This window comes from Cibotium barometz, chromosome 34 (assembly GCF_041138505.1).
Source record: "Cibotium barometz isolate CiBa-2024 chromosome 34, ASM4113850v1, whole genome shotgun sequence".
Classification (NCBI taxonomy): domain Eukaryota; kingdom Viridiplantae; phylum Streptophyta; class Polypodiopsida; order Cyatheales; family Cibotiaceae; genus Cibotium; species Cibotium barometz.
Genome location: NC_141079.1, coordinates 12,855,506 through 12,985,324, shown reverse-complemented (window position 1 = coordinate 12,985,324; position 129,819 = coordinate 12,855,506). Strand labels below are relative to the sequence as shown.

At 43.6% G+C, this 129,819-nt stretch overlaps 1 protein-coding gene and 1 long non-coding RNA gene across 3 annotated transcripts; one reads left to right on the top strand and one right to left on the bottom strand.

Moving 5' to 3' along the window:
* The first annotated feature begins 6,534 nt into the window (after nt 1-6,534).
* Nucleotides 6,535-9,107, top strand: LOC147618709 (uncharacterized). The gene is made up of 3 exons (XR_015262049.1): nt 6,535-7,415; nt 8,431-8,561; nt 8,712-9,107. It is a non-coding gene; the product is annotated as an uncharacterized LOC147618709 (long non-coding RNA).
* Nucleotides 9,108-33,103: 23,996 nt separating this feature from the next.
* LOC147618708 (Ubiquitin system component Cue protein) lies at nt 33,104-126,143 on the bottom strand. Of its 2 annotated transcripts, none has more exons than XM_086773740.1 (9): nt 125,500-126,143; nt 123,636-123,795; nt 123,444-123,502; nt 123,112-123,209; nt 72,579-72,692; nt 51,882-51,947; nt 51,702-51,799; nt 51,192-51,619; nt 33,104-34,806 (listed from the first exon to the last, which is right to left on the bottom strand). In XM_086773740.1, the coding sequence occupies exons 1-9, from the start codon at nt 125,945-125,947 to the stop codon at nt 33,446-33,448; spliced, it is 2,832 nt and encodes a 943-aa protein (XP_086629866.1). In that variant the 5' UTR covers nt 125,948-126,143; the 3' UTR covers nt 33,104-33,445. The 2 variants fall into 2 exon arrangements, with proteins under 2 accessions (XP_086629866.1, XP_086629865.1); XM_086773739.1 differs by having other exon boundaries at nt 123,112-123,206; nt 125,500-126,142.
* Between the last annotated feature and the right edge of the window lie 3,676 nt (nt 126,144-129,819).

Sequence of the window (129,819 nt, the reverse complement as noted above, 5' to 3'; positions counted from 1 at the left end):
GCCTTTCCTGTTTACCCTTAGGGCTGTCTTGGTTTGCTTCAAGAATGCCTCTGTGGCACAAAGGGCAGCTTGCCACTAGATATGTTGTGCTCCTGTTGCTAGAATAAGCCCTGAGTTTTGTCCCTATCGCTGGTTGTATGTCTATTTAGGTCATACATATGTGTGTGTGTATTCTCCTCCGATAGATATCTATTCTCCTCCAAAAGATATCTCATAGCAATGGGGTGTAATAACTTACCCTTGTTACACCTCTTGATGCATGTGGCATTTTCACCACCCTGTACTGAAAAGGAAAGTAGTTTGATTGTGCAAATATTTCAGGCCAAAGCCTGCAGTCTCCTTGTGCTTCTGAGAAAGGTCCCAAGTTAATTATAAAGAGGGATAGCTTTTCCTGTAGTGCCTCGTGGACAGCTTGGGCTTAAAAGTGAGGTGAGCAGCCATGGGGTTCAGGTTCTAGTGGTTAGGCGACATGTTTGAGCTTTGGAGTAAGAGTTAGGGTGTTCAAATTTCACCTTGGTAAACTATTAGCCTGCACTTTCTTACATTCCCATGTGTGCAAACTCTTTTGATTTTAGTGTGCTTACTGTGGGTCTTGGATAAAAATGCCCATCTGTGCAGTAAGCACTGCTTGAGGTGGTGGGCCCAGGCTGCAGGCAGCATGAGGTGTATTAGACAAGCATATCCAAATTTAACCTGAAGCAAGCCTGAGAATAGATGCCGCCAAGCTTGGAAATTTTGATGTCAACATGTAGATCCTAGTGTCAGGCATGTGTAACGGCGTGGGCACCCAAGTGGAAATATACCAATCCTAGTTTGAATAGACTTGCAAACCAATGAGAAATTTTACGCTGAATGAAAGCTAACCTCTCTCTATACATCATTGTTGTCGGACCAAGCTAACCTCTCTCAACACATCATTGGGGCTGGACCGGGACGCCCCCCCTCCCCCCAAGAAAAACTTCATTCCAAGGAGTAATTGTTTAGTACAATTATGAGGGTGCATAGCACTAGATTTTCAACATGTGCATGAAAACAAGAATAAACACTTTTCCTGCTCCCAAACCATTAGTTAGGGAAGAGAAGAAAATCTTTCCCCAAGTCCATTACAAAGAAAAAAGAGAATTAGCAAGATGTCACAACTGAGAGGAACTCACAGGACCACGTCCCAGTCTCTCTCGTTGCAATAGAAGCAACTATGAGCTTTTGCCCTCTGTCTTTCCTCTTGGCAATAAGTCTCCAAATCTTCAGAATCTGCACTAGTTCTTCACCAACTCTTGATACGTACAACACCACGACGTACAAGGTGGCCTAGCAGGTACATCAATTAAATAGGAACACTACAGTTGGCTCCGTACTACAATATATGGTCGTAAAGGAGGTACAACATCTTGCAGCAGTAGAAAAGACTACCAATGCTGAGTATTTAACCTAGTAGCAAAGACACTTAAGTGGTTATCTTCATGGAAGTCGAGATTACATATATGTGCTGTCTTGCAACTTGGATACCTTGCAGATCTTCTTGGGAAACCCTAATCAGCAATTGGATGTCCTCCACGGCACAACAGGTTGCATGGTATTCGAGACATAGCTGTACAGTAGAATCTTCGAAGGAGAAGATTTGTGCAGTAGCAACTGGTGCTTGGTAGGAACTGTAGAGCAAGAGGTTGTGTACAGATGCAGTATTCGAGACATAGTCGTGCAATAGAATCTTTGGAGTAGAAGATCTTTGCAGCAACAACTCGTGCTTGGTAGGAACTGTAGAGCAAGAGATTGTGATCAGATGCAGTGGTTGGAGTCGGGTGTAGTGCTATGCAAGGTCGTACAGTTGGCATAGAAGTCGGTGCAATCGGCACATTAATTGATAGTTGGCATAGTTGTTGGGGAACTACCATGAAGCAAGATCTTTTAAGGATGAGCATCGATCAGTAGTAGTCGTCGCCTGGGAAAAACCTAATGGACGTGTCTCCAATTGATCGTGACCACACGACTTGCTTTAATAAGTTCAAGGTGGTTGATTATTGGTAAGTCCATGTTTTAGAAAGGTTTCATCTTTTGTAGATGTCCAACAACTTTTATTTGTCTTCTCCTTTTCAAGAGTCTTTAATGCCAAATAGATCACATGTGATGCCCAATATTATTAATAGTGTCCATCCACATTTAAAGGAGTGTGAACTCAAAAGCTTCTAAATGGGTCACTATAAAAATGTCCCCTTTTTGGACCTCTTTTCACATGTTTTAAACCGTATAAAATGCAATAGATTTATTAGGGGACGGGCACTCCACTAGTGTAAGTAGTATGCAATGCTAGGCGTCCTCGGCACTACCTATCCTTTCATACATCCAAGTAGGTCGGACAAAAACACGCGATTCTCTAGCAAAAATTGTCCAATGCATTCACATGCATCCGAACTGATTTATGCACATGCATGCGAGAGGAAAATCCCTCGTTCTCAATACTTGTTTCTATTTGGGCATTCTGGAATTCACAAGAACATGCCCAAATTGGTGACAGGATGAGGTTTTCTGTAAGGGAAGGATGTATGAATTATTACTCTCCTTGATAGTCTCACCCCATGCTTGACTATCCTTGCAATTTAAGAAAAGATTGTGGTGTGTTGAGCACATACAAGATGTGCCTACAAATGGCAGAAACCAATTGCCCCTAACTATATTTGCTTCGACTATGGAGGAACACTTGGCGTAACATTAAAATCAAGACTTAGGGGAGCTTAGGAAGCAATGATGATTTTAAGGTGTTTTTGACACTTGATGGGAGTTCATGGCAAGTGATAATTTGGCTTCGAAAGCCATATGCGTACCCAAGTCTGAAAGAGCCTCTTTGCTAGTAGGTCACCATTATGCTCTCTACCCTTTTGTCGTGGCTTTAATATTATCAGTGTGTGTGTCTAGGAAGCAATTAGCCAAACGCAATAAATGATATTGAAAGATGCCGTGTATTGTTGGCTATTGTGATAAAAACTTACATTGCTTGAATGTGCAATCCTATAAGAGTTTTAAAGAGGGAGGGGAGACTCATTTTAGCTTGCAATTTTGTCACAAGAAGCATTCAATTGCTAAAACATGCCAGAGTCTCCAAAAATTCACGACGTTCTTGATGGGAAGTAATAGATATGGCTATATGATAATTAATGAAGCATGCAATTCTTATAGCATGCGTAGACTACAATGGTTAGAGTTGGGTGGTGTATCAACATAAAGATGAGATGCCTTGACAACGTCAACTTGATACTTCAGGCTAATATTGATAATTCAGGATGAAAACAAGTGGATGATTGATGCCCAATGACGGTGTCAATTCCAATGGGGACTGCCACCGCAACAAGAGGGCATCCCTCATGATCCTCGCCAAGCTGCATTTTGGCCAACCAACAAGTTGGGGTGAAGCCTTTACCATTGAGCTCCAAAGATCTTACAAGAACTCGATAGGCAAGGTGCATTACGCACATATACTCAATGGAGTAACCTTCAACCGCCAACTCGTCATTGGCTCCAACCCAAGTAGGACCTCAACCTCCTATCCACCACCATCCACATTTCCAAGGAGAAGCTCCTCTTGGCTCCACCAGTGATATGTTTAAGCCTTTGGATACTTGACACACATTCAAGGGAGGCATGGATGCCTATGAAGAGAGTCACCAAGTGACCCATGCGATGGCTCCCACCACCAACCTTCTCCACTTGCCTTGGTTGGCCTTTCGCTCTTGGGAGCATCACATACTGTAGATTGGTCTCGCAGAGATCATATCATTCCATTAGAATCGAGCCATGGTCTTGTTGCTCCCCCCCCCCATTACTTTAGACATCAATGCTCATCGGTGGGCCGAGCTTATCGGCCTTGTTGTCGAAAGGTCCAAGCGTCACATCCTGCAGAAACAAGAGCACGAGAGTCCAGACGCATACATCCAGGAAAAGGGTGGGAAGCTTAGCTAGTCCGAACAACTGATTTAGGTAGGCCCATGAGAAAAATGCGAAGGTCAAGAAATCTATCAGCTTCAGAACAAGCTTGTGGCAGTCAAAGCCATTTCGAAGGAGTTAGGCCACACTTACAAGTAGGACATGGACACTTTTTGACTCTTATACGGAGTCCTAGAAATCGTCAAGATTACGATAGCCTAGGCACACGAAGCCCAAAGAGACCAATTCCTAGATGAGCTCAAGCATGCTAATGTCGAAGAAGAGGGCTAGAGAGTATGTGTGGAGAGCCAATTTACAAAGGAGTGTGATGGTGCTCTCGTTGCGACATGAGGCCACCAAAGCTCTCACTAGGAGTATAATCATGCAGTGAACAAAGCGGTTGCTAGGGAGGTAGCCTAGCAAGACTTCCTCCTCCATAAAGAAATCTTCATAATGAGGCACATGTTGAAAATTTTAAAATGGAGACCATTTCTTTGGATGATACCTCATTGCAAGGGCAAGACCAAAGGAAGCTAGACATGCTTCTCTCATGGGCCACAAACTTGGACACTTTGCCAACCATGTTGGTCTTATGTGGATACTTTTATCCTCATCAAAAAACCATGGCCCTTTATTTGCTTTAATTCAATATCTTTTTATCGGAACCTATTTCCATCTCGACCTTCCATACCATCTTAGCATGTATCAACATTGTGTGGCAACCCATCTCTATTGTTTTCTTCTTCGACCAAGCCATGTCATTCATTGACACTACACTTCAATACTCCATTGAATCCCATCCACTTGTGTCCAACTTGGCCACTTGGTGTCACTTGTTCATGAATTCTACATTCTTTATCGAGAAAGATCATTTCCTCGACCTCACGACACCACTTGGTCTCAACTTTCTCATCCATGTAGGCTCACTTCACTCGGCCGCCGTGATAGCCATGAAAACCCTTGTTTGTCGAGCAATGAAGTTTAGTTTTTTCCAATCTTTTAACATATAACCAATAATCTTGATTGACATCCTCCAAAATCATGGTCTAATCTTACCTCAAACAAATCCTCACCACCATTCAGACCGTCTATGTGGCTTACTTGCAAGACGTTTCCATGGACAAGGCACATGAGGCATGTGGAGAGAAGTTGTAGTCGCTCAACGAGCATGTCAACACCACTGAGTACAAACCTAGACAGTACATTGCTTGTGGGAATGGAAACCTCAAGGAACAAGCTCTACTGATCCAATGCTTGGATCTACTCTCTCTCTCTCTCTCTCTCTCTCTCTCTCAATTTTTCACTCACACTCCACATCTAACTATTATGAAGCAAGAATCAAGCAGGCATGCTCACCTCATGCACACGCACGCGCACACACATGCACACACACATGCACATGGAAGCAAGAAAACTCTACAAGAGTCCATAGCCAAAAACATACATAGACATGAAAGCATGCAAGAATCAAGAAGAGAACAAGTTAAGAAAGAATTGAGGAGCTTCCAAGCTTGAGCTCAATAATAGATTGTATTATTAAAAGTGACGTCATGTGGCCTTTGTTCGACCGCCCACACTTGTGGGGTGTCTAAAACAAGTTCTCTTTACAAATACAAGCCTTGTATGGTTGGCTTCCATTAAAAAGGTGGGTCCTTGGCCACATAGAATGTGAAATATCTAAGCTAAGATGGGGATTACAAAAAGTGTATAAATAAGGAGTGACAACTTTCCCTACCGAGTCTAGCTTCCGTTCTCAGAAGTGTTTTGTACGACGACGATCTGTGTGAGAGAAGCTCCTAATGGCGTCATGTTAAAGCAAAGGATTTATAGAAAAACGTTGGTGGAAAATCTTTGACATGCAGTAGGGGGAAATTTATGCCATAAATGTCCTTTGATTATGGGACGGTAGGTATCGAATACGCTCGTAGTAGCCATAGATCTGTCTTAGAGTGGGGTCGATGGCAAAATTGAAGGTTAATTGTTGCATTTCAGATTCATGATAAATATGCCACTTTCAAGAGCTCTTCACCTCGTTGAATCCTTTGAGGTAGGTAGCCAATATGTGGAAGATATTGTAGGTGGCTTGGACATGTAGGTCTTTAGAGTCTTTGTGCTTACCCACATGAATGTACACATCACCTCTTCAAGCATCCATTGTTCGGTTATGTCTTCACTCGGTAGCGGAGAGGGAAGCTTTGGAAAGTTGATCAAAAGGAATTCCCTCAAAGTACTTCTACCATTAATAGATTCTATTGATTGGCATGTATTGCGGATCGATTCTTTCTTGGGCTTGTGTCTTCCGGTAAGTATTTCTATATTTGGGCTCTTGCAAACTAGACAAGCCTCCAAGCTGACCGGTTCTTCATGATGTTTTTGGTGAAAAAGTTTTCTTTCATTGGTCTCTGTGGTAGCCAGCCCTCTCATGCTCTAAGTGGTTCCAGTGCTGCCATTGTGACTCCAGGTATTCTCTGTTTTGTAGATGTTGGGAGTGGCGTGAATGAGGTTATTGTATCTAAGGATCTCCCTTTTGCAAAGAAGGTTGACATTAGAGTTTATAATGTGGTTTCTTTGTGCACAAGATCTTTGTCATGTCTTTCTACGAGACTGGTTGCATATTGGGAACCAATGCAGGTTGGTAAGTCTCAACCCATGGAGGGTCTTGTCTACTACTTTTCACATTCTTTATGAGTCCACTTTTGGAACCCTTGTCTAGGGGTACCACCCACAAGCTACATTAAAAAAGAGTCAAAGAAAGTAGAATGAAAATTGTAAAAGAAAGCAGTGTTTTGGAGTTTTCATCGAAAGCAGCCTCTATAGGAGCACAGGTTTTGCCCAATGTCCATGCAGTGTAATATATACATGGGCTCTGCATGTTAATAGACACATAGGCTTTGTCTTTCACAAACTTGCATTGAGCGTCATCGTCACAACCCTCCAGGTACATCTCTAGATGAGGGGCCATGGCGGACGGAAGCCTAGCCATGATATGACCCATCACTTGGATCTTCCTCAAATCAATTAGGAACCTTACGTGGGCTCATCTTCAACCACAATACCTCTATCCCAAGTTCTCGACAACACCACATCCCTTGAGCCACAGAGGCGATCCAGTCCCAATGCATCCATGAGCAAAGTTCATTGCCATGTCTCAACCAATGTAATAATCTTGAATCCCCAAGAAAAGCGATATTAAGTAAATGTCAAAGAAAGCAATAAAGAGAGTCAAATAAAGTAAGTTGATTTGGAGAAGTCTTTGTGCTAGAGGAGTACACATACACAAGCACACCTTCCATCCATTGCCCATACACGTTACCTCCAAATTTCACTAGAAGCATCACAATTTTTTCACATCTCACGTCTCACATCTCACGGCACACACAAACACATATACTTGCAACTAACATTGGCAATGCCAACTTGCTAGGTACATCTCTAGATGGGGGGACCATGGCCGGTGCAAGCGGTACGACTCATTATGTGGAGACTCCTCGACCTCATAGGTACCTCCAAAGTGCTTCAACACATGTAACCTCTACTTTTAACTCCAATTTCTCGCTAACATAACCTTGCCCTGGTTGACGTTTTTGCCACAAAGAAGCCTCATCTCTCAACATTACACTATGAGATTGAGACATACTATCGTATTGTAGTATGAAGGTCCAGACTACCATCTCCCCATTCTAATCATTCCATGGTGGTCCTAGTGCTCATTCTGCCAATTACATGGTGCAGATCGTTTTTACCAATTACCTAATGTTGAAGGGTCCACACCACTTCCAAAACCAATGGAGGCCTAGCATGAAGAAAGTCTACATTGCTTATCTTATTATTTTTCATGCTGCCTCGACTACTACCACTAGGGCTCCCCAAAGCTTCTCACCACTTTTCCTTGCATTCGGCTGTTGATTGGTCCTAAACCATATCACTTAACCTCAGCCACCAACTTCATGGTGTATCTTGAACAATTCACACCTTCCACCTTAGTAGCAGTTATATCGATGACTTCGGTGACGTGAGGATGCAATCCCGCCCCCATTAGGAAGGGGGGTAAGTTAAAACTCCATAGGTTAATATGGTTTCTTCACCCGCTCAGCCTATCATAAGAGGTGCTTTTTTATCTCACTTGAACATGCACTTATCTTTTGTAAGACGATGCTAGAATCTATAAAGCAGTCTTATCATGTACTTAATGTCAAATAGGGAAAGACTACAGACTTTGTGTACATAGTTGTGGACCAGTTTTAAGTTTGACCGACCTAGTGCGAAAACTCATCCCTTGTATATGTGCTATTTTTAACAATAATATAAGCAATACATAGTTATTCCCTTGCAATAGTTTACTTGTGAGCTCTCCTCTCGTCTCTTCTTTCTTGCTCGTATGCTACAAGATTCAGGTTCACTAGATGGATGCTTGCTTGAATAGGGTTGTATGTAGGTTATCTTCTTGCATTAGTTTCCTCGCCATTTGTGAGAGATAACTATAATGAAGGACCATATTTTTTTGTCTTTATCTAGGCATAGAGAGATCTATCTTCACCCCATTGGCAAAGGAGCATTCTGATGAGGATGTGAGCGGACGAGCTAGGGCACCCCACATCTAGAAGTTGAAGGCAAGACTTGACGACACATGTTTCGACAAGACTACGGTAATCTCTTAACTTGAACATGCCTGCTTGATGGATGCATGCTAGATAGGTTTGTTTGTAGGTTTCTCTCTTACATTAGCTGCTTCTTCCTTTCCTTTCTTTTTGAGAGAGAACCACTGCAAAGACGAATCTCTATTTGTCTCCATCTAGGCAAAAAGAGCTCTTTCTTCACTCCATTAGCAAGGAGAAAACCGGTGTGACAATGGAGCGAGAATGCGATGGTTGAACTACACACCCACATCGGGAAGTTGCAATTGCGGCTCAAAGACAAGGACCAACTACACATGATTCAGCAAGGCTAAGATAAGCTCTTGACTTGACCATATTTGGCGCATTGATGAGGACTAGTCTAGGGTTTAGCTTCGTTCTTCCATTCATTTCAAGATATTGGGAATACCCAATATTGCACGATGTTAATTAGGAGGTCACACTTCGATTTTAGAGACTTGGATGTGTTTAGTTTGTTATTTTTTATTTGATTTGAAGTTTGTTGCATTACGGTATTTTAGTTTTATATCTTGGAAGGAAAAAACCTTGATTTTTTAATTGGCCTTTTGTATGATTTTGGAGCCCATAAGTCTTAGATTTAGATTTCATTGCATTGAGCCAAGGAATAGCTTAGTAATCGTGACTAAGAGTGGAATCTACTCAAAATATAAGTATTAAGCTTCATTAGGTGTGGATTAGAGTATGATAGTAAATTTTTGTTCATGTATTTCATATTTTTAAATGTATTATTTGAATTGATAGCTTAGAAGCATACAAAACAAAAAAAAAACTTAATTACTTATTTAACTATCATTAATGATGATCACGATCTTTAATCATCTCTTTTCAAGTCCAAAATATCTCAGAAAACTTTAAAAACAGTGCCAAAATAAGTTCTCCTATTGGGAGCAACCCACATGAGCCTAGACATGTGAGATGTGAGAGGTGAGTCTCGGTAGGTGAGTTAGTGTGAGTCAACTAGAAATGAGTGTAGAGATAGGTACCTGATATTGTACCAACCAATTATTACTACCTTGAAGACTTATAATAAGAACATACCTACTCATGTCCTTTAAGGATTTTCATGTCATACAATTTCTACTAGTTTTACAAATCTCAAGTTTATAATTCTCGGGGTATTGAAAAATAATTATTGCTAATAATTTGACACCAATCATGTCATAGGTGTATTACATAAAAGTATGTGTCATAAGTAGGCCTATTTTATAAAAATAAAAGACGTGAGCCTCTAGACACGAATTTACAAATGTTAACCTTTAGATGCGAGCCCTATACGTGAGTCTAGACACGTGAGTCTATACGCATGAACTTAGAGATGTGAGCTTGCAAAAAGGGAAAAAAAATAATTTTTATATAGCTTGACCAAAACAAATTTGTCTGAAATCCGTTTTCAAACATGCTTTAGGAGCACTAAAAGAGACCTTTGATGCAAAACCAGAGCCAAACTGATTGTTAGAATATAATCAAATGTAGTGTATCAAAACACACTTTCGCAAATCCCCTGTGTTCAATCTCAACAAACAACCAACACTCAATAGAGTGCTCTCATGATGTTAAGAAGGCTAAACTCCTTTAGATCCATCTCAAGCAAGGATATTTGGGAAGAAATGACCCAACTAAACGAGATGTGAACGGAGGAATAGTGGAGCAACTAGAAAGAAGAGCTGCCACCACAATTCTCAGGGCTTCAGATTCACCAACTCAATTTGTAGACATCGCCATAAGTTTTCTACTAAAAAGGGCATTAAACTCATCTTATTTTTAGGCCAAGCGTGGTGGAGGAGTGGGAGGACCATGAACCTCAAGGTTCGCTCCCTGAGGAAGTGGTCGAACCATGTCAGATGCTACAATGTTTCAAACATTCTTGTCGATCTCCTGAGCTAGGTTTATCCCAAGCTGACCATGGCCAACAAGCAACCCAACAACCATAGATGGGTGAAAGCAAGGTAAGATGGACCCAAAAATTGTGTCCTTGACACTACTTTTACACTGCTTTTTTGGGTGATTTAAGGTACTTGGACTACAAATCCACATAAGGTAATGTGATTTTAGGATCTCTTGTACCTTCAAAGCACTAGAAACACTCTAATAACTCTTAAATCAAGGTAAGGTGGACCACTTCTAAGGTGCTTTTTAAAATGCAAAAAAGTTGTGTAAATGGTCCACCTTACCTTCCTTTCACTCAATTATAGTAATCAGGACATATCTCTTTTGATGTACCATTAGACATAAGTGTTTCTTAAAATACCCAACAACAAGCACACATAACTCTACTTGAGTCCCACCTTCTCAAGGAACCCACTATAGAAGCTTCTTCACCACATGGAACCAAGCTCAAGTTCTACTCCGTTTGAATGAGGAACATGGAACACATGGAAGGAATCCACAAGGACATTCACATAACATGTCCTTGAGCACAGTGAGTCCATAGCCTTAAAGCTAGGCCGACGTAGGATGAGTGCCATTGAAAGTTTCACATCCCACAATCCTATGGGGAAAGAAGACATGCTTAGGTTGGTATTTGAAATGGGAAGGGGGGTGGCCATAACATAGTATGTAGAGGCTTAGAGTTGGTCAAAACAAAGCCAATCCACATCTCAAGGATGATGATTAAATTTAATGGAAGTGGAGATCCCATTCAATACCTAGAGAAGCTATATCAAACTTGCAAGACCATGGGAAGGATTTTATGATTCTACTAAGGTTTGTTCATTCGAACTTTGCTTTGAAGGCAAAGAAAATGAGTGGTTTAGGTCTCTAAAAAAAGCCAATCCACATCTCAAGGATGATGATTAAATTTAATGGAAGTGGAGATCCCATTCAATACCTAGAGAAGTTAGAGATCCCATCCAATACCTAGAGAAGTTATATCAAACTTGCAAGACCATGGGAAGGATTTTATGATTCTACTAAGGTTTGTTCATTCGAACTTTGCTTTGAAGGCAAAGAAAATGAGTGGTTTAGGTCTCTAAACCCACTCAAAAAGGCCAAGTACGAGGTCTCAAGACACGGATTCTTGCTAGTGGAGCCAAATGGTGCTCCATCACACAAATCTATAAACCTTAAGCAAGAGGAGGCATAAATAATGCGAGATTATATTGTTAGAACCAAGTTTCTCCGCATGAGATACATAGCCCTCACAAGAGACTAGATGATTTATCATTCATTAATCGATTTATGATTCATTAATCGATTTATGATTGGTCCCAAGAGCAAGAGGCTTCACAACCATCTCTACAAGTCTAGACACTACATGTGAATGATGTCGTGAGAGGCAATAGACCTAGTATAGACAATCTGCAAGACAAGGATGTAAAAGTCATCCACTCGAACCAAGAGATAGAGGACACATTATCCAAAGCCTCAACGGATAAGAGTGCCATACAAGCACCAACTAGAGACGTAGTCAAGAACATGATCATGGAGGAGTTGGTAGAAAATCTTTTTAACGGTTTAGGCTAGGGACTAGCCCCACGGACAACCTCAAGGCCAAGCCGATCCAGTTCCCCAAGCAAGACATGCACACCCATTTTCATGAAGAGATATGGTTTGGTGTGTAATATGCTGCTGAAATCATACAAATACAAAGTGTTCAATGCTGAGGCCTAGATAACAATAATTTTGTGCTCATTGTCAGTACTACTAACGGGGACCATGATACATCCCAACAGGTACTAAGAAAACCTAGCAAGGTGGACTCTGACACCACGACATATATGCTCCTTGTGCCACCAAGGTAACCATTGGCCTTGCTAGAGCGGACACTCCTTAACATGCACAAGATCCAATGCCTCCCTATCAAAACTCCTTATATGAAGAGGTACGTAAAGACCACCACAGTTGCCATATCCATCTCCAGTATTACCACCTCAACCAGTTCCTCCAAGAAATGCACCAATACACAACAATACTTGGTGACTACCCACAGAGATAAAAGCTTAGGAAAAAGAGAGTTATGAGTTATACAAACATCAAGGCCCATATGAGCAGCAATAGTATGATCCCTACGGGTATCTTGAACATGCTTCACCCATAGACTATGCCTCTCTGTGCAAAGCCATAGTGCAACAAAAAGCGAGAGACCTCAACAATATAATGCTTAGGCCACCAATATGAAATACTTTTGATGCAAAGGGCCACATTGTATTGTGGAGTGTCCTCACAAAGATCCTACACCCAATTCTTTGAGTGCTCCAAACACTCTGAATCACGTACCAAATCCCAATGTAATTCCTTATAGAGGCACATGTAACAAGTGTGGATTTGACCATACTTACAAGGATTTTCTCAATAGAGTGACAATCACCCCTGTGGGGCAGAACTATGTGTTACCACTTGAATGAGCCTTAACTTGTTGAGTATGCAAGGAGGACTTATTTATATAGTCCCCCTAATGCCATCACAAGGTCCCAAGACAAGATAAGGGGCAACCCATTCCAAGGTTACTAATAAGTAAAAAGCCCAACTTCGAAGCCAGCAATAAAAGAGCTTGAGGCGCAACCCCCACTCGTTGTAGTAGCTTATAAAAAGGCTAAAGAATAAAAATCGAGGTCCAAAAAAGAAAAAGACGTCAAAGAGCATGTAAAAACATAATGCATAATTAGTTGTCAAGGATAATGACATCTCAACTACTGAAAGTGGCTCAAACTAGATCTCTAAAGCTGCCTCCCTTCTTTGAGAGACAATAAGTTCCACACAAACTCACTTTTCCCAAGGAAAAGAAACCCATAGATTACAAAAACCTTCCAAAGAAACTCAAGGAGTATCCCATCCACGAACTAAAGCCAATACTGGAGCAAAAGGTCCAATATGAACCATTGATCCTGCTTGAGCGTATTACTAACCCTACCCGAGAACCAATCTTAGACCTAGGGAGGGAACTTCAAAGTTTTCCCAAGGTCATAGACAAAATCATAACCATTCTTAAGAGCTTGCAAAAAGAACCAGTTCTAGAGCCATCTTTGGAACCAATCCAACAAGGCCCCACATTACTAGGTGTAGTGAAGAGGACTCAGTGGTGGGAGGTGAAAGTTGGCCTTCCATGGGTCACCATAGTCACTGTCATATTTTCTTTTAGGTGATTGGCTACGACTTTATTTATTCCCCTTCAAAGAAACTACCTCCTAGGAAAGGATCAATGTGCATACACATTGGCAAGTCATAGCCTACCTCTTAGAGTGAGTATGAATATCGCATGATAAACTACATAGACCCGAAATGAAACAAAAACAGAAGGGGGGATTTGTTCGTGTGACATAGTAGGCTCACAACCTTCTTGTCCTCGGAAGTTTAAGTTTTGATAAGTTCTCTTTTGTAAGGAAATTGCAAACATTTGAGAGACTTTTTGATTAAATGAATGGGAATATAAGAGCCCACATAGAAGAACTTGAAGAGGAGAAATGAGCCGTGACCCATATGATCACCCTCTTTCCATAACGATAGCCAAATGACAACCAAAAGTGCTCATGTGCAAGCTGGATCACTAATTTGAAAGTGACAAAATGAACATCGTGTTACCTAACTATCACATAGTACAAAGGAATGGTGATACTGTTATTAGCATAATCACCAATGTTTGTTGGGAGGTGTACCACTCGTAGACATAAGCCTCATGGTCAAGCTTGCCTATGGGAACACAACCAAACCCTTAGGCATCCTACAAGATACAAAGATTAAGACCTTTAGACTAAACTTCTACCACACATTCGTGGTAATGGATTTTCACAGAAGAGAGTCATACATTATGATCTATGGAAGACCTTACATGAGGGAAGCAAGACTGGTTCATGATGGGGAAGCACTCACATTTATATACAAAAATGTAACTAGGCCTTGAAAATAAGTCCAAAGATAGGGAAGACTCATCCCATGAGTAAAGGCATTCTTGCTAATGAGTATGACACAATAGTTCGTAGAAATTCAATCAACATGTGTAAATGTTGCAACAAGTTGTTGTGGATTGTAAAGATGGAAATGAGGATCATGAGCCTCTTCTAGAGTGTGATGACTCTAAGGATTGGATTCATGTCTTGGCAACCCCATGTATACTCTTTCACAAATTATTGGAACAAGGTTTATAAGATTGGATGGGACATAATTAACCTCCATGTTGATGCTTAGTATTGCATCACTTCTAAGAGAAAACAATGACTTTGAACCAGCAGTATCTAGTGATCCATCTAGTGAGGACAGCTCCATAGAAGGATCAATATCTACAGTACCCACAGTCACTCGATCAAGAAAGAGAAATCCGCATAAAAATCCTAAGAAGTATCTTGTCCCTATGGAGATGAATCTTTATTGGCTTCACTATGTTCAGGTTGTGGATTCACACGAGGCCTACTCCAGACAATACATACAATCAAGGACGACCCCTTCGTAGAGTCAAAATCAACTTTGTGATCAACATTTCAATTAAGCCAATAGGCTATTTGAGAGACGTGTCACTTGGGATAGATTCATTTATAAGATGAAAGACCCAAGAATATCATAAGTTCTTATGTTCATCTTGGTAGACCATGGATGAGCATTTCTAGTATGATCCACAACTAGGGCAAGAACAAGGTGCAATTGAAAAAGACAAAATAACATGAGTGGTGCAAGGATAAGGCATGCCCTTAAAGTAGATCTAGCAACAAGTGAGTCAAAGCATGTGGTGATGGGGAACTTAGATTAATAACCAAACAACATGGCTAGGACCAAGTGGAGGATTCAAAATCCCTATGTGGTTGACCATATAAGATTGTCAATTAAAAGCATGGCTTGGTCATGATTGATAATGCAGATATGCATTACTTGGAATGCGAGGAAAAGAACGTCAATTTCAATATTATCTTGGATTGATTGAAAGCATGGCTTGGTCATAATCGACATGAAGACATGCATTGCTTGGAATGCGAGGAAAAGGACGTCAATTTCAATATTATCTTGATCGAGATTATAGGTTCTCAATTGGGAAGGAGGTCACAAGAGAATATATTTAAGAAAGTAAGGCAAATAGCCCTAAGGTGAGTGTGATGTTGTGGGCTACCACACCTCCAAGAGGGAACTCAATGTATTCACCTTAGGGAAGAGAAATAGAACACAATTGTCATAGGGCACTTACCAATGCTTCGAACTTGTATCCCTTGAGGTCTCCAAGCTCACTTGAGGAGCTCCAATCCTCCAAGCTCCACCTCCACACTGTCACCGTAGAGTCGTTCACACCACCACACACAAGGCAATCACTCTCTCTCACTCCTCAATACAAGTATGCAAGATACAAGTATAGAGAAGGCACAAGTGCTAGAATACTCTCTCTCAAGACAAGAGCAAGAGCTCTCAATAGCATTAACACCTTGAACATTAGTTTTGGTTTGAGTAGCGGATTCCCGGCTCTTATATGAAACCTTTAGAGCAGACAAGGACTCAAGTATAGAATCATCAATAAATGGTTTAATTATGTCTTGTGGTGGCAGAGTGTGACGTACCTCTTGAGTTGGCCGTAGTGGAGACGGGTCAGGTGTCGGTAACTCCTTAGGGGTGGCGAGAGTGTTAGTGGGAAATTCTAAGGGTTGAGAAGAGTAAGAAAAAATACAATCTACTTGAGATTTGTCAGTAGGAGGCGGAGCATTTGGATATGGATTTAGTAATTTACTGGCGACATTAGAATATAAGGAGTAAGTAGGATTAAGTGATGAACTGGATGTTTCTTCTTGACCATGTCCTAAACTTGGGGGTGGGTGGTTGGGTTTGTGGAGCTTCATAAACTCTTGTAGCTTAGTTATATCCTCCGGATTTATGTTGGGATACTCAATATGTATTTTATCAAAAGTATAAAGGATGTTGCTTAACATGGCTTATAGATGTTTGTAGATATAATGATATAGTTTTAGAATACCAAAAGGATGATATAAAGAGGACTCACATAGGTTTAAGTGTTGGTGAGTATTATATACCTCTAGCCACCCATGGCTTATGATCCATTGATAACTTTGGCCTACAATCTCGTAGTTGGCTAGTGTGTCAGGAATATCATCTGGAATAAACAGGTCTAATTTATCGACACCACTGTTGTCCAGGACTTCGGAGTTATGTAGCACCCGACACCAAACTACAAAGGTTGAGCACAATTGGGTGCAAGGGATAAAAGTAAATATCTTTAGGATAGTTAGTACTAAGTCCCCCCAAAAAATTCCCATGATGATGGTGGGATTAGCATCACGTTCTGTGTTTTGTTTAATGAGTGTTAGTTCTCCTAGGCTTAGGTCCTCAGATAGGTTTATATCATATTGAAGTAAAGAGAGGGTTAGTGTAGACAAAAAGAGAGTTAGATTTTGAGGAGGGGCCCGAGGAGTTACTGGCAACAACTGACCTATCTCCGAGGCTCGCTCAAGGAGTAGTCGCATCTCATCTATGGGTTCTTGTCGTTGGCTGCGTTCTTGGATGGCCAGCTGGTGTTCCAACTCTTAGATGTACGAGTCCTTGGTGGTGAGAAGGTTTGAAATTGTTGTTTCTCTTACCATCCTGACAGCATCCAGCTCTTCAAAGTGTCTTGTTGCTTCTTCTTATGCTCGTCTGGCGATAGCCTCTCTTCCCTGAGCCTCTGTAATCCTTTGACATCTTATGCAGCCAATTTTTAACTCTGTGTGACTTGCACCATAGCTTCCTGGTGTGTAACCATCATTCTTTGCATATCAAATTGATTGGTACTGATGGTCTCATTGAGTGCTCTAATCTTCTCGGCATTTGCTTTGTTGATCTGTTCTCTTTCTTCTTGTTGTAGTTGGCTCACTCTGTGTTCTGCTTCAGAGTTAAGGATAGTGTATGGAGTTGGCCTTGTAGCTCTTCTTCCTTGGCTAGGGAGGTGTGCTTGAGCTCTTGTAGCTATACTGAGCATGGATAATCGCTTGCTCTCCTGGTTATGTGTGACTTCCTATTGAAGTTTCTCTTTGGCTTGCTCCAGCTGCACTTTCAAATTTGTATTCTCTTTAATCTTTTGCACAATTGTTTGGCTTAGAACCAGATTATTGTTTTCTAGCGCTTGGTATCTGGCTTCCTGCTCCTCGGCCACCTTTAAGCTCTTTAGGATCACATCCTTATGGGTTGCTTCTGTCACTGTGAGGTGCTCTTGCAATGTCTGTACTTGGTTGATAGCCTCTTGAACTTGCTTCCATAATGCGGCATTGTGGTCATGAAGCATGTGGGTTGTGAGGAGATGGCACCGCCACATACATGTTGCTCTTGCTCTCAAAGGAAAGGACTTGTTGCTGCGGCCCCTTCCAGTCTAGCGTGTGGCAGATTCAAGAGCTCGTCCAGTCCCTCCACAGTTTCTTGAAAGAATCTTTCATAATCCAAATTATGGAGGAAGGATCTTTTTGGTATCACCTCTTCATCCTTTAGGCATCTCCTTTTGCTGGGACTTAGTGTGGTGTATCAACCCGTGGTCGTTTTCCTGTAATCTAGTGGCTCTTCTGTGAGTTGCACTATTGGGAGCGATGTAGCTTCTTCGAGTCCTTGGGGCTCTCCTGTGGCAATGTTTATGGTTCAAGCTCTTTTTGTAATTCAGCAGAAGAGCAGGTGTGTCTGACATTGTTGAATTCTTTAGGGGAGACAAATTCTTGAAGATTAATTTTGCAGGGGTCTCTGCGGCTTCCTGGTCGGATGTTTCTGAGGTCGACATCTGTACATTGAGAAAAAGGTCGTCCATAGACTGGTGGGGACATGTGCCACACCTTGTTTTTTTTTTTTGGGGTATCAAGGTTAATTTTGATGGGAAGTGTGTTAGTGGTGTAAGCAAGTAATGGGGGTATAAGTGCTGTGACATGACATGGTCCAAATTCTCGTGATTGGGTTAAGCACCGTGGAAGTGCAGGTGTTAAGGCCGTGAAAGGGAAATTTGTGAAAGTGCAGGCCGTGAAGAGTAATCCCGTGAGATGGGGTAAACCCGTGAAGTTCAGTTCTGTGAACTGGGTAATTCCGTGAAATGGTGGAATTCTGTAAAAGTGCAGGCCCTGTGAAGGGTAATCCCGTGAGATGGGGTAAACCTATGAAGTTCAGTTCCGTGAACTGGGTTAGTTCCATGAAAGTTAGTTTCGTGAAATGGTGAAATTCTGTGAAATTGAATTCCATGAATGTGCAGGCCGTGAAGGGTAATCCCGTGAAATGGGGTAAACCCCTGAAGTTCAGTTCCATGAATTGGGGTAATTCTGTGAAAGTTAGTTTCGTGAAATGGTGGAATTCCGTGAAAGTGCAGGCCATGAAGGGTAATCCTGTGAGATGGGGTAAACTTGTGAAATTACAGGTTCTGAGCTATGAACTAGTGAAGTTTTATGTTTGATTAATTTTATTTCATGAATGCATGATGTTATTGAACCACAGAGTGCGGGGTTTGTGCAATGATGATAACGAAAGACATTGTCGACAAGGGCAATCAATGATTTCAAATCTTTTAATTTTATGTCTATGAAGAAAAGATTTAAAAACATGAAAATAAAGAAAATGCAAGGGAAAGGCACAAGCTCCCACCTCAAACCCGTATGTGTCGATTTTGCACTCGATGAAGTAAGGAGGAAAGCGATGAGAGAAAGGCTCGATGCTTGTGTTGCGCACACGATGAACGACGAATGTAAAATGACAAAAAAGGAAGGAATTTTGATTTTATGGCGCAGCTGTTGGACTGGGCAGCTACCTTAGTGAAGAATGCCATGTGTCTTCCTACTATTGGTCAAGGGGCTACTTTTTGTATAGGGATTTTGTATAGGGATTGCAAATTTGATGCCTTTTTTGCTACATGAGCTGATGTCACCGTGCTTGGTGTTTCTATATCCTCAATCATGGCCTGCTTCCCTATGTTTATCGGGCTCCATAAAAGTATGGAAATGACATTGTTGTCCTCGTTCAATAGTGCTGTCCTCTTCTCCCATTGGATATTATAGTTATTGTGCAAATCCAAGATCGCCCCAGGATCATTTCCTCCTCCATCAAACCTGCAAGCATGACAAACACCTTTCCAACCAAGGAATTATTTCTGATGAAAACATTAATACTTAGAAATCCCTCAGCTTTTGTAGTTGTCAAGTGCACACTACGCACTTGTGCATTGATGGTTTCAAGGTACGGTTTATCTAAAGCTACCCATGTCTCATATGAGATCAGGTTATGACTTGATCCCATATCTATCAATGTAATGCTTGTTGCATGACTTTTAGCCATAGAGATTTCCACCCTAATACTCGCCCACTATCATTGGGACACCAACACAAATAAAAAGTTATAAAGTATCCCCAAGCTCCAAAATCACAATGGTGGCTAAACGTCTTCTTGGAGCCCAAGATTATCCCCCCAATGACTTAATTTGGGCACCCAAAGCTACCAAACATTAGAAACAATACACCCAATAATCCAATAAACCTCAAGCCAAAATAAAATGAGAATAAAATATCTTTCAGACAAAGAGACTCCAATTGTAACTTACCAACCAAAGAAGATAAGTGCTCGACAAGTGTGGGTAACAAAGGTGTTACTTTTAGCTCAAGGTTATTATGAGGGAACATCATTTGTTTGGATTCCAAAAAGAAAACTTGCACCATTATTTACCCTCTATCTGACAAGCCCATAACTCACCTTGAGACTAAATAGGACCTCATCCAAAGTGTTGACAGAATTGTCACACAACGTCCATTTTTCGATGTTATCTCACAAGCCAATCCTAGTGAGAATTCCTCCCACATAAATGTTGTGCAGTTAACAAATCTCTTAAAAGGACCTCACATGGTGAGATTGGCCTTACAATTGATTAAACTACTTCTTTCTAGGAAACTTTTATGCAAAAAGATAACGACTTGCTCATAACTGTGCTAAACATTTTGTTCCTGGTACTATTGTAGATTCCCAAAGAGAGACTTTCATAGAAATTAAAGATATTATTGAAAGTTAATTCACCATTGACACTATTTTCTTTTATTTGAACACCCAAGCTTGTGCAAGAGTAGCACACTCACGCACCAAGCACATAGGATAGAGGCCTCATCGTTGATATTGAAGACTAGTGGATCACACACACACACACTCACACACAAGAAACAACATGCACATAAAAAGGCAAGAGAGCAAGAGAGCTTGGGCATAAGGAAGCAAGAGCACAATGTCATTCAACACTCAAGGGATTCTCCCTTTCTCATTAGAGAAATTAACTTATATACAAGAGAGTTATAAGCTTGGGCATCCACACCTAATAATTAGTTGGGTACCTAACTTATTACTTAACCATATCTAGGCTAGTCTAAGTACGCATTGGGTGGATGCGGGCTCTTTTACTTGGCTCGGTCATCCCTTGAGTATAGCATTAAGTAAAATCACGTGGGATTACAATGATTGGAAAGAGTTATTAATTCACACTTAGACACATTCTTGAGGGTGGAGTGACATTTTAGGCGATGCCCATTATATATGTACATCCTTTAGTGACTCTCAAGTGTTTCTATATGTTCTTAGCTCATTGTAGATAGCTCATCTTCACTCATGTCTAATGCACACACCCATTGTAATATTGTAGAGCCATTGCGTTATCCATGTAGGTGGTCCTCATTAACCTTAGGTCAACATTCCCCCCTTCCTATTTGACTCTTGTATATGAGTGGATGTGTCAGAGAGTGTGAGAGATTATTGGTGTCTTGAGAGGCTAGCATGGTCTCTTCTCTCTTGAGGCTCCCAAGCTCTACATAGGCAACTCTCATGATGACAATGGGAGGTGGGTCTTCTTAAGTGCAAGCTGATGTCAAAGCACTCTATCTCTTCTCAAAAGATGATGAGTGAGCATCCAAGTTTCCCATGATAAAAGAAAGGTAAGTGCACTTCACCTCATGGGCTTCTTCTTTGGCCCTCATGCCTTATTCTTGGACTTACAAGCGCTCGGCTCGGTAGGGACCTCGTTGGGCATCTCCTCCGACCCTCGTGCCTCATTCTTGGACTTAGGTGACTCGATAGGGACCTCGTTCGGCCTCTCTTTTGGCCCTCATGCCTCCTTCGTAGACTTACAGAGCAGGTGACTCGATAGGGGCCTCATTGGGCCTCTCCTCTGGCCCTCATACCTTCTTCTTGGACTTACATGATGCGATAGGGACCTCGTTGGGCCTCTCCTCTGGCCCTCATGTTGCCTTATTTTTTAATGTTTTTTTAATTCATACAATATTTCAAGGCAACATACAACAATGGATGTATTTTTAATTGGCAAATTACTCACCATCTATGTTTATTAGGTCGTCCACCCCCCCGAGTTTTCCACAGAGGTGAAGGATGCATTCCATGTACTCCATGTAGTAGGCATAGATGAGTTGGATTATCAAAGCCAATATGTCGTATGCCATATGTGTGCTTCTTTTAACGTGCTCATGAAATCTGTTAGACTTTTAATTGCCTTCTTAAATTTCTTATGTGATTTAGATTGTGCAAGGCATGCAAGATTCCTTTGAACTCATTCTCCAATGATAGTGCACAATACGGCTTACGGTGACCCCTTTGCATTATAGTGCTTACACAAATAGAATTGACAATTTTTTGAGTGGTTATCCTTGTGATGACACCACTCACACTTTCTCCTCATTTTTAGTGTTTGATTTGATCAAAGGCCCCGCAACTAGTGTACCACACTAGCACAAGACCAAATATGCTCCCAACAAGTAAATCTTGGTGCAATACCAAGGTTCTTGTCGTTCACATGCAAGGCTGTCTGATCTTAACTTTTAGTGTTCATTTTATGAAATACCTCTTGCTTATGTGTATTTCCCATGCCGTGAAACTTACGCACGCTTAAAATCTCTCAAGGTGGAGTCTAAAAAAAACTCTTTTGATGGTTCTCGGAATGCCCTAACAAGAGATGAGATGCTTGTACTCCAAAAAAATATGGTGGGCAGGTCCAATTTATCATAGAGATTGCTAAAGAGAGCAAACATGGAGATCAGGTGGTGGATGCCCAAAAAGGGGTTGGATTGAAACCCACTTTGAATAGTAAGGTGTTGCACCTCCCTGCTTGCAAGCAAGTCTCTCTTGGGAATGCAATTTTGTAGAAGCGAGAAAAGCTGTTTTAATAGCATACCTCTGTTGGCACCAAGCTAGTGGAAGTTTGGTGACCAAACAGTGTAGTCCAGCTTCCATGCTTGCTAACCAACGATGATGTTGTTGTTGATACCAATGCTAAAGAGAGCAAACATGGAGATCAGGTGGATGCCAAAAAGGGGTTGGATTGAAACCCACTTTGAATAATAAGGTGTTGCACCTCCCTGCTTGCAAGCAAGTCTCTCTTGGGAATGCAATTTTGTAGAAGCGTGTGAAGCTGTTTCAATAGCATACCTCTGTTGGCACCAAGCTAGTGGAAGTTTGGTGACCAAACAGTGTAGTCCATCTTCCATGCTTGCTACCAACAACGACGATGTTGTTGTTGATACCAATGCTTACGATGTGGTCTGCTGCATCATGGTTGCAAAATTTGGTGGGCCACCCAAGACATTGGATCAGTGTTCCAGAAAAAGTATTTTTCCAAAAAGTGAAAAACCTTTATCTAGAAATTATTTATAAAAAGAAAATCTTGAAATCCCAAGGTTTTAGTTCTATAACTTCTCAAAATCTAGAGGTATGTGCAACATAAGCTTGATGGACCACAACCAAGAATTGGTGGAAATTGGCATGTTAAAAAATGAAGGTGACCTTTCTTGGAATCAAATTAAGAATATGTTGGCATGTCAGAAAATGAAGGCGACCTTTCTTGGAATCAGATTAAGGATATGTTGGAGTTGCTACCTCCTCTCCGCTCATAGCCATACCAAGATGAATGGGTTTTTCTTATACATGGGGGAACCACCCATTGGAAGCTTATCATGAGGAATTCATCCATCTATCCAAATATGCCCCTATTATGTTAGATGAGCAACTTTTGAGTAATAGGCTTAGAACCCCCTCTCTGATGAGGAGAGATTGAATCCCTAAAGTCGTCCATTAATAATGGATGCTAACATCAGGGCTAAGGCCAAACTCAAGAACCTTTGGCCAAGCTGACCCCCTTTACCCCCATTCAAAGGTAAAAAGAGATCTTTCCATCCCAATGTTGGATGCCAAGTCTACACAATAACTGACCCTTTGGAGCAAGAATCTTTGATTAGTGATGCCCATGCAATTTCCCTCATAGATGAAGAAGAAAATGACTAGGGCCAGATTCATGTTGGTGTTGAAGCTAGAGGGCAAAACATGTAGAGTTCTATGATCAAAGTTGAGGGATCGCATCGAGGTACCCCATTTACCCTTCTCATCGATTCCGAGAGTATTCATGTCTCCATCATGTGTGAAAAAGAAATCTCAACACTAAAAAATATGCTCATGGGATTAATAAAGTGAAATTAGCTAGTGGTAGAGGGAATAGACCATATGAAAACCGAGAACCCTAAGTTTACCATTTTCTGGAGTGAAACCTCTCAAAAATCAAGCTATTACCTTTAGAAATGTATGATGGAATCTTGGGAATGGATTGGCATGTAGTAGTAAAGTAACTGACATCTTATGTGTAATCAGGGAATTGTGACTTCTTTTAGGAATGTATGATGGAATCTTGGGAATGGATTGTCTTATAGCAAAGTAAGCTAACATCTTGTGTTGTAGTTAGGGAGTTGTGACTTCTTTTAGGGATGATTCATTAAGCAGGTTTCTACTTTGATCAAAGGGATGATTCGTTGTTGTGACTTCTTTTAGGGATGATTCATTTAGAGGGATACAATCCAGAATAACCTTAGTGAGTATGCTGATGTGTTTCTCGATGAGCTTACTCATTTTCCACCTTTGCAAAAAGTAGATCATTAAATTAGTCGAACCATGTGCTAGTCCAGTTGCAATCAGAGCCTATAAAATGTTTATGCTTGAAGTAATAGAATTTAAGGATCATCAACTAAAGTAACTCATAGACCAGAGATTTGTATGCCCTAGTGTGTCTCCATGGGGAGCTCCTATTTATTTCAAAAGAAGAAGGATGGTTCTGTTAGATTGTGCATGGATTGTAGAGGCCTTAACTAGTGTACCATTAAGAATAAATACAATATACCTTGTATTGATGAAATTCTTAATAGACTTCATGGTGCCCGTTATACTTCACCAAGTTAGATTTAAAGTCAAGATATTATCAAATTAGGATTAAGAAATAAGATATACCTAAGATTGTTTTTGTTGAAATATACAAGTGAATAGGGTGTGCACGGGAACAAGCCCTTGGTTAGAGGCTATAAAAGAGAATCTGTAAATGTGAGAGAACTTGTGAAAAGGTGAGAAGAATCTACTGGGAGAGAATAAAGGGTAGCATGAGAAGATTTAGGAAGTGTGGAGATATTCTGGGAGAGGTGGAGAGAATCAAGCAAAAGAGGTGGAGTGAATCAAGGAGAAATCAGTGGGATTAGATGCTTGGATGTAAACTCTATAAATTGAGGCATTGGCCTAATGAGAACTTGCTGGTTTTTGATTATCCATGTCTACATTAAGCTATTAGTTAATTACTCACTAATCATATCTTAATTATCGTCTAATCACTTTATTAATGATGTTGATTCTAGCATTTGATCCACCATAGCTCATCACATTGCTGTAATTTTAACATGGTATCAGAGCCTAGCCTAGAATCCATCAAGTTTATGAGCCCATTATCTAGTTAATCAAGATTAGTAGATAATTAGAAAATAATCAAAATTTTAGTTATTTTCAAGAAGCCTTATGTACCCCCAGCTGGTCGAGGAGCTCTATCTCCTTGCACACATCAAATTAGCTCAAACCCTTCTAGCCCAACATAGCTAACTCACTTATGCTCCAGCCAAGCTAATCAGAAGCCCAAACCGCCAAGAAACGCAACCGATTTTTGCTGATTAGTGGGCACCATTTTTTTGAGGAAAATTTGATATCTCTGCTGCTCCAGATCAAATGGGTCTAATTCCTCTTAGCCCCGGGGGTTTTCAAGCATGCTCTACAAGTCGGTGAAGTCAGAATTTTATTTCATCAAGTCTACAGTGAGATCCAAGCTCTTCATCAAATTTACAGGTGACTTTGGTAAAACAGAGATTAAGCATTCAATGTTTGGTCAAATCTTGTGTTTCTTGGCTTAATCCTCTACTAGACTGATTGCTATTGATGGCCTTGAAAGGATTTGAGCTCATTTGAACTCTAAGGCCTCAGATTTGGGCTCCTCGCATACTCTATTTTTTGCATACAAAATAGAGGATTAATTTGCTAATTAGTGATTAATCAATATTAATCATTGTATTTCGGTGCAATTGAGGGTTCAAATTAACCATTAGGTATCTGATACAGATCCCTATAACTTCAGATTGCATTTCGGAGATGGTTTGATACTCCAACCATTCCGTACAAATTGGTTACCCTTGATTTAATGTATTCTGGTAAAATAATGCTGATAAATTTGTGGTAATCATCATTTTGCATTTAACACTTGGTTAATGCCTAAAAATCACACTCAAATTCAAGATTATTCATAGCCAGAGTTGCATTTGGAATGTGCATAAGAATGAATGCTATATGCATTATGTATTGGGCACATTACATCAGTGTAAAAATGGGATCAGACACTGCCCTTGCCCAGAATAAGGCAAGAGGTAAGACCTCCCGCATAGATTTGGGTTTGCATTGCATAATGATACAAGATAAACATCAAAAGCCCAAAAGAACTGTCAACAAAACATTTGAACATGTTGCTCACATGGAGCAAGAAGAACTGACGGACAAGCTTGGAGAGAATCAAGCAAAAGAGGTGGAGTGAATCAAGGAGAAATTAGTGGGATTAGATGCTTGGATGTAAACTCTATAAATTGAGGCATTGGCCTAATGAGAACTTGCTGGTTTTTGATTATCCATGCCTACATTAAGCTATTAGTCAATTACTCACTAATCACGTCTTAATTATCATCTAATCACTTTGTTAATGATGTTGATTCTAGCATTTGATCCACCATAGCTCATCACATTGCTGTAATTTTAACAGTTTTTAACTCTAGATATGGACATTATGAGTTTTTGGTTATGCGATTTGTGTTAACTAATGCACTAATAACCTTCAACCATTGATGGAAAATGTGTATCGAGAACGAATGGATGAGTTCATTCTTGTTTTTTTTGATGATATTTTTATTACTTTAAGAGTAAAGCTGAGCATGAGAACCATTTTCAAAAAGACCTAGAGATCCTAAGAGAAAATTAGCTTTATGCCCAAAGAAGCAAGTGTGTGTATTCTTTGCTACTAAACTCACCTACTTGGGATTTGTGGGTACCGAGAGAGGAATCACTCTTGAACCAAAAAAGGTTGAAGCTACTATCATTCATTGGTAGACTCCAAAATCACTTAGGGAAGTTTGTGGATTCTTAGGATTAACAGGTTGGTGCCGTATTTTTATTAAAGATTATGCTACGGTAGCTACCCTGCTTATAGGAATGCTTAGGAAGGAATTTCAAGTAGATCCTAGAGCATCATAGTAGCTTTGATAAGCTAAAGGGTATCTTGGCAACCTTCCCTATTTTGAAACTTTTGAATTTCTCTCAACCCTTTGAGGTGGTAGTAGATGCAGTGGTAATTTAATGTAGGAAGGTCACCTTATAGCTTATGAATCTAGGAAGCTCCAACCCTATGAAAAGAATTATCCAACCTTATAGCTTATGAATCTAGGAAGCTCCAACCCTATGAAAAGAATTATCCAACCCATGACCTTGAATTATTGGATGTTGTACATGCTTTTAAGATTTGGAAGCATTATTTATTGGGTAGCAAATTTTAGTTAGTGTGATTGATCACAAGAGCCAAAAATGTATTTTTACTCAACCACAGTTAAAACATGAAGCAAAGGAGATGAATTAAAATTTTGCACGAGTATGATTTTGAGATTAAGTTTAGACTAGGGAAAGAAAATGTACTGGAAGATGCTCTTAGTAGGAAATCTTTTGTTGTTGCCATCTTTATACCATCTAAGTTAATTGTAGCTCAATTGTCTAACTTAATACTACTTGATTAAACCTCCTTATCAAACCTAGGGAAAGAAAATGTACTAGAAGATGCTCTTAGTAGGAAATCTTTTGTTGTTGCCACCTTTATACCATCTAACTTAATTGTAGCTCGATTGTCTAACTTAATACCTTATTAAACCTCATGATCAACCAGACAAGGCCTGACATGAGGCCAAATTTTTAGACTATTCTTTAGAAACTTCACCAAGGAGAAGAAAGGCCTAAGAGAGAAGGATTCGTATTAAAAAAAGGAAACTATAGAAACATGTCAACATTACATCCTCTAAATCGAGGTTATGCTTCCAAGTGAAAATAAAACCAAGTTCATTCACATAAAGCTTCCAAATACAACTCTTTATTTAGAACTATTGGTACACAATCTTGTTTACTTCCATGGGCTTTGCTTGTCCTTTGGGATGAATGCACAAAATAAGCAAACAATTATGCTTGACGGGGGTAGCAAAGGGACATAGGGACCTCATCTCCACACATTCCTTACCACTCTTCTCCACCTGCCCCATTACCTATGAGCCTCTTAGGTCAAGTGTCTCGTCATGGCCACTCGGTGTTCCAAGGAGGCCCCATTTTGAGGTGTTATGCCAAATATGTCCGCCTTGGCTCCTTTTACAATGTTGTCATCATGGGCACAACGTCCGGAACTCGTGATGCCACTATTCTCACTTGCACCTACACCATTTGGTAGAGCTCTCCATATGTAGCCACCTTCCTTCTTCCATTAGCGCTGCGATGCCCTTTTTGATGTAATCCATCTCTTGTAATGACAAAAAAATGTTGATTTACGCATTATTATGATGCACTTTTGTGCACTTAAATTAAAGCTATGACATTGTTTTTTGGTTTTGTTGTAGTATTTTAGATAATCGAATTAATAATAGAGAGAGACTGAGAGGGAGAGAGAGAGTGTTTGAGTGAAAGAGACAAAGTAATCCATCTCTTGTATTGACAAAAAAATATTGAGTTACACATTGTTGTGATGCACTTTTGTACACTTAAATTATAGCTACAACATTGTTTTTTGGTTTTGTTATAACATTTTAGATAATTGAATTAATGATAGAGAGAGACAGAGCAAGATGGAGAGAGACGAAGAGAAAGTGTTTAAGTTAAAGAGAAAAGTAACCCATCTCTTGTAATGACAAAAAAATATTGAGTTACACATTATTGTGATGCACTTTTGTACACTTAAATTATAGCTATGACATTGTTGTTTGGTTTTGTTTGTAACATTTTCAATAATTGAATTAATAATAGAGAAAGACAGAGCAAGATGGAGAGGGATGGAGAGGAAGAGAGAGTGTTTGAATGAAAGAGAGAAAGTTTGAGTGAGAGGGAGACTATGTTGTTGTCTTTGTATACCGTAAGTCATGTGCATACACACTTGATATTTAATATGCTTTCAAAAGTTATCTTTATATTGAATTTCTGAGACCTTATAAATAGAATAGAGTTGCCATTTTTCACTACTCTTATTTGAGTATTTGCAAGCATCTTAGTTAAAGCTCTTGCATCTTTCATGCACCTCAAAGAAAAAGAACCAAGATCAGATGCCCTTTTGGAGGCATGGACATCAACGTCTGAAGTGCAGGAGCTCTACAAGAAGCTCACAACAGAGAAGGTGATAGACATTGCAGACAACAACATGCTAGAGGTGAAAGCGGTAATAGCCATTGGGATGTGGAGAACATTTGGCATCATTGAAAAGGCAAAAGAGGCTTCTCTTGGAGGAGACGTTGCTAACTTCATTGTAAATTTAGGGTAGTCGGAGAAGTCCAACATGATGCTTAAGGTCCCACATGCTTTCATGTATTATTGCTTGTGTTCAACATCTCGTAGGTGTTTTTTATAATATGTTATAGTCTTCTAATTATGCTTTGGAATATAATGGAAGTTTCATCTCTCTATGGTGTCTTTGTAAAAAAGTAGCAATGATAGTAGCCCATGAAAGTAAACAAAATTGTGTACTCATGCTCTTTCATGTATTGTTGCTTGTGTTAACATCTCGTAGGTGTCTGTCATAATATGTTGCAGTCTTGTAATTTTTCTTTGGAATATAATGAAAGTTTTATCTCTCTATGGTGTCTTTGTAAAAAAGTAGCAATGATAGTAGTCCATGAAAGTAAACAAGATTGTGTACACACATGCTTTCATGTATTGTTGCTTGTATTCAACATCTCATAGGTGTTTGTCATAATATGTTGTAGTCTTGTAATTTCATAATGGAAGTTTCAACTCTCTATAGTGTCTTTGTCAAAAAGTAGCAATGATAGTAGCCCAAGGTGTTTTGTGCTCACCATCTCGTAGATGTTGGTCATAATATGCAAAAGTCTTGGAATATATTGGGTAATATTGGAAGTTTCATCTTTGTACGTTATCTTTTTAAAAAAACATACTATGAAATCGAAGTACATCGAGAGAAGAGAGAAAGAGAGAGAGCGAAACAATAGAGAGAGAAATCGCTCGCCTTAAAACCAAAAAATGCTCATTAACAAAATACACCCGTTCAAGGAAAAGTATTTAAACTTCCAAAATTTCTCTAATTCCTATTTTGCTTGTCATGGATTCTCTACATGAGTCTCCCAAATTTTGAATTAAATATATTTTGTGTGTTCCTTCAACAATGCTTCATCACTCTCTCTTTACTCCTCCTGCTTAGAGCAAGGGGAGAGGAGGGAATGCTTGTCTCTATATAGACCAATGTAGACTATCATTAAACTCTTAAATCAACCTTGATGTACATGGATACACAAATATAGATTGGACTAGTAGTGTCTCAGATAAAAGATTTACTAACGACTATATGTTTTCTTTTGGAAGTGTTGTTAGTTGAAGAGCAACAAGGAGCAACCTACAATCGCTTTGTCGACTAGAGGCCTAGTATAAGGGTGCTGCTATGGTGACATGTGAGGTAGCTTGGTTATGGAAGCTAGTTACAAAAATGGATAAGCCCATGGATATTATTGTAATTTTTTGTGATAACATGAGTAGCCATATAGTTGGCCAAAAACTTAGTGTATCATGCTAGGATGAAGCACATTGAGATGCATTAATACTTGTGAGGGGGAAGGTTCTAACAGGTGATGTGGATTTAGTTTATGTCAGCACAGAGGATCAGGTACCTGATATATTCATAAATGCATTGGATACAGAGAAGCTTCGTAGGTTGAGGAGTTTACTTGGAGTACATGGTATGGAGGTGATATATTGACCTGAACTAGTATGGATATGCATGACACATGAGGATGATAGCTCTGTACTTAAACCACTCTTCACTTTTTTTTCCAGATCCTTAATGGTACTCTTTGTGTGTGTGCACAAACGCACGCACGTGTGAAGAAGAAAGCTTGCAAGGAGCCTCCCTCTCATTCTTCTTATTTTTGATGCGCTCTTCATCTAGAAATATCACATAAAAATATATATAGTACACACATCATATGACAATATCATATAGGATATAATCTACACTTATCACATTAAGTTAATTTGGATCACATGTATTTTCTTTCACTAAGAGAGACATAGAGAAAGAGAGAGAGTGAGTGTTTGTGCCAATGTGTTTTTAGAGAGGGGACGTTTCTAAAGTTGATTAATGTTATAAATTTATAAGCACTTATCTCCTAAAAGAATGTGTGTAACCTTAAAGAGTAAAGCCAAATGCAAACAACATATCACTATGTTAGAAAGTAATGCTTTGTAATAATATGCCTTGAAGTCCAAGAAATCAAACAAAAATAAAAGATCCATACACCATACTACATATAATCTATATCTTTATTAAGGTACTTTTGATGTGGACAAAAAGCTTTGTTGTTATATTTTGAATTTATGAGAGAGAAATTGAGAGAGAGAGAGAGAGAGAGAGAGAGAGAGAGAGAGAGCAAAGAAAGAAAATCATATTAAAATCTATAGAATGCCATGAGAGACTACGTAAATGAAAGACCATGTAAATCTTGAGCTAAATCCATGGCCTAAATATAATAGACATAAAACAAAAACTTCTCTGATCACCTTGAAAATATGCACTATCAAACATCAAGTACAATCACCTTCATTAAAAATAATATAGTATTGCTGTTTTTTTGGGCATTGGCTTGGTATTTTCTTTGGGTTTACTAAAATCCTCAATGAGCGTTCTACCTTCACGTTAGATTGCACAACAAACTTGAGAGAGAGAGAGAGAGAGAGAGAGAACTACCAACCTCCATTAAACATGTAGGACGTGGCACAGGCAAGGTGCTCTCTCTCTAGAGTTTTGACCAAGCTCTTTAAGTGGTGACCCAATACTAAGATGTCGCAGAACCACACCACCAAATTTGTGAGGCCAGCTTTGGAGAAGAAGCTTCCCAAGAGAAATTGGAATGCTTGACTAGCTGAGTTTTGGGGAAGATTTTAATGTGGAAGTGATATTGCCCGTCCAAGCTAAGACATCTTGACATGATTTATCAAAGCATTCATACTCTACATGTTGGCTAAGTACAATGAGCATGCAGCCACAAACAGAATATGACCCATCAGCTGAAACGACCCAGCATTCAAGGGTTTCCCCACGGTTTCCACCTATCTTCATCAGCCTTGAGCCCAGGTGTATCTGTCCCTTAGTCCAGGAATGGTCCTTGGTTAGCCAGAGAGGGGTCTCCCTATGTTGGCCTTCTCTAGAAATCCGCCCTCTATGCATCATGGACATTAAGTGTATAAATTTAAATTTATATCCCTAAAGCTCAGTGCATAGAGCCTTCCCATGGTCCCTCCCTCTTGCACCACCAAAGAGACTACAAAACTCTCTCTGAACCCCATACTTTCTAGTGTGGGTACCCACAGTAGTAAATGCCATGTCTTAATTTATCTCATTACTGAAGACTCAAAAATCCTGCCAAGATCTCATTACTGAAGACTCAAAAATCCTGCCAAGTTATTTCACATGCTCCTTGCTCTACGTTTCTAAAAATTGCATGTCTAACAAAACACAGCACCTAAATAAACTAAGAAAGGTAGCACATTTCTACTGCCCAGACTTTTTCCAAAGTCATTGCAATAGCTTCATACAAGGCACTTAATGAATGAAACCACAGTGCTTGTGATCGACTTTTAGATGGCATGGAGAGGATGTGGCTTCCCCAGGCCCTTGAACACAGAGCACTTAATTAAGGCCTTTATGGGATTTTAGATTGCAACACAGGAATGTTGCCTCAAGTAAAAATATCACACCATTTGGTAAATAGATATTACACATGATCTAAAGTCTGATAATATACTACATGCAAACACAACACATTGCAGATGGAAATAACTTATAGAGAAGGATTGCAGTGTCTTGTACAATTTCATGTGAGCAAATCATCTAGGTCTATACACATTAACTCTGCAAATGCCATTAATTGAACAATCGCTATCAATCCTTTAAAACTTGTCACCTGTAAAAACCTATCGCCTGCCAAGGTAGAACCCTTTAACAAATGCTTGTGCACACACTGCGCACATGCACCCACCTACTCTTGATCACATTCGCAGACAATCACGATTGCACAAGTTTTATTTTACTCGGGGATTCCTGTCCTGTTAAAGAATCACCAAAATATTCACTGCAGGCTTAGCATCATGAGCTGAAACTCTAATTGTAGTGCGACCATCCAATACAGATGGCAGCGTAAATTAAAAGCCATAAAATCCCGTTAATAGAGATTGTGTCCACTTGAAAAATTGAATGTGATTCTGCAGCTTTAGGCACATACATTTTTGTTCAAAAGGTCAAAAAATCGCAATGACCTCCATGGAGGCAAGTTTGAATTTCAACCAGACGTGGCGCGCACAGAATCTTCTCATGCTTGGGAATAGTAAACCATCGATTACAGCCCCCCAATGCCTGCAAAGTGCTTTTTCATGGCACGGTCTTTCCTGTGATGGTGGTCATACTCCTTCCTGGGACCACCCCTTCCACGGTTATGTGGTGCCCCCCCACGCCCTGACAAGTCACCATGCATAGATCTTGAACTAGTGTGAGGATCGTTTCCCGTTAAACTTTTACCATCTGCAGTTTGCTCTTTAAAAACTGGCACATTGCCACCGTGTCCCAGTCCATGATTTGCCTCCTCTTCTACTCTCTTTAGTGCCTCAGCCTCCTCTACACTAGAGACTGCTACTGAGCCAGCAACTTTGTAGCTATAGTTCTTCCCATCCTTCAAAAAAAACTGCCCCCTTGGCTCATCCCGTCTGCCCCTCCCCCTGCCTCTGGCTGGCTGCAGTTGTGCGTTTCTTTGCGTGTCAGTGGATCTACTGCTAGATTCTCTTGCAGATGTGGCCATTGTTTCACGAGTGCCACTATTGCTCACAGGCCATGTTCCCTTACTGAGCCTATCACTTTTGCCTCCAGTAGACATCTTGTTACTCTGTTCAGAGTCCACCGCAGCTCCCAGTAACGATTTCGACCTAGCCAGATCAACAAGAATCTCTGTCTCTTCAACTCCATCAGCAATGTGTGTGCCAAGGTCATCAAAAGAGTCATCATACTCATCCTCGTACTGGGCAGCATAGGCAGCTGTGCGAAGAGCATCTTCTGCATCATGATCATTAAGCAGAGCTGCGGCATTCTCCTCCCCTTTCTCCTTGCGTACAAACCGCCCTCTCAAATTTTTAGCAGACTCCGCATTGGAGCTTTTAGAAGACAGCCTGCTGCAATCCTCATTAGCACTAGAGCTACTTGCTGACATTGATGAAGAAAGCCTCTGCACTAGGCCCTCTGCATCATCATGCCATTCAGCTGAACCGGATGCATTCCCATGCCTCCTCATTTCTCTTTCTGTAAGAGTGTTTGCGCTTCCTTTCTTCTGTGAAAGTACCTCATCAACCTTCCCCTTGCCTTTATCTTTCACTGACACAGTGGCAGTTAGGACACCAGGTCTAGCTTCCAGAGTCGTGTCTAGGCATTGAAGACTGGGATGGAGAGTACCTTCTAGAATCCTTTGGATAACTTCCTCTGGATTGTTATCATAAGCTTCAAGACAGGCTGCAATAAACCCGTTACCATAGTCGGGGAGGATGTCCTTGATATGACTGATCTTTGATTCATACAAAACATCAACTTCTGGCATTTGAGGACTAGTTGGAAGAAAAACAGAATTGCTTGGCATTGGAGATGAGATGGCAGAAATCGTGTGGCCAATAATTGCTTCAACATAATCATACTGGGCGCTATCCAGGGCAATCAAGCCTGCGAGCAATTAAAGATGTTAGGGTTGAAAGTAAAACCTATACAAACAGAATACTAGGTGGTTAAAAGACTGTGCAAACAGAAAGGCAGAATGGTCGAACCATGGCAAATACTCCCCACACCTATCATCACTAGAGACCTAGCTTGTGTGCATGTGTAAGGGGTTACTTCCTAGATAAAACCATATACTCTCTATTCATAACTTTAAGCAATAAGCCTGCCTCTCTCTATCTCACGGTAGATGGATGCTTGCTTTTCAGCCTAGGATCTATCCTTACTCTAGAAGGCAGCCTTGGAGCTAGTCTGAAAAAAGTCTCTAATAAGCACGCAGAGAAGGTATCATGGGAAGTCCACAATCTGGTATGTTACCCAAATGTGTCATATGCCATTTTGGCCTCTTGCAAACATTAGTACATCCCTCCTGGCCCACCACATCTACTCTTTTCACCACAAAGTCAGTGATTCAAACTATTTAGAAACTCAAGAATGGCAGGGCAAAAGATCATGAAGGCCTGCAGTTGGAGTTGTTTACCTAGGGTTGCACAACCGCAGCTCCAAACACCATTATAACTATTCACAAGGGGATTCCATGCACCCACAAAACTACCAAGTTAATTAGATCACCAGTGAGGCACATCTTAATGACAGGGTAGAGAGACAAATGGTCCAAATCATGGGGCAGGTAGGGTACATCCTCCCGCCTCAGGCCATGACTGAGGAAACCAAGCATTGAGGAGATAGTTATATTGCTGCTTTGTGGATTTTTGCAAGGGGTTCCACAAGCCAAACTGATTGGATGATTGATGCAGTTAGGAGTAGAAGATGAGGTGTTAAGTCACAATCACACTATATTAGCAAGTCATGCACAAAGCACGGCATAGAGCAGGGACTTTCACAGTCAGTGTGGGGCCCATTGGGGTAAAGCAAGCCTGTCCTCTCCCCCACGCTTCATGAGCTTTATATAGATGAGCCAGCAGGTTTCTGACAGATTTGGTGGCAAGGGCTCCACTTAAGCTGATTCAGAGGCGAAAGAAATTCTGTCCTCGCCTCATCCGCACCAACACTCGAAAACAAAACTCCAAAAAATACCATTGACTAATCTCTTCCATGAGATGAATTAGCCACTGATCTCATGCCTGCTCCAAAAGTGTGGACCCCTGATGAGAATCCTTCTATATCAAGGAACCCTAGCAAGCATTGAAGCATTTCCATTCAAGCCTGTATCCGACCTCAGGTCCTTGGCCTCATATGCTCAGACCAACATCTCCCAACTCCAATGTGGTCTCTGCAACTTGGTCCTTCCTATGGAGACCTGTTGCATACTCAAGAAGATGAACTGTGTGATACGTGGAAGTATATATGGCTGCCTGGTCCTTACCAACTTCAGTTTTAGAATAGTGGAAAGCCACATTCAGTGTAAAGACTTCCAAAGATGAGACACTGATACATTCTCACGTGGTGAAGACACAACCACTGACATGTCCTCCGGAGTTACCAAAACCAGTGTAGGAACAAGCAAAGCTGGCAAAAACTATATTGTGCACCAACCAATTGCTTGGATTGAAATGCTTCCTGAGTCACCCCCCACTAAAACTTTGCTTACCCAATGTGGTCTCAACAGTTCATGGGTTGTCACAATTCCTGCCCCTGTGCGGCTGGCTGCCTATTATGTCCCTTGAGGCTACAATCCTCGCTGATCACACAAACTCCTGCATGTGGGCTGCCATGCAGGCTTCCGTGGCTTCCATGTGTGCTCTGACATCATGCTAGAAAACACGGCCACTATTGCTTTTGTGTTATGATGAGCAAAGCTGAAAATTTAACTTAGAAAAGATATCCAAAATTAACTTTTCCCAAACCCTACTATGCTACCCTGAATCTTTAGACTCCTCCGTAAGCAGGCACACAACATACACGGTGACGGGATGGTTGAAAAGAAAATTTTGCTAATATCTGGGTCAAACTAACATAAATCTAATCTGTACCCAACCTTGGGTGTGCTCTCCCGGAGCTACGGGCTCTACCCCTAGTCATGCAACCAACACAATCAAAATGCAAGGGACATTCTACTCGCCCTAGGCTCTGATACCAACTGTAAGACTACTAGTGCTATGAAAGTACTAACAAAGAGACGTTTGCAATGGAAGACTTGCAAACATATTCACACACAAGTAACCTAACTTAAATCTTGTATTATATACGACAAATAAATGTACAACCAATTGTTCAGAAGAAAAAATGGTTAACTGAACTCTAATCTAAAGCCAGGTTACAATACCCTGCTGGTCTTACGCAAACACTGGTTGCAGATGCTTCTCCCTGCTCTTCAAATCGCCTTTGGACTGCTCGTTGAAGAGGCTTCAGTGCAGAACACTTTGATTATTTATAGGGCCAATTCTCAAGTGGTGGCTTGGTCAGCTGTATAATTCAGGTCGACCCACCAAAATAACCTTGTAATAAAGGTCAACCGTCCATATGTGGATGCCCATCTGCTGGCCAGCCCAGATCTGCTGTCCTCCCAGCAGAGTTACTGCCCGTATGCTGCCTGTCAGCCTGTCTGACCTGGCCGATCACTCTTGGGCACTGTTGGCCCATGGGGAGCTGCAGCTGAGCTAGGGTTTGGCACAGCAGCACACACACAGAGAAGAAGGCACACACAAGATGATGAGAGATGCAAAGAGAAGATTGCATTGGAATGTGTGGAGTTAGAATGTCAACTCCATAATATCATAATACAACTAAAATAGGTGTCCTTTCACACTAGATCTCCAAGGGGGAAAACCCAAAGGAAAAAAGTGCCCTTGGGTTGCCCATGTTCACATGTGGCAAGCAATAAATTAGAAGGGGAGCTGCAGCTGAACTAGGGTTTGGCACAATAGTACACACACACACACACACACACACACACAGAGAGAAGAAGGCACACACAAGATGATGAGAGATGCAAACAGAAGATTGCACTGGAACGTGCGGAGTTAGGTCAACTCCATAATATCATAATACAACTAAAATAGAAGGTATCCTTTCACATTAGATCTCCAAGGGGAAAAACCCAAAGGGAAAAAGTGCCCTTGGTTAGCCCATGTTCACATGTGGTACTACTTATATCATATATGCCAATAAATCCCCCTTGTAGTGGTAATGTGAACCTGTACAAGGTGGGTGGTAGATCACTCTGTGTAAGGAGAGTAAACCCAAAGCTCTGCGGAAAGCTTCAAACTTCTCTTGAGGCAACGCCTTCGTGAACACATCTGCAACATTGTCCTGTGTAGAGCAGTAAGATAATGTGATCTCGCCTGCATGTATCCTCTCTCTCTGACAAAATGATAATGAATCTAAGTGTGCTTAGTGCGTGCATGAAACCATGCCATGGCTATAGCACTCTGACTGTCAGTGAGTATGGAAGTGGGTGTCTATTGACACTCACGAAGATCAACCATCAATCTCCTTAGCCATACACAATCTACTGTGGCTGTAAAAGCTGCCATGTGCTTAGCCTCACAAGTAGATGTGGCAACAGTGGGTTGCTTTTTGCTCAACCATGATATGCATGAATGATTCCCACTAGTGGATTGCCGTGTATTATAGTCACCATTCCAGTTTGAAATTTGAATCACTATAAGGATGTAACTGCAAGTTGCCCGCTCCGGGATATACCAAAGCAAGATCCAAGGAACCTTGAAGAAAGCAAAAGATCCGTTTCACTCCTTACCAATGCTTTGTATCTGCGCTGTGCATAAATTTGCTACACCAGGAAACCCCATACTGAATATCCGAGCGTGTGTTGCATAAGTATATAAGGCAGCCCACTGCTTGGCTATAAGGTCAAGCATATCGCTGATGATTCAATGAGTAAGTATAAGGCAAGATTGGTTGCCAAGGGCTATGCATAGACTTATGGCATTGACTATGAAGAGACATTTAGCCCAGTTGCAAGAATGGTAACCATGAGAGCTGTCATTGCTATGGCTATAACAAAGGGTTGGTCTTTACATTAGATGGATGTAAAGAATGCCTTCTTGCAAGAAGAAGTATACATGATGCAGCCACTAGGTTATGAGAGTGATGCACACCCAGATTTTATGTGCAGGTTACGCAAAGCCTTGTATGGCTTGAAGCAGGCATCTAGAGCATGGTCAAACAAGATCGAGGAGTATCTTGGTACCATTGGATTTCAGATATCCAATGCAAATTTTTCACTTTATGTGAAAAATAAAGATAGAGGAATCACGCTATTAGTCATCTATGAGGATGACTTGATTATCACTGGTGATAGTAATGCTGACATACATGATGTTAGAAGGCTTTTGTAGTAGAAGTTTGAGATGAAGGATTTGGGTGAGCTGCGGCATTTCTTGGACATAGAGGTGGTGGGATCACCTCATGGCATTTTGTTATTGCAGAGAAAGTATGGCTTGGACATATTGTCCAAGTATGGTATGACAGGCTATAAGCCTATTTCATTGCCATTGGAGCAGAACACAAAGCTTTCAACAGATACAGGTAAGCGTTTGGAGGACCCCACTACATATAGGCGCATAATGAGTAGCTTGATCTACATGATCGTTACTAGGCTAGACTTGAGCTATGTTGTTGGACTTGTGAGTCAATTTATGCAGTCCACAGTACAAAGATACAACTACATGGATACATAGATGCTGATTGGGCTAGTAGTGTTGTAGACAAGAGATCTACCAGTGGTTTTATGTTTTCATTTAGGAGTGCTGCTGTGAGTTGGAGCAATAAGAAGCAGCCAACAGTTGCCTTCTCGAGTATAGAGGCAGAGTACAGGGATACTGCTATGGTTGCTTGTGAGGTAGCTTGGTTTCAAAAGCTACTTGGTGATAAAGATGAGCCCGTGGATAGGAAAATTGTAATTTATCGTGACAACATGAGTAGCATATAGTTGGCCAATACCCCAGTATACCATGCTATCCAATTGATGCACTTTCCATCCATGCATAGTGGCATCCAGTTCACGCACCGCCCTGGAGATAAGAGTACGGTATGGTTGTCTCAGTTGACTGTTTTTCTTTCCCATTTTTTCACTGTTCTTTTCGCCGTTTGTTGACCGTTTTCTGAACGTTTGGAGAGCCGTTTCTTGGGGCTTTAGCTTTTGCTTAAGCCTTGCCTTTGGTTGCCTTTGGGCTTTGCTTGAGCCTCAACCTATTATCTATATAATAGCCCCTCCCCCAACCCCATTCTCACAAGTGCACATTGCTCAACCCTCCCCTCATAAGTGCTCATTGCTCAAGTCTATCCTCTCCCTTGCGCTCTCCTTCTAGGCTCAAGCCTCTCTCCCCTCTAGGCTCTCTCAAGTATCTCCCTCTTCCTCAACTTCCAAGCCTCTCTCTCTTCCTCAAGTCTCTACCTCTTCCTCAAGCCTCTCCCTCCCTCTCTCCTCTTTCACCATGAGAGAAAAGCATGAAGCCTTTACTTTTCATGCCATTACCCATGAGAAGAACGAGGGGAAGTCGGGGGCATGGAAGTGGACTTGCAAGTATTGTGGCAAGGCCTACACTAGTAGTGCCACTAGGCTTCTTGCACATCTCTCCAAGATGAGGGAGCAAATTGCACCTTGCAAGATAATCCCTCAAGAGATTTCCAATGGCATTGTGAAGAAGTACTCCTTGCTTAGCAAAGCAAGTAATAGTGGAAGAGTCTCCTTCGCCGTTGCCACCACTCAAGACAAAATCATCCCGTTGGCAAAGGATACATCCTCCTCATCCTTCTCTCCCTTGACCAACTCCAACTCCTCATCAAAGAGACCGAGTGAGTTTGAGGTTCCACACAAGAGGCAAGCCACTCTTGGAGGCATCATTGGAGCGAATGTGACTTCTCTCTCTTGGGTCCGTGCAAAGCAACAAGAGACAAATGTGGAGATTACACGCATGGTCATTGAGTGCAATCTCGCATTTCATGTCCTTAAAACTCCTCAATGGCAAAGGATGGTGAGCGCCATTGTCGAAGTAGGACCATGCCATGGTCCTTGGCATGGTACCACCTACAACGACATGTGCACGAAGGCACTTGATGAAGAAAAGGAGAGAATCAACAAGACCCTCAAGCCCGTCCGAGCGCGATGGGTGAAGTATGGGTGTTCCATTCTCTCTAGAAAGAAGAGGGGCATCCTCAACATTCTAGTATCCTGCCCTCTCGGCATTTACTTCTTGCGGGCCGTGGATGCCGGAAAGGCCGGGAAGAAAACCTCGGCAATTTCATCTATCGCCACATTCAACAAGCCATAATTGAGGTTAGATACAATTTAAATTTTTGAGTTTGAAGCTTTAAGTTTAGCCTTTGTCTTTTACTCAACTTTCAAGTCTCATTTATTTTCCATATTCTCATTCAAATTTCATACATCCATCATTCTTGTAGGTTGGCCCTGAAAATGTGGTTCAAGTGGTTACGGCGGCTAATGCGTCCAATTGCCGCAAGATGGGCCGCTTTCTTGAGGCGGAGTTTATGTCCATAGTATGGACTCCTTGTGCTTCTCACTGCCTTGACTTGCTTATGGAGAACATTGGCAAGTTAGAGTGGGTGACGACTGTGGTGACACAAGCCACTCATATTGTCATTGTTTTTCAGTCAAAAAGTCAAGGCCCTCGCTATCTTCCACCATCATGGCCACTTGGAGATGAAGAAGCCCTCCTCAACGTGCTTTGCCTACATGTGGCTTCTTCTAGAGCGCCTTTATGATGTGCCTAAGCTCCAAGTAACAGTGGTTTCGCCGGAGTGGCAGGAATGGATACAAGGTGAGATACCTTCGCGTGTCGATAAGGCAAGAGCCATTCAACGGCTATGCTTGAGAGAGGAGTTTTGGCGCCAGGACTCATTGCGATTACTCCCTTGTATAGGGTTTTACGCATGACAAACATGGAGGGGGCTACTATGAGGCTCCTCACTCACTTTATGAGAGAGGTCATTGCCGAGATTCGTCGTACCACAGTCCTCGTTTTTTTTAAAGTATTTTTTTAAATGGACCGTACCTCATGTTACCCATTTGCCTTCAAGGGACAACCATAAGCTTCTTAAACAAATTCTTCTATGGCTTCTTAAAAAAATTCCTCTGTGAGGTAATGTGTTTAGAAGCACCACTGTCAAAGTACCATGTGTCGTGTCTTTCATTGACACTGAGAGACATATGCTCTAATGATGCATCATAATTGCAAGTAAGAAAAGTCCACTCATCCTGCACAAGATTTACTAATGCATCATCTTTCACTGCAGGTGATGAAGAAGAATCTACAACCATGCCACTTTCCTTTTTCTTCTCCTTTGTAAGCCGCTTTCTGTACTCATTCAAATAGTGACCCGGCTTTTTGCAGTAGTGACATTTACCCTTTTTAGCCTTTTGTGAAGCTGTCCCAAATGAGCCTTTGGTTGAAAATTGCTTTTGGCTTTTCCCTTGCCCTTGCCTTGGATAACAAAAGCCCCATCATTGCCACGCATGACGAAACATTTGTTCTTCCAATTCTGCTCCTCCTATAGTAACAAGCCAACCAACTCTTCAAACAAGAATGGTTCCGAGTTCCCCCGCATAGATAGAGTGAGTGATGTGTGGAAGTTCAAGTAGGTTTCTGGTACTAATGATAGTGTCCTGGAAACGAGCTCCTTTTTAAGAATGACCTCATCAATATTGAGCGACTACTCCTGAAGATCCTGGATCTTCGTAAGATAATCAGCCATACTGTCACCATCATTCATGCCCAAGTTCTCAAGTTCCTTCTTGAGGTACGCAACCTTGGCCCCATTCATTGCTTGATACATGATTTAAAGTACATCCCAAGCTCACCGTGAGCTCCTCCAAGACCTGATATGCAGTATGATTGATCGCTTTACTGACAAAGCAATCAAAGCCATCGCTTGGGCATCAGGAGTATCCAAACTCTTCTACTCCTGTGAGGGAGGAGTAGGTCCTGCAACTTGTTGAGCACCACGGCCAGGTGTGTTAGGTGCTATGTCTCCACAGTGTACATATGCCTTTGGCCACAAGAAGGTTTCGGACCATGAAACTCCAAAGGGAGTAGTTACCGCCATCCAATTTATCCTCTTCGGACAAAACCCCGAACATATAGATTGTATTCACAACCATAATGCTGAAATCTCTTTACCAAGAGATATGCAAACACTTGCAACCAAGTATGGTATAAAGAGCACCTGCATGCAAAAAATCAATGCACCGGAGTGCTGTGCCACGCAATCACAGATTCCTGAGCAAACTTTTTGCCTCAATACAAGGTTGCAGTAAATGTTTGGAGTGTCCTGACAACACAAGCAATGCAAATCTCTGCACAATCACTGCATAAACATCCAATCAAGGCTTGTAGAATGGAAAGCCCCAAATTTTTAATGCACCGTAGGGCTCAAATTTGTGCCAATTGCACATAAATTGCAAAAGTCCCAAATCCTTGTGTACCTTGTAGCTGCAATTGTGCAATTAAGCACCAATTTCTAAAATGAAAATCCCCAAATTTTTGGAAAGCCTGAAGCTTCAATTTTTGCAATTAAGCAAAAATTCTACAGTTTCGTGCATGAAATTATGCTATTTGCCTTGAATCATGCAATTAAGCATGAATCTCAAAAATCCCCAATTTTCACTAAACCCTACACCAAATCTTGCTCTAAACTGCTGCTTGCACCTGAAATTTTGCAATGATCCACACAAAAGCCCCAAAATGAAATCCAAAAAATACCTGATACAACTATTGGCCCACTGGAGAGACTGGCTGTCAAAAGCAAGGCCGTAGTGGAGAGGCAGTTGTCAAGCAGGCACGTGACCGAGGCGATGGATGGCAAACAAACAAGGAGGCATCTGAGGCGAAGAAGATGGTGACGGGCACTGGTACGATGTCGGCGAATAGGGACAGCAACCAGGAACTAGAGCGGGCACAACAACAGGCAAGGGCAGCAAGAAGGCGGCCCGTCGGACGGGGGCTCTGTCGGAACTAGACGGCAGCCTGTCGAACGGGAGCTCTGCCGGAACTAGACGGCGACCTATCAAATGGGGGCTCTGCCGAAACTGGACGGCGAAAGCATCAAATGGAAGGGGCCCAAAACATTCGAAATCCCGTGGAAAGCCATGTAAGCCACAAAGTGGGCGGAGGGTCACCCACTGTGGTGCGAGCACCGCTGACTAGCGAGGTAGAGGTAGTCCTTTGCGCACTAGCCCCGCTGCCTGTGGAGGCTAGGATGGGTGGTTGCAGGCGGAAGGTGGCAGTCCGGGAGGGGACAGGAGGCGCGCATAGTCATTGGAACAAGGCACACAAGGATCGGATTAGCAGACGAAAAGTGCAGCTAACGGAGTCAGGCATGCCGGAAGGAACACGCACGCAAGCTATTGCCGAGGGGAAGCACCTCTGATACCATTGTTGGCCCAGGAGGGGAGTAGTAGCTGAACTAGGTTTGGCACACCAGCGCGCGCGCGCGCACACACACACACAAAAGAAGGCACACCAAGAAGGCACACACAAGACGATGAGAGATGCAAAGAGAGGATTGCATTGGAATGTGTGGAGTTGGAAGGTTAACTCCATAATATCATATTATAACTAAAATAAAAGGTGTCCTTTCATTTGTCAATGGTACGGACACACGAGCTTGAGCTCCATCCCCCCATCGCTCTACGTTTTCTGTTTGCATCTCCTCCCCTTCATCACATCTCTTTTGCTTGCACAACCCCCCCCCCTATCTCTGGTGTGCCGCCTCCTCCCGCTATCCGCCTTCCGCTCCCCTGGCTCGCCACCAACGTTGTTCCCTCTACCTACCCCCGGATTGCATCGGAACGTGTGGAGTTAGAAGGTCAACTCCATAATATCATATTATAACTAAAATAAAAGGTGTCCTTTCAATTGTCAACGGTACGGACACACGAGCTTGAGCTCCATGCCCCCCATTGCTCTATGTTTTCTGTTTGTGCCTCCTCCCCTTCATCACATCTCTTTCGCATGCGCCACCCCCCCTCCCCTATCTCTGTTGTGTAGCCTCCTCCCGCTATCCGCCTTCCGCCTCCCTCTCCCCCCTCGCCGCCCACGCCCCTGGCTCGCCACCAACGTTGTTCGCTCTACACCCCCCCCCCCAAAAAAAAAAGCGCCGGACAACTCGGAGATCTTCTTCAAGCTAGCCACCTTGGTGGGACTGCAAAGATCACAGACATTCATCCTCTGGGGCGTTGCTACTACCAAGTTGAGTTCGACTTGCCAGCAACGTCAAATCGAGTCATGCAGCCAAGCGTTGTTGCATCCAATCCTCTTGTTGGCGTTTCAAGCTTTCTTGTGGCAGTATGCTTCTCAGGCCCCAAGTAGGAATACCTTCCTCTTCTCCCGGTGATCAATGGAGCCATTGGGAGAGTGATGGAATCCCCACCCAGTGCCCACTACCACTTCGTCCCTCGAATGGGCAGCCGGGATTCCATCCCTTCGCATCTGTATTGCCTCACCAGAGACAATGCCCCATGTCATATCTATTCCTTGCCTTCAGGGAGACCCCATCATTCAGCAAGTGGAGTACTCAGGCCTTCCCGACCAATGTTTCATTTGTAGGCAGATGGGACACCTTGCCAGAGCTTGCCCTCCTCGGCGCACCCCCCCCCCCCCCAGGGCGGGCAATCCCTGTTCAAAGCCTCACCATGGGGTAGAGAGAGAGGTAGGTCCTTAGGCAGCCAAGACCCGACCGTGGACGACTCTGCTGCCGGAGAGTGGCAGACCGTTGACTTGCGCCAGGGCCATCGGCCGACTACCCGAACTAAGCGCCGTCGCCGCCACACGCGCGCTATTCTAGCAGAGTATAAGGAGGATTCGATTCTGTTAGAGAACCATTTCGTAGCACCCACCCGTCGGCAATGGGCCCCCTCCTGTCACTGTGAGGGTCCCTCTACCGCTCCGGTTTGGCGGCCACTTCCTCACCGAGATTCCTCCTCTGGTTCTTAGTTTCCGGCGATGCCAGCTGGCCCCACTGAACCCCCGGCGAGACCCTCCCAACACCCTCCCTCTCCAATGGATCACTCCCAGCTGCTCCCATCTCCCATCTCCCTCCTCTCCGCCCCCCCACCCCCCCTCCTCCATCCTCACCTCCAACTCTTCCCATGCAGTCCCCTCTGCCCCGTCCTCTTTCTTTGAGCCCGCACTTCCCCCTCCCTCTGCCTCTCCAAAGCACTCCTGTTGCCCTCCAACAACACCCGACCCGGAGCGGAGACAGCCGACGAGCTCCGTCTGCCACTTGATTCATTGATTCTCAGAGCCGGTAGAGATGACCATCACTGCTTCCCCGGTGAGGACTCTCCCGCCACAATCCCAAGGTGGGCCCCCTAGGATCTTGGGGCTGCCAGTGGATTATAGTTTCTTCCAATGTCTTCCAGTAGAAGGGACAGTTTTGAGGAGACAGTATCTCCCATTCAAGATCCGCACAAACTTGGCGCGCCTTCACCCCAGGACTGATTGTGATTATTTCCCATCTAAACCCATGCCCAAGACTCTTCGAGTGGAGGGCAATTCTGATAGTTTCGCCTCCCACAGAGATTGATATGCGAATAGCCTCATGGAACATTCAGGGTTTTAGGGGGGCCTCAATGCTTTCAGAGGCGAGGCGTGCTCAGAGGAGAGCTTCACAAAGCTATAGTTGGGGGACCCATCCACATTTTTTTCCTCCAGAAGCACCACCTCTCTGAGGGGCTGCGGGAGGATTTTCCAAGGCAGAAGACACACATTTTGGTCTCCCTCTTTCGGCCCCTCAGGGACACAAGGAGTTTGTATTTCTGTCAGTGAGGAGCTCTTGCCAGCAGCAGTGACACGCTCAGGTGTCATAGTCTTTGGGGGTGAGCACAGCGGATTACCATTATGGTTGGAGACGATTGAGTGAGCTTCCTCAATGTTTATGCCCCGAGCGCCGTAGCAGGTAGATCCATCTTCTGGAGCATTGTCCGTCAGGCCCTTCCTCAGGCTGACTTTTGGTGCATGGGTGGAGACTTTTAACATGATTGAGGCAACGAAGGACTGACTCCCAGGAGGCACAACTACAATCTCAGGCGCAGAGTACTCTGCATGGGAGGAGTTGATCCTGGCACTCAAGGGATAGGATCCTTGGCATCTCCCAACATTTGGGCGCAATCCTGGGAGCCTGTGCTTCTAGCGGCCTGATAGGAGGAGCATGCAACCGTGGGGGCATGATCGGCATCTTGGCTTTTTCTAATCACGCTCTGGTTATTTTGTCCTTAGAGGACCCCTGGAGGCACCACATGCACGCGAGCACTAGGATTTCGGACTGCCTTATACAAGACCCCGAGATCTGCACAGCAGGATAGAGAAGATATAGGCGAGACTGGATTTTATTTCAAGCTCTGCCACGTGCACCTTGGATGCAGGCCTTGGTGAGACCAGCAGTTTTTGTAGGAGGTCTACCTTGGTTGAACACAATGCTAATCAATACACTTAAATACACTAAGATTTGAAGGACACTTGCTCATATACAAGAAGTAAATTGCTGAATTGACAAGAGACACACAATGAGCCGAAACGGCCGATCCCTCCCTTGAGTAAATTTGTATTACTATTGGAGAAATTCAATACATAGCTTCACGGGCATCCATTGCCAAATCCTCCATGCCAATGCATATGAAATTCAGCATTTAGAAAACAATGGTATGTCGATGTAGATCACCAAGGAGCTACCTTGATGCCCAGTCTGACTTCAGTGCCCATATTCTCTACCATTGGCTCTATGTTCTACCAAGCAAGGTAGCAACATCTTCAAGAGCACATAGGACAAGAGAAATACTACACAGGGTGGCTAAACAAGGAGTCCTGCCCTTCTACTGAATAAGTAATGACAACACATTGTCCAATTAGCTTACCAGTCTTCATAGAAGTTGTTGCAAGCAGAAGCCTTCGCGTTGGAAGCTTTAGAAGTGTTGATATCTTTGATTTGCCGCAATCCTTCGCGACAAAAGTCTTCAAGAGGATGAAGGGAACCCTGGGAAAGCTTCCCCTATGGTTCAACTTGAGAAAGGAAGGCTGAAATTAGGGTTTTCAGCAAAAGACCAGAAATTACAGCAAAAATGAGAGCTGTTTTGCTGCCCTAGATACTGTGGACCATTTCGGGTTACACGCCGGATTGGTTTAGTTACATATGAGCTGGACTTGCCTTCTCATGTGAAATTTCGTTCATCCTGTATTTCATGTCAGTAGACTTAAGAAAGTACTGGGTGGAACAGACCAATTAGTTACTCCTAAAGAAATCATAGATGTCGAGGATATGACATTTGTTCCACACGAACCGGAAAAGATTCTTGGATTTCATGAAAGACCGTTGTGGAATACGCTACTCACGGAACACAAGATCAAGTGGAAGGATCGTGTTGAGGAGGACGCTACATGGGAGACATTGACTACCCTTCAAAAGACTATCCTAAGTTTTTAGAGAGCTCAAGAGTGAGCTCTTAGAGTAAGGGGAGTATGTTATGTGCACAGAGTGTATCTACCGTGTGCTACACGCACAAGCTTGGAGCTAGGCAAGCTGATTGACGGACTGGGCTAGGGATAGATTGACAAGCGGGCACCCAAATATGGACAGGTGGGCACCCAAGTGTGGATTCCCGGTGACCGACCAAGAGCCTATAAAAGGGTGGCCAAGGTTAGTGAATTGTTCATAGAGTCTCGCGAGTCTTTGTGAGAGCTCTATGGTCAGGAGCCTCGATCTAGTGCAGACGTGCACCTACTTCATGCAGCTCAGGCCGGCAATAGTCTCGAGGCCTGCGACGGTAGCTCCTTGGCGGTATGGGATGTCATGGAGCAAAGACTGGTCGGTGCGTCTTGCTAGTTAGCTCAGCTCATGGCTCGGTGGGGACAGCCAAGACTTATGGCTTTTGCCACGGCTGTCAAGGTTGGGTGGTGAGTCAAGCCTACACTCCCCTTCACGTTATTTGGCTTTGTTTTGTAGGTTTCGAGTCATGTTTTAGGGGCGTTCTACGAGGAGATCCATGGGGATTTGACAACTGACCACTGGAGACCAGGCTCATGTCAAAAATGGGAGATTTGCAGTAGCATTGCAGCTTTGCACATATAGCGAGCTAGATGCACCAAAGCGATGGAGGGTACCCACACCGCCTCCGGTGTCCATTAGGAGCATTTGGCTCAACATCATCCATACCCTCCGCAATCAGTGGGGGAAGTTGCAGGGTGGTTTTGACCACTTGTGGAAGTGGCAGGAAGTTTTCTTGAGGCTCTGGCGGCCTGGCCCTTTTCTCACCGATAGAGGTGGTGATCCCGCTTGGTATTATAGACCACCTCCCCACCTCCCCCTGTATGAGATAGCCTTCTCCTAATAGAGTGGCCAGCTGGAGTAGAAGTGCATCTTTCTCCACTTTTTGATTATGTGTTCTCCGCCCCGTGTATGGAGGTGACTTTGCATCTAGCCCTTCGTGGTTGTATCTAGCCCTTCATGGCTGTTTTTTATTAACTAATAGAAGGATCTTTTTCCTAGTTAAAAAAAATGAGGTGTCCTTTCACACCAGATCTCCAAGGGGAAAAACCCAAAGGGAAAAAGTGCCCATGGTTAGCCCATGTTCACATGTGGCACTACTGATATCATATATGCCAATAGGCACCATCTCCTAGCTGGCTGGCTGCCCATGCTGCTGCGGCGCTGCCACACGAGCCTTGGCTGCTGTGCGCTGCAATACCCTGCTGGTCTTACACAAACATGGTGCAGATCCTTCTCCTTGCTCTTCAAATTGCCTTTGTACTTCTCGTTGAAGAGGCTTCAGTGCAGAACACTTTGATTATCGTGGAGGGTGGGCTAGGATACCTAGGTCCTATTTATAGGGTCAATTCTCAAGTGGTGGGTTGGTCAGCTGTATAAATCAGGTCGACCCACCAAAATAACCTTGTAATAAAGGTTGACCGTCCATATGTGGATGCCCATCTGCTGGCCAGCCCGGATCTACTGTCCTCCCAGCAGAGCTACTGCCCGTATGCGGGCACCGTCAGCCTGTCCGACCTGGCCGATCACTCTTGGGCACCATCTCCTAGCTGGCTGGCTGCCCATGCTGCTGCCACACGAGCCTTGGCTGCTGTGCGCTGCAGCATGTACTATGCGGCTGCTGTGCACTGCAGCCTGCAGTTGGGTGCCAGCTTCCCATACACTGATTGTTTCGCTGCCAAGTCCCCCATTGGTTTATAACCTCAAAATAGTTGGCTCAAGTGCAAAGCCACACAACTCCATCTCCTACAAGCAAAGACAACATCAAGGATCTCTGCGAGAGATTCTCTTCATGTATCACCCGTCAAAAGAAGTGAGTGTTGTTGGCTAAGTGCGACTTGTATTTATACCAGCTCTTCCTTACTGCGCACAGCTCACATGCTTTGCACATCCTTGAAGAGAAGAGATCATTTACCCCCATCATAGATCCTAGCATATGGGAGACCTATGCACACAAGCTATACACACAAAAAGAGGATATGAGAATGATGATGATCTACAACAGTCTCTCAACCAGAGCACAGTTAGAGAAAGACCAGACACACCCACCTTGGGACATCCACAGTTCAAGGCTAGGCGTCCACATGTCATTCACATTGCATGTTGAAGAACTAAGAACCAGAGAGGAGGGGCTCTGAGAGACCACCCTATCAAAGTTAGGCAGAACCACCAGCTGCAAATAGAACCCTGTTTGACCTTATTGGCTCACCACAGGAGACGACTATGTAACCCTATAGTTGATAGATTCCTTCCTCTCACAGGACACTAGTAAGTTTACAGTTTCCTTTTCCTTTATGATGTTTTCATGTATGATTCTGGATATGCTTATGCATCTTTTCTCACGGTACTACTTGTACTAATCTTCATTTCATTGGCCAATTTTCCTCATGCAGTCCTTAATGGTTTTCTTTCTTTTTCTCTCCTGCTGCTGCTACCATGAAAGCATCCTCATCTAGAAAGCAGATTTGCATGCTAATCACTGCCATTGATGCATGATAGAAATCTGAACTTGCACTAGAGCTCTCCTCAGCTGCATGGCGTTGGAAGGTTTCCTAAAAGAGTCCTGTCTATGATCCCTCTTGTCACACTTCAAAAAAATTTGTTTGGCAGGCATTTTCATACTGCACATGCTGCTATAACCTGCTCTGATACCAATTGTGAAAGACGCATAAGAAGATTAGGGTTTGTGATAGGACATGAAAAGTTTTTTTGTTCAAAATCCCAATGAGCAAGTACAAGACAATGATCAGGCTGGTGTAGCAAGAAAACCTTAACCCTTGCAAGCTATACCACCGTAGTGACATAGCATTTAAACAAATATTATTCATGCACAGAACCTTATGAAGTAACTTTTAAAAAACATAAACTAAAATTGCAAGAAAGAAAATCATAGCAGAAATAGAGATTGTTACCCTCCTTGCGGAGCTGGTTCACCCTGTTCAAAAGTCCATACTTCCTTTCAATATTCCTAACAAGGACTCCGTTGCTCATAAGCTCCTCTTTTGGGGAAAACTCAGAAGGTTCTTCAACCATGCCAGACAACGCTTGCACAAGCGCCTCTCCTCTTGCTCCTGGATCGCAAATAAAGTCCTTTTGCAAGCCATTTATAGTACCATTCTGACTGTCTGCTGAATTGTTTCCCCTGAGGTAAGAAGGGCAAAGAAGTCCCCAAACAAGCTCCATCGATCTAAATTTAAGCCTTCTCAACTGTGTGTCTGCAGTGGATTTCATGTGATTTGCTGTGCCACTTTCTTGCAGATGAGAAAAGCTTTTACGCACGGTTGGTATCAAAGCATCATGCATGGCCGCTAAAGTCGGAAGAATCTGGTCTTTTACACTACTGGCAACAGGACAAAAAGGATAACAAGTTTCAATATATGAATGGATTATAAAACTTAATACAAAACCAAAACAAAAGGTACCTTTGGCTTCCAGCTAGAACCAAGATTATCGCTCCCTCGGGATATGCACCCACAAAAGCATGGAGTGAAACTACTGTGTCGTTCAAATAGTCAAGGACCTGGCAAAAACAACCGCATTAATTTGAAACCTTTCAAAAAACAGTCCAAAGTTGAGGGTGCTCTGATGTGATGATAATTTACCTCTAGCAGCTCCTGCTGAAGCTTTGACACTACAGAAGTCCCTACATTCAATGTTGGCAGTTGCATCTGCAAGTATATAAATGCCCAAAAAAATGTCAATCTTTTGCGTGCTATCATCATTATGCTGGGAAATATACTGAAAAACAATTCTTTCAAGTTTCTTACTGAGGTGTCTGTCCAAATGGAGCCAACAATCTCTGTCAGCGGGGTAATGGAACTGTCGATAGCCTCACTGCATCCGGAACGTCGGGTGTTCCAGGCAACAATGCTGCTGATAAGCTCCCATCGCTGGCTCACATGGGCCTCGAGGTTCCACTAGGGTACCTCGACCACGGAGGGAAGGATGGCTAAGATCAAAAAGTGTATGGACTAACGAGCAAGAACAACGCAGTCCTCGTAAAGTAGACCTCCATGGCCCAAGCGTAGCTAACCACGAGCCTACTGCAAGGCTCCTGTCAGCAAATAACCAAAGAAGAGAGTAATCTTTCGAGGCTGGATGCTCTCAAAGCCCATTCCAAAAATCCAAGAGAAAACCCAAATAGAGGTCTTCGGCTCACCTAGTAGGTGGCATCTGCAGGGTTGCCATCTATCTCTTGCAACAGAATGCGGCAGGCCAACCTTAATCATCAAGCATAACCTCGTCAACCTCCAATAAAGAAGCTTCCTCCAAATGCTCAAAATGAGGGAGGTAATCTGCTACTCTAGGGTGATGGCAATGCCCACTTCCCATCCAAATGTCATTAACCCCTAATTTCTGGGATCATGTGGGACGTGATTATCTTGATTACTCCTACAGGCATGTGGGGCGGGCCCATGGCGGGATTGCAACATCTAGACATGTGGGATTGTGAAGGGATCTCTAGCGTGGCCCATAGACATTGCCTTTAAGCTTTCCGGGCAGGAAAGTCCCTTGGACCACCCCGAAGGACACCTATTTGGGCCCTAAAGTGATGGTATTGCCGGTGGTAAGTGCACCTTTAACTCAATTTATGGTATTATGTTCTATGTTCACTTATAATGTCTTGTGCACGTTCACAAGAAGACAGACAACTAATAAAAAGGGCTCATGAGTAAAGAGTTTCACACACTCATAAGTGCGGGCACCTAGGAAGGCCAAATAGTCATCATTAATATGTGTTTAGGCACCTTTACACAAGCATGGGCTCTCATAAGTGAAGAAAAGCAAGGGAGATTATGAAGTTTGGAGAGGATCTAGAAGTGGATACAAATGGTAGTTCTACTTCTTTTGAAAGTTATGATGCCTACTCTTCAGAGTCTACAGAAGTGGCTGATGATGAAGACTTAGACCAAAGTTTGATGGAGATGCAAATGGATATGTCTGGGTTTAAGGTGGCTGAGGTCAGAGAGAAGGGTAAAGCTGGTAATCTGATAGGATAGGTCGATGGGCATGATGAGGGGTTCAATGTTCCAAAGGAGGAGCTGATGGAGATGGTTGATAAGGATTTGACTATGGAAGAGAAGGAGTAATATGAGGTTCTCTTCGATAAGTATCCAAAGTTATTTGCAAAGGAGTATACCCAGATGAGAGGGACTCCTAGTGTGATACATGAGATCAAATTGAAAGAGGGGATGAAGCCCATGGCACAGAAACTTAGGAGGCTTGGGACTCTCCAAGGACAAGTGCTAGAGGAAAAATTTGACCAGCTGTATCACAAGGGCTCAGATGGGGTTTTAAGGAGAGTCTTATACCATGATGAGATACAGTTTCAACACGTCATGAGGAAGATTGTGGAGGACACTATGGGGTAGATATCACCAAAAGGAAAATCTTGGGAGCTCAACTCATATGACAATGTATGAACAGGGATATCACCCACTGAGGTAGAAGTTGTACAAAATGTCAAGCCTTTCACAAAAGGATGCTGGTACTAGAGCCCATGCAGCATGTTATGAGCTATGGGGCATTTGAGAAATGGGGAGTAGATGTCATGGGACCTCTTTTAGGAACCAAGAATTAGAAGCTTTACATTATCACTACAATAGACTATTTAACTAGATGGTCATAGGCAAGAGCAACCAGTAAAGCAGATGCAAAGCAAGTGAGTCCGTTTCTATATGAGATGATTTGCTGCAGGTTTGGGGTTCCCTTCGAGTTGGTGACAGATGATGGCAAAGAGTTTAGAGCCAATTTTGGATCAGGTTGTTGCACATCAAACACGGGTTTACCACACCCTACCATCCTCAATGCAATGGGTTAGTAGAGAGCTTCGATGGGGTTTTACAGAGGTTGCTATTCAAGCTTGTGAAGGAACATCCTAGAGACTGGGATCTATATCTGAACAGAGCACTATGGGCCTACGCGATTTCAGAGAAGCATGCAACAAGGTTTATACCATTTCATTTGGTTTATGGGGAGAATTGTGTGCTACCTATCAAAGACATGTTACCTTCTCTGGACTTTATGCTGCAACATAGTGTAGAACAAGAGGAACAAGAAAGGAACGGACGGGCCAAGCTACATGCTCTTTTGTTAGACAGAGATGAAGCAGTCAAATGGTATGAGAAGGCAAGTTAAAAAAAAGGATAGAAATGTTTAATGAAAGATTGGGGAACAAGGGTTTAACTGAGGGCATGTTGGTTTTGAGGTATAATAGTACTTTGGACAACACTTTTCGGACTAAATTCAAGGTAAGATGGGAGGGGCTATATGTGATACATCAAGCATTCTCCAATGGAAGTTACCACCTCCAAGATCTGAATGGTAGACAACATCCCGATAGATTCAATGCCCTAAGGCTGAGGCCTTATCATATCAGGATTATGTGAAGTACACAAGATGGTGGAACACTTGAGAGTGTTCCACTCTGGTCTTGGGGCAATATGTGAGGAGCACTTTGGTGATGCTTTCATGAGGAATCACAGCCCCAGCAAAAAGTCCATGGTAGGCATGACTATGAGAAGAAGTAGCTCTAGGTAGTTCTTGAATCTTGATCGCATGGGGTTTGATGGAAAATGAATGAGTGCATGTGGAGAGTGATGAGAATGAGCTATGGTTGATGATGCCATGTGATGATACATGATCATATGCATCTAACACCCATATGGCAACAAAGGTCTACTGGGAGTATAAGTCTAAGAGGGGATGGCCTTAGATGATTATGGGATGCTCATGATGTGAGGATGCTGGGAGACGTGTGAATGTATGTAGGATAGTGTTAGAAATGTCCCATGGTAAATCATGTGCATAATGATGATGCACTGACATGCACATCCAATATCCATACATAGGGTTAAGGGTACTAGTCCACTTGGCATTAGGGGGGGCGTTAGCTGGAAATGCAGTCGACTAACAGGCACAAGTGCGCAATATTTTCATTTTGGTGTTACTCTTGGTTGGAGAAGGCCTTGGGGAGAACCCAAAAGAAGTATGAGTAAAAGGTGGCAGTTTTGGGAGTGAATTCTCAACAGGAAGAAGCAGAGAAGGAAAAATGACGAGTTTTTTTTACAAGAAGAGAGGCTTGGACTTTGGGATGATCATCAAGCTGGAATAGAGGTGAAAGGGTGGAATTGGAAGATCAGAGATGATCAAAGACTGTGGGAGAAGGTGAAGAAGGGTTTGATCATCTTGACCAGAGCAGCTTGGACTGAACAGGTAAGGGGCCAATTGGGATTGGGGTTGTCTTAAGACCTTTGACAGTGCAGCTATTGGAACGGCTTTCTCCTCAGGTTCCATGGTGATTGACGTTTGTCTCACCTAAGAGTTTGTGGCTTCTTGCTGGGAATTCACCATTGGATGCTTCTATCTTCAAGCTTTCATAGAATTGTTCAGAGTTTGGTGTGTGTCAGTTGTCATAGCTTTCATCTTACTATTGAGTTTTCAATTGGGAAGGAATTTTTGTAAAATCTGTATATAACAGAGTGTAGTTTGGATGTCTAAGGCCTTTTGTATCTGATGATTCAATATTTGAGTAGATGGCGACTGATTGTTAACCCAGAATTTGGGCTTGTGTGTGTGTGTGTGTGTATGTGTGTTGATCTAAAGCAGTCACCATCTTATTGCACAGGTTTTGGGTTTTATTGAGTCTCAGAGATTGAGCAAGGATTGCTGACATGACTTGGGTCCCTGAATTGTACGAATCGCTTGAAGGAGATCATCTGTGAACAGGGGATTTTTTTGGCTCGAGTGTAACAGAGCCAGGTAGGAGATACAAGAGCTTACTGGAAGGTCTGCATCTTGGATCAAAGTAGACTAAAGAACACAAAGGGTAAGTTTCTATGGATTATTAGTAAGGGAAGGACAGATTTGCTGCTGTGATGACAGTAAAACAGGACAGGTTTGGACTCGAATAGACGGCTGGTAAAGGATCAAAGGCAGTCAAAGAGTGAGCTATTAATATGGGGTTTTTTCTGGAGTTTAAGGAGAATGAAAGTTCATTGATCTAGGAGACCAGTGTAGTGCAAGGGATTGGATCCACGTCTTCAAGGGGACAACAACAGTTGGGTTGGACCTGCTTTGATCAACAAGGGCTCTGGGGAGATCATTGAGGCTGTTGGGTGCTTTGGTGCAGATGATTTGGAAGCCCCCAGTTATTGTATCTGTATATCTTACCCTTGTATGGTTTTTGGTGGTGATATAGAGGCCACAGAACCCTCACAACATCTACATGCCTTCAATGATTCCGATTGGACTGGATGTTATGACACCACCAAGGTGTCCACTAGTGGTTCTTGCTTCTGGCTTCGTGATTCGTACATATCATGGCTGACCAAGAAACAACCCACAGTAGCCACTACGAGCTGTGCAGCTGAGTACAAGCAGCTTTTATGGTGCCAATTGAGTGTGTTTGGTTTAGACGCCTTTTCATTGATTTAAGTGCCCAACAGCCATCCTCCACTTGTATCTTTACTGATAATCAGAGTGCATTGGCAGTTGCAAGGAACCTAGTGTTTCATGCTTGCACTAAGCACATTGAGGTGCACTATCATTATGTCAAGAAGAGGCTCTCTGCAAGAGAGATCAGAAGGCAGCAACATAATCTCTCTCTCTCTCTCTCTCTCTCTCTCTCTCTCGCACCAGTATTTTCTACTCAGTATGATCTTGGAGTCTTACAATTCTGTTCTTATAACTATAAGACAATCAGTTTATTGTAATCTTTAGTCTCATTTAGTTGTTCTCTTTGATGAGACACCAAGTTCAGATGTACTCTCAGTTTTGGTCTCATAGGCCATTATGGCCTCTTAGAACATATATCATTTCATATCTTTACCCTCAGGGCTATCATTGAGGAGGGCAGAGCACATGGGAGGAGGATCTACTGTGGCTTTGTGGATTTCCGCAAGGCCTTTGACACAGTGCCCAGAGCTAGATTGATGCGTAGGCTGCAAGACTTGGGGGTTCCATGTGAGCTCATTTGGGGTATTATGGCACTTTATGAGATAGTAGTTGGGCAGGTGCGGACTTCAGAGGGTCTCTCCCAGCCAGTACACTCCACTATAGGGGTGAAACAGGGCTGCCCGCTCTCTCCGACTCTATTTGGACTATACATTGATGAGATCTCTAATTATATTGGGACACGAGGGGACAGAGGAGCCCAGTTGGCTGGCACTTGGATACCTCTGCTCTTATATGCTGATGATATTGTGCTTATAGCAGACTCACCAGAGGGTATGCAGAGGCACTTGGATACTTTACATGGTTGTGCCACAGGACAGTGGGCTCTCAGTTAACCTTGGTAAGACCAAGGTTATGGTGTTTAACACTACAGCTCAGTGGGTCTGGAGATCAGCGCCTATTTTCACATATGGGCAGGAGACAGCGGAGTATGTTGACTCATACACATATCTTGGAGTGGTGTTCACTCGGCCCACATTTTCCATGAGAGGGGCAGCAGAGGCCAGATTGACTAGAGGATATGCAGCACTAGGAGGTCTAGAGAGGATGTGCTCACAGGTACAGTTTCAGGAGCCACGCACTAAGCTGTGGCTTTTTGACATGTTGGTCACATCGGCTATGCTATATGGAGTACAGATCTGGGGGCCTAGCCTAGATCGTCACAGTCGATCAGGACGCACATACGATGGATGGAGATCGATGGAGAGACCACTTGTGTCCATGATCTCCAGGATGATTCGGGCTAAGGCCTCGGTACCCCACGAGATTATCCGAGCCGAGATGGGAGCAGCACCGATCGTAGTAGAGGCTCTTGCCAGATCAGTGTCCTTCATTCATAGCACCTGGGAGCTTCCCCGGCACCGGTATGCACGACTTGCTTTAGAGTCCTCTCATCAGCTAGCCATGGAGGGAGACACTTCATGTTGGTATGCGCAGATAGCATCCTGGTTTGAGCTCCACGGGTTCAGCTTAGACAGACTTCCACCCTTCCAGTACTCTCTAGAGGCACCCTCTCTCACCTTGACACATTCTGAGATTAGTAGTGTCATCAGACAGGACCTCATTCAGTTGGACACTAGGAGGACATGGCTAGAGCCCTCACAGGAGTTAGGGACGAAGATGGCTTTCTATAGAGACCATCTTCTCCGCACCACTGAGGATAGCTTTATACTTAGACCGAGCTACATGGATATCCATCTGTCTCATGGATTGAGGTGCACCATTGGGCAGATCCGCACCTCTTCACATCAGTTAGAGATAGAGACAGGCAGATTTAGAGGTATACCTCCAGGGGACAAGATATGTCAGATTTGTTGGATAGAGCCAGAGACGGAGGAGCACTACATCTGTCGCTGCACAACATATTATGAGATTCGAGAGCGCTACCATTGCCTTTTCAGAGAAGGATTTGGACCACTGGCTAGAGTCATGGACTATTGTGATCAGCGATTCTTTGGTTTTTATCTCCTCGAGATCCGCAGGCTCAGAGAGTCCATTATGAGGAGCAAACGCCCGACTGGCAGGGAGTCCACACAAAGACAGATTACTGACTTCTTTAGAGGGACTACCCGGGAGGGGACACAGCCGACAGCCCAACAATGGGCACCCCGTGGGACTCTAGTTGAGAGAGCTATCCAGTTGGGCAGATCCAGACGCCCGAGGGTTCGCGGATCCTTACATCAGAGACGGTGCCTACACCGGAGGATTCAGAGCATCATTGCGAGGCATCGGGCTCGTCCGACCAGGCATCTCACTATGGCAGATATCCAGGCCATCCGGCAGAGACCCATGCTAGAGCTCCTAGGATGATTACCACTCCAGCCATATACTGTTGTACTCACTGTCACTTTTGTACTCCCCCATATTCATGTATCCATGTATCCATGTACTCATGTACCCCATTTCGACTAGTAGCATTAGCTTCCCACTCTCCCTAGTTGCTGCTTCCGGATGCTCCCTATTGATGTATTGGAGGGCTAGATACTTACCTTCAGTCCTTTCTTTTCTTTTCCAGATAGTGTATCAGATGTCATATGGTTGTAACTTTGGTCTCATAGGTCACTTTGGCCTTTTGAAGACATTAATATAACATTTCATTTCATTTCATCTCTCTCTCTCTCTCTCTGCCTGCATTTCGCCTTCTCTCCCTTCGTTCCACCAACAGCCCTCTCCTTTATCAGCAGCAACACATGGAAAGTAAGAAGTCTTTTGCCTCAGTCACCGCTTCACGATTACTGCCCATTCCTCCACCCGTGAGCAAGCCGACACCATGGGAAGCCTACCTCATGCAAGAACTGAAGAAACTCCAGGGAGAATTAGCAGCACTGAAACACGAGACTATCAAGAAAGATGAACAAATCAACGAACTGAAAGTGCAAGTGCAAGCCATGAAGACGAAGCAAGAGGAAGCACGAGAAGGACCCATACCTACAACACTACAAACAGAAACGACAAACCATGTTTCAAAGGTAAATTCAGTTAACTCACAAGATTTTGTTAAAGAAGTCATATCAGCGGTCAAAGAAAAGGAACGAATGGAAAGTAACAAAAAGGTAATCAGAGTCGGTGGTCTTCCTCAAGGATGGGATAGGGCAGACATAGCTCAAGAGCTTCGAGAAGACTACATATTAGATACGGATGTACTTACAGCACAACTGAGCAAAGTAGTCCCCTTCGTGGACTTAGGAGACCCTATCTCTATTATAGTAAAGGGTACACAGGCAAAAGTCTCCTATATGGACAACAATGAGAAAATAGCAGTGATGAAGCAAACAAGGTCTCTCCAAGGGACAAAGGTATGGATAGCTGATGAACTCACCCCGCTACAACTCAAGAACAGATCGGCAGAGCTGAATAAAGTTAAAGAAGCAAGAAAGAATGGCAAATGGGCAATATACAGAGGAGGTCAAGCAATCATTAAAGAATTCCGTACCCCAGCCCCCTCAAGAGCAAATCCATCCATGGATGAAATATAGCTATTTTTATTTTGAACCTCAATTTCGAACTAGATGCAATAGAACCCATTGTAACTTAAAATCTTAAGAGTCTTAAGAGTTCATTTTGAGTTATTTTTTTTCAGTTTTATGCCTCTTTGGCATCGATACCCAGAGTGGAATGTAAATGGATGTACCTGATCTGTCCCATAGGTCGGATTCGGCCTCCCGTGGACGTTAATATAACTTTCTTTCTCTCTCTCTCTCTCTCTCTCTCTCTCTCTCTCTCTCTCTCTCTCTCGCACAAAGATGATGAGATCCCGAAAATGAGAGACCATGGCCCTGCATTCAAACCTAAATACAATCGTTGACAAGATGGAGAAACATGTGCTCACTAGCTCGGAGAAGCGAGAGAAGCATCCCCTAGGCGGATGGGTGAAAGACGAGCTGAAAGTTATCAAGGACATCCTAATATGCCAAAAAGATACACATGATAGGAAATTAAAGAGCTCAAGGAAGCTCATGTGACTAAAGTGGGAAAGTGGAGAGCACAAGTTTAAGACCTCAAGGAGAAGCTACATGCATGCAAAGCACAGATGAAGGAAGAAGGGAAAATTTACCCACAGCCTCATCGAGCCATGCATTCTCGCATCCGATCTCCTACCAGACTCCACTTTGGTGCATAGTGGTTGAGTACTTTAGGTACAGTGCGGTATGGTATGTGTACGGTACGAGTACATAAAGTACGCATCAAGATAAGTACTTTGAGTACGTTCATGTTTTTTACTATATATATATATATATATGTATATGTATATGTATATGTAGATGTATATATATATATATATGTGTGTGTGTGTGTGTATGTATGTATGTATGTATGTATGTATGTATATGTATCATAGTTGCTAGGCATTTCATGAAATGCGTTTCATAAACGTTTCTTTCAAATCCCAAACGTTTCATACAAAACAGGGGGGGTTACACGCTCCAAAATTTATATATAAGTTTATAATATGTAAAAAATATATTGCCTTCCCTGCAAAACAATATTAAACATACATCATTTACACATTAAAACATGTTTTCAAGTTAAAACTAAAGAAGTTGTGTAAAAAATGCTTAAATCGTTCAAACTGAATGAAACGCGTTTCATTGCAACTATGATATGTATATGTATATGTATATGTATATGTATGTATGTATGTATATAAAATAAGAAATATCTAGCATCCATACAAAAATAGCATGAAAGACAATGGTAATACTAAAATGAAAACTAATCTTTTAACTACTGAGCAATGATCATTAACTAAAATAATTAAAAAAATGGGCCGAATAAGTGTTGTACATTGAGCCTCATATTTGGTACGAAGACCTTATCCGTACGAGGTACGGTACATATGGAGTGATACGGAAAGCATTGAAGGTACACATCGGATGAGTACGGATACGGAATGCAACTATGCTGTGGTGTAACTCTAGATCAGGCAATGGCACTACAACAAGCCCGACGTCCCAAACTCCCTGAACTTCACCAACAACATAGACATCAGCCCCAACGTGAGGAGATCTTGGAGAGGCACATAGCCACGTTCCCATGCCCAACGAATCTACACAACCTTCTACAGGCTACCCCCTTGCATGATATCCTTGATGGCCCCCTCCTCCTCCGGGGAGTTAGCTCCATATGTTGTATGATGATGATGATCCCATTTTGTATCATATGGCTTGGATTTGACATTCCAAGCTCATAGCTCTCGTCTTTGTTTGTTTTGTATCATGATGACATTACGTGGAAACTTTTGTATCACTTTTGGTCTCATAGACCCGTTGGGTCTTTTGAATACGTTTAATATAACTTCCTTTCTTTGTCTCTTGCTCGCGACTAATTCCATTGTGTGGGTGTATGAGTGTAGTTGATTCTCCAAACCCTAGCCCAACAAGAGGGAGATAAAGAAGACGGATGTGCCACTATCAAGGGTCACCGTGGTATGAGAGTGGTGAAAGATTACCCAGACTCAAAGAAGGGAAAGGAGGAGAGGGGTGTAACTATTTGGCCCTCCGAGCTCTATTTCACATGATGAAACCCATGCCCGAACACCTGACATAGAGACAAGATCCATAAGATTTGATTAAGAAAAAGCACCATTGTTGGTCAAAAAGCAGGAAAAAAGCAAAAAGTCAAACATGATTGACCGCGAGCCAAGAGCACCATTGGAAAGGGGAGACTGAGCCCGACCAAAAAGCTAAAAGCCACTTTTTCAAAAAGCAGCTCTAGGGCCAAAAAGCAAAGCCTTGAAGCTAGAAAAGCAAACAAGAACTTTTGACTAAAGTTGAGTAATATTTTACTATTAAAAAGACCAAAAGCAAAGTAAAAGGCAAAAACAAAGCAAAAGCATCACTTTTTAGCAAAAAGCAAGGCTTCCCCAAGTATAAAAGAAGCATTAGCCTCTCTTTTGTGCATCAAGTTGAAAACGAACCTCTTTATCGCAATGCCATCTTCGTTGAAGCATGGAGATCTTCTCCATCATCATCTACTTAATCATGAACCAAACCATGGAGTTTTTCATCGTTGCCCGCTGATTTCAAAGCGTCTCCATCAGCTGTAGTGCCACGTCATCACATTTCCGTAGGATTGTACGGATCCGTACATCTGTACAAAACTATGCGGACCTGTATGGAGCTGTACGGACCAAAAAAATCAGAAACCCTAAAACTTATTCTTGAAGGTTTTTATCGCCCGAAAACCATTAAAACAAGTTTTATATCAATTTTCTTACCAGAAAGAGCTTTTCCATGGTTTCCTTCATTGACAAGGCTGTAGGAGTTGTGGAGATTATTCATAGGATGAGCAAGTGATACTTGAACTTGAACTTGGATTTGGACTTGGACTTGGACTTGGACTTGGAGGTGAGAGATTCTTGTGGGTCATCCCGTGGTTTGCTCGGCATCAGAGATCTCGTGCCTCGACACCGACTTCGACTTAGGGATTCTACATCGGCATATTTGTTTGCTTTTGTATTCATTGATTGTATTGATCCTCGCCAACGTGCCCGTGAATTGTTCCTAAATAAATTCCTGAAAGGGCACGAGGCATGTTCCCCGCTCAGTGTGGTGTACTATGCAAGATCTCTTTTCCCTTCTCTCTCTCCCCTCTCTCTCTATATCTTTGTCTCTTGGACACGTGGTTGAGTCTATCACACTGCACACCCCGCTGGGCTTAGGGGGGAGGGGGGGGAGGGCAAAGCCTCCGAGAATCAGCTCGCGTCCACAAGCACGCACCTGAAGAGATTATAGTCCACTAGCTCTCCCATGACACAAGATTCATCGCCAAGCAACTCTAAAGGTAGGGCAGCCACCAGGATGTTGCAATCGTCATCTCCACACGGTCCTAGAAATGATGATTCAAGCAGCGCATAGAACTGGAGTGCAAGCCTTAGAAGGATCAAGCGCGGCGGAGGGGAGGAGGAGATGACACGCATAAAGAGGAGAGGCACCGAGGGGGGGGGGGGCGTTGAGGCAAGGGCGAGAGCGAGGGAAAGGAGGGGGGAGCTCAACAAGAAAGGGGAGAGAACTAGGGATCCAAGAGGGACCAACCACCCTAATAGTAGGTATATTTCTCTTATATCAACAAAGCTCTGAACCTTGACGTGTTGCAAATACAGACCAAAATGCCCGTCACTCACATTGCCCTCTCAAGGAATTGTATAAGTCAGCCGAAATCTCAGTGAAACTCAAAAGATTCACCTCCCCAATCCTACTCAAAGCATCTGCAACCTAGTTCAAGCCTTCCTTCCTATACTTTATTTCCACATCAAAATGTTGCATCAACTATGCCCCTTGTGCCTTACTTCCTTTCAATTCACACTATCACATACTTGATTGACTCATGATCAAGTATAATCAAGACAACAAATTTGGAACCATATAAATAATGTCTTCAAATTTTCAATGCATGTATAACCACATAAAGCCACATCAAGCTTCTTGCTCTCAAAAGCCATTGGTTTTCTGTCCTGCATAATCACTAGAATCAACTCAACCACAAATAGTCTGCCACAATCCGACAAGGCCAAAACAAGTGAATCCTTCACCTTCAACTTCAGAGTGTAAAAACCCTCATCAAGTCTCTCACTCTAGGTAATAAACTATTTGACTTACCTCCCCGTCTATTTTTAAAGAAAGTATGTGAGGTGTATGCATTTCTATAAATAGATATATTTGGAATAAAAACACAATTCTAGAAAAACCCTACATGTTCTTTTTCCCAAAGAACTCCCTCATTTGCTTCTTCCCCCCACCCCCCCCCCCTTCCCCTCCCTTCGCTAATATTAGGGTGTTGCGCTTCTCCCCAAGGCACCCTTACGATATCACCGCCTCCGTCCACTGGACGGTTCCCACAAGGAGACAAGTAAAAAACCTTGCTATGCATATTGTCAGCACTACAACCATATGCACTTAACATGTGCTAAAACCCTAGAGAACTAGCTCACATGCATGAATTTGATACATTACACAACATCTCCTGTGCATGTACGACGTTTCACCATGCTTGTGCGTTGTACGACTGTCCCTTCTGCACCTGTGTATGACTACCACATGGTAGTCCATACACTGTATGTACTATTGTGCATCCTGATTTCCTCCATAGTACATACTATTGCACAACCCTCAGCATCATGCTCAACACCCCACTCACACCCGGAGATCATGCTCCGAGGTATTTTTGCCTCGCCGTCGACTATGTATCACATATTACACCCCCATTATGGTACTGGTTGGAGCTAGAAAGATCTGCATTGCATTCTTATATACCCTACGCATATAGGTTGCATACTGAGCCTCTAGCAATAGTGCTCCATCCATCACACCCCCCCACTTGCTCAATACTTTCATAGTTTATTTCATGTTCATTTTGTCCTTTTTTTTTTCTGGACATCCAAAAGACATTGACAGTTGTACATTGATTTGTCTCATAGGTCGACGAATTCAAGCCTAGCCCTCGATTTCGCGATAAAATCCGAAATGATGAGAACATACGCAAATCTTGTCTCTTGCTTGCATGCCTCTTAGTTTAGGGCGCTCTAATACCAAATGTCAATGGTCTATCTAGTCCAAAACCCCCCAAGATCTCCTAAACACATACTAATCCATAATTAATCCTAACTAGGTGTAGCAAGCAAAAGCTCATCACCCTATTGTAGGCCTACATCGACAGGCCACCCCGAAGCCTAGGGGCTAAGGCTCAAGATTCATGCGAGTCAAGCTTGGCATTCCACACCACTAGGGCCTGCCTGCTAAGACCTTCGGCAAGCTATTTGTGTCACGCTATGGACTAGTATGAGTGGTTCTCACTCATGACCCCAGTACTAACCACACTACAAAATAGCCATTCCTCAGCCAAACCCCTGCTTATATAAGTGGATCCTATAGCTAGAAATAACCATGGCTATGGATCCACTAGCCCAGGTTTAGGATGAAGTACGTTACGCTTACATTGATGGCGGAAGCTGCATTGCCTCAAAGAAGTCCGTCAGCAACAGCTTGTACTCCTTGAAGAAATCCTCTTTCAACCGCATGGCTTCTTGAACTTGGTCAAAAATTGTCACTTCTTGGTGACCGCTCCTTTTGGCTCCTTGCATATGGTACCCGGTCAGTTATGAGTAGCCAACTTCACTGATTGTCTTTGAGGTGGACTCCCTCTAGAGTCCATAAAGCATTGCATTTGGAGTTGTGAGGGGCCAAAGAGTAATGCACAGAATTGTCGTGCTGCGTATCTCTTGTTGGAAGGGAACCATTCTATTACTCGTGGCACTCCACTCAAAGGGAAAGGTGTGTTATCAATCCATGTTATGTATTATCGTTCATGAATTCTATTTGACTATTGATTAGGTGCACAATTGATGTAAGGTATTAACATATTTCATTAAATAATATTTCTATGGAGAAACAAGACCAAGGAGGAAGAGAGGTCAACAGAGACTTGAAGGTATGTTGCCTTAAGGACTTTAAATGTCCCCACAGACCATGAAGGAGAGACGTCAATAGAGACTTGAAGCTATGTTCGAGCCTTAAGGACTTTAACTGTCCCCATAGACCATGATTGCACCATGTGGCATGAAGACCCCATTGACTGTCAACCACTATTTTATGTCATAGGAGGCCATTTTGAATTTTCTGGCTGGCCAGTAAACCTATGTGTTTAGGGCACCCTTCCTTGCCTAGGCTGCCCATTGCCTATGTGGAAGCTGCTCTCATAGTCCCTCTTAGCTAGCAGTGATCATCCCACCATCATGGATACCCTTGCTGCCCAACAAGGATTACCACAACTAGCTTTGCTGCAAAATTTAATTATTTGTTGATGATGAAGTTGCACAATGCAGAAGCAAAACATAGGAGAGAGGGAGAGTAAAGAGGAGAGAGAGACATCAGACAATGCACATAATGTTATGTAGCAAGAGGCTTTTACAATGGCAATATCAGCCAGTAAATGGTGTAGAACATGTGCCTGTCAATAGGTTAAATGGATGACAAGTGAATTTGGGAGGGCCCCTTTTATAGTGATGCTGGGAAGTTGCCCGACCGCCCCTAGGAGTTGGCCGACTGCTCCACGATACTAAAGAGGAGAATAAATGGATAAAACCTCATAAATAGGTATTCCCCAAATACACTGAGATGCACAATTTCTAACACCCCCTCTGCAGCTCATAGTGTGCAAAGTCAGAAGAAGATAAGCTGATGAAGATGCAACCATGGACACTACAGTATTGTGCAGTACCGGATACACCTCAGAAAGAGCACCTACCAACCTAACTCCTCCAAACAAAATGCCACCACGAACAACAAGGAACTTTGCTTGGCTCCGAATTCCCACACAAGTGTGCAATGAACTCCAATAATAAAATGATGAGCTGCTGGACACATCCCCCAACAGTGGACTGTGAACACATCACGTCCCCAAAAAAAAAACCTCGAACAATGAACTTGGAACTCAACCAGTCCATAATCTCTGCTACACCAAGCAATAGACGTGGAACGCATGCAATCCATAGCTCCAAAATGAACTTGTCTCACCAAATACTTTTAATGCTTGGAACTCCGACTCACGGATCCCATGCACCAAAAATGGAGCTACTAACAACCAAATCTCTTACCCAGAAGCCTTCCCTTGCTGGAAGCACATGGGGGAGAACTATTTTTATAACTATAGAAGCTCACCATCCAATTCCTCCTTGGCTTTTGCAGCCTTGGGGACACTAGAAATATCAAAGTCATCATCCTATTTATGATCATTGCTCGTCTTTGAAAACTTGGTCTTGGCCTGGGCTGTACCTTTGGTCTTGCAATCCTTGGCCAAATGAAACCGCTTTCCAGAAGAGTAGCACTGAAACCATCGCGTCTATTACACTATAGCACGTGCCTGATGCTATCCACTGGGAGGAAACCTTACCCGCTCTTGAGAAACAAGGATAGATGCCTCCTCCAAGAGGGAACCCATATCCACGGCAATAGCACACCACTGCAAGCAAGCCTTTGTGCCACTAATGATTTGAACACTCCACAACCAATCTCAACACTTCTCCAACGGAACGAGGTATGAGGAACATGCAGCCCCCTCTCAAAACTAAGAGAGAAAGGGGCTGGACAGTAGCAAACAGTCCACCCAAACTTGCCGGAAAACACCCACAAAGGAGGTAGATCCATCAAAGAAGAGGCAGGCTGAAGATGCCACACGTCTAAGGCGCTCCACACGCGAAGAAGAGGACCACCAACTGTTGTCTAGAGATATGCTCCAAACGCCAACACTGCGAAAGCACAAGACCAACAGCCCCCTCTCAAGTGAAGGCAAGGCTGAAGCACACGGGAAGAAACGCCTCCACTACCGCCCAAGGCTGAAAACGAGCCACAACATATGATGGAAAAGATAGCATAGGAGAGAAAGAGCTGCTGCCACCACAAAAAATAGTTGGTCTATGCACAGGCGGAAGCATAGACAAAACAAGAGAGAGAAGAGGGAGCAAAGGAGAGAGAGATTGTGGCCAAGATCACCTTTTATAATAGCATGAAGCTTTACAATCTCTCTCTCTCAGATTTGAGAGGGGGCTGATTGGTCATGGTGCCTCACTTAGTTAGAGAGTGCTCGAGAGGAGTCTTGGAGTGCTGAGTTGTATACTTTGTTTCTATGGATATGGCTCCCCCCTGTACGAACAAGGATGACAAGTTGGACGGAACCAACTATGCCCATTGAAAGCTGAATATGCGGATCTGATTCTTCCACAAGGGTTTGTGGGAGATTGTTTAGGGCATTGAAAAGAAGCCCGAGTGTCCTCAAAACTCGAGGAGGTGGACCCACGATCAAGAGGACGAATTCCTTGCGGAATTACAAGTCTGGGAGAATCATGATTCGAAGGCACATTCAGTGCTTTTGCGGGCCATCACAAAGGAGGTCTCACCGGCCGTGCAAACTCTTACCAATGCTCATCAGGTATGGTCCAAATTGGAGCATCTCTTTGCTCGAGATTCGTCAATGAGGATAGTTAATTTGCAAGGGCAACTCTACGGTTTGTTATTTCTTGCTGGCAGTTCTATGCAATTCTTTCTCATGAAAGCCAAAGTTATACATGACCAGTTACTGGCGATGGGTGCTGCATTGTCCTCTACTCAACGGACTGCACTTATCCTCACCAAGCTTCTCCCAAGATATGATGTGGTTTCTGGAGCTTTGCCATGCCAGATCACAACCACTCGGCTGGATTTTGATGACCTTAGCTCCCTTCTCTTGGAAGAAGAGTCCGTCCTCGTTTCTTAGGGTAAGATGAAGGTGCCTCTTATCAGTTCTGATCAGGCATTTACTTCAGTTCAAAAGAAAGATCGAAGTCGTTGCTTCTCATGTGGGAAGAGAGGACATCTATCCAAGGATTGTTTGTCCAAGAAGAAGGACAAGACCAAGGGCAAGTCTTCATCTCAAAAGAGGGATAAAGACATGACACACGATAGTGATGCAGATACTTCTAGTAACACATCTAGGGCTCCCAAGGCACTTCCGGCTCGGAAGGACCAAGATGGTCTACTTCTCAAGTATACATGCAGTTCCCCCCATGTGCTTCTTGCCAGAGAAGGCTTGTAGGTGGGAGAGGGGGCTGGTAGCAACTCCATTTGTTGGTGTATGGAAGTCGTGAGTCGGAGTTCCAAGCATTAAAAATATGGCAGGACATGGTCATCTTTGGTATAGCAAAGATTATGGACTGGGTATGTTCCGAGTTCATTGTTCGAGGCTTTTGGGACGTGATGTGTTCACAATCCACTGTTGGAGATTATGGGCGCGGTGTGTCCAGCAATTCATCATCTTATTCTTGGAGTTCATCACACACTTGTGTGGGTATTCGGAGCCAAGCAAAGTTCCTTGTTGTTCATAGTGGCATTTTTGTTTCAGGGAAACAGGTTGGCATGCTCTCTCCGAGGTGATTCCGGTATCTGTAGTATTGGAGGGTCCATGGTTGCATCTTCATCAGCTTATCTTCTTTAGACTCTTGCACACTATGAGCTACAAAGGGGGTGTTAGAATTTGTGCATCTCAGTGTTATATGGCTTTACCTATTATTGGGTATTTTAGTTATTATTTCTCCTATTTTTAGGAAGTCGTGAGCAATCGGCCAGCTCTCTGAGTAGTCTGGTAGCTCACTCCCTTCACTATAAAAGGGGCCTCACATATTCACTTGATGTAATCCAATCCCAAGCACAAGTTCAACACTTCCTTGCTGGCAATTGCCAGGCTGGATAGTAGCAAAACAGTCCACCAAAACTCACCGAAAACACCCAACCAGAGGGAGGGGAAGCCAGGGAAGAAGTAGAGATGTCGGGGCCGCTTGTCAAGATGCACCACACGCAAGAAAACACCTTCTCACTGCAGTCCACGCTGTAAAAACAGCCTGTAGATCTCACAGAACTGCTGTAAATGCAAGTAGAAGAAAAACGCAGCCAACAGAAGCTTGCGTATGATGCTTGGTAACCAGGCAAAGGAGCAGGGCATCCTGAGGAGGAAAAGCCCAAATGTGAGAAGACTCCTGGAAGAAAACGCAGCTATGATCAGAAATCTCAGCCACTGTTTGATCGCCAGAAAACGCGGAGGGGAAGAAATAGTCGCCTTCAAAGGATGCAGCCAGGTACCTAAGCAATTGATACCATGTTGGAGTATGCACAGGTGGAAGCATAGACAAAACAAGAGAGAGAAGAGGGAGCAAAGGAGAGAGCTTGTGGACAAGATCACCTTTTATAGCATGCAGCTTTACAACGGCAATAACCAGCAAGGAAGTGTTGAGCTTGTGCTTGGGATGGGATTACATCAAGTGAATATGTGAGGCCCCTTTTATAGTGAAGGAAGTGAGCTGGCCGACTGCTCACAACTTCTAACAAAAAACGTAGGCACCAAAGCTGAAGCACAGCACCCTACAAGAAAAACGCAGCCACCAATGTGAAAAACACAGCAGCCAAAGGAAAACGCAGCCACTAAAAGGTGAGGAAGATGCAGCCGCCTGGAAATTTGCACAAAACGCAGCACGCTACTGCATATGTAGCAAAAATGCAAGACTTCTTCTGCTCCCAAAAACGATGAACTTCTTGCAGAAAGGAAACTCACCGCCGCCACTTTGAAGTGCCGGTCGCCTAAGCAAGTGATACCATGATAAAGATGCAGAGCGCGGAAGCAAAACATAGACGAGAGGGAGAGCAAAGGAGAAAGAGAGAGAGATGTCACACAATGAACACCATGTTATGTAGCAAGAGGCTTTTACAATGGCAATATCAGCCAATAAATGGTGTAAAACATTTGCCTGTCAATAGGTTAGATGGATGACAAGTGAACATGGGAGGGCCCCTTCTATAGTGATGCTGGGAAGTTGGCCGACTGCCCCACGACCTACTAAAGAGGAGAATAAATGGATAAAACCTCATAAATAGGTATTCCCCAAATACACTGAGATGCACAATTTCTAACAGCTGGTACCTTATTGGAGGATCCGGTAAGCTATCCTTTGAGCCTGCAGCTAGACCAACACCTAACTTAGCCCCTGGCATTCCATACAATCAGTGCCCACCTTCCTGGTGTAAGGCTTGAGCATAGCCCTGGCCTAATCTGGGTCCCTGGTTCCCTGGGCTACCACCTCTTGAAGCCCATAAAAAGAGCCTATGTTTCACTTATATAGCTTTGGGTCTAACAGTAAATGAAGCCACTGTTAGTACTTCTGCCTAGCAAGTTAATTAATGACATTTGAGACATGTTTAATCCTTGAGTACTAGCCAAACCTCAACATTGAATGCCAGCTACTGATTGTTGAGACATGTTTAATCCTTGAGTACTAGCCAAACCTCAACATTAAATGCCAGCTACTGTTAGTACTTCTCCCTACCAAGTTACCCTAGTACTTAACCAACCTCACCCACAAACATACTCACATACATCGCGCAAGCAAACAACCTGGATGTCCATCCACATTACAAATGACAGCTGTGAAGCCTCATGATCCAAGACTGCAGTAAACCCATGACACAGCTAGATTCACATTTCTGAAGCAAAACAGAATGCAACTAGGACAAGTCTCACAGTGCTGCTAGGGCTTAAGTGATCCTTATTGATATGAACCTCTGACCTCGGACCAAGAATTCCCTTTCAAAAGCCCACCATTCATGTTGTGTTATGGTCTGGTGGTCTAACCATGTCGTGGAAATATCTAAAACTGTAAACTTTTGTTGAAAAGGAATTGAAAAGGAAATGCAAACCAGAGAAGATGATTAACTGCCAGTGGACCCTTGCCCAAAAGAATATTGTGCTACACTGCCCAGCAGGGGGCATAAGTTGAAAACCCCAACACTTGTGTGCGTACGTGGTTTGGTAGGCCCACACACACACACCCACCAATGGAAACTTCCTAAACTTAACAAAAACCAAAGTGTGGCCTTGACTCCATGAGAGTCTACTCACAAAGCTTCAAATCATCAACTCCATCATGCATAGCGTAGACTACATCGTATGGCATCCCCACTCACCTCATTAGCGCCCAAGAGCAAGTTTGTGTAGGTAGTTACACTAGGAGCACAACCAAGAAAGAAAGAAAAAAAGTTTTATTATCATCTAGGATCTATGAGACCAAAAGTGATACAATATGTGCATGAACTGACTGAAGCATGGAAAATCCTTTTTTTTTTTGAGAACCCGAAAGAGAACTCTTAGAAGTGTCAATCCTAATATATAGGCACGCACATGTGTGTGTGTGCGCGCGCGCGCGATCCAAAGGTACAAATTTTTATTTTTTATTTTTGCAGTAATCTATTCAAATACAGTAAACAGAATGCAATACAGCCAAGAATCCATCTAAATCAATATGAAGGGGTATGAAGGGGGGTTGGCTTCACCATCAACGTAGAGAAGCATCGTTGGTGCATGGTGTGAATCATCTTTGAAAGCACAGATACAACATCAGCCAAATCATCATTCAACCTCTTGTCCGTAGCAAAGGCATTGCTCACCTGCCCAAGTTCAACGACATATTTCGGTAAAGGAGCTCTGAGATATAAATAATACACAAACAAAAATATTCCGTAAGGTGAGTCAATGAAACAGTTTTCAGAGACACTAATGTTCTTTTTTTTATTTAATGGATTAGCTTAGGCTTAGCATGGAGGTATACGAATCACCCTCTTTACAACTTGCATGGCTGACTTATCATTCATACACCTTGGAAGGAGTAGGTAACCAAACACCACTTCCCTCATATAGATCCCGCAAAAAACAAATTACACAATTGTTGTACATGTTGCCTGGCATGCCCTAGCATTGTATAAAATGCAAACCACCAATTCAACAGGCTACTGCTCATTGCTTTGCTCCAGTCACCTCTTACCCAGGCCCTAATGTCTACCAGACGGCCTATTGACATCACACCCCTTTGGGTTTTTACCTTACATTCATCAGCCACTTCAGCTCTTTGCTAAACCCTCTAGATTTCCAGAATCCAAATACATATGTTCCCTTAGGGAATTCCATATTATAGGGCATGTGAGACTTCCTTTTACATCCTAAGAAAGTTTCAAACGCTTAACTTCTTCAAAGTTGAGCTCTATTCCGACCTATCCTTCCATTTCAACAAACTTCATATTCTAAATGACAAGCACATCTACTTGTCGTAGCCAAATTTGTTTTCGTTCATGTGAAAGATTAGGTGGTTCTATTAATTCAACAAAGGCTTCGTCACCTACCCCAATTTTCTTCTTCAGCAACTTACATGAAACACTTGACGCAATCTACATCCTTCTTGTAGTGTCACTTCATGGGCAACTTTTCCTAAAAACTATGAACACGCTAGGGCTTCATCATTATAGGCCCAAACTTTGATGTATTTTGTCCTTCTTATCAGGAAGATAGTCGTGGAGCTTTCTGTCAACCTATGTGTGTGTGCGCTTCCTTCATTCCATACCTGCACATTCTGTCTCTAACAGGAGCTCCATTCCAGCATTTGGTATCAGACAGATCTTTTGCTAGGCTTCTGCGCAGTTTCCATACTTCAGAGAAAAAAGTCTCAGGCGATGATACAAGGCCTATGTCTATACAACTAGCAACTCCTTAAGAGAGGTGTAGCTGTTGTAGCACCTGTTCTGCTTCACCATACCGCAGAGCAAAGGCAATGGGATGCTGGTGACTTTGACTGCCTTGTCCGTCAAGTGGGCAATTATACTACATATCATGTCTTGCAAGACATCAAGGAATCCTTGGGAAACTCTAGCCATGATGTATCAAGTTCAGAATGAGGCCATAATCATGTATTTGAAGTGACACCTGGATATTTTGTCCATGAATGAGGGTGATTCCACGACAGATCATCTTACAAAGATCAAGGATTGCAGTTAGCAAATGCCTGGTATTGATGAGGTCTTAGATAGCCGCAATTGGTGACTACCACCTTGAACTCCTTGCTTGAAACCTATCTAAATTTTGTGACCTCTCTCAACCTCTCTTTGAGAGGAGCTGCAGCTCCTACCACCTTAGAGTTTGGTGGGACTCCTCCTTCCTGATGAGGAGCAAACAAGGACAAATCTGTTGGCCTCGGGTGGTGGTTCAAAACAGGCTTTTGTGGCAAAAGACAAAGGCAAAGGCAAATATTCAGCCTCCGGTCCTAGTGGCAAGGAATCCACTAAGGCTGATTCTAAGAAGAAGGTGATGCATCCAAGGCACCCATAATTGCCACAAACCAAGTCACTACATTAATCAATGCAAGAAAAGGCTTGCAAATGAGGAGAAGAAAGGCTCAAGTAATGTAGTGTCAAATGCCTCTGAATCCAAGCCAGAGCAGCATGCAAGTCTTGTCATGACAAAGGATATGCAGGATTGGCCATTCTTGATTGTAGAGGAGATGGATGACACTCCCGATGTCATCTCTGCTTTCAGCCAAGATATGTCTCTTAGTGCTTCTACAAAGCACTTGATTTGGTACATAGACAGTGGTGCCACCAGACACATAACATTCAGCAGAGACATATTTAGTACCTTTAAACCCGTGGCAGGTGGTCAAACTTTGTCATGTGCAGACCATTCTTCTTACCAAATCAAGGGCACTAGATGCGTACCCTTGATTCGAATCTGCCCAATGGTAAGGAGAGTTGCATGAAAGATGTGCTTTATGTTCCAGGCATCAAGAAGAACTTGATTTCTATGCCTACAATAGCAAAGGAGGGTTTGGTGGTTGAATTCCGAGATGAGAAATGCTTGGTCAAAGATTCTGTGTCATGTGCAGATCATTCTTCTTACCAAATCAAGGGCACTAGTTGGTACCCTTGATTCGATTCTACCCAATGGTAAGGAAAGTTGCATGAAACATGGCGTTTTTTTTTTTAAACGGACTATGGATTTTTTTTTAAACGCTAAAATTGTTCTTTTCCCAGGTGACATGAAAGAAACGTGTTTCATATGTTTGAAACATTTACGAAACGTTTCATTTCATTCAGTTGCAATGAAACGTGTTTCATTGCAACTATGGTTCGAGGCATCAAGAACTTCTTGATTTCTATGCCTACGATAGCAAAGGAGGGTTTGGTGGTTGAATTCCGAGATGAGAAATGCTTGGCCAAAGATTCTGCTGATGTATATTAGGTCGTAGCAACTTGAACACCACATAATGGCTTTTATAGGTTGGACACCTACGAGAAGCAATCTACTCATGCATATGCTACAACTATGAACACTACAGCCATGCACTCAGCTGAGTTATCGCATGCTACATTTGGGTATGTAGACTTTGGCAGTTTAATACTTTTGCAAAAGCATAATAGGGTTGAAATTATGCTACCCTGGGAGGCACCAGTTGGTCATGTATGTGAGGGTTGCATATTGAGCGAAATGCATAGGAAACCACTCCTGAGAGATGGCTCAATTAGGGTATAGCTCATACATAGTGACATGTGTGGTCCCATGCGGACTTCATCTTTTGGGGGTTGCCTATAGTTTGTCAAATTTATTCATTACTCCAGGTTCACTAGGATTTACCCTATGAAGGTAAAATCTAAGGTATTTATGCACTTTCATGCATTATGTTGCAACGGTTAAGAATAAAACAAGGTGCAATGTCAAGACCCTCCACACAGACGCATGGAAGAGGGGGAGGGGGGGGGGATGGGAGGGGAGAGAGGGTACATGTCCAATGCTTTCAAAGCTTTCTTGCAAAGTAAGGAGTTTAAGCATCAAACTACACTTCTATGAAATGGTGTGATGTATGATCAATAAAGGCCAAGCGTTGCTACGCAAATTTTGGGCCGAGGCAATCTTGACTTCAACACATGTAGCTAACAGATGTCCTACATTTGAATCAAACTACACTTCTATGAAATGGTGTGATGTATGATCAATAAAGGCCAAGCGTTGCTACGCAAATTTTGGGCCAAGGCAATCTTGACTTCAACACATGTAGCTAACAAATGTCCTACATTTGAATCTTGGTATGATAGGAAGCCAAAGGTTGAGTATATGTGCATCTTTGGTTGCACGCCATATGCACTTGTGCCCGCAAAGATGAGAACCAAGCTTGATAACAAAGTTGTCAAATGTATTTTTATGGGATACAACACTCTAAGAGCAAGGGTTTAACCTGTCTCCTAACAAATCTTCATTGGTAGAGATGTTATTCTTGATGAAAAACAACCTCCGTCTCTCTACTTTAGATAAAGAAGATGATGTGCGCACAGAGGACATGTTTAGTCGTGGTTTTCCATACACTGAAAATTTGGATCAGCCTGTTAATTTTAAGCAAATACCTCATGATGTGCCTTTGGATGAGCCCGACTGTCACGTGCATCCCGCACTTGGATGCCACATAGACATATATGTACATAAGGTGCAGGACCTGGGGTGAAATTTTGGTCCCATGTGAGCCTAGTCCGGGACGAGTTAGCCAAGGTCCCACTCCAGTCGTCCGAAGTCAGGTGTGCATTGTCCTGCACATGCATCCAAGGTCAAGCGTGCATTGTCCTACACATGAAACAATGCCAATCCGCGTTGTGAGTCTCCCTTTGGAATGATGTCAGTGGTTCTGTGTATTTGGTATGATACTGGATGCCAGACCACTCTGTAGACAGTAAGGGTTTGCATATAGGAAAGTGACCAGCCCATAGGGCTACCCCAAGGACAGATATGTGGGCATGGGGGAGGTGTAGAACCCCACCCCCATAGGGGACGGGAAGGCCTTGGCTGTGCCCACCAACCATGGGATGGGCTGGAAGGGCTGTCGACCAGCCCTAGGGCCCCTGGACAGGCAGCCGACAGGGTACCCGTAACCCAACCCCTAGAGGGTTGTAGGCCAGGTGTGGGGTAGCCCACACAGGCTCCCCAGCAGCCAGAATCAGAGGCGCATGGTGGCCAGCACTTATTGGTGTGATGCGCAAGCTTTTTTAGCATTAAATGTTGAATGTTCAGGTCGTGAGGCATTTATAAACAGCCGCCTGGTTTTAAGCCAGCCGACCAGCACCCTAGAGGGGTATAAATACCCATAGCATATATTCAGTCCATTCATCTCATATTTCACCAAGTGCTGAAGCTGATCAAAGGGCCAGGACAGCCAAGGATAAGCTAACGTAGAAGGGGTGAAGGACTGAAGGTCCAAGGGCAGAGGATTCTCCTCAGCCAAGAAGGTTCAGGTTCAGTCTTTTATTTCAGTTTTGCATCATTCTAATAAAAGAAAATACACCATTCGTGGTGGAGGCCCTACAGAGGGTATTTGGGACCCAATACGGTGTCCTCTTCTCCCTCTCTCTCTCTCTCTCTCTATTTTTCTGCACATCTACATTCAGTTTTGTGTGTTAATTTTGTCGCGACAAGTGTGCTGTTTTTCTGAGCATTGAAGTTACCGATCTCCCCCGAAGCTTCCGCATGTTACAATGGTATCAGAGCCTACTTCAAGAGTAAAGATTCAGCAAGAAACCAGAAATTTTTTCTCGCTCGTGTGGTTGGTTTTCAAACTCCGGTGGACCACCCCTTTCGGAGTGACTCCTGTCCCTCGAAGGACGGTTGGTTTTCAGCCTCCGGAAGCCTCCAGAAGTCTCCCGCACACACAGCGGATGGTCAGATTGCGCTCCGATTGAAACGGCAATATTATTGGCCAAAGATGAGGCGAGATGTGTTTTCATATGTACAACACTGTGATATTTGTCAAAAGGTGAAAGCTCCTCGTGGGAAGAAGACAGGGTTGTTACAACCCTTACCAATTCCCGAGGAACCTTTCCAAGATATTTCGATGGATTTTGTCACGAATCTGCCTCCTAGTCCGGGTAAGCATAATACTCAGTGCTCAACTATAGTTAATAGATTTAGCAAATTTGTTATGCTTATTCCATGCAGGGTCAATGTGACCGCCGAGGATGTTGCCCAGTTGTTCATTCGGCATTGGTACCCGATTGGCGGGATTCCTAGGACCATAGTGTCAGACGAGATGCCAAGTTTATGAGTTATTTTTGGAGGGCATTGTTTGATAATTTTGATACTAAATTGAATTTTTCCAGTGCATTTCACCCACAGATAGACGGCCAAACAAAAATCTACAACCAATTGGACTTTGATGTGCTTAAGTGTTACGTCCACGATCAGCAAGGTAAGTGGGAATCATATTTGCCTTTAGTTCAAGCTGTTTTGAATGATTCTTTTTCTTCAACTATTGGCAGGACTCCATATAAGACAGCATTTGGAAGACCATTCTAGTCGCTATTGACCAAGACCTCGTCTTTAGTACCTGAAGCGAATAGATTGATAGAGTCTTACCAAGAGATTTTGGAGTCAGTAAAGGACACGTTGGCTAAAGCTCAAAAGGCCTACACTCGACAGGCCAATAAATACCGAAGGGATATGAAGTTTTTGGAAGGGGATTGGGTTTATCTTCGGATTATGAAGCAAAGGTTGAAACAGGTGGGCAAGCGATGCCCAAAGTTGTCTTTCAGGAGCTTCGGACCTTTTCCCATCCAAAGAAAGATTAACGAGGTTTCAATGAAGTTGAAGCTACCTCCGAGTTAGACTATGCACGATGTGTTCCACGTCAGTTGGTTAAAACCATATGGAGGTCCAATCCCTTCAGAAGTTAAAGACGAGACGGAACCAGATATCATTGATGAAGCTGAAGTTATGGTTCCAGAACAGATCCTTTTGCACCACTTCAAACATGGCTCAGGCCGAAGACAAAGACAGTTTCTCACAAAATTTCAAGACCGAGGGACCCATGAAGCGGTATGGCTTGACAAAGAGTTTTTCAACGACTATCCGGCGTTATTGACGGATTATTTGGAGGCTATGCAGCTTCCGTCAAGTAAAGCAAAAGGGGATGTCACATGCATCCCGCACTTGGATGCCACATAGACATACCTGTACAGAAGGTGCACGACCTGGGGTGGAAAACTGGTCCCATGTGAGCCCAGTCTGGGACGAGTCAGCCAAGGTCCCACTCCATTCGTCCAAGGTCAGGTGTGCATTGTCCTGCACATGCGTCCAAGGTCAAGTGTGCATTGTCCTGCACATGAAACAGTGCCAGTCCGCGTTGTGAGTCTCCCTCTAGAATGATGTTAGTGGTTCTATGTATCTGGTATGATACTGGATGCCAGACCACTCTGTACACAGTTAGGGTTTGCATATAGGAAAGGGGCCAGCCCATAGGGCTACCCAAAGGACAAATATGTGGGCATGGGGGGAGGCCTTGGCTGTGCCCACCAGCCATGAGATGGGCTGGAAGGGCTGTAGGCCAGCCCTAGGGCCCCTGGACAGGCAGCCGACAGGGTACCGTAACCCAACCCCTAGAGGGATGTAGGCCAGGTGTGGGGCAGCCCACACAGGCTGCCCAGCAGCCAGAATCAGAGGCACATGGTAACCAGCACTTATTGGTGTGATGCGCAAGCTTTTTTAGCATTAAATGTTGAATATTCAGGTTGTGAGGCATTTAAAAACAGCCGCCTGGTCTTAAGCCAGCCGACCAGCACCCTAGAAGGGGTATAAATACCCATAGCATATATTCAGTTCATTCATCTCATATTTCACCAAGTGCTGAAGCTGATCAGAGGGCCAGGACAGCCAAGGATAACCTAACGCAGAAGGGGTGAAGGATTGAAGGTCCAAGGGCAGAGGATTCTCCTCAGCCAAGAAGGTTCAGGTTCAGTCTTTTATTTCAGTTTTGCATCATTCTAATAAAAGAAAATACACCATTCGTGGTGGGGGCCCTACAGAGGGTATTCAGGACCCAATAGTGTGTCCTCTTCTCCCTCTCTCTCTCTCTCTATTTTTCTGCACATCTACATTCAGTTTGTGCGTTAATTACATCACGACATGTGTGCTGTTTTTCTGAGCATTGAAGTTACCGATCTCCCCCGAAGCTTCCGCATGTTACACCGACATGGCTCAGGATTTTGAGGATGTTGAAAAGAAAAAAGGGAAGCAATTGAAGAGGCCAAAATAGTCCCAAAATGGCTTCTTAGTACACTCCATAACAGCCATATGCAATGTAACTATTTGGTCCTCCATGCTCTTTTCTGATAATAAAACTCATGCCTGAACACATGGACAAGATGATGAACACATGGAAACAGGGTTCCTAAAGTTGGAATGGGAAAAAGCACTTGTTTGGGTCAAAAAGCAAGAAAAAGTAAAAGTCAAACTTTGTTGACCAAAAAGCTGAGGACACCGTTGGAAAGAGCTCGTTGAACTAAAAAAGCTATAAGCCGCTTTTTCAAAAAGCAACTCCAAGGCCAAAAAGCAAGGCGCTGAAGTTAAAATCAAGAAGTTTGTTTATTATTAAAATAAAAGCAAAAGCCAAGTGGTAAAAACAAAAGCAAAGCATGGTAAAAGCAAGCCCCCCTCAACTATTTAAAGAACCAAGCACCCTCTTGGTACAGAAGAAATCTTGAAGACTCATAGAGGAAGCACGTGTAGAACTCCTTGGGATAAGCAAGCTTCTTGTGTACTTCTACAGCCTCTAGGCAGCACCAACCACCACTTCTTCCCCCTGTGAAGAAGCGTCGCCGCCCAGAGCCGCCTGCCGCCGCCACCGCCCAAGGCCATCTTCGCCGCCGCCGCCGCCCCAAGGCCAACTTTTGCCACCTGCCACCGGCATCTCCACCGCTCCAAAACCGAAGTTTTTGCCTCCTGTTTGCTGGACTTTCTGTCACCTGTTGGTAGCCTCCGTTTGAAGTACCGCCACCTCTATTAGTGAAAGGATTGGATTGGGAAGAAAGAGCTTTTTGTGGATACTTGAGGACATCAGTCGGATGCTTTGGATTTTGGTACTAGCCCAGTGTAAGTTTCTTGCGGGTCATCCTCGAGGTGAGCTCGGCATCAGATATCTTGTGCCTCGTCATCGACACCTTTCTTTAATATTGTATTCATCTGTTGTATTGGTCCTGGCTTGGGAAAGCCTGTGGATTGTTCCTGAAATAAATTCCTAAAGAGGGGGCGGGGCCTGTTCCCCGCTCAGTGTGGTGTACCGTGTAAATCCCCTATTCCCATCTTGCTCTCCCCTTCTCTCTCTCTCTCTCTCTCTCTCTCTCTCTCTCTCTCTCTCTCTCTCTCTCTCTTGTACACATGGTTGCATATATTACTGTACGCTCTGTTGGGCTTACAGTGGTATCACAGCAGGATTTCTCTTGAAGAAATCTTTTATGGAGTAACAGAGCCATGTCGAGAGTTGAGGGAGACCAAGGGCCTCAAGAAGGGAATAACTTAGAAGACAACCTAGGACATCCAGAAGAGATCCAAGGCTGCCAGTCTATCTCTCATGAGACCGCAGTCATGACATCAACCGAATATCGAGAATTTCAAAAGTTCAAAAGGTATCTCCAAGATGAAGAGTTCCTACATTGGAGAGCCAAAAAGGAACAAGGCTACAATAGAGCTCAGATGTTCGAAGATTTTATCAAAGATCACACTACCGAAGCTGAAGGTGTGGAAGCTGCCAAAGCCTATCTACGAGGTAAAGGGGTTTCCTTTAAAGAAGAACCTAGAGTCACTCGATCCATCACTTATGGAGGACAGAGAGAAGTTTTCCCCAAACCCGTTTTCTCATATATAGCTTCTTCCGATCAAGCAAAAGAGAAGAAGGTAAAGGATCCTTCAACCGGCAAAGCAAACTTCAAACTAGGAGAGAAAAGCGTAAAGTTTGATACCTTCTATGGAAAGCAGGACACTCAAAAAGCTTTATCCTTCATCAAACAGTTTGACGCCGCCTTTGGAGGAGAAGACTTCTCCGAAAAGTCCAAACTACGCACAATTCGTATGCACTTGAAAGATGCCGCCTTGAATTGGTGGTTAAAGGTGGTCCAAGAAGGGACCGAGCCTACCTCATGGGCTGATTTCAAAACCATGTTCGACAAGAAGTTCCTTCCCGCTACCTTTGACGCAGATGTACAGAAGGAATGGGACGAGGTAAAGCAAAAAGCGAGAGAAAGTGTGGCAACATATCTTAATAACTTTTCAGCCGTCTCATTGAAGTTTATCTCATATACTTTCCCTATCCCACCATTGATGGAAATGCGAAAGTTTGTCAATGGATTGCAACCAAAGCTTTATCAAGCAGTCTATATGTTGGGACCTAAAACTTTGGAAGAAGCCCAAGATAAAGGTGTGCAAGCTAAAGCTCTACATATGCCTTGGATGGTGGATAAATCAAAGAATCAAAATCGAGACTCATCTCAAAGGAAGAAGTTTAGAGACCAATCCCCACCATCAAGAACCGAGTCACAAGAAAAGAACAATAGGAGAGGACAAACCTCCACCCTTTTGAAGAAAATTGTCTCTTAAGCAACTCGAAGAATATACCAAATAAGAGAAGTGTTTCCAATGTGGAAAAAAAGGACACTTGGGCTGCAAATTGTTCCAACCTGACAGATCAAGAAGCTAAAGACACTAGAAGATCATCAGATTTACATCTTGCCATGAAGTTTTTTTTGGAGCAATTTTGTATCATGAAGGCTATGTAACAACGTATGACAGTTTTAGATGAGGATCTCTAGAACTATAATGAAACATATTTTTGTGACATTTTGCTATCAAGAAAGATTTAAGAGGGAGGGATTGTATCACTGTATATATACACATATATATATGTATATATATATATGTACATATATATATATGTATATATTATATATATGTACATATATATATATATATGTATATATATATGTACATATATATAATATATACATATATATATATATATGTACATATTATATATATGTACATATATATATATATATATGTACATATTATATATATGTACATATATATAATATCTACATATATATATATATATGTACATATATATATATATGTATATATATATATATATGTAGATATTATATATATGTACATATATATGTACATATATATATATATATGTAGATATTATATATATGTACATATATATATATATATACATATATATATACATATATATATATATGTAGATATTATATATATGTACATATATATATATATATACATATATATATATATATATATATATATATATGTAGATATTATATATATGTACATATATATATACATATATATATATATGTAGATATTATATATATGTACATATATATATACATATATATATATATATATATATATATATATATATATGTAGATATTATATATATGTACATATATATATACATATATATATATATATATATATATATATATGTACATATATATATATATGTACATATATATATACATATATATATATATATGTACATATATATATACATGTATATATATATATATGTACATATATATATATATATGTATATATATATATATGTTCAGAAGACTCGAGGAGTAACATTTGTAAATGGGAGACAACGATGCCATATATATTTGGACTTCGCAGTCGAGCGGTCATTGCGACCAGATGGCCTAGATGACTGCATTGGATTTCGCAGTCGGGCAGTCATTGCGACCAGATGGCCCAGATGACTGTACTGGATTTTGCAATCGGGCGGTCACTGTGACCAGATGGCCCAGATGACTGTATTGGATTTCATAGTCCGACGGTCAATGGCCCCGATGATTGCTTATGACTCTCGGGCGGTCCCAGTGACCAAATGGCCTTCAAGAAAAGTCTGAGCGGTCCAAGTGACCAGATGGCTCAGCACGGTTTCGATGAAACCAAACAAGACAATCCATGAACAAGAGGATCAATATTTGTGCATTGCATATACTAATGTATGTCTGAATTTCTTTGACTTTGTGTGCTATTTTTGATGCGTGGACAATGCTTGGATTTAAAGCACGTGATAGTCCACTGGGTTCCAGATTACCTGGCTAGAACCTGGAATACCCAATAGACGTGAATACACTTATTTGTTGACTAGCTTGTGTCTAGTTTTTGCAGAAGGTGAGTATACATTTATTTTCTAATCCCTATTACACGCTATGCAGAATAAGTACCATCAAGAACAAGGACATCGGTCAAGGAAAGGCACAAAGATGTTGCCAGAGGAGCAAAGGCACCACAAACATCAGGAAAGACCAGATGCACAAGAGCACCAGATGGGGCTAGTACCATATCTATGCCACAGTTGAGGACAACTGCGATATAAGAGGGAGGGAATGTAACTATTTGGTCCTCTATGCTCTTTTCTAATAATAAAACTCATGCCCGGACACATGGACAGGATGATGAACACATGGAAACACGATTCCTAAAGTTGGAACGAGAAAAGGCACTTGTCTGGGTCAAAAAGCAAGAAAAAGCAAAAGTCAAACTTTGTTGACCAAAAAGCTGAGGACACCGTTGGAAAGAGCTCGTTGAATTGAGTCAAAAAGCTATAAGCCACTTTTTCAAAAAGGAGCTCTAGGGCCAAAAAGCAAGGCCCTGAAGTTAAAATCAAGAACTTTGTTTATTATTAAAACAAAAGCAAAAGCCAAGTGGTAAAAACAAAAGCAAAGCATGGTAAAAGCAAGCCCCTCTCAACTATTTAAAGAACCAAGCACCCTCTTGGTGGAGCATTGAAGAAATCTTGAAGACTCATAGAGGAAGCACGTGGAGAACTCCTTGGGATAAGCAAGCTTCTTGTGTACTTCTACAGCCTCTAGGCAGCACCAACCACCACTTCTTCCCCTTGTGAAGAAGCGTCGCCGCCCAGAGCCGCCTGCTGCCGCCACCGCCCAGGGCCATCTACGCCGCCGCCTCCCAGGGCCATCTTCGCCGCCGCCGTCGCCCCAGAGACAACTTTTGCCACCTGCCACCGGCATCTTCGCCGCTCCAAAACCAGAGTTTTTGCCTCCTGTTTGCTAGACTTTCTATCACCTGTTGGTAGCCTCCGTTTGAAGAACCGCCACCTCTATTAGAGAAAAAATTGGATTGGGAAGAAAGAGTTTTTTGTGGATACTTGAGGACATCAGTCGGATTCTTTGGATTTTGGTACTAGCCCAGTGTAAGTTTCTTGTGGGTCATCCTCGAGGTGAGTTCGGCATCAGATATCTTGTGCCTCGTCATCGACACCTTTCTTTGATATCGTATTCATCTATTGTATTGGTCCTGGCTTGGGAAAGCCCGTGCATTGTTCCTGAAATAAATTGGGGCGGGGCATGTTCCCCGCTCAGTGTGTGGTACCGTGTAAATCCCCTATTCCCATCTTGCTCTCCCCTTCTCTCTCTCTCTCTCTCTCTCTCTCTCTCTCTCTCTCTCATGATGGGCTAGTTGGAGAGCACTTCTCATATGCACGAGACACTTTGGCTCCGCTCATCGTACATGTGTTTAATCATGCCATTTGTGAGGGTTTCCCGACAAGCTGGACAAAGCATATCATTGTACCACTCTTTAAGAGTAAGGACCCCATGGTGCCAGGCAACTACAGGACGATCATGATTGGTCATTACTTGGCCAAATTATATGGCTCTATATTGGAGTCGGAGCTGAGCCGATGGACAGAGAGGCATGGTCATCAAGCACATGGACAGGCTGGCTTAGGAGAGGATTTACTACCTTGGATCACATACTGACACTTCGGGCACTTATTGAAGAGGGCAGGGCACATAAGAGAAGGATATACTGCTGCTTTGTGGACTTCCGCAAAGCCTTCAATACCGTACCACGTGCCAAGCTTATGCACAGATTGCATGACATTGAGGTACCCGAGGATATGCAGTGGGGGGGGGGTATATGCTTTGTATGAGTTTGTGACAGGCAGAGTCCGAGCTCCAGGCGGACTATCTGATAGGGTGACCAGCACAATAGGGGTGAAGCACGGATGCCCGCTATCACCCACCCTCTTTGGACTGTACATTGATGCAGTCTCTGATTATGTAGACAGATTGGGAGGCCCAGGCGCATGCCTAGCAGGGGTGTTGATACCCATCTTGTTATATGCTGATGATATTGTTCTAATCTCAGACTCTCCGGAGGGATTACAGAGACACCTGGATGCATTACAGGCTTTCTATGCGGATTAAGACAGTGAACCTTGGGAAAACCAAGGTTATGGTGTTTAACACCACACAGGCATGGGTGACGAGATCAGAGCCTCAGTTCACTTTCCGAGGGGAGCCGATAGAGTACGTCAAGTCATATGTCTACTTGGGAGTTACTTTCACGGGACCGCATTTCTCCCTGAAGGAGGCAGCAGCAGCTAGATTAGCTCGAGGGCATGCAGCCTTGGGGGCACTTGAGAGGCAGTGTGCACACATACAGTTTCAGGAGCCACGCACCAAATTGTGGCTATTTGATACGCTTGTCACACCGACCCTCCTATACGGAGCTCCAATTTGGGGACCTAGTATACATCACAGATCTCAGAGAGGGACAGATGAGGGATGGAGGCAAATGGAGAGACCACTGATTATGATGATTGCCCACATGATTCGGAGCAAATCGTCAGTACCACATGAGATTGTTCGGGCTGAGTTGGGTGCCCCACCAGTAGTAACCGAGGCCCTATTCCAGGCAGTTACCTTTTTACAGCGGCTATGGGAGCTCCCTCAGTAGAGGTACTCCCGATTGGCATTGACCTCATCCATACAGTTGACAGAGGATGGAGATACTCATTGTCGGTACGCTCATATGAGATCATGGTTTGACCTACATGGTTTGCAGATAGAGGCACTACCACCCTTTCAATACAGTCTAGATTGTCCATTTTTGGATCTCACCCGCTCAAAGCAAAACCGCGTGATCAGGATGGATATCATCAGAGTGGACACAGAGAGGACATGGACTAGCCCCCTTGAGTCCTTGGGCACGAAAATGGCTCATTACAAGAGCCATTTTCTACACCTCTCACCGGATGATTTTATCATCCACCCGGCGTACATGAATGTACACCTATCACATGGGATACGTTGTGCCATTGGACAGATCCGGACCTCATCACACCAGCTGCAGATTGAGACAGGGCGATATGTGCATCGGATCTTGGATGACCGCATTTGTCAGCTATGCTACCAGGAGGTAGAGACAAAGGAACACTACATTTGCCGATGTACAGTCTATTATGAGATCCGAGGGAGATATCGCTGCCTCTTCCGAGAGGGTTTTGGGCCGTTACGCAGGGTCATGGAGTTTGAGGATCAGAGATGCCTGGGATTGTTTCTACTTGAGCTCAGGAGACACAGAGAGACTCTCTTGGCAGACAGGAGGCCGAGCCACGATGTACCTAGACAGAGGACCCTGACAGATTTCTTCGGCACCAACACCAGCAACCCAACCCACACACCTCTTGATACCTCCTCCATTGGGCCATCAGGGCACCGACCACGCTCCCAGGGAGTCACCACTGATAGAGCAGTTATCTTATGTCGTGCTCGTTGGCCACGCCCACCAGGATCCCGACCATGGCATCCTCACCATCGCCAGATCAGAGCCATTATTGCTCGGCATCGGAGGCGCCTACCTCGCTTCTACGACCTCTCCATTCTAGATACCCCATGGCGGAGATACTTGATCTAAGGAGAGGGCAACACTTCAACTGATCAGCATACATGGATCTACCTGATATACATTTTTCAGTATTTTCCAATATTTTCTACTCGGTATCATCTCGGAGTCTTACAGTTCTGTTCTTATAACTGTAGGACAATCAGTTTATTGTACTTTTTAGTCTCATTTAGTTGTTCTCTTTGATGAGACACCAACTTCACATGTACTCTCAGTTTTGGTCTCATAGGCCACTATGGCCTCTTAGAGACGTTAATATATCATTTCACTTCATTCTCTCATACACGTGGTTGCATCTGTTACTGCATGTTCCGTTGGACTTACATGCAAGCTCCTTTGGAACGAAGAACGAGAGGTACAACAAGGGCTAGACAGAGTGCCTACTTTGCTTTTATGAGTAGCGTGTAGGGTCATGGATGTGGAAGAGCCATTTACTTATGAGCAAGACAAGCATTTTACATTGTATATTCCTCTATTTTGAAAAACCAAACATGGGACCTTGTCAATTTGCCACCTCGCAAGAATGTGATTGGTTCTTAGTGGATTTATAAAGTCAAGCGTAAATCCGATGCCCAATAGCCAAGTACAAGGCTAGACTTGTTGCCAAAGGATACTCCCATGAGAAGAGAATTGACTATAGGAGACTTTCGTTCCCACGTCAAAAATGACTACTATGAAGGTGGTAACTGCTTAGGAGCCCATCATGGATGGAACACACATCAGGTTGGACATAAAGGCTGCATTTTTGAATGGTGAACTTCAAGAAGTAGTTTATGTGCAGCAACCACCTGGATAGGAGGTTGCAGGGTACAAAAATCAAGTGTGCCTATTAAGAAAGGTACTTTATGGTTTGAAGCAAGTTCCTAGAGCTTGGTTTTAGAAGATACAAAGCTGTGAAGAGGATATTCAGCTACCTACATGGCACACAATCACTTGGGTTGTTTTATGCCAGAGGTGGCATTCACTTGTATGGCTATAGTGATTCACATTGGGCTGGTGATTATGATACGACCCTCCACAAGTGGAAACTTGTTTTTGTTGGGCAACTCACTGATTTTTTTTGGCTTAGCAAGAAACAACCCACTGTAACATCCTTATGGGAAGTTAAGTACAAAGCAATCTTCACAAACACATTAGAATCCATATGGTTGAGAAGGTTGTCGACAGACATGGAAAATGCACAAAGTGGTGTAACTCCTATTCTCACTAATAGTCAAAGTGCTCTTGCCGTTGCAAAAAATCCAGGTTTTCATGCACAGACAAAGCACATTGATGTTCACTATCATTATGTGAGAGAGATACTTCATGCAGATGACATCAACCTTGTCTATTGTCTGATTCAAGACAATGTGGCGCTTCCTAGAGACAAGTTTGAAGCTTTTCGCAAAGCTTTAAGCCCAATACAGTTTGTGATCTGATATGACTTCGTACATCCACATTTTCATTACACGGGGGATTGTGTAATATGCAACGGAAGTCTTCGTACTGGAGGATCCTGTCACACAAATGCTCACACCGTCTTCTGTATCCTGAGTTTCGTGAGTTTAGCAATCCACTTTAAAACTTCAAACTTTAAAGAGATATAAGAGAGAGAACTGTACACCAGATTGGGTCCCAAATAACCCACTGAAGGGCCCCCTATCCCGATAACGAGATAGTATTTGCTTTATTACTTTAGAGAGAGTGACTGTAGACTGTAGATAAGCCAAAGGCAAGATCTCAGAGGATCGGAAGCTTGGCTGAACTGTACACGGTTGTAGAAACACCTCAATGAACTGATCTCGAGCCTATGCACTCTTCCCAAGGGCATGAGGAAGGGTTGCACACCTAAGGCTGAGAAAGGACTGTGGTGGACTGTTCTAAGCTATGTAACTATGCTGTAAATGCTTATGAATGATATGTTACCTTCACCAGATGACTGTTGCATGTATGGATGATGCACAAAAGGCAAAATACTGTTGTAGAACTGATGCTGGACTGAAACGCAATGCTGGAAACTGCTGTAGATTTGCAAACGCAGGACTGAACCGTCCAGAATACTTGCTAGCTGTGATCTATGCTCAAACGCAGAGGGAACCTGCTGTACTGGGTCTTGGCAAGGTGCTGTATGCAGGCGCCTATGGGCTGAAGGTCTGAACTGCTGCGTTTAAGGTACAGGTGGCTGCGCCTGAGGGCTGTAAGGACTGTGGTGCTGCGTTAAACTGTTGGGACTGCTGAATAAGACTGCTGATGTGCTGCGTTAAACTGCAGGGACTGCTGAGAGCAAAAACGCAAGCTTCAGGGGTGTTGAGAGGCTAACGCAGAAGCTCCGGAAGGGCTAGATTAGTCTAGGCTGAAGGAGGGGAATGCTCCTAGTGCTGAGGATGAATGCGCCTAGCTTTCTGAAGATTGAATGAAGAACTAAGCCCTATGCAAGCCTATTTATACTAGATAGGGGTTGGTCAAGTTGGCTGGTCATAATTTAATAAACTTTATGTTTATAAATGACATTAAATGCTAAATAAATACCATAAAATATTGAAAAAATACCAGATAAATCCTAGTAAATTTCCTGAGGCTTTTGAAATGTTCTAAATGATGCACAAGCATATGAATGCATATTATGCAAGATGCAGAGTGCTTTCTAATGCAAACCCTAAGGCTTCTATTGACTCTACATGCATGAATGATTCTCTCCAAGTGGGTTAAGGGACTTGACTGACTGACCGACCGACCCGCTAAGGCTGAGGAATGACCTACGTAGCTCGTGCCTGACTTATCCTGGACTGAGGATGTACAATGGGGTCACGACGTACGACAAATATCATCCTACTGGGTTCTAATAATGTACAAATGTTGCATTGCTGATGATGAGCCATCTTGTCACCATGCACTGAGTGCAGAGTGCATGTGACATTCCCTCCTGCTTAGCTTGGTGGCAGGTTCATGGCTTCCAAGTAGTCCGCCAATAACTGGGGTTACTCCTGGAAGAACTCCTCGTCTAGCCATACGGCTTCACGGGTACCTCGATCTCGGAATTTCGTATAGAACTAACGTATCCGTCGACCGGAACCCTGCCAAATGTCATAATTATGTGAGCCTTCAAGCTTTTTGATGTGAAGCAATGAAGAGCTCTCACCTGTGGTTGCCATAGCAATATGCAACCTTTGACACAGTCAATGCCTGACTCCCTGCAAGATGTGCAAACACTGCACCAAAAGCACACAAAGTGCTCACAATTGTTCTCCCAAAGTTTATCTCCCACTGCGGAAGCACGAATGCAACTCTCCTCCCACTGAATGTGATAAAATCACCAAAATCTGGTTGCTGCAGATTTATGACAGCACCTTAGATGTGCTCTGTTCCCCTTCCAAAATACTGTACAACAGTACTAAGTGCTCACCAATGATGTACCAAATCTGTACCGGCAAGTACAACAGCTGAAAATGAGCCTTTTCCTCACTCAAATCAATGTACAGCCATGCCAAAACTTATACAAAGTTGTACTAAATCTGTACCAGCAAGTACAATAGCAATAAATGCTCTCCTGGCTGTCCAAATGAGTGAAAATCAGACCTTGACAGTCCCCACCACTGCATACAACAGTCCCAGACAGAAATTGGGCAAAAGCACCTTGACTGCAAGTGGATTTCTGAGGGTTCAAGGCATAAAAGTCTTCCCTGCTGCTTTGCCAAGCTCAACAAGCACAAAATCTTGAAAAGCCCTTTGATTCAAGATCAATTTCTGATCATGTATGGTACATTAATGCACATGAAGGCATCCAGAGTCTTCACAATGCTTCCCCCTGGCCACATATACATCCAATACATAAAAGCCCCTTGATTTACTGCTTGACAGGCATCAACACATTGCCCAAAGCATCAAATGCCAGTGCCTGCATGCAAAACAACCCAATTGGCACAAAAGCCCTTTGATTTGCACTCCAATTTCCTGCAATTTAGCCCCGAATGTGAGATTGCTCACATCATACAGCATGTATGAATGCCCAATGGCACAATTACATCAAAAGCCCCAAATGTTAACACCCAATTTCCTGCCAATTGACCCGGAATGTGACCAATGTCACCCAATGTTGCCAATTGTGCTCAAATCTGAGCCATTAGGACCTGTACCTGCTCAATTGATGATAATGGACATGCAAATCCCAAAATTGAAGCAAATACCTCTGAAATCAGCTCGAGCAACCGAATGTTAGCACTCAGGTGTCGGAGTGATGAACTTAACGAGCACGGAACCAAAGAGGGTGTCTTCTTGGATCGCTTGCCAGAGGTGATGATCGGGCATGAAAGAGGCCCACCAGCCGAAGAAATGCCTGAGGACGAAGATCAGGACCTGCAGCAGGACATAGCCGCCCACCAGTGATGGCACCACCACCGCGTACTGCAGAGTCCTCGACTCCCCCGCCACCGTCAGACCCGCGAACGGGTACGCCGCTGCCAGCGACACACATACCAGCACCAGACACGCCACGCCGCCCGCTGTCTTCGACAGATCCTCTGCAAGTCGCTTCCTCTGTGCCGCTATGGAGACGAACCTGTTAACGTTCTGCGAAGAGAGATAATGCGACACGGAGACCAGGAGGCCTGCGATGCAGCAAATCAGAGCCAGGCTATTGAAGAAGAAGAAGATATGCAGGGATGATGAAAAAGATTGGGATTGAGGCTCTGATACCAGTTGAAGGGAGCTAAAGAAGCTCAGCTGAAACAGTTAAAGTTTCATGTGGGAGACACACACAGAGAAGAAGGGAGAGAGAGAGAGAGAGAGAGAGAGAGAGAGAGAGAGAGAGAGAGAGAGACATGTGTGGGGATAAGTCGACTCACAAAGTATGAGTGTGTGACTCCCCTATCACACATGTATATTTGCTCTAGTACACATAGTGCACTTAGTACATTAAAAGTACTAAGTGTACTATGTACTATAAAACTTATGGGCTTGTACACACTATTAGGGTGGGCATAATGCCTTTACCCCAACATGGAGGAGCGGGGGATACTGCGGCAACTATGGCAGAAGGCTCTTTGGAGGCTTGCTCCGCTTGCCTTTTTGGACAATCCTTCTTACCATGCCCACAAAAAAAACATCGATTTTCTGACTGATACTGTCTTTGCTCCTCTGGAGGAAGATAGCCTCCAGTGATGCCTGCTTGAGCCTTTTCCTCAGGGGTCTTCTTAGGCTTGGATTCCTTACCCCCTGAACTAGAGCTAGGACTGTTGTTTGTCTTAGTGTCTTTAGAAGACGAATTACCCTTCCCCTATTGGGATTTGGTACTCGACTGTGATGACTGCTTGGGCTTGCCTCCGTTCATCTTCATTTCTTCATTTTGAGCGAGAGTCAAATCCCGGTCATATGTACTAGGTTGAAAGTTACAAACTGTGAACCGAATGTTAGAGTCCAATCCACAAATGAATTACTCCATCTTAGCCTGCGCAGATAGCCGTAACTGCTGTGCTAAAGTAATAACCTTTCAGAAAAACTGAAGCACTGGGGATCCGTTTTGCCTGAGTCCATAGAACTCATCTTTCAGACCGGTCATGTACTGGGGCGGGAGTAACCTAGTCTTCAAGTCATGGACAAAGATGTCCCAGTCAAAGGCTGTGTAACCTGTGGCCTGGTCTGTATGAATACTAGCCCAATGCTGCCACCAAGTGACTGCCTCACTAGTGAGATGGAGAGCCACTAAGTGGACTTTATCTTATGGGTCTGTGATCCTAGCTAATGGGCATTAAACTGATGAATAAATTGATTAACTGATGAATGATCACACTTACCATCATACTTACTGAAGTTTGGTTGACTGCGAATGACGGTGATTGATGCTGTGGACTGTGGGCTGGTGTCACCTATGACTGGGGAGACTGAGAAGAGCTCCTGATACCTCAAGTGTATGGCCTCCTTTTCTCATTGGTACTCGAGTAACATACATTCTCGATCAAGCTCACGTTGGTGTTCCCGAGCGACGAGTTCAGCCTGACGTTGGTCTTCGTCGATCCTCGTTGGGCTTCCTCATAGTCCCGTCTTTCTGCTTTTTCTTCTTTCCTTCGGGCCTCATCCTCTCTCCTTTGTTGTTCCATCTGAAAGAAGAGGGAGATGTAGTCGGGTGCTGCTGGAGGCGGAGGAGGACGTGTTGTTGTTGCCTCCAAGAGTTGGAGACGCTCCATGAGCAGCTGGTTCTGAGCTCTCAGAAGAGCTATGGTGTCTGTTGTAAGCAGGAGAACATGGTCTCCTTCGGAGGAGACGTCTTCCGACTGATGAGTACTCTCTTCTGTAGACATGATGCTGAAGTCGGTGGTCGTGCCAGAACGCAATCTAACCATCCAAGGATGCCCCCACGCTAGGATACGCTGTGTGTGGACAATATCTGATACCAATGTAATATGCAGCGGAAGTCTTCGTATTGGAGGATCCTGTCACACAAATACTCACACCGTCTTCTGTATCCTGAGTTTCGTGAGTTTAGCAATCCACTTTAAATCTTCAAACTTTAACGAGATATAAAAGAGAGATATGAGAACTGTACAACAAATTGGATCCCAAATTACCCACTGAAGGGTCCACTATCCCGATAACGAGATAGTAATTGCTTTATTACTTTAGAGAGAATGACTGTGGACTGTAGATAAGCCAAAGGCAAGATCTCGGAGGATCGGAAGCCTGGCTGAACTGTACACGGCTGTAGAAACACCTCAATGAACTGATCTCGAGCCTATGCACTCTTCCCAAGGGCATGAGGAAGGGCTGCACACCTGAGGCTGAGAAAGGACTGCGGTGGACTGTTCTAAGCTATGTAACTATGCTGTAAATGCTTATGAATGATATGTTACCTTCACCAGATGATTTTTGCATGTATGGATGATGCACAAAAGGCAGAATACTGTTGTAGAACTGATGTTGGACTGAAACGCAGACTGTAGATTGAAACGCAATGCTGGAAACTGCTGTAGATCTGCAAACGCAGGACTGAACCGTCCAGAATACTTGCTGGCTGTGATCTATGCTCAAACGCAGAGGGAAGCTGTTGTACTGGGTCCTGGCAGGGTGCTGTATGCAGGCGCCTATGGGCTGAAGGTCTGAACTGCTGCGTTTAGGGTACAGGTGGCTGCGCCTGAGGGCTGTAAGGACTGTGGTGCTGCATTAAACTGTTGGGACTGCTGAATAAGACTGCTGATGTGCTGCGTTAAACTGCAGGGACTGCTGAGAGCAAAAACGCAAGCTTCAGGGGTGTTGAGAGGCTAACGGAGAAGCTCTAGAAGGGCTGGATTAGTCTAGGCTAAAGGCGGGGAATACTCCTAGTGCTGAGGATGAAGGCGCCTAGCTTTCTGAAGACTGAATGAAGAACTAAGCCCTATGCAAGCCTATTTATACTAGATAGGGGCTGGTCAAGTTGGCTGGTCATAATTTAATAAACTTTATGTTTATAAATGACATTAAATGCTAAATAAATACCATAAAATATTTAAAAATACCAGATAAATCCTAGTAAATTTCCTAAGGCTTCTGAAATGATGCACAGGCATATGAATGCATAATGCACAGGCATATGAATGCATATTATGCAGGATGCACAGTGCTCTCTGATGCAAACACTAAGGCTTCTACTGACTCTACATGCATGAATGATTCTCTCCAAGTGGGTTAAGGGACTTGACTGACTGATTGACCCGCTAAGGCTGAGGAATGACCTACGTAGCTCGTGCCTGACTTATCCTAGACTGAGGATGTACAATGGGGTCATGGCGTACGATAAATATCATCCTACTGGGTTCTAATAATGTACAAATGTTGCACTGCTCATAATGAGCCATCTTGTCACCATGCACTGAGTGCAGAGTGCATGTGACAGATTGTGATAGATATGTTATTGGAAATGTGTATTAGGCATTAGTATTAGTTTGGTTCCCCTAGCAATAAGTGTCACTTACAAACTATGGTTTAAGTTTATATCATGACCGTTGGATTAGATGCCACATGTCAACTTTTGGTTCAATCTTGGTTGTTAGCTAGGCATTCATCATTATAGGCCCAAACTTTGTTGTATTTTGTAATTCTTATCAACAAGACAGTCACGGAGGTTTTTGTCGACTTGTATGTGTGCTTCTTTCATTCTTTGCTTACACATTCAGTCTCTTACAAGTGCTCCATTCCAACAATAATTACACAATTCAGCCAGCTCTATCAAACTCTTTGTGCTTGTGAGTAATCACTAGCACACCCATTGTTACTAGCACACCCATTGTTACAAGGTTCCATGGACCTTTTTTCTTTCCCAAAGAAAGATAAACCAACCGTACGATTATATGAAACACTTCTACTAAAAAGTATATATATATATATATATATACCTAGATAAATCCAGGAACATGCCCAAATTCACCTTTTAGGAACGCGCATGTTATATCCTCATGGTAGTCAACCCACAAGACTATATAACTATCAACTCCATTATGCATAGTATGGACTAGATACTACGACATCCCCACTAACGTCATCAGTGCCCAATAGTGGGTGTAGAACATTGTATCAAGCTATGCTCTCACATGCACTTCACACACACACACACACACACACACACACACATAAGAGCATATATTCACACAAAGCCCTTCGTACTGAGTTTCTGTCAAACCTCCGGAGATGCAAGGCAGACTCAGCCATAATGAAGCCTAGCACTAAGAGAGGTAGCAAATAGAAAGAATTAGTACAGCAAATAAGTAGTTGATAGGGCAAATGCACCGCTAAAGATAAAAAGAATTAGCACAAAATCAATTGGCCGCAACTCGGATGAAAACTTCACAATGTGAAATCTACATGTTCGCTAATACAGTTGAATTATATACCTAGATGAATCCAGGAACATGCCCAAATTCACCTTTTAGGAACGTGCATGTTATATACTCATGGTAGTCAACCCACAAGACTGTATAACTATCAACTCCATTATGCATAGTATGGACTAGATACTACGACATCCCCACTAACATCATCAGTGCCCAATAGTGGGTGTAGAACTCTGTATCAAGATAGTCCAAATATACATATGAGATAAAGGGAGGGGGGGGGGGGGGGGGCTCCATCCTTGATTGGCCACTCTATCAAAGCGAGGCTACAATTGAAGGCGGGGGAGGGCTCCATCCTTGATTGGCCACTCTATCAAAGCGAGGCTACAATTGAAGGCGAAGGGAAAAGCCACATTGGGAGCCTGTAGTGCCAAGAAGCTCCATCGTTCTCTCTCTGGATAGGAAGGATGCAAGGGTCCACGCACGGAAGAAAGCTTCACCCCCGCTATTACATGCACTCCAAATCACTAGTCAAGCACTTAAGGATGTGTATGGCATCCACATTCCACCCAAATGGAACAGATGAGCTCAACTTTTTTTCCTTTTTGTCCCTTTTTTTTTGGGGGGGGGGGGGGGAGGGGGAGGTGCCAGATATGCCAAGTTGCTATGCTGTTGATGATCTCCCATCACGAGCTACTATGTAACTCTAGAGTCTAGGGCCGTATCCCAACTGCCCCTACTGCAGTTATCACAAAGACGTGCATGTGACTGAGATTCAATGCAAGGCCTCCTCCATCATCCTCGTAAAGTAAGGCCTCGCCCACGTCTGCAACCCAAGCTACAGCCCTCCATGTGACGGTGCAGGCAGTGCTCACATCAGAGGTGAATAGGCAGAGGATGCACTGCCATACCTGTTGCACTTGGGGGTAGCCCCACAGGCAATGTCTTTGTCTCTCCTCAAGGCTGCCGCAACAACAGCAGCTTGCAATGTGCGTGTGATCGCCAGCCACGTGTCCACAACTAGGCTCCGACAAACTAAGAGCAAGAGAAAAAAGGAGACCTTCCAAGGATGGAAGCTGCTCTAGAGTCTCCGCCAGAAATCCTCGATGAAAGTAGTCAAGACTCCCTCGGCCTCCAATGCCGTTGCATTGTCGGGGTACCATCAGTGGAGGATCCAACAGCCGAGCTGGGCAAAGTAATTGTCACCATTTGGCCACCCAAGTGGTCTTCTCCAATCTCGTGTCAATTTACAAGGGCCAAGAAACCTCCGTGCCGCCCATATCGAGGCTAGCGAGTGGATTTGAGCGCCGAGATCCCTATTTCTGTGTCCATTTGGTAACTAATTACATCTTGCTCAGTTGACATAATTAGTAAGTTTGTTCATTCGACATTGCGAACTTGTTTGGTCAGTATGTCTTGGCAAGAGTATTCATTGATTGTATTCTTAGCCAAGAGAGTTTCACAACATCAAACATTTAGTTGAACATGAGTTTGGCAAATCGTTCTAAATCTAGTGATCAAAAGGTTCAAGTAAGTTAGACACTTGAGGTTAAACTTTGAAATAGTCTCTCTTAGAGTATGTTCGATCGAGAAGGTGTATCTACCTTGACTTGCAATTGATTAAGTTGAGTATGTTTATATCGGCACAGAAAATTCAACTACCTACTATGAAGACTACAAGATTATTGAACAATCCGGTTTGAACATTTCTTTGACTTTTTGACAAGAGCCACCATAGGCCTTCTGCATGGTTCTCAAAAAAAAAAGCTAAGCTAAGTTTTATGCAAATAAAAGCATTTACCTAGGTAATTCCTCAAAGATCATTGTAATACATCAAAATCCAAGAGCACATAGGGATATAGAATCTGAAGGTGGTCTAGTCAATATGGCCCACAAAAAATAGCCAGTACTATGCATTCGTAGTGTTTTGAGACCTAGTACTCAAGAACATGAATGTTTTAGAGATGTTAATTTAGTCGAGAGTTTACAATGATGAAAGTCTCTTAAGAGACTATAGAATCTCTTAAAGAGGATACTTTACTTTTCTTTTGCTAGATAGCAATCCAACACACGAGTGGAGGGTCTAGTTTAAAAGAGGGAGTATGTTACGGATCCAATTCACCGTCTCGGAGCCGATGTTTATTCTCAAGCTAGACCTTTACCTAGAGTGGCCTCAAATGAGATGCATATGGAGACTTATGAGTGCTTATTCGCATGGGTTAATGTGAAAGCCTAGATTTAACTATCACTATTAATAAGTGTGCTTTCCTTTTTTATTAAGGTGTGCGTTAATTTTAGATTTGGAAGAAAGAAACAAAGATATATTTATGTCTTCAAAAGACCCACAAGGGCTATGAGACCAAAATTCTAGTACCATGTATCCATGATGAATACTGAACCATGGAAAGGAAAAATCTATAAGTAATTAGCTACATAAGCTAAAGTATGCAACATGATGACAATGTGGTCAAAATAGAACGCAAAGCAACCATACATCTCCCCTATGTGATGGGAGCTCTCCATTTTGTAGAAGGATATCCTGGATCTGCAACAACCACGTGGAGGGAAGAGGCCTCTAAAATCTAGGACGTCTCTCTCTCACACGAGAATGTGCGATCCAGAGGATCATACATCCATGTAGGCCGTCATAGACCTAACTAGTCCTGCCTACTACTCTTGTTGGGCCACTATAGTTAGAGTGGAGAGAAAGGAACAATGGATGCATCTGTTTAGTTCCAATTACCCATTGAAGGGTAGCAATGCTGCAATGGACTGATTTACGGAAGTGATCAAATCTATTATAGACCTGTCTATTGGCATGTGCTGGCATGTTGGGCTCCAGCAAGATGGATGCTTGTTGAGCTTTAGAAGGCTAAACTTTGGTCTTCTTGATGATTTGCAGCACCTTCTAGCTTAAGAAGATGCCCTCCTTGCTTAGCACTTGCACAAATGAATTCCCCAATCGCATCTTATATAGCCTCCCTTTGCACAAACCGGGCAGCCCCTCACAACTTGGCCATTGAGTGCACGACGGCATGTTTCTTCTTCATTTGGACGCATGAATCTTCACATTTGGCTGCACCAAAACTTTCCACACTGCCCACGCTTCGTTTAGCCTTGTCCGGTGTCTGCAAATGCATGTCTTTAGTGTCCGTATTGCTGCCCGAACACTAACTATGCAGTCCTACACTTGTTAACACTATTCAGACCTTAATGGGACTATGTCCAGCACCCATATCTTGGCTTTATAAGCCTCTTTAAACATTTATAAAATGGAAGATTCAAGTGGGCTGCATAATTTATGTAGGACAATGCATGACTTGACACCTCCTAGTCCTAGATATTGATGGTAACTCGCAACCTATCTTGGACAAGGACTCGTAACTTGACACCTCCTAGTCCTAGATATTGATGGTAACTCGCAACCTATCTTGGACAAGGACTCGTAACTTGCACAATGCTCATCCAAAATGTAACGGGATGCACCGTTATACTTGTTGCTCAATTATGTCCACGTGGCACTGCAGTATAGCAAATGCATGTGATATCTATGATGCCGGTCAACCTTGAACTCCGAGTACATATGTTCAAGCTCACAAACCCGTTGGGTCTCAAACATTATTTGGCTCATGTGGGGTCCATCTGGTGAGAAGCTCATGCGTGGTATTGGGAGTAACGATTAACCATTGTGGCTGTCTGTCACGTGCACCATGCACTGGGGTACACAGTGACACACTGGCATGATCATCAGTGCAACATTTTGTACAGAAGCAGTACCTTTTGTAGGAATATTTGTCATACCCCATGACCCCATTGTGAGCCCTCAGCCCAGGAACAGTCAAGCACGAGCTATGTAGGTCAGTCTCCGAACCTTAGAGGTCAGTCGAGTGTCAATCCTCTTAACCCACTAGGAGAATTTATCAAATAGTGCATGTAGAGTCAACCCTAGAAGTAGGAATGCATCAGTAACATTAGGTCTAAAGCATGGCTTTGCCTATGGGCCAGCCCAAGGCTTTATTGGCTTGTCCAAGGGATAATCACAGCCCTGGACAACAGCATGGGCCAGCCAACAAGCATTGGAGCCTCCATATACCAGTCGGCCAGCATTTGCAGGCAGGCCGACAACATTATGTTTGTAAGCCTCCAATCAGCCAGGCCACAGCAGTCGGGCAGCATTAGAAAAGGCCTCTTTTCCCTTGCGCAGCATTTTTAATAGCAATTAATGCTATTTTGTCCATTTTGCTATTGGCCGATAGCTTCTGCTGGCCAACCAGAAGCATAGAGAAATATAAAAGCATGTGCAGCAATTCCTTTTAGTCATTCAGGTATTCAGCAAGTACAAGCAGCAAATAATCATCCAATCATCTCCAGGCTATCAAGGAAGACCCTCTTCAACATTCAGCCAGCATATGTGCAGTCCTAAAGCTATCTGGACTTGCATCAGTGGCCCGAAGAGTCTTCGGCAGGGTCTTGGATTGGTGGATACTCAGCCAACGTACGATCTTCCTCGTCCTTGCATTGGGCTTTCATATCTCTTGTTTACTCAAGCATTGTGCAGCATTCTCCAAAGAATAATATAAGCAAATACACCTACTTGTAGGGGGAGGGGGGGGGAGGGCCTTCAGTGGGTATTTGGGACCCAATAAGGTGTTGTCTACTTCACTCTCTCATTCTCTTCTCTCTCTAATCTCTGAATTGGATGCTAAAGATTCTCACCACATAAAGGTATAAATAAGGCCATGTTGTGCGTTATCACGATCAACCTCAGTGCATGTAACATTGGTATCAGAGCATGAGGTTGGTAACCCAACTCGGCTACCTAAAGAAGTGAGAGCATCCGGTGGATGGTAATACTGCGGTCTGGAAAAAACACCCAAGCCTCCACCATGTCGGGAGAGTAATCACATCAAGAAGAAAGCCAGCAAGAAGTTATGGAGGCACAAAGCTTCCAAACTAAAAGTACGGTTCTGCCAAGCACAGAGAAGCTCCTAAGAATATGATGGAGCAAATAAATTCTCCGAAGACGCGGCTTGCCGCCCGCAGAAAAAGAGAAGCCCACAGAAGGCTTTTCTGATCTGGCACAGATCCTCTTCCCCATCAAAGAACAGAGAAGAAAAGACGAAGATAGACGTGAAGAAGCAAAAAGAAAAGCAGACGAACAAAAAGAACCGAGACATGAGAAGGAACAACAAGATAAGGAAGGCACACGCAAATACGAGGAAGACAAGCGCCATCAAGAAATCGCCGACTGAGAGTTTTGGCAAAGACTCAACTGGAAGGCTATGCAAATCCACCATCAACAGACGATGGCACAGATTCTAGCATCCCTCCCCCAACCGGCTCCAAATTCCTCGTCCTCCACCACCCCTACCACCACCGTCATACGAACCTCTCCAAATTTTAGTAAGTATGATGGTAAGTGTGACCATGCTACTGTTACTCAATTCATTCATCAATTTGAAGCACATTTTTCATTGGTTAAAATTACAATCCACAAGACAAAGTCCATGTGGCAGCACCCCAACTCACTAGGGAAGTCGTTACTTGGTGGCAGCATTGGTCACAACTTCACACAGACCCCATCACAAGCTAATTCCAATTTCATTGGACTACCTTTGTGGCTGACCTCAAAGCCCGTTTGCTTCCACCACAATACATGACCTTGTGGACAAGTTTTACAAACTCCCTCAGGGTGGTTCCCCTGTTTTGACCTATTCCAACAAGGTCATTACAATGGCCCAACAGTTGGGCACATCGAAAGAAGATAAGCTCAACCAGTTCATTCAAGGTTTAGACTGTCACCCACCAGTGTTTGTGAGAAACCCTAACCATGTACATGGAATCTTGTATCAAGAATCTTGAAGATGAATATAACTTGGACATGTTGTCTACCCTAGCACAACAGAGTTCATGATTAGATATGAGTTCTTATTCTGGAGGAACCCATGAATGGACATGCTTCCATCCCTAAGCGGGAAAGTATGATTGGACATGCTTCCATCCCTAAGTGGGGAAGTATGATTGGCCATGGACATACAAGTGGGGAAGTGTGATTACTAATTAGACATGCTTTATAAAGCATGATGGACTATGCACTCTTACCTTTATGGGGGAGAGTATAGATGGATACAAAGTGTATTGAACGGATGGTATTCACCTTAGGCACATGCACACTAAGTTTCTTGATAAACTTGCATCGAATGCTGTTTTGGGAATGTGTGAACACGTAGGCATTCATCCTTAAGCATCAAATGTCTACATGTTACTCGTTGTTGATCTAGCTACTTGTATTTTGCAGGAGGTTAAATATTCTTATCACTTTAACAACTTTCAATTCCAACAACTTTTAAAGATATACTAACTTTTAGGATTGAAAACTAATTTAAGGGCTTTCCCTTCATCTTTTGGGAAAACAGAGGTCGGAATCAAAATCAAAACAATCGATAATCCCCAAGGCACAAAACAAAAACAAAAAAACTAATGACGTGGTGACAAATCTACTCACCCATGCCAGCTCAATAACTTTCCCTTCACCTAAACATGCAAACTCATTTTAGAAGTTTAGTTATCAGTGTAATATGCGGAAGCTTCGGAGAAGAATCGGTAACTTCAATACTCAAAAATCAGCACTCTTTTCGCGGCGGATATTAACGCACAAACTGAAAGGAGAAGTGCAGAAAATAGAGAGAGAGAGAGAGAGAGAGAGAGAGAGAGAGAGAGAGAGAGAGGACACAGTATTAGGTCCCAATTACCCTCTGTAGGGCCCCCACCACGGATGGTGTATTTGCTTTATTAGAATGATGAGAAATCTGAAAGAAAAAACAGCAATCTTGGACCTTTTCTTGGCTGGGAATACCCTGCCCTTGACCTGAATCCTTCACCTCTTTGCTTAGCACCCCTCTTGGCTTTGTCTAGCCTCTTATGCTTGAGCTCTTGGTGAAGAATGAGATGAATGAATGGGATTGTGGGCTCTCCCTTATATAGTACACCTACTGCAGCAGTCGGCCAGCACAAAGCCAGGCGGCCAGCATTTAATGTCCCACGACTGTGAATATTCAGCAATAAATGCTGAATAAAATCCCATAAAATGCTACGTTTTTTCCCTATCAAGCTGAAAGGTGATGCGCCTGCTTCCAAAGGGCTGGGCACAGCTTTTGCCCACAATCCAAGGGCTGGGCAGCCTGTATGGGCTGCCCCATACCTGCCCTACAGCCATGAAAAGGCTGTAAACTCTTGGAATTTGCCTTATTCTTGCCCTAGGGCTGTCCTACAGCCCCTCCATGGCTGATGGGTTCAGCCTGGGCCTGGCCCTCATGGGGGTGGTTCCACACCATTCCCATGCCCACACTAAGATCCGGGGTAGCCCTATGGGCTGGCCCCTTGTCCTAAACACTAACTACTCAGTGATCTGGCATCCGGTACCATACCAAATACACAGAATTACTGACATCATTCTAGAGGGAGACTCACAACGCGGACTGGCACTGTTTCATGTGCAGCAGGACAGTGCACACCTGACCTTGGACTCCTGTGCAGGACAATGCACACCTGACCTCGGACAACTAAGATGGATCCCTGGCTGACTCGTCCCGGACTGGGCTCACATGGGACCAGTTCACCATCCCAGGTCCTACACCTTCTGTACAGAAATGTCTGCGTGGCATCCAAGTGCGGGATGCACGTGACAATCAGCATCTCTTTCTATTTCTTGAAGGGATTTACTTGTGAAGAACCATGACTTTCTATTTTAAAAAAGAAGATTAGACCATCTCTTTCGATTTTGAGGAAAGTTATATTAAGAAAGTTTCACATGCACACTCATCAATTCCATCTCTTTCTATTTTCAAAAGGGGAGGTGCACTTTTAGAAACCATGATGCACTTTTAGACTACCTTTTTCTATTTTTGAAAAGGAAGAAAGGACTTAATATAAAAAGAGGCTAGCTATCCTCATTACACATATGTGAGAGGAGAGGCAAGAACTTCATAATCATTTTGTGAGAGCGAGAAACAACGCTTAGAGTTTGAAGAGAAGACCACTTCGTGGCCGAGGTGCTGCCAAAGTGTATGTGAGAAAGTGTTTCAAAGCCCTTGAAGAAAAGCTAGCTAAATTCTTCTTCGAAAGACTACACTCTTGTGTGCATCCAAAACACAAGAGAAGACAACCCATTGTGTGACCAATTGGAAGGCCATGGGGTGGCACACAGACGGGTGAGTTTCTCCAACTCTTGTGCTTGTATGGTTAAGCCATCACGTACAAATTAGGAGATTCCAAATAATTTATTTTCAATCTTGTTTGATGGTGATACAATGCTGAATTTAATCAACCAATACACTTTGTAAAAATTCTGGAGGAATAATCTATATTCCTATGAAGGGACTCAGCAGTTCCGGGCCTATGCTATGTCGGCTTTCTCTCTTCCATTCTTCTATCTCTCTCAAGTGATTGCTGAAAATTCTAAGTGGCTTGCTTCAAAATTCAGCAATGAAAAAAGTTGGGTAAGTGTGATTAGTAGTGAATAGTTTGTTACGCAACTACCGCGAGTTTCATTGGTATCAGAGCGGTGTTATCTTCCTTACCTTGTTCGTAATTGAAGACAAATCCCTAGGACCATGCCTTTTGCTGCTAAGACGATGTCTCACCACAGAGAGAGATCAAGATCACGGCTCATTTCAATAAGTCCGTAGAAGTTTCATCTTCAAGAAGAGGTGGTGATGCTAACAAAGCAACTAGGGGACATGATGAAGGGCCCCAATCCTCAAGGTCGATAAGCCATGGAGAAGACACACCGTATACTTCTCATGCCAATGGTGAAGCGGCGCTCCTTCGTCGACTCAAAGAAATGGAGGGCTTATTAACCGATCTAGATGTGCAAGCGGTGGTATCGTAGTCACAAGAAACGTTTCAAGGTTTTTTTGTTTCGAGGTTTTTCGGGTTTTGTTTCAAAAGGTTTCGTCCCTCGGCTAAGAAACTGCGAGGTTTCAAAAAATCAATAATTTCATAAAGTATAAATACTTAAAGAACTTATAGTAGCCATCTAAAAACATAGTGTAATGATGAAAAAATGGTATCTTCTCGCACATCTCAGGGACCCATCCTTATTTTAGTGAGGCCTTAATGGCAATTTTGCTTGATTAGATGCCATAAGTGGTTTAATCAAGGACTCTGAAGAAATTGGGAAAGATTTAAGACATTGATTGATGGTGTATGAAGAAAAGGGGGAAAAAAGAGAGGAGAAGAAGAGAAAAGAAGAAGACGAGTAAGAGAGAAGAACAAAAAGGAAGACGAAGAGGAGATAAGAAGAGAATGAAAGAAGGAGTAGAGGTGAAAGAGTAGCAAAAGATGGAAAAGGGAAGGAGGGAGGTAAGAGAAGAAGAGGAAAGGAAGGTGATGAGGAGGATATGGAAGAAAAACAAAAATAAAAAAATCCCAGAAAAATCGCTCGAGGGGAGGAGGGAAGGGAACGAAACTTGAAATTTGGTCAAAACTGCTGTATTGGAGAGGTTTCGAGGTTTTTAAAAACAATTTCGAGGTTTCAGGGTTTCGAAAGCTAGAAGCAGGTTTTTTTGTTACTATGGACCATGGTATCAAGGAAGGCCATCGACCATTCAAAGGTATCTCATTTTAAAGATTCTAAGAAGAAGTCAAAGTTAGGTGATTCTTTGGTGTTTGCAAAGAAATTATCTTCGTGAGAAGGGAATCATTGGTCCAGATTCATCTAGGCAAGCGGTTTTCTTAGAGCCATGCATCCAGATCCCTCTAGTTTGCCACCAGTGGAGTCACCAATGATGGTAAAAAGGGCGGTTGTACCGGACATCAAGGAGAAGGAGATGCAAGAGACTTGCAAGCTAGGAGATAGAAGTGTGAAATTACCATATTATGATGGGAAGCACAGTGAAATCACAAAGATCTTAGCTTTCATCAGGGAGTTTGGTTTGGCCTTCAAAAATCGTAATTATTTTGAAGAATCGAAACTCCATCAAGTCGCTATACATCTCAAAGAAGTTGCTAGTAATTGGTATCTGTAACTATTTGGCCCTCCTAGATCTATTTCACATGATGAAACCCATGCCCGGACACTAGACAGGTGGAAGAAGACATGGCGACAAGGTCCATAAGGTTTGATTAAGAAAAGCACCATTCTCGGTCAAAAAGCAAGAAAAAGCAAAAGGTCAAACATGGTTGACCACGAGTCAAGGACACCATTGGAAAGAGGAGACTGAGCTGGACCAAAAAGCTAAAAGCCGCTTTTTCAAAAAGTAGCTCCAAGGCCAAATTTGAGCCGCTTGCCTATGCTGTTCGCCACCTGAGGTAGCGCTTGGCTGCTGAGTCTGTCAGTCTCCACTTTCAACCAGAATCGCCAGCGTTTGCTACAAGTTACAACACATGGTCACCACCATCTACTCCTAGATGCCATCCGTTGAACAAGAGCTTACCGCTGACACTTGGCTGTTGTCACCATCCACCCCCTGATATGCCCCTATTGAAGACAGCCATACAAATCGTTCTACGCCATACCCTACTGTTGCTGACTGGATTATGCGGTGAGACCACGAGAGTTTGACTAAGTTCTTACTCCCATGTTTGGATTTTGTGGGTTGTTTACTACCTCAGGTTTGGGCAACAAGCTTATGTGTGAAAACAGTATTTTTCCCAGCCCTAAAAAGGGGATTTATCTGGGTATTTTTGGATTTATTTGCGGTTTTTTTTGTCTTGGCTGCTGGCCTACAGCCTTTAGGCTGACTGACCAGCACTCCCTCAGTATATATAGCCTTGCCTCATCATTCACTAAGCGGTACCACTTCATTGATCATATCCAGTACCACACCATCTGCTGCTGCTGCTGCCTCTGCCGGGCTCTACATCATAGCTTCATCACCCTCGCCTATCAGGACAGCACATCAGTGTTTTCTGGTCTGGCCACACATCAGGACAGCAGCCCACCCTCTGCTACAGGCCACACCGGGGGACAGCAGCCCCCTCTGCTACATCCTTTACATCAGGCTTACATCAGCAGACATCAGCATTTTACTTCAGGCTTACATCAGCGTTTATCATCAGGCTTACATCAGGCATACATCAGCGTTTTACTTCAGCATTCTTCAGTGTTTTACATCAGCCTTGCATCAGGCTTACATCTGCGATTTACATCAGCATACTTCAGTGCTTACATCAGCACATCATCAGTGTCCACATCAGCATATCCTGCGTTTTCTCCACAGCTCGTGGGACAACAGCCCCCTCTGCTATACATAGAGCACTTCAGCGTTTTTTGCCTCAGCTCTCACCATCCGGACAGCAGCCCACTCTCTACTACATCATACCATTGGGACGGCAACCCACTCTCTGCTTAGCTTCACCATCGACATCACATCAGGTACGCAGCACCCGTGTCACCAAAGCTTGCACCACTCGGGACAGCAGCCCTCGCTGCTCCTTACCACTTCAGGTACGCAGCACCCGTGTCACCAGAGCTTGCACCACTCGGGATGACAGCCCTCGCTACTCCTTACCACTTCAGGTACACAACACCTGTGTCACCAGAGCTTGCACCATTCAGGACCGCAGCCCTCTCTGCTCCTCACCACCCCTCAGGTACGCAACACCTTGTCACCAGAGCTTGCACCCCCCAGGTACGCAGCACCCTTGTCATTTAGCAGTACCCTTGTCATCAGAGCTTGCACCACCACCACTCGAGACAGCAGCCCTCTACTCTTCATCTACCATCTCAGGTATAGCAACACCCTTGTCACCAAAGCTTGCATCACCTCATCTTCCGCTGCCACTACCACCTCGGAGTGCCTCTGCATCCACCGACGCGAGCCTTCGACACCAACCACTTCTCGAAGTGCTTTGCCTCACATCATCGCGATCCTTCGTCATCGACCATGCTTCAACTCCGACATCATCTCTCCTTCTGCACTGGTCTTTCTTCTCAGAGTCACCTCACATCGGAGGGCTCTTGTACATATTTGCACTCACTATTATATATATATTCACTTACATATCTCATGCTATGTGGCTTTGCTCTGATCTCTCATACATCTGGTCCTTTCGTCCTTTTGCCCTCACAGCTTATAGCTAAATCACCATAAACCATGTCACCTACATAAATCTCCTGTATACCTTTGGGCATGGAGCTTGGATATAGACCATGGGCATGGAGCTTGAACATAAAACTTGAATATGGAACTTGGACATGAACATGGAGCTTGGTCATATAGCTTGAACATGGAACTTGGACATATAGCTTGGGCATGGAACTTGGATTTGAACATGGAACTTGGACATATAGCTTGGGTATGGAACTTGGACATGAACTTGGAATTTGGACTTGAACTTGGAACTTGGATTTGGACTTGGATCTAGACTTGGATTTATTGGATTTGGATCTGGTACTAGCCCGGTGAGAGATACTTGTGGGTCATTCCCATGGTGTGCTCGGCATCAGAGATCTCGTGCTTTGACATCAACCTCAACTTGGATATCCTATATCAACATATTTGTTTGTTTTGTATTCATCGATTGTATTGGTCCTGGCCAATGTGCCCGTCGATTCTTCCGAAATAAATTCCTAAAAGGGGGCGGGGCCTATTACCCACTCAGTGTGGTGTACTGTGCACAGTGCAACATCCCTATTCCCTTCTCTCTCCCCTCTCTATATATCTTTATCTCTTGGACACATGGTAGAATCTGTCACGGCATGCCCCACTGGGCTTATGGTATCTAACACTTGTTACCAAAAACCTCAATTCATATTTGTTTGTTTTGTATTCATTGATTGTATTGGTCCTGGCCAATGTGCCCGTCGATTCTTCCGGAATAAATTCCTAAAAGGGGGCGGGGCCTATTACCCACTCAGTGTGGTGTACTGTGCACAGTGCAACATCCCTATTCCCTTCTCTCTCCCCTCTCTCTATATATCTTTATCTCTTGGACACATGGTAGAATCTGTCACGGCATGCCCCACTGGGCTTATAGTATCTAACACTTGTTACCAAAAACCTCAATTCAAAAACCTAAGAGGAGTTCAAGGAGATGTTCAAAGCTCAATTCTTGCCCACATACCTCAAGAAGAAGGTGTGCATAGAGTGGGACAAGTTGGATCAACAAGGAGATAATGTGCAAAAGTACATTAATCGGTTTTGGGATGTTTATCTTCAAGCCACTCAATGCTTATGCATGTTTCCCTCAAAGACACTTTGAAGGATTGCACGGAGTCTGCATTGAATGCAGAAGCTCGTCATATGAAGTGGATGGTTAAGAGGAGCCACACTCAAAGAAGGCGAAGAACCAAGAGAAGGAAAAAAAGAGGCCTTACTAAGCCTCCAAATATCGAGCCAAAAAGCCTAACCCAATCTTTAAGAAGCTGACTAAGGAAGAGATAGAGCAACGCATCAAAGAAGGAAGATGCTTCCAATGTGGACAAAAAGGACACATGGCATGGGAGTGCAAAAAGGACACTAAAAGGAGGACCGAAGAAAAAGAGACATCAAAGCCGAAGGTTGGCACCATCGCTGATGTGCAAGTTCCCGAATGCAGCCACGACGCCAAAGAAAGGCAACCATGGAAAGCATTTAGTAAGCTGAGAAACCAATCCGTGGTCGTTATGATTGACTCTAGATCTACTCATAATTTCATCTCTGAAGCAATAGCTCAAGCTATTGGTCTAGTGGAGAAAGACAAATGTATATTGTTGACACACTTTTTGGGCAACAAGCACAAGTTGTTCCTCTGAAGGATCCTTTGAGGATTCACATAGGAAGTTACTTGGACCATGTGGACTTTCTCATAGGTCCTACTCAAGGGTGTGATGTGATGCTTGAAGGCTTTCAGCAGTTAGGGTTAGGGTTTGGTGGTATCCTGAGATGAACCACCATCACTTGAATTCTGATTTGAACTCTTTGGCTGAGATTTGCCTTTCCCTTTTTAACCTGTAGTAAATGCTTGTTCAGCACTTGTGTTCATATTCATATTCTTCCTGATTTGCTCTTCTTGTAGCAAGAGAGCAACAAGTTCCTGATACTTAAGGGGTTCAACAGCATTCCTCATGCTCACATTCAAAGAGGTATGAAAGGCCAAGTAAGATCTTGGCAAAGAGTTCAAGATGGTGGACACAAGCTGTGTCTCAGGAATAATCTCATCCACATTGATGAGTTGCTCTCTCAAATCCTGCAACTTGTTCAAGTGGCTAGACATATCATCTCCTTCATGCATTTTCTGATTTTCCAGCTCTCTTTTCAAAAACGAGATTTGAGCCTCATTACGAGTAGCATACATCTGCTCCAAAGTCACCCATGCATTCCGTGAAGAGCCAGCTGAACGAATATGAGGTATAATAGACCTCTGTACTGACAATGCAATGAGTGACAAGGCTTGTGCATCTCTGGCATCCCATGTCTTCTGAGCATTTGTTCTTTGAACAGGCAATGGCTGACCTGGTGCCTGTACCTGTTGTCCTCGTCCACGAGCACCCCCTTGGGGAGGAGTCTCTGGAGCCAATGGACCTGGACGTGGTTCATCACCACTAACAAAATCCCAAAGACCTTTTGCCACGAGCACATTTCTCGGCATAAAACTCCACAAGGAGTAGTTCATGCCGTCCAACTTGTCTTCCTTAGACAAATACGTGAATACATCACTCTGCTGTTGATTTGCCATTATACCAATGCACAATGTTGTACCTGTGTATCAAGAAACCCAATAGCAAAGACCCTGAAAGCAACTGTACTCCACTGAAACCCAAATATGCCTGCACTCTCAATCCTCTGAATGTGCAATACAATGCACCACTGACTGAGTAGAGCAGCACAAATGGCTTACACAGTGCCAAAATGCCCAAAAATGCCCAAAATTACTGCACCCAAGACCTTGCAAAAAACCTGTAGAGATTTCTTTGCAAGAAAATCTGCTTGTATCTCCCAGAAAATTTTCACAAACTTTAAAACTTGTAAAGCTTATCACAACTGTACGGAGCAGGTTCTGGTCTCCTGTAAGGAACAAGTACAGTCAGGTACACGCAACAGGTACTGTACGGATACTATAGTCAACTGGTTGGCTTCAGGTCTGCGCTGCAGGTACTGGAGTGCTGTACAGTGCAGGTACTGATGACTGTACGGAGCAGACTGCAGGTTTGGTCAACTGTACGGCTGATGTACAAAGCTGCAGTCGTGGTACTGTACTGAGCAGAGCGAGCAGGTACACAGCAAGAGTAGGTCGCCTATACGGAGCAGAGCGACTGTACCTGCAGCTGACGGGTACAGTACAAAACAGGCAAAAACCTGTACCTTTGGTGTGGCGGGGACCAGTACGGACGGAGTACGGAGCAGATACACGCGCAGGGCAATGTACGAAACAATGTACGGACTCTGATGGCGTGGAACAGTACGGCAGGCCACGTGGAGCAGTACGGGCAGGGCAGGCCAACCTGGAAGCTCTGATACCAAATGAAGGCTTTCAGCAGTTAGGGTTAGGGTTTGGAGGTACTGCAAAACAGAAAACGTGGGAAGCAAAGAGAGAGTGAACACGACTCTTGTATTCAGTATGATAAAGTGAAGTACAATAGCCACATAATGAAGTGACCTAAAAGATGTGCACATGTCCAGCCATAAGTGTGCCAGGTGGACCAAATCACTTATAAACAATTATAAGTGAAACTAAGCTAAACTGGGGGAAAAACCTCCACTAACTGAAGTAAAAAGTGCCCGAGTAATCTACTGATGATCACTAGCACTCCTCTGGCTGGATACACAGCATAAAACCCAACAATGCTTGGCATGCCTTGGATGCGCAAGGTCAAAGCTGTACCTCTCTACGGCCAAGATAAAGACAAACTCGAGATCATTCCTAAAGGAAAGAATATTGTATTAGAAGTAAGAGTTCAAGGAAACTCCATTCCTCTTGTGAGTCATGTACAAATTAAAAAGACAATGAAAAGTTCCATTTGCAGTTATTTAGTCTTTGCACAAGAAAGTAAATCTGAAGATAATGTAAATGTTGAGCATATGAACTTTTTGCAGCAATTCAATGATTGTTTTAGTGAGTCTATTCCAAGAGAACTCCCACCTGAGAGACCCGAAGATCATAAGATAGATCTCATTCCGGGAAGCTCGACTCCGAATCAAGCCCCTTACTGTGTGAGTGCTTCACAACGGGAGGAGATCATGAATCAAGTGAATGAGTTGCTAGAGAAGGGCATGGTCCGTCCTAGTCACTCTCCTAACTGCTCGCCAGTTTTGCTAGTGCAAAAGAAGGTTGGTTCTTTCTGCATGTGTGTGGATTATCGAGCCTTGAATAAGGTTACCATAAACAATAGTGCTTCTTGGATTTTTACCTTGTGTCAAGAGCTGCAAGGAAGCACCCATGCGTCAAGAGCATGCGCCCGAAGCTCGAACTCACGTACTTGTAAGTCATGTAAACTACGGTGACCGCAAATAAACCATCCACCATCCATGTGGGAGATGTTTCCGATCGCTTCTGAAGACTATAAACCAACCGTTCTTCGAGGAACATGAGTCAAACCGGAATAGGGAGTGCTACTGGCATCTATAAATTAACCACACAAGTGAAAAAAACAAATCTTTCTTTTTTTGCTTAGCTGAATTTCTTCACCAAAAGGCAAAGCTCTATTAACACTGTAACACACGGAAGCTTATAGAGGAGGATTATACTTTTCAGCCCTGGGTTCTTGACGATGATTAGCACAATGTAGAGAACATAAGAGTGCAGAGAGAGAGAGAGAGAGAGAAAGAAAGAAAGAAAGAAAGATTTTATTAACGTCTTCCAAAAGACCGAACTCGGCCTATGAGACAAATCGGAGTACCTGTATGGGGTATCCTCTGTCATCCCAACAAAATGAAAAAGTACTGAATAAAAAAGCTGAATCTGGGTGTGCAGGGGATGGAGCTCTACTACTAGGAGAATGCAAAGCTATATGCATGGAGTATACAATCATGATATGCAACCTAGCTAGCTCCATCCTGTACCATACTCGGGGTATAAAATGGTATACATCAGTGAAGGGGGTGTCCACAGCTCCCTGAAGAACATGCCTGGGTGTGCTCTGAAGCGAGCCAGTCGCTCCGCACCCTCTCTGTGAAACTGAGCTCTGATCTCTGTCATCTCTCTCTGGTATAGGCGTGGTGTCCGAAAGCCAGGTGTCCTCTGTCTCCTGCGGGCTCTAAGTGTCTCTGCTCTCTGGAGAGTAATTCCCTGCCGTGTAGGGGCTGGGAGGGGTGTGGATCTCTGAAAAAATGTAGTAATCTGTGTCTGTCGCCCCCCCTCTGGAGCTGTCTGAGCCTGTAATAATGTCTCTCTGTGGCGCTGTATGTCTAGAATGTATCTCCCCAGTATGCGCTGGTCTGCTGCCTCAAAGATCTGGCGTAGGGAATGTGGCTCTCTGAATAAAATGGGATCTCTCTCTCTCATGGCTGTATATGCTCTGCATCTGCATACATAATGCTCCTCACTCTCCACCTCCTCTCTGCACAATCTGCATACCCTCTCCTCTCCGGGGATCCGTGCTGCTCTGCCAGTCTCAATCTCCAATCGGTGTGATGAAACTCTGAGCTGACCAATAGCCACTCGGGAGCCGTGTGGTAAAAAGCCCTCCATGTATCTAGGCCTCTCTATGAATCCATCATCAGTGATACTCATGAAGTGATCTCTGTAGTATAGCATCTTCGGTGGAAGAGGCTGTGTAGGCGATATCCATGTCTCTCGTGTATAGAGCTGCCATAGATCCTGTCTCAATACTCTGTTCCTCTCACTATGAGAGAGACGGATATGTGGTGCATCCCTGTCATACTGGAATGGTGGTAGATGATCCATGTCTAGGCCATGCTGTGAGAACCAATGTGTGACCTGTGCATACCATGATCCTCTGTCTCCTGCCTCAGCCAACTGTCTAGATGCCTGAAAAGCTCTGTATGATAATCTGTCCTGTGGCATCTCTCTGAATCTGTCTAGCAGGCATATAGTCTGAAATATGGCCTCTACCATCATAGGAGGCGCAGTAAACTCTGCTCGGATAATGTCATGAGGTACTGACGGTTTGCTGCGTATCATGCGTGCCATCATGAGGGCCTGTGGTCTCTCTATCTGTTTCCACCAATGGGTAGCAAGGCCTGGCGCCCATACTGCTGCTCCATACATCAATGCCGGTGTGACTAATGTGTCAAATAGCCACCCCTTCGTCCGGGGCTCCTGAAAATGCGCCTGGTGGCACTGTCTCTCTAGCATAGCCAATGTTGCATATCCCCGTGTCAATCTAGCTCTGGCTGCTAAACCCATGGTAAAGCGTGTGGCTGCTGCAGAGAAGGTAACCCCTAGGTACACGTATGATGTCACCACCTCCACCGGGCATCCTGCGAGACTGAATGTCAGCTGACTCCTGCCCTGTCTCGATGTATGAAAGACCATAACCTTGGTTTTCCCAAGGTTCACAGTAAGACCCCTTTGTGTGCAGAAATCATCGAGTGCATGTAGATGCTGCTGTAGACCACCTGGGGACTCAGACACTAATACAATATCATCAGCATAGAGCATAATATGTACTGAGGTACCTGCTAAATCAACTCCATCTCCGCCTCCCCGTGTAATGAAGTCAGCCACCTCATCAATGTATAACCCAAATAGCGAGAGAGAGAGAGAGAGAGAGAGAGGCCATTCTAGAGAGAGAGAGAGAGAGAGAGAGAGAGGCCAAGTACATAGTACTGGGTCCCAAATACCCTCTAAAGGACCCCCACCATGTATGGTGTAGTTGCTTTATTGAATGAGTATTCTGCCTGTAAATAGCCTAGATTGAATTGACTTGACTTGGACAGCTCCCTTGGCTAAGATACCTTCACTCTTGTAAATCATCATCGAGCACTTCTATCACTGAACCTCGTCTTGCACTTTCTTCATTGTCAAGGAGGCGCCTCTCTACTACTGTCTGTACACTGTATGAACCAGCCATGCTGCTGATGTCAGCAGGCCCTGCTGAACACACGTGCTATACTCTTTGGAAATTCAAAATTAATGCCATTCTAGACTCTTATGAGCTCCTAGAAACTATTCTGGGGATGGATGCAGAACCAGTGGAAAGTCTCGACCCCAACAACCTTGCAAACATGCTTCCGCCAGATGCTACACTTCTTCGGGCATGGAGAAGCTGTCAGAATATGCAGCGGAGATGATGACCAAATCTGGGAACACAAGAGCAAAAAACGCAGGCAGAAAAACAGCACAAGAGAGAGACAGATGTAGGCGTGTAACTCTGCTCTATATACACAAGAAGATCCCGAGATATGATACAAATGAGAAAAATGTCCACGACTGCTGAAAATAGCAGTCGGCCAGCTACAGATGCCTACGCCTAGTCAGAACAAGTCGGCCAGCACTCTGACAGCCCACGACTGATGTAGATCCAGTCGGCCAGCTTCAGAGTGCTCCTGGCATCATCTGGCAGCCCTCCCAAGCCTCAGAAAAATGGGAAAAAATGGGGGAAAAAATACGGAGAGTGGGGAAAAATGGGAAAACACCTCATAAGGGCGGGCACACCCACAACAAAGGCCCTGGTGTATAAAACTGGACAGGAGATGACTTCTAACACCCCCTCTCAGCTCCTGGCTGTGTGACCAACCACTGGGAGCTGGGGTGACGCCTGAGCAAATCCTGAGAGCGACTTCGTGAAGAGGTCCACCGTACTGTCCTCCGTCAAACAGAACTCCAGCAAGATGTCATCAGCAACGATCTGTTCACGAACAAAGTGCCTCTGGATGACCATGGGTTCCTCCAGTGGAAGCCCAAACCTGCCATGTAACCTCCTCCTGCTCCGTAAAACTGCTCCTGGGCCATAAGTAGATCCCCTCGTGTCCGAATCTCCTCCCCAAACCGAGTCACTCCAACCGCGGAGTCGGACTCCATCCAACAATCCCCCTCCTGTGTACAAGAGTCCATGATCCTTCGCATGCCGCAGAAACCACAGGAAACGCAATCCTGCCTCACAAAGAGACATCTGCAACCAAGAGCTCAACTGCCTCATCAGGAAGCTCCCGTCCAATCCGGTGTCCATCAACCAGATCCATGAACCATACAGCTTCTGAATCACAGAGACATCACACTGCTCACAAGGATCAACACCTGTTACGGTGCACAAGCAAGTCCTGGAAACCTGATGAAACCTGTCAACCACCCCCTCTGAATCCGGAACCACAAAGCCTGGAGAAACCACCTCCTTCTGCAAGTAAACACCTGCCACCTGCCCGGCTTTCCGAAAGGTCCCCGTGGAAAGAACATCCTCTACTACTGGAAGTTCTATGTCCCGAACACGACGAGACATCAGAGCATAAGTGACCTGTTCAGCTTCCTCTGACTCACGAACACAAGAACTACCAACCTCAGTGTTGGAAAGTTCCTGCCAACTGCTGCCATCTACTGGTAAGCTATCCACCACCTGGTCTTGGAAAGCCTGTACCTACAGCGTATCCACACTTGAGTAGCTATTACCACACTGCCACTCATCACAATCTTGAGGACCTGGGAGAGAGAGTGCTGAAAGCCTGTAGACTCCATTCTCCACTCCACCTTCCCAAACCACTTGGCCTGTTGCTTTGTCCCGGAGAGCAACAAAATGCTCATCAAACCCCACCCGTACGCCAGTCTTGCAAACCTGATGCACTGACAACAGATGAAAACTGAGTGCCGGAACATACAACACCTGGGAGGAATGCTTCCCCCCTCTGCCATCGGGAACTATCTCCATCCTGCCCTCACTGTGAACTGGGATAGTGGACGTATCCCCAGTAAGAATATGACCAGAAAGCCTGCAGAGATCCTGTAAACCGGAACGGGAAGGAGTCATGTGCCTGGAAGCACCACTGTCGAGAATCCACTCCCGAGTATCCATTGCGGAGAATCCTCCAATCTCCTCCCTGCCTGAAGAAAATGAAGCATCGGTGTCCATCACCTCCAGGTGCACAAAAGCCGGAGTCTTCATGATTGCTGAGGAGTCTTCACCCTTCTCGGTCTTCCGCTTGGGACACTGCCTCCAGTAGTGGCCTTTCTCGCCACAATCATTACAGGTCCTCTCTGCCTTTAGTTTCTCGCGGTCAGCGTCGGACATCTTCTCTGAAGACTTCTCCGATGAAGCCTTCCCCTTGCCCGAGTTACGGCCTTTCGACCGTTGGCCAGTAAAGGCCTCCGAACCTCCACCCTGAGGAGGGTTCGTGAATCGTTCCTCCTGGTCCAAGACCATGGGCACAAGCTCCTCCCAAGTGATGGTGCTGAGCCTGCCACTGGTAATCAACGACGAGTAGAATGCTGAGTACGAAGAGGGCAAATGTGACAGCAACGTTATGGCCATGTCCTCTGACGATATCTCCTTCCCAGCCTGGAGAACTTCCTGCTGAAGAGCCTGCAGCTTGTTAATATGCTCCCGCATCGTCGTCGACTTTGCAGGGCTCATAACCCGCATCTGTACTTCCAAAGAAATCCTCTTCATGGGTGATACCCTGTTGTACAGAGAAGCCAAATGCTGCCATATACCTCTGGCCAGCGTCATGTGCTTGACATGATTGATTACCTGTGGTGTGCAGTTGAGGAAAATAAACGAACGGACCCTGGCGTTGACACGATCCCACATCTGTGTCTGGGCCTCCCGGTCCTTTCGGGTTGACGGTAACTCCCCTTCCTCTACTTCCGGCCGTGGAATACCAACAACGACGAAATCGGCGAGATCGTAGGACTCCAAAACGGATTCCATCATCACCTTCCATATGCCGTAGTTGCTCCCGTCCAACTGACGGTCCACCGGAAACGTGGGGAGTGTCGGGATCTTCACATGTCTCTCGGCCATCTCAAACAGATCTGCCATAGCGGGGATGTACTCTGAAAAGGGTGGGTGGGTGGGTGGGAACAAAGAAGAACTGATACCTGCAAGTGGCTGTCCAGCAAATCAGCCCGCCTTCCTCTTGCTTCTCCTCTTCCCGATCAGCCCGAAACAGTCCACCAATCAGCCACAAAACAGCCCCCCTCTTGCTCACACAAATCCCAAGACCTATCTAGAGCCTAGGGCTCTGATACCATGTCAGAATATGCAGCGGAGATGATGACCAAATCTGGGAACACAAGAGCAAAAAACGCAGGCAGAAAAACAGCACGAGAGAGACAGATGTAGGCGTGTAACTCTGCTCTATATACACAAGAAGATCCCGAGATATGATACAAATGAGGTATGGGGGCTGAGGACCAATATATACCTCCCTGGAAGGGCAGTCGGCCAGCATAAAGAAAGCCCACGACTGAGAAAAATGTCCACGACTGCTGAAAATAGCAGTCGGCCAGCTACAGATGCCTACGCCTAGTCAGAACAAGTCGGCCAGCACTCTGACAGCCCACGACTGATGTAGATCCAGTCGGCCAGCTTCAGAGTGCTCCTGGCATCATCTGGCAGCCCTCCCAAGCCTCAGAAAAATGGGAAAAAATGGGGGAAAAAATACGGAGAGTGGGGAAAAATGGGAAAACGCCTCATAAGGGCGGGCACACCCACAACAAAGGCCCTGGTGTATAAAACTGGACAGGAGATGACTTCTAACAGAAGCCACAATGCTGACGCACTTTGTGCCATCGTCACTAGCGTAAGTGATTCTGTTCTCACTTTGATTCAACATACTACCAAGTCTAGAAAGGCCTGGATCATACTGAGAAATCAATATGAGACTCGCAATCAGACCAAGATTTTGGACCTAGAGAATCAACTTGCTGTTTGTTGAAAAGTTTGCTGAAGGAGAAGCCGCTGAAGCATTTATCTCGCGGATCAAAAATCTGCGAGATCAAATGGCTATGCTATAGGGATTACACACACTAGTGAGGAGTTGGCCCGGAGGTGCATCCTAATTCTTTCACAGCAGTATGATAGCTTGGCTACATCACTAAACACTCAGGTTAGAGTACCATCTTTATCATTTGAAGAACTTAGTGCTATGTTGCTTGAGGAGGAGATGCGGCTGAAGACCTGCGATGCTGGTGATGCTGCATTTTTGGCCAATGCTAAAGGCAAAGGTGTGACATCTTTTGATGAAAAGAAGAAGAATCCAAAGAAAAAGAAGTTTCAAGGGAGCTGTTATTAATATGACAAGAAGAGTCATGCTGTCCAAAGACTGTAGAAAGAAGCAGGCTGACGAGAAGAACGGCACCTTGAAGTCTTCATGGAAGGGAAAGGAGTCAGTCAACAATGTCAAGATTACATGGGTTTGCTGTGAAGGATTTCAAGTGATAGGGATGATAAGTTTGTATCCAAGTTTTGGACTCCATTCTTTGAAGTAATAGGAAGATCCCTAGATCTTAGTACTATCTACTACCCAAAGACTGATGGCCAAACTAAGAAAGTGAATCAAGTAATTGAAGACATTCTTTAAACCTCCAAGATGACCTGAAGACCAATTCCTAAATCTACACCTTTCCACCTTGCTTTCGCCATTCACTTGGCTTGTCTACAACCCTAGTAACACGCGGAGGCTCTGGGAGTCTTCTTTCAGCCCTAAACACTCCTGGCAACATGCTGATGCAAAAACGCAAATAAGCACCAGCCGACAGCATCCTCCTCCATGATCCCTATGCCTTGCTCCAAGTCCACCACAGATTCTGCACTTGAGGCTCCTAAATTCTGGTTCTACTCATCTTTTACTGGCTGCCCCCTTCTGGATTAGCCCTGAGAAGATACATGGCATTGATCATGCACATGACATCCCCCTCTGCTAACTTGATGACGGGAATCCAACCAGCTCTTGGATGACTGTCATCATCCCAATCCTTTTCCCGAAGTCCCTCTGTCATCCATCCATCCCTAGCAACCCTTTTCTCTGAAAGCCCGGCCTATTCTCCAAACCACTCTGTCTCATACGAAGATCTATGCATTTGTTCCATCTAGTCCACAATTCATTCCTGCCCTGACCCTTAACACTGTCTTGGTCTTCATTCCTGAGAAATGAGTCTGGCACTCACATCACCCTTGGAGGATAAACCTCCCTTGGGACCGTTGCCCGAGAACCTATCTGGCTCACAGGACTGCCATCCCCTTTGGCTTTGTGGCACACTGTGTTCCTTGCCTTGGTCTTCGTATCCGTGTACTTTCCTGTACCTTGGACCTGTACACCATCATATGGGACTGAATCAGTGTTTAGCTTTGCTGAGCCTGATGCTCTGATACCAATGTAACACGTGGAAGCTCTGGGAGTCTTCTTTCAGCCCGAAACACTCCTGGCAACATGCTGATGCAAAAACACAGATATAGAGAGAGAGTAGAGAGAAAGAGAGATGCTGGAAATTCAGTATATTACTATAGTACAAAAAGATACTTGTCTGCAGCCCTAGGCTGCCTTGAAGAAAAGGTGATAACACCCAAAATTCTGTCCCCCTATGGGACTCCTACTGACCCAATCCCTAGAGGATTGAATGCCTACAACTATGAGCCTCCTAGCCTATTTATAGGTCCATGAAATCCTTGGAGAGCTGGTCGACCAGCAGTCGGCCAGCAGCCTTGGCATAAATACAAAAACGCAAAGCCCATTTATTTGTGGGCAGCCGCCTTGTCTTCATGATGCGCTTCAGCCCTTTGCTCTCTGCAATCAGCCGACAGCTCCTAGCACCAGCCGACAGCATCCTCCTCCATGATCCCTATGCCCTGCTCCAAGTCCACCACAGATTCTGCACCTGAGGCTCCTAAATTCTGGTTCTACTCATCTTTTACTGGCTGCCCCCTTCTGGATTAGCCCTGAGAAGGTACATGGCATTGATCATGCACATGACAACCCTGGACTTTCAACACTTATGAGATGGATTATGCCTTATATAGTGCCAAGAAATGCTAGTCGGTTTGCATAAGAGGCTGTCAGCTAGTTTCAGCAACCCACGACCTGAATTGTGGCGCTTTTTCACACGAGAGTGGAAGCTACATGAGCTCGGAGAAGAGCTGTGGTTAATTCTACTAGCCGACAGGGCCTACACCTGGCCGACAAGAAGGATGCCCCTTAAGGGCTGGCCGACAAGGCCCTTATTGGGCTTTATGGGGCATAGAATGGCCCATGGGCTGCCCCAAAGCAGGCCCAAGTGCAGGGCAGCAAAGCAAGCTTTTGCCCATGCCTTTCATGCAACAGTGCAACTACATGCTTGTTCTGGTTCCCTTGCATCCGGTTGAAAGCCTAACAATGCATGGTACATCTCTACATCATTCCAAAGGGTGTACTACCTTCATGTGCGAGACATACACACCTGACCATGACCTCTACAGTGGATCCTGGCTAGCTTGTCCCGGATTAGGGCTCACAAAGGGGCAGTTACCACTCTTAAGACATGCACCTGTTGTACGGATTCGACCACGTGGCATTGAAGTGCTGACTGCACATGACAACTGCAAACCTAGTACAAGGCGACTAGGCTTTTTAGCCACATTATCCCGCCGGGGTGGGCGGGGGGGGGGGGGGGGGGGGAGGGGAGGGGGATGTTAAATATGAATACTCATGAATGTGGGAATAAACAGGTGCTAGATGCTGGTGTAAATTGGCACCTAACAACTTAGTATTCTATGTTTTTAAAAAAACAGTTCTAGTGTGTGTGAACAACCGCTAGTGTGTGGGTTTGTGTGTGGGGGGGGGCAGAACCTCTTAAGAGAATCTTATGTAAGCGATGATGTATGTAGGTGACACCTCTTAGGGACACTTGACATCAAGGTTTGACATGTGGCATATGCGTTCGAAGTATATGTTTACACCTTGTAAAGGGGGATCTCTCCTATAAAAGGACCATTATTATAATGTTATGAGTATGGCTAATCTATTCAAGAGTCCCAACATTACTAGATTATGGAAAGTACAAAGATGACTGCGATCTCTACTTGAAGAAGGCTGAATGCTCTGCTGCCTTTCAATATCTGTGAAATGAGGAATGACGGGGGCAGCAAGTCCTATTTATAGAGGACTAGAAAAAGTCTAGAATATCCCTATAAAGGGGTGAGCCTGCTCAACTGGCCCTATGACAGGCAAATAGGGCTGGGCTGAATTTTTACCACCACCTAAGCCCGACCTGCTGCACAACCCATGCACCTTGCCACCTGACATGGATGCCCAATCTGCTGCCCAGCCTGCTTGGAAATCAACCCAAGCTGTCCTGATGCACAACGCATCTGTTTTAGGGTTTTCAATAGCCTGGAAAAACTGATCTGTGCCTTGCAAGTACTGTGACAACTAACATTTGTGTCCAGCCCCAGCTTCGTCCTAATAAAAAGCCTAGACACTTGTACAATGAATAATCCAAGTGCGTTGTAACTGTGCAGGACAACGCATTGACAGCTAAAACTATAACCTAACCCTAATGGCAATTGTGACTATGTTACTAAAAAATACAAGTTTTGTCCAAAATCCACACACCTGACGGAGCTGCATGTGCAACGAGCAAGAGTGATAACAACAGTGTATGGAAATTAAGGCCACTGGCACACTTGATTACAACGAATAATCCAAGTGTGTTGTAACTGTGCAGGACAATGCATTGACAACTAAAACTATAACCTAACCCTAATGGCAGTTGCGACTATGTTACTCAAAAATACACTTTTTGTCCAAAATCCACACACCTGACAGAGCTGCATGTGCAACAAGCAAGAGTGATAACAACACTGTAGGGAAATTAAGGCTACTGGCACACTTGATTACAGTAATGCTCAAGTCTGAGACTAACCAGTCGTCGGGTCAAAACTGCATTGTCGTGGCCATATATAGCACATATATCAAGCAACTTCGGAATATCAAAAAGCTGTCTCTTGTAAATCATTTCTGCTAAAAACAACAAAAACGGGAAACTTCATCAGTCTGGTAGAAGTTTAGCCTAGATAAGCTCTAGTTCATCCCTAACATAAACCATCTCTAGTTCATCCCTTATATCCAACAGAGCTTTTCTGCCTATAGAAAGAGCTTCCATCTCATGCAGACCATCCAAAATAACTGTTTTCCCTATAGAATGAAATTCAATCTCATGCACAGTAGAAGTGAGGAAATTTGATGACTCATGACCTGCATGCTTTTCAGGTGATAAGCTATCAATTGTAGAAGGAGATCCACATTCCGAAGACCTGTCAAATATTGAAATTATTTGAAAAACTACTTAATGCTAATAATGCCTCTTGCAGACATATTCTTAGCTCAAACAAGCAAAATCAGACCTTGGTCATGAGGAATCTATCCAAAGGGATAACGATTATTTACATGCGATAAAGGACCATGAAGACACGACGGTACAGCTCCTGATCTCCAACTATCACCCCGGCCAACAGTTTTCCATTTTCATTGACATGTGAATCATACCATCGCCTCCTGAATTGCAAGTAGCTGTCCAATGATGCTTCAATAGATTTGTCCATGGTCACTGTGTAGCAAAATAAATATCATACATTACAAAATGAAAAAATGAAATGCTAGAATAAGCTAAAGCTATGAAGAAATCTTAGGTGTGAACATCCAACACAATCATTCCCATAGACCTACATACTTCCACACTGTCACAATTGGTCACATCAGACTCCTTATGCTGAAAAAGTGCACCTTAATTTATTGGGCTGAGCCATAGACCACACAGGATTCATATGGGACTAAACCACATTTTTACAATCAAAGTTGAAGTTGAGGAGGCCAAGTATGGTAGCCAATTTGTTGCTTTCAAAAGCTTTTGAATACAGCAGCTCTGCCACTACACAAACGCATTCAAGGCTGCATGCTCCACACTCTCTCTGCTTTGCACACCGTCCCCCACCTATCAAAAAGTTGGCATATCTTACAATGTGGGCTGAGCCATAGACCACACAGGATTCATATGGGACTAAATCACACTTTTACAATCAAAGTTGAAGTTGAGGAGGCCAAGTATGGTAGCCAATTTGTTGCTTTCAAAAGCTTTTGAATACAGCAGCTCTGCCACTACACAAACGCATTCAAGGCTGCATGCTCCACACTCTCTCTGCTTTGCACACCGTCCCCCACCTATCAAAAAGTTGGCATATCTTACAATGTGAGCGGGTGATGACATGTTGTCATGATTCATCAAACTCTGTAAAGGGGTTTCAACATCACCTAGACGCCCTGCAGTATTTATACCAGAAGATAGACAATCTTGGTAAGACCAAGTTTGTGATCTTCCATACTAAACATTGAATGCAACACATACACATGTGGTCCAAGATTGTCAATGATACTGGCAGTGGCTAAAGGCTATGTACATAGTCTTTGGCCCACTTTGGAGATGTGAAGCTTTCAGTTTTAACTGATTCACATATGCTAAGAGATAAATCAAAGCAAAGTCTAGCTCCGGAGCTGACATCTTATATGTTGATATGGTGACTCACGAGAGATCAACCCATAAAGATGTGAGGGATTCCCCCCAAGGATCACCTAATACATAGGCATAAACAAGGTTAGAGAAACCAAATAAAAGGGGTGCAGGCAAGCTCACCACCCAACCAAAGGTTCACCGCCACAAACCTCCCAAGAGCTAGGGGCTTAGGTTCCACCCCCACAAGGGCCCTCAGCAAGACTACCCATGATCTGCCATGTCCATGGCAAGAGTAAGCCTCTTGGTCGAGGTCCACACCACAATGAATCAAATACCTCAAGACTCACTATTATAGTGTTTATTGCTACTATACATAACAATCCAGTCATAAATAACCAATAACTTTGGATTTATTAAATCTGAACCTTAACCACGCATGCTCTCCCTAATCCTAGGACTCCCCTAACCTTGTTGGATTAGTCCCTAACTATTGCTAGGTACGTAACAGAAGAGCTGGCCCTGCTCTCACTTGAATCATGATGATGTTCTAATCAGGTGATATAGTAAGAGATTGACCATACCCTGCTATCACTTGATGTCATGATGATGATTCTGCTATCGCTTAATGCCGTGATAATGTTCTAATCAATAAGATGGTATGAGATTAACCAGGCATACCCTAGACCCTAGGGTTGCTTAATGCTTATGTTTTCCATAATGTTGATCGGTATTCATAGGAGAATAGGTAAGCTATGTTTGATGTTGACACTCCATTAGCATTCATATGAGGTAAAAAGAGGGTACCTGTTTTCCAAAACTCAAGGAGTTGCATCTTGAGCAATTTGCCAAGCTCCTCGTTTAAGAGATCGGCAACTTGCTGCGTTTCCACGGTATCAATGCCGCCCTGGTGGGCACCCAAGCCTGCTGCAACGGCATCATCCTGAGGCAAGTATGGGATAAGAGAGCCCTCCAGGAGGGGAGGGCCGTTCTTGATGTTTACATCCGTGCTTGCTGTTACTGCTGACGATGGTGGTAGTGGTGATGGTGATGATGATGATGGCGGCGAAGGCTGGCGCAATGAGGCGTTGTCTTTGTTCGTTCTGGAAACCCTAGCTAATCTGGCATCGCCTGCTGGTGATGACTTGACGTTGCTGTTGCCGCTGCCGCCAGAGAGATCTGTCCCTACACCACTCTGGCCCCTCCCACGTGAGGGTCTCCATTGCTTTTGCTTTGTTGAACTTGCAGCAGCCATCTCCCTCAAGTTCCAACGATCTCTCTCTCTTTCTCTCTCGGTAAGATACTCAATCCGAGAGAGCGTGTGCTGTGTGTGTGTGTGTGTGTGTGAGAGTGTGTGTGAGAGAGAGAGAGAGAGAGAGAGAGAGAACGTATATGATGTTTTATGTATACGTACTGAATCCGAGAGAGCGTGTCCTAAATATGCGTGTGTGAATATGTATATGATGTTTGTGTATTTGCATACAAATGTGTACGAGCACACGCAAGTGTGTGAGTGCACACATACAACACGTGTGAACTAAACACAAGCACTATTGAATACAACACATGTGAACTTTACACAAGCACTATTGATGGGCTTGATTGCCTATCCATGACTAGCCAGAAGGACGGGCAATGTTTATCGATAATGGCCTTCATCACCTTATCTTTGGATGAGAGAGAACATTCTACAACAAATAGAAAAATGCATGGATGGCAACTTGATGTAGGGTAGGTGAAAACATGGGCAACAAGTGTGAGAACATGACTTGTGAGTTTTGGTTATAAAACAAGATCCATTTTCTTTAGTGCAACAAGTTCTCGTTGCTAAAACCCTTGCTAAATTTAGCAATTTGGCTAGCTGCAAGAGCCTTGCCTCAGCACGCCTTGACCCCAACAACCCTTACCTATGATGTCTGGTCCAAACCCCCCTTTCTAATTTCTAAAGTATATGTGCATTCACATAAGCAATATTCCAAAGTTGTGCCAAAATTCAACCCAAAAGGTTTTGAAAATAGATAAATTAGCATCCTTCTCTTTAACATGACATTAAACTCTTTTATTCTTAATCTTTGTGTGGATAAATATGATCCTCTTTGTCCTATTAATAAACTTACATTGTTTGTGCAAATAGTTTGAGACTTCCATAATACTAATCCCCTCCTTCAACTTCAGAGACCTAGATTAGGATGAGCCCCTAAATTTTTAATTAGATTTAAGTCATTATAAAAATCATGGATGTCTTTTGCATTCTCATTTATTTAAGTCATTATAAAAATCATGTTTAACTTTTACATTCTCTTTTTTTTTTACAATGTCACTTCTTATTGTGCTAAAACATATTTTTACACACATAACCAAGCACCCATTGTGAAACATATTCTACACACATAACCAAACACCCATTATAAATGTAGCTTTAATTTTACCTTGTGTTATGGTGTGTTCTCGACCATTTTCGTTGTCCTTGGCACCATTTAGCTATGTCCATGTTTAGCTTAGGGATCCAGTGCTAGCCTTTTCTCTTTTAGCTTCTACTAGCTTCCTCAGCAACAACCAAACTTGGTTAGGCAACTTGTTGGTGTCAATGACTTCTTGGCTTCCAAGTACGTCCTTTATCAATTGCTTTGATTATTTTAGGCCTTATGTTGGCTTGTGTTCTTGATGCATTCTTCCTCCTTTTTTGTGAGCTTGTTTATGTCAATGACTTCTTGGCTTCCAAGTATCTCCTTTATTAGTTGCTTTGATTGTTCTAGGCCTTGTGTTACCTTATGTTCTTGATGTGCTAGCAATCATATCTTCTCTCTCTTTTTTCACTTATTTTCCCTTAAGCTCCTTCAATATATTATTCATACTTAGATTACCCAACACTCGAATTAGATTAATAAGAATGAGTGAAGTAAAAGTGAACTAACATGATAAGGTCACTTACACACTCACTCATAAGAGTATGCACATACGCTCAAGGGAAATTACTTCTAAGGTAGGAAAAAGTGCTTCAGCCCATTATTAACCTACATCCATACATCACTGCCATATAATGGAACCGCACACTGAGGGAAAATCACTCATAAGAGTACACATGCTCCAAGGGGAAAACTACTCGTAAGGAAGGAAAAAGTGCTTCAGCTCATTATTAGCCTACATCCATACATGTACATGTATCATGTGGCTGATCAATCCCCAAATGGAAATAACCAAAAGCTTTGTGAAAAGCTTTTGTGAGAGAGCCTAGTAAACACGTCCTCCACATTGCCGTATAGAGACATAAGCAAGGCTAATCTCTCCTGCAGTAAACCTCTCCCCCTCACATAACGATAATGCACCTGAATGTGCTTTATGTGAGCATATAGCGAGTATAAAAGGTTCCTTATGGCCAATGCACTCTAGCTGTTAGTGAGGATAGAGATGGGGGACTCCTATCTAATGCTAAGATCTACTAAAAGGTGTCTAATCCATATTGTCCACTCTACAGGTTAACATGGTGGAGGACTACTGTCTAACACTAGGACCTACTAAAAGGTATCTGGGCTATATTGTTAACCACTCCATAGGTTAACATGGTTTCGCCTACCCAACCTACCCTAAGGAGAGCGAAATCATGGTGTATCCTGGACCATCCACTTCGCGACAGCAACTTCACCACAAACTTGGGTGACACGAGGAAGCACTCACCATTAGGAAGGGGGTATGTTAACCACTCCGTAGGTTAACATGGTTTCGCTCACTCAACCTATTGTAAGGTACTTTGCCATCTTACCCGCACGAACCGGCACACTTGACTTTTATAAGATGGTGCTATAACATATAAAGCAGCTTAATAAAGTCTATGGACTTAGTGTACATACTTGTTTAAAACTAGTAATAGAGGCCGAACCATTTTTTTGTTTGGTCGGCCTAGTATGAAAACTAGTCACTTGTATATAAGTCAGTTTTTGAAAACAAATAATACATAATTATTCCCTTGTAATAATTTACTTGTGAGCTCTCCTTCTTCCCTCTTCTTGCTTACTTGTTGCTTGTGAATCTTGCTTACTTGATGGATGCATGCTAGATAGGTTTGATTGTAAATTTTCTTCTTTCAATAGATTCTTCTTCTTCCCCCACCTTTATGAGAGATAAATATTACAAAGGATCACCTCTTCTTACCTCCATCTAGGTATTGAAAACTCTCCCTTCACCGAGTGAGAGCGATGATGCAAGGGAGAAGAGGGTGAGAGGGCAAGAGAGAGAGAGAGAGAGAGAGAGAGAGAGAGAGAGAGAGAGTAGGGAGATGATGAGGGAGGGGAGATGATGAGGGAGACTTGGGAGGAGAATGTGATAACTTTAATGAAAGAGAGGGAAGGGTGAGATGGCGACAGATAGGGAGAGGGTTAAGGGTGATGGAGAAAAAAAGGGAGGGATAGGGAGAAAGACAGAGACAAGAGGGAGAGAGAGCGAGAACAAGAGAGATGGTGAGAGCCCGACGACAGATAGGGAGAGAGAGCGGAGTTGGTGAAGGAGGAGCTGAGCTAAGCTGAGCGACAACGGTGGTGGTGGAGGAGGAGCTAAGCTGGTCTACGCTGAGTAGGGTTGTGGGCTACTTGTAGAAGGTGAGTGAGAGATTAACAATTTTTAAGATAGATTTTGACACAAGAACCTCCCTCCAAAAGCTCCCTTAACCAAGCTCGCTCTCTTAACACACACACACACACACACACACACATACATACATACATGTATATATGTATGTATATATGTATGTATATATATATATATATATATATATATATATATATATATATATATATATACGTATAAATATATACATCACACACACACACATATTTATATATATATATATATATATATATATATATATATATATATATATACGTATACATATATACATCACACACACACATATATACACATACACACACACACACACACACACACATACACACACACACACATATATGTATATATATACATGTGTGTGTATACATATATATGTATACACATACACACACATATATACATACATACATACATACACATACACATATATGTATGTATGTATATATGTATATATATATATACATATACATATACATGTATACACATACATACATATTTACATATATA

What these genes read in the sequence shown, in the direction of transcription:
- LOC147618708 (XM_086773740.1), bottom strand. Translation starts at nt 125,947, where the DNA reads ATGGCTGCTGCAAGTTCAACAAAGCAAAAGCAATGGAGACCCTCACGT. An exon ending in GATGCTTCTCTACGTTGATG is followed by an intron (nt 51,948 to 72,578) that starts GTGAAGCCAACC and finishes ATATACTTGCAG; the next exon opens with ATGCAACTGCCAACATTGAA. An exon ending in TTCAGCAGGAGCTGCTAGAG is followed by an intron (nt 51,800 to 51,881) that starts GTAAATTATCAT and finishes TGTTTTTGCCAG; the next exon opens with GTCCTTGACTATTTGAACGA.